The sequence below is a fragment of the Trifolium pratense genome, linkage group LG4 (genome assembly GCF_020283565.1).
Source record: "Trifolium pratense cultivar HEN17-A07 linkage group LG4, ARS_RC_1.1, whole genome shotgun sequence".
Lineage (NCBI taxonomy): Eukaryota > Viridiplantae > Streptophyta > Magnoliopsida > Fabales > Fabaceae > Trifolium > Trifolium pratense.
The window spans coordinates 54,097,650-54,241,828 of NC_060062.1; the positions used below are offsets into that span (position 1 = coordinate 54,097,650).

General features: G+C 32.6%; 14 protein-coding genes, 1 non-coding gene and 1 pseudogene across 19 annotated transcripts; 8 read left to right on the forward strand and 8 right to left on the reverse strand.

The window, feature by feature from the left end:
* The first annotated feature begins 8,577 nt into the window (after positions 1-8,577).
* LOC123924511 (caffeic acid 3-O-methyltransferase-like) lies at positions 8,578-30,262 on the forward strand. The gene is made up of 4 exons (XM_045977436.1): positions 8,578-9,179; positions 27,678-27,988; positions 28,714-28,778; positions 29,727-30,262. The coding sequence occupies exons 1-4, from the start codon at positions 8,728-8,730 to the stop codon at positions 30,021-30,023; spliced, it is 1,125 nt and encodes a 374-aa protein (XP_045833392.1). The 5' UTR covers positions 8,578-8,727; the 3' UTR covers positions 30,024-30,262.
* Positions 30,263-30,953: 691 nt separating this feature from the next.
* LOC123924512 (tRNA-splicing endonuclease subunit Sen2-1-like) lies at positions 30,954-32,692 on the reverse strand. Of its 2 annotated transcripts, none has more exons than XM_045977437.1 (2): positions 32,440-32,692; positions 30,954-31,892 (listed from the first exon to the last, which is right to left on the reverse strand). In XM_045977437.1, the coding sequence occupies exon 2, from the start codon at positions 31,863-31,865 to the stop codon at positions 31,113-31,115; it is 753 nt and encodes a 250-aa protein (XP_045833393.1). In that variant the 5' UTR covers positions 31,866-31,892; positions 32,440-32,692; the 3' UTR covers positions 30,954-31,112. The 2 variants fall into 2 exon arrangements, with proteins under 2 accessions (XP_045833393.1, XP_045833394.1); XM_045977438.1 differs by having other exon boundaries at positions 30,954-31,895.
* Positions 32,693-60,389: 27,697 nt separating this feature from the next.
* Positions 60,390-60,937, forward strand: LOC123924515 (protein SKIP34). The gene has a single exon (XM_045977441.1). The coding sequence runs from the start codon at positions 60,498-60,500 to the stop codon at positions 60,765-60,767; it is 270 nt and encodes an 89-aa protein (XP_045833397.1). The 5' UTR covers positions 60,390-60,497; the 3' UTR covers positions 60,768-60,937.
* Positions 60,430-71,036, forward strand: LOC123924514 (nucleobase-ascorbate transporter 11-like). Its single transcript, XM_045977440.1, has 11 exons — positions 60,430-62,213; positions 65,388-66,111; positions 67,085-67,182; positions 67,289-67,459; positions 67,546-67,646; positions 67,724-67,859; positions 68,119-68,169; positions 68,550-68,837; positions 69,382-69,616; positions 70,066-70,346; positions 70,440-71,036. The coding sequence occupies exons 2-11, from the start codon at positions 65,400-65,402 to the stop codon at positions 70,659-70,661; spliced, it is 2,295 nt and encodes a 764-aa protein (XP_045833396.1). The 5' UTR covers positions 60,430-62,213; positions 65,388-65,399; the 3' UTR covers positions 70,662-71,036.
* On the reverse strand, positions 70,922-76,240 carry LOC123924513 (putative U-box domain-containing protein 50). Its single transcript, XM_045977439.1, has 7 exons — positions 75,923-76,240; positions 75,702-75,814; positions 75,480-75,604; positions 74,339-74,801; positions 73,221-73,361; positions 71,842-72,957; positions 70,922-71,452 (listed from the first exon to the last, which is right to left on the reverse strand). The coding sequence occupies exons 1-7, from the start codon at positions 76,089-76,091 to the stop codon at positions 71,252-71,254; spliced, it is 2,328 nt and encodes a 775-aa protein (XP_045833395.1). The 5' UTR covers positions 76,092-76,240; the 3' UTR covers positions 70,922-71,251.
* Positions 76,241-77,676: 1,436 nt separating this feature from the next.
* Positions 77,677-81,406, forward strand: LOC123924516 (annotated as a pseudogene).
* Positions 81,407-82,728: 1,322 nt separating this feature from the next.
* On the reverse strand, positions 82,729-82,810 carry TRNAS-GCU. The gene has a single exon. It is a non-coding gene; the product is annotated as a tRNA-Ser (tRNA).
* A 3,389-nt stretch (positions 82,811-86,199) lies between these two features.
* Positions 86,200-88,929, forward strand: LOC123922926 (AP2-like ethylene-responsive transcription factor AIL7). The gene is made up of 8 exons (XM_045975583.1): positions 86,200-86,489; positions 86,614-86,696; positions 87,356-87,364; positions 87,463-87,551; positions 87,776-87,849; positions 87,921-87,971; positions 88,055-88,131; positions 88,497-88,929. The coding sequence occupies exons 1-8, from the start codon at positions 86,200-86,202 to the stop codon at positions 88,832-88,834; spliced, it is 1,011 nt and encodes a 336-aa protein (XP_045831539.1). The 3' UTR covers positions 88,835-88,929.
* A 1,310-nt stretch (positions 88,930-90,239) lies between these two features.
* On the reverse strand, positions 90,240-90,881 carry LOC123922927. The gene has a single exon (XM_045975584.1). The coding sequence runs from the start codon at positions 90,879-90,881 to the stop codon at positions 90,240-90,242; it is 642 nt and encodes a 213-aa protein (XP_045831540.1).
* A 1,413-nt stretch (positions 90,882-92,294) lies between these two features.
* Positions 92,295-97,152, reverse strand: LOC123924518 (receptor-like cytosolic serine/threonine-protein kinase RBK1). Its single transcript, XM_045977442.1, has 7 exons — positions 95,681-97,152; positions 94,429-94,686; positions 93,762-93,913; positions 93,575-93,654; positions 93,334-93,472; positions 92,772-92,921; positions 92,295-92,668 (listed from the first exon to the last, which is right to left on the reverse strand). Exons 1-7 carry the CDS (start codon positions 96,288-96,290, stop codon positions 92,510-92,512), a joined length of 1,548 nt encoding a protein of 515 aa, XP_045833398.1. The 5' UTR covers positions 96,291-97,152; the 3' UTR covers positions 92,295-92,509.
* Positions 97,153-98,268: 1,116 nt separating this feature from the next.
* On the forward strand, positions 98,269-99,906 carry LOC123924520 (serine/threonine-protein kinase AFC3-like). Its single transcript, XM_045977448.1, has 6 exons — positions 98,269-98,476; positions 98,581-98,629; positions 99,034-99,148; positions 99,322-99,413; positions 99,504-99,651; positions 99,862-99,906. Exons 1-6 carry the CDS (start codon positions 98,421-98,423, stop codon positions 99,885-99,887), a joined length of 486 nt encoding a protein of 161 aa, XP_045833404.1. The 5' UTR covers positions 98,269-98,420; the 3' UTR covers positions 99,888-99,906.
* A 3,138-nt stretch (positions 99,907-103,044) lies between these two features.
* Positions 103,045-109,055, reverse strand: LOC123924519. 4 transcript variants are annotated; one of them, XM_045977443.1, is made up of 7 exons: positions 108,498-109,055; positions 104,877-105,984; positions 104,554-104,729; positions 104,345-104,449; positions 104,196-104,262; positions 103,960-104,055; positions 103,045-103,337 (listed from the first exon to the last, which is right to left on the reverse strand). In XM_045977443.1, exons 3-7 carry the CDS (start codon positions 104,667-104,669, stop codon positions 103,212-103,214), a joined length of 510 nt encoding a protein of 169 aa, XP_045833399.1. In that variant the 5' UTR covers positions 104,670-104,729; positions 104,877-105,984; positions 108,498-109,055; the 3' UTR covers positions 103,045-103,211. The 4 variants fall into 4 exon arrangements, with proteins under 4 accessions (XP_045833399.1, XP_045833400.1, XP_045833401.1 ...); XM_045977444.1 differs by lacking the exon at positions 104,877-105,984 and having other exon boundaries at positions 108,498-109,054; XM_045977445.1 differs by lacking the exons at positions 104,554-104,729; positions 104,877-105,984 and having other exon boundaries at positions 108,498-109,053.
* A 1,944-nt stretch (positions 109,056-110,999) lies between these two features.
* Positions 111,000-112,557, forward strand: LOC123921667 (UDP-glycosyltransferase 91A1-like). Its single transcript, XM_045974306.1, has one exon. The coding sequence runs from the start codon at positions 111,089-111,091 to the stop codon at positions 112,490-112,492; it is 1,404 nt and encodes a 467-aa protein (XP_045830262.1). The 5' UTR covers positions 111,000-111,088; the 3' UTR covers positions 112,493-112,557.
* A 4,214-nt stretch (positions 112,558-116,771) lies between these two features.
* On the forward strand, positions 116,772-118,414 carry LOC123921669 (UDP-glycosyltransferase 91A1-like). Its single transcript, XM_045974307.1, has one exon. The coding sequence runs from the start codon at positions 116,815-116,817 to the stop codon at positions 118,216-118,218; it is 1,404 nt and encodes a 467-aa protein (XP_045830263.1). The 5' UTR covers positions 116,772-116,814; the 3' UTR covers positions 118,219-118,414.
* Positions 118,415-121,282: 2,868 nt separating this feature from the next.
* On the reverse strand, positions 121,283-128,178 carry LOC123921670 (protein ANTHESIS POMOTING FACTOR 1). Its single transcript, XM_045974308.1, has 11 exons — positions 127,947-128,178; positions 127,768-127,859; positions 127,584-127,684; positions 126,700-126,800; positions 126,544-126,610; positions 126,345-126,444; positions 126,126-126,239; positions 125,866-126,003; positions 125,675-125,759; positions 125,319-125,368; positions 121,283-121,640 (listed from the first exon to the last, which is right to left on the reverse strand). The coding sequence occupies exons 1-11, from the start codon at positions 127,951-127,953 to the stop codon at positions 121,491-121,493; spliced, it is 1,005 nt and encodes a 334-aa protein (XP_045830264.1). The 5' UTR covers positions 127,954-128,178; the 3' UTR covers positions 121,283-121,490.
* A 2,076-nt stretch (positions 128,179-130,254) lies between these two features.
* On the reverse strand, positions 130,255-134,907 carry LOC123921396 (probable 1-deoxy-D-xylulose-5-phosphate synthase 2, chloroplastic). The gene is made up of 9 exons (XM_045973912.1): positions 134,597-134,907; positions 134,321-134,473; positions 133,884-134,048; positions 133,152-133,302; positions 132,740-133,011; positions 132,134-132,407; positions 131,342-131,931; positions 130,912-131,196; positions 130,255-130,796 (listed from the first exon to the last, which is right to left on the reverse strand). Exons 1-9 carry the CDS (start codon positions 134,690-134,692, stop codon positions 130,650-130,652), a joined length of 2,133 nt encoding a protein of 710 aa, XP_045829868.1. The 5' UTR covers positions 134,693-134,907; the 3' UTR covers positions 130,255-130,649.
* Between the last annotated feature and the right edge of the window lie 9,272 nt (positions 134,908-144,179).

The following is a 144,179-nucleotide window of genomic DNA, read 5'->3' on the forward strand; positions in this document are numbered from 1 at the left end:
ACATATCCATCAAGTTCATTAACATACAAAATTAACACCAAATTTCTATAATTCTATGTGCATAATGCACAAAATATTCAACTAAACAAAATTCAGCTAAACACAATATAAATTAAGTTCATAAACATTCAAATTAACACCAAATCAGTGTGATTCAATTTCACACAAAATAATTAACCTAGACACAGTTAATAAGCAACAATACCATACCTTAACAAAAATTTCTGGAACTTTATCACCAACTGCAAGCTGTTTCGGATCTCTTCCACCTATTATCACCAAAATCTCAAATCAAAAATCGCCAAAACACACACAAAATCAAATAGATAATTCGTGTACCTTCAGTAATTGACAAAATCAACTTGCATTTTCCGGAATTCGATGGAGTTGAATCGTTGAAGTGAAATGAGCAAATCGATTTGCGTTTCGGAAGTGAGCGATGGTGCGAACGAGAACGGTTCACAGTTTTGAAGAAGTGATGTTGCGAATCGATTATGAGGGAACGAGAATTCTCAACGGTGCGAATCGATTATGAACCATTATGAGGGAGCAGTTAGCGATTCAGTGTGGAATCGTGATGAACAAGAGTGAGTTAGGGATTTGGTGTTGATCGTGATGAACACGAAGGATTTTGAGTTCGGTTAGGGATTTTGAGTTCAGTGTTGGAGTATTAGGGATTTTGAGAGTTTCGTAAGAAGAGAGAGAGAGAAGTAACCAAATTGAACTAAGAGAGAGAAAATAAAAAATAAAAAAGCCAAAATATTAGTAATAACGTGTGGCTTGTGTAGTTTCGGTTAAAGAGTGGTGATTTTAATTGAGATTAACTACCAACTATTTTGGTAGCTAATATCCGGTAGCAAATTTTAAATTTTCTTGTAGTGTATTATATAAACTTGAATATTTGTTGTTGTCAATATATAAGTTTGGACGAAGATTTTATATATTTGAATTTAGGTTTAGTTATTTGGTTTAGTTATTTAGTTATAGGTTTAGTTATTTGGTTAAGATTTAACATGTGTCATCTTCTTATTTGCTTAAAAAAATGTCATCTTATTCTTATAAATATTCCACTATTTTATTTTCAGCCGTAACGTAAACATTCTTTTAGAATATGTACTTAATTTATCCAAAAAGTTATATTATTATGTAAATTAAATTAATAATTTTTGAATTATTGGTGAATTTTAGTTGTGTGTAAATATGTTTAAATATATGTGTGATTATATTTTCTAAATATATGTAAATATATTTTAACATCTACGGTTTTAATAATTTCTAAAATATATTTTGACAAATGAGCATCAACAATTTTTATTTAATAATTTTTGTCTTTTTTTAATTTAATTTAGAAAGTTTTTAGTACAATTCTAAGTGGGAGGAAAAAGTATTTAGCACAATTTCTAAACTAACATGTTTTTAGCACAATTCTTTTCATCGATTCATTTTATGGTTGTAAGAATAAGATGACATGCGTAGATTAAAATAGGACCGTCCATTAAAATTCATATATACTCATATTGAACCATCCAGATTTAGGCAAGTGTTATACGATAAATGCATGAAGATTATATATTTGGACAACCTCTAAGTCAAGTTGAATCAATATAATTGCTTGCATGTATTACAATTATAAGAACCGCATGACTTGAGTGTCAACTACAAAAAAAAAAAAAAAACTTATTTTAATTTCTACTTTGTTTTTGTTTCTATATTTCTCTTGATCGAGATCAAGTAGATCACCTACACATTGTAGACAATATAGTATTTAAAAATGAGACACATATTTATATTTTTAAATTATTTGGATTGTCCTCTTTTAATTGAATGCCTCCAACATCAATATACCGTCGATCTATATAAATTTTAAGGCACTTCAAAATCAGGCAAGTGTTATACGATAAATGCATGAAGATTATATATTTGGACAACCTCTAAGTCAAGTTGAATCAATATAATTGCTTGCATGTATTACAATTATAAGAACCGCATGACTTGAGTGTCAACTACAAAAAAAAAAAAAAAAACTTATTTTAATTTCTACTTTGTTTTTGTTTCTATATTTCTCTTGATCGAGATCAAGTAGATCACCTACACATTGTAGACAATATAGTATTTAAAAATGAGACACATATTTATATTTTTAAATTATTTGGATTGTCCTCTTTTAATTGAATGCCTCCAACATCAATATACCGTCGATCTATATAAATTTTAAGGCACTTCAAAATCAATAAATAGAAGTCTATTTTATCTTCTTCAACTTATTCACATGAAAATAATTAATTATATTCCCATTAATCAACAATTTTTTATACAAATCTTTTACCTTATATAAAATAATAAATGAAAAAGAAAATAAGAAACAAATAAGCTAAAACATTAGACTAATAAAATAATAAATGAAAAAAAAAAGTTGTCTAATTACAAACATTATATCAATAAAAAAAAATGATGGTTTACAAACTGCCATTAGAGTTAAATACACATCCTTACACGAGGTGCCATTTCATAGGCTTTATAAGGAGCAAGGATGCAACGTAAGCAAAAATATAAGTATGTTTTATCCTGTTCTCCTCCTTCACATGAAAAAATAGTCACATTCATATTAATCGATTCAACTCAAAGTTTAATTAATCATCGAACAAAACACCGGTTGATATTTAAAAAAATATCCAACCTAAAAAAGAAATAAAAAAATGATTAGAGATGTTCTAAACTCAGAGTAATAGAAAAATTCCAATTTACAAACATATTAATAGGCAACTATCACATATATGTATATCAATTTCTTAATCAATCACATGTAGACATACCTGGTATTCTAAGAGGTTAGACACCATCACATACCAAGGACAAAAACCAATATTATTATGATGTAACTATATATATGCACACAATAGCTTTTAAATCAATTCAAGACACTATAATATGTAACTTTAAGATATGAAAGGTGAAGATGCATAACTTTTTCTCATGGAGATGTTAGACAAAGAAACCATAGAGTTTTTGCCATGAGATAGATAAATTAAAATTTTGTTAAAACATAGAAGGTAGACTTCCTGATATGGTGGTGGTGATAATTAGCTTTTGGGTTAACTTTATATAGAGCTTGTGTTTGATAATTAGCTAAATTTACATATTCAATATTAGTGTCTCCAAGAATTCTTTGTTTTCAATTGCATTAATAGGAAATTGTAACATACAATATATATTTTAATAATATATTGCAATGCAATTAAAACAATAACATGATGCATCATTCCACCTTTCATTACTTGCAATTCATTTTTGTCTCAATTCAACAACAATAAATTGTGTTAGTTTTTTTTTTAATATATTATTATTGTTTATTATTTATTATTAGAGTAACTCTATTATATGAAATATGAAAAGGTTTTAATAAAGATTGTAGACTTTTCTTATAGAGTGCCACATCATCACAATAATTTATATGTCTAAGTAGAGTCATAAAATTAGAAGTATGATCCCTTTTAATTCATTAGGCTAAGTAGAAGTATGATCTCTTTGGTTTCAAGCAATCCCTTCTAAACAATATAAGTAATGAAGAATGATCCCTTTTAATTCATTTAGTATTGAAAGAATATATTTCAAGCAAGAGAGACACACGTTTTTTTTATTATTAAATTCAGTTCTTTAAGGGATTGATCAAAGAGGTTTGGAATATCAAAGTGACTCACTTGCTTGAAATATAATGATTCCTTTTTTTATTAGTATTGAAAGAATTCCAATAGTCATGAATATTTTGTGGTTATATAAATCTTATATATTAGTTGGTCCATTTTAATTTAATAATTTTTCATTTTCGTTAGTTGGTCCCTTGTAAGAAGTTGGTCCCTTGTAAGAAGTTATATAGTGATAATTTGATATATTGATAATTAAAATTAAAATGATTTAATTAAAGATAATTAAAATTAAAATGATTTAATTAAAGGAGATATGATGAAAAGGTTTTTTAATAGAGATTGTAAACTTTTCTTATAGAGTGCCACATCATCAAAATACTTGATTGTGAGCAACTCAACATTCCTTTTACTTGTAAAAGATTAAAATTAAAATGATTTAATTAAAGATAATTAAAATTAAAATGATTTAATTAAAGGAGATATGATGAAAATGTTTTTTAATAGAGATTGTAAACTTTTCTTATAGAGTGCCACATCATCAAAATACTTGATTGTGAGCAACTCAACATTCCTTTTACTTGTAAAAGATTTACTCAATTATCCTGATTTATAAGCAAAACTCTACTTTTTAGATTCATTCAATAACAAATGTATTTGGTCTATAATATAGGTCAGATACATTTGCTATTCAATGAATCTGAAAAATTGACTTTTGTTTGTAATTAAGGATGAAGGAGTATTACTCGGCCAACAAGTCCCTAACAAACTTAACTGAACAATGACAAACTAACTAACTAACTATATGTATCGATACATCCCAATCACACTCCAATACATGATTGGTTCTGATGCAGAGTTACAAACAAATACTAAACATGCACCGGTTCAAGAACAACATGAGCCCGGTACATGTATACTATGATTCAACACATGAATCACTAAATAATATTTTGTTTTTGGTTAAGTAGTCTAATGGTTAGAAATTCACCTCTCGAGGTGAATAAGTGGGAGATTTTAGGGTTCTAATCATGACTCTGCGTATGAAATGCAATATTCATACCAATCAAGCTAAGTTCAATTCAAGAGGACAACATTTATTAGATACAATTTGACTTTTTAATTATTTCTCTCTTTTATGTCTAATCAGCTGTTATAACTTAAGTAATGTATTTTTTATATGGTGCTAGAATATAATATTAACTTTATGATTGTTTATTGTTAAATAAAAAAACTTTATGATTGTTTAAATAACATTGATCTATATATGTTGACTTAATTTTATATAGTGGATACTTCATGATTGGAGTGATGACTGATGAGCATTGCTTGATGCTTTTAATGAATTGTTATGATGCTATCCCAAATGATGGAAAGGTGATTGTTTTAGAAGCACTTATTCCTATTGTGCCTGAGAATGGTTATGCTTCAAAGTCTACCTCTCAATCGGATGTTCTAATGATGACTAAATGTCGAGGAGGAAAAGAACGAACTAACCAAGAATTCACTGATCTGGCAACTAAATGTCGAGGTGGAATCAGATTTGAATGTTTTATTTGTAACTTCTGTGTTATGGAGTTCTCTAAGTAATTAATCATGTATCACTTCTAATTAATTGTTTATCGGTAAAGAGCATATGCATTGTCCCTGTGAGCTTAACTCAGTTGGTAGGGATATCACATTTTATATTTAAGGGTGACGGTTTGAATCCCAGACACCCCTCTTATCCACTTTAAGGGTGAAATTTCTAGTCACTAAGCTATCTAACCTTGGCAAAAAAAATCCTATGCATATTGTCATTATTTGTTGACATCATGAATTTATTATAAATAAAGGTGGGTGTCGTTAGTATTATCGTTTTCCAATTGTATGACTTTTATTTGTGGTTGCTTTCGTGGATGTAGATATAGTAGCTGACATTGTGTTTTATGCGACGCACAATTGTTGCTTTTGCCATGTAAAATAATCATAATTTACTTAATTTTTTTTTTTTTTATAATAGTGACCGGAAGGAGTCCAATTTTTTACAATAGTATCATCTAATTATTACTACTTTCAGAACTCATAATTCAACATTTATAACTTAGTATTTATGACACCAACATTTTATAAATGTACTATGAGTATAACTATAAGTTTTGTAAAAATAATAATAAAAAAAAATACAACTTTATTCATATATAGTAAAAAGATAGGTCTCATAGGAATCACCCAAAAAATTAGGTCGTGAAAAAGACAAAAATTATCCTAACAAAGGTGCCGTATATATAACCGGAACACCGATAAATAAAGTCAACAACACCGAAGAAAAAAGCCAACAACAGATACTACCTAGTAGATGTACACTTCTAATAACCGATATTGTACTGTTAGATTCTAGATTATCTCCTAAGATTAATTTCTGTATTACTTAGTTTAGGATTAGTTTCTGTATTACTTGAGTATTCTTGATATTGTGTTAAAAAGATGCTCAAGAATTAGGTTGTAATATCTATATAGTATCTTCTTATAATAGATATCTATAAAAAAAAAGTTAACCTTTTGTAAGACAGGTTTCTATAAATTATTAAACATGATCATGAAAAAAAAATAAAAAATTTTAAGAAAAAAAACATAAAAATTCATATTTAATTAATCTATTTTAAAATAAGTTAACATTTTTCTAGACAGATTTCTATATATAATGTATTAAATATGACCACATAATGTACTAAATATGACCACGGAAAAATTCAAAATTTCGAATGATACACATGAGTTAATTTAAAATCATAAAATTTGCAAATTCTTTTATAGGACTAAAAATAAAATTTGAAATATTTATTTCAAAAAATTTATAAGATATTTGTGTAGTATACATTAATTATTCATAAAAAATTAACCTTTTTCAAATTAACCTATACATAGTGACATTGAATTTGTAAAATTTGTTAAAAGATTTGTCCAATCAACATATAACAAATTGGAAAAAAATGAAACAAAGACTTTAATATCCTTAATTTAGATAAGGTGTCAAATTAAAAAGATGCACAAGATAGGATTAGGTTGTAATATCTATAGTATCTTCTTATAATAGATATATCTATAAGGATAGAAATAGGAGATAATAAGGTTGGTCACAAACAATTTTCCTAAAAAAAGAGGTTGATTCAATCGGGACTTGGGTAATGGGTCGATTTATATTCTGTAAGGGTGTGAGTTTAATTCCTATGGTCAGTGAGGACCAAGTTGTTAGAGAACATAAGTATTTTTGTTAGCAATTTTTGAACCCTAACTCTTGATAAGTCGATTTATATTCTGTAAGATCTACTTTAACTCTTGATAAGTCTATGAAACCTAACTCACTTGAATTTTGTATGTAGAAAGAATCTTTGCTAATCTAGTATGCTTTCATTTATGTAAAAAAAATAAAATAATATATACATCCTTTATTTTTTATTGAAAAAAAAAATAGAGTATAATTATTATAATAATATTATCTTATTACAATTTGGAATGAAAAGACAAAATTACCCATCATATAATGTGTCAAACAAGGTCCGCAGAAGAGATTATAAAAAAGAAATTCCATATGTATATTCCTTTTATAAAGGAAGCATGTATATTAATATATAAATAAAAATATGGGTCTGTAAAGAGATTTTAAAAAAGTAGAAATATAGCTCCCATAGAAATTATAAAAAAATTGTCACATAAATCTTAGTTCAACTATTAAAAAATGCTGAAATTGTTAGGTCGGACGTTGTCATCCGGGTTCGAACCCGGGATCTCACAATTATGTGAATTTATTTTCTATGGATTTGCCACTTCATCTAAGACAAAAAAAATTAAAAAAAATAGAAACGCATATCAATATATGAGTAGAAATATAAGTAGCATAATTATTCAAATAAAAAAACTCGCGTATTATTATATAATTAGATATAGGTGTCAGTAAAAATTTAAAAAAATAGACACACATATTAATATATGTGCAGAAATATAAGTATATGTAGAAAAAAATAGGCATGCGCCTTGTTGAAATATAAGTCTCCATAAAAATTATAAAAAATAATAATATGCATTTGTATTAATACAGAAAAGAAATATAGTTCCCATAGAAATTATAAAAAAAATTATATAGGTAAAAATAACTATAATAACAAATAAAAAGTAAAATGTAGATTTAATTTAAAAAAACACAAAAAACATGTTATTGGCCATGTGTCTACTCTAGTATTCTGCTTAGAGCATCCACAATGAAGCTTCCCAAATTTGAATACTTATCTAGATCCCACGTGTATACTACTCCGTCCCAAAATATAAGCAAAAAGAAGTCAATAAAAGTGAATGTATCTGGACTAAATTTTAAACCAAATACATCAACTTTCATTGACCAATTTTTGCTTATATTTTGGTACGGAGGGAGTACATCACTTATTTATTATTTTTTAATGGCAAATGCTAAATAGTGCCCCAGGGGCACTTGTTAAGGATTCAAATTTAGAAAGTTTTACTTGGAAATTGTGTAGTCAATACAAAAAAAGTCTATATTTTGATGTTTTCCATGCACAACTTTTATTTTATTTATTCTTTTGGTTCCTTAACTAGTGCCCCGGGGCACTGGTTAGCAAGACCATTTTTTAATAATAGTACTTAATAAGTATTCAATCCATCAAACTCAGCACTTCTTGAAAAGTTCTAAATCGGTCCCACTAATAACTCTATATCTCACCAATAATACTATATCTTTATAAGTAGGTCCCACAAAAATATATTATAATGAGGAGAGAGAGAATACCTATTTGAGAAACAGTACCTATTAGGTACTCAATGAATTTTGCTCCAATGATAGTATCTAATACCTAATAAGTACTACCATTGGAGATGGTATTATAACATTATTGGTTGGCTTTCCGCTTTTCTAAAGATATAAATGGCAAACATTCAATAGCTAAAAAACAAGACAAAGACAACTGGAAAAGGAATCAACCAATCATCTACATATAAAGTATTACTAGTCACCCTCACCTAACCTTAGAACTTATAGAAACATTTATAACTTGCACTTTCCTAATAGGGAGTTTGGATTTTCAAGTTCAGATCAATGGCCAACCTTTCTGATGTCATAGAATTGGGTAAGAGTAGTGAAGAGAGGAAAGAAGCACAAGAATTAGAAGATGAAGAAAGTTTCTCATATGCAATACACCTCGTCAACTCAATTGTGCTACCAATGGCACTTCAATCTGCGGTTGAGCTTGGCGTTTTCGATGTGTTGCAAAAAGCCGGTAAAGGTGCTCAATTGTCGGCCGAGGAGATTGCGGCCCGTCTTTCATGTAACAATCCGGATGCTCCCAAAATGTTGGATCGCATCCTTGCTCTTCTTGCTTCACATGATGTGTTGAAGTGTTTGGTCTTTCAAGATCAAGAAAAGCTTGGATCCTTTCATAGACTTTATAGTATGGCTCCTGTTGCTAAATTCTTTGCTCCTAATTCTGATGGTGTTTCATTAGGACCATTGATGTCTTTGATTCAAGATAAGGTTTTCTTAGCAAGCTGGTAAGTTCATCTTCCTTGTCCTATTTATTTTTTTTGAAAATCCTTGTTTTTTTTTTATTTATCTTTGAATATATGTTGGTTTGAATAAAATTGGACTTAGAATCTTTTAAGTAAAATCTCAATTGATCATATATGAATAAGAGATCTCTATGGAGACCAAAATTCCAATGGATATTACAGTCATCAAGTCTTATTTTTTTGGTACATAGACAAAATGACAAAGTCATTATAAATTTACACACACAAGTGAGGGAGCCGGAGTTCGAATCCCGGTTAATGCGTCCGGCCTAACAATTTCGGTAATTTTTTGTCAGTTGAATTAGGATTTGTGGACCAGTCATTGATTCTATTGAGAGATTATTACATGATTACTAAAATAAAATTATAAGAGTAGTGTAACAAAAAAATAAATTATAAGAGTAGTTAGTTAATATATACATAAGTATTTCAATGATCCGAAGAATTTTATTTTTTGTTTATGATAATGATTGAATTGAAGTGTATAAATTTTTCTTTGCGTGTTTAATTGGGATCATAATTGGAATTTTTAAAGAATGAACAAAAATATTAATTTTTTGCTTATGATAATGACGGAAGTGTATAAATTTTTCTTTGTGTATTTAATTAGGACAATTGGAATTTTTAAAGAGTGAACAAAAATTCAATGGTTTTTTTACAAGTTATAAAAAGTATTGTGATATTAAAAAGAATAACTCTTATGTATTGTTTTCTAAAGAGGATTTTATTGGATTTTTGTGGTTTTAGTTTTTTTTTTTTTTTGTAAAAAATATTACCATATTATTACTTGATATTGCTTTAGATTGTTTGTCCTTGTTTCTTTTAGGATTAAATATATTTTTAGTCGCTATGTTTTTGGTCACTATAGCGACCAAAATCATATTTAACCCATACTTTTATATATATCTTTACACCTTTATTTAGAGGAGTAAAAAAACACAATTTAAGGAGGCTCCATGTTTTGACCCCTACTAAATCCAATAAGTATAAGTTCCCTATTGAAACATGATTGAAAATTGCTCTCTAGCTTCCCGGTTTTGCTCCCAGACAGGGGCGTCTCTGAATTTTAGGAGGCTTTGTGCAAAATATAAAAATGATCCCTTAATATAAAAAAATTAATTTTTTTTAAAAAAAAAACTGTCGATTTAAATTGCGTATAATATAAAAAAAATCATTTTTATTCTTGTAAACATATAGATTATCAATATTAAACCAATTGCATTAAATCAAATGGGATAAGAAATACAAAATAATTATCTTTGTATATAACGTCAAAAACGAATCTCTTAATCTAAGGTTAAATTTTATGCAAAGTTTAAAATGGACTAAAACTATATTTACGAGTATAGATAACTAATCTATTGATACTCATATGATATTATATGAACATTAACAATATATAACTATTAGTTTAGGGCCTAAAAATTAATTTATTAATATACATCTGATATTTTATAGGTATAAATAATATATAAGTAATATTATAGGACCTCAAAATTTTGAGCTGAGGCCGTCAAAATTTTGAGACCCGATGCCGTCGCAAACCTCGCACATATGTGCAAGCCGCCACTGCTCCCAGGCGTTTAGTTTGTATCATAGAATCTGAAATGAATATAGGTTCGGAGTTCATGTTGAAGATTGCTTTTTTTGGTCCATATAGTTTCCTCTAAGCCCCCCAATATGACCATTTTGGCCTTTAAATGCGTTCGGATTCTAGAATCCGGACTTGTTTGTTATGGACCATACAATCCGAAACCAGTTTAAACAAGCAATTGGTTAGCTATGGCTGGCTTGTACGTGATGTTTTGCCCAGAAAAACATGGGTTTGGACCATGGTTGTCAGAATTGGGATCCCACTAAAGATCGTTGGGGTACAGAAAGATCGTAAATCGTAGGATCGTAACAAGGATCGTAAGATCCCACAAATTTTCATAAACATAAAAAGTTTATTAATATTAAACATAATCAAAATATAAAAACTTCATTAATCTTTAACGTAACTAAAATAGCTTAACTCTACTTCCAAAAAAAATAAAAAAATAGCTTAGACTTTTAAATGATGATCATGAATAACTATGAATAATTAACGAAAATAGCATAGAATTGAATGATAATTATGAATAATTAATTGGATTAGGTAGCACGTGAGTGAATTAGGAGAGAGGAATGCATTAAACCCACCGATTCCCCATGTGAAAATAACGCGTATTCCTATTTCGCTGCAAAACGAGAAGTTTTCGAGTTGAAGCGGGTCATTTTTGGGTTGGCGGGTGGTTTTAGACCCGAGTCAAAAACGAGTCAACCGGGTCGGTGTGAAACGGGTCGCGTCTTTGACAGAACTGATCGAAATGACACGAGGAAGATCGCTGCGCCCACGATTTTACGCTCTTCCTCGGCGATCCCACCGCTCCGGCGTTTCTTCCGATCTCTGGACCGTTCCGGCACGGTGGACTGTGTTTGTCGCGTAAAATTGTATGATCTCACGATCTATAGCGCGCGTTTAACAACTATGGTTTGGACTGTACAATATGAAATGCCTTGTTTTTAATGCGTTCAGATTCTAGAATTCGAAACCTGTTTGTTATGGTGTTTACGCAGGAATTTGGTAAACAGCCGCTAGTTTAAGTATTTAAACTCGAGAGATCAACTAGTAAATCACAGGACAATTTTGTGTTTTGTTTACTTAGAAAAAATGTTTGAATGTTCGTCAAAAAGTTCAACAAACACTTAAGAATTAAATCTTGTGCAAATATTAAAAGAAAAAACTAGTTCGAATCGCCTCGAAACAGCAGTTTCATGAACAGATATCAAATAAAGCTAAGTAACATTGCTGGAAAGTAAATTGCATTGAATGAAAAACAATTACAAATTAAATGGTTCACAAAACATACATCTTCTCTTCAAGATTCCGTTCGTTCGATCGCTGAGTACTTAGAATTTTCAAAGAGAGTTTTGTATAAAATTTTGTGACCTCGATTCCTAGTAAAAAACTACTATAAATACTATGGCAAAATGATAACTGCTCCTCGATCATCTGGACGCTCTTCGCTTTGCAACGTACACCCACGTTCTCCACGTTCGATTCTCCTTTCTTCAGTGCGCGCCAATTCTCTATTGGGTCGTTGTTGTTTCTTTGGGCCTGGATGAACTGGCCCTTCGATCTGCTTCACCTTTTCGATGCGCCTTTTGGCGAACTATCACTCAAGAACCAAGTTTCGACACCCTCGAAAATCCTTTTCGCTTCGACACACTTGACGCTTCGAAACAATATTTGAAAGTTTATTTTGACAACATAACCTTCAAATGAATATTGGACCCACCAGATATCTTCTCTTTGTCATTTCCTTTCTCCTATCTCTTAGGCTGACATAAAAAATTTTAAGATTGGCTCCAATATTTACTCTCTTTTCCACCTTCAAAGGGAACTGAACACTTGTCAACGTAGGAAGTTGACAAAGTAGTTGTTTTTCCTTTTTGGATTATTTTAATATCAAAATAGCGCGCCTCTATATATAGGCACTTTCTTTCTTCGTTATTCTCTTTCCAAACCTTTCAATTGTTCATCTTCTTTCTCAACTTCGGCGATTTTTGCTAAGTTTTTGCGCTTTCAAAACATCTTCGACTTTGAATCACTACTTCACTTCAATCCATCATTCCCTCTTTTCACTCGATTTCCGTTGAAGCTGTTATGTAATCTCGCGATTCCCAATTTCAACCCTAATCACCAACTCTGTAGATTCTTGAACTTCATCAATGGCGTCAAGTTCAAACACTAGGAAGATGCTTCCTTACGCTGGGAAGTGGAACACCACCACGCTCTCTACTTATGAAGAGGGTACGGTTCCAGAACCATCACTTAGACTTGATTTGCAGAAGATTTGGGAGAGTCAGGTAATCTTCTCATATTCTATTAATAACCTGGTGCATGCTTTTGGTGGGCCTAAACCAGATGATAAAAACAAAAACCCCAACACCATGTCTATTTTCCTGTTAACAAACTTTGTGCCCCTAGGGTTTTTATTAGCGAACCTTATAACTTCAGTTACATCAAGGCACATAACAGGGTATTTCGATCAGCCCCCTCTTTAAATGACCAATATATTATTTGGTTAGATAGGGTACAACGCAACAAAACTGATATTTGGCAAGCTTGTGGTATTTATGACCTCATTCAACTCTTTAGGACAGGCCTCAAATACCAGCAAGAGATGATTATTGCTGCTTTACACTTCTTTGAGTCTTCTACCAACACTTTCCATTTTGAATGTGGTATGATGACTCCCACCTTGTTTGATGTTGCTGCTATCACTGGCTTACTACCAATTGGGGATACTTATGACCCTTTTAAGGCCTCTGACAACATCAAATTTGACTTCCATAACAAATCATACTCCAAATACATCCTAGAAAACCAAAAGGGTGATGATGAAGTGAGTGCTGAAGAGCATGTTGCCTTCTTAACCCTTTGGTTATCCCAACATGTGTTCTGCACCCAATCTCTCCAAGTGGTCAAGAAATATATCCCTATGGCCATTCAACTTCATGAGTGCCAACAGTTTAGCTTTGCTCGACTCCTCCTTGGATGTCTTTACGAATCCATGAGAGATGCTTGTGAGCACATCAAGAAAAAAGGTGATGGATCTACCTTCTTGGGTGCTGGCCCCTTCTGGTTACTGCAACTGTGGTTGAATGCCACATTTCCTTCAGAATTAGACCTCTTCTTGCCAGAGCAATTTTATGCTGAATCAAGTGCACGCCAAGTCGAAGGCACAAGGCTAGCAAGATTGGTCCCTATGATAAGAGGCCTTTCCTATGATGCAGTTTTCCAACAATACTTCAATACCTTTTTGAACTTAAAGGAGTTTAAGCTTAGCTTCTCCCCTTTTCTAGATAGATCACTTGGTCCTCATTGGTTCGTTCATCAATTTCCTCCTCTGCCAGATTCTGAAGAATTGGTTACCAACATCTGGAGCGCCTACTTAACTCCTACAGTCCTCTCCTGTCGAGTTGGACCAGCTGCTGGGAGTTTGGGCTAGTTGGTTATTTCCCAAATTTGGTATCTCGCCAGTTTGGCTTAACCCAAATACTCCCAAAGAGCATATACTTAGAGGAGAGGGAAATTTGCTTAGGCAAATATGGCATGACAGAGCCACAATATCGCTTGTTCTTGGAGCATTTCGACAAGCCTACTTATGAGCTCACCCCCTTCGAATTTGTACCCTCTCATGCTTGCACTAGGGAGTTCTCTAAATGGTGGGCTCTCCATTATGAAGGGCGACTAGTCGACAAGACTGTCCTGCTCACTGCTATTTCTAATGGATTCGACTCATCCATTTTGAACAAGATTAAATCCAAGCTGAACACCAGAGGTAACCTTTGCTTCGAGCCATATTTGTTTAAACCCTAGTTTGTACACATTCTTACTTCACGTACCCTTCTTTATGTAGGAAGTAAATCAAAAGTTGGTTCCAACAATTCTAATAAACCTCCTCTTCCACCAACAAAGGTTGAACTAGGGGTAAGTGTTTTACCTTTGAATACAGTCCAAATTCATTCATGTAATTTTGACTGACCTTTCCTATGCCATTTCTCAGGTTACCACGCGTAAGAGGTCATCGACAGCTGAAATTATCTCTTTTTCGAAGAAGCAGAAACCTATCCCAGTTACCCTTTCGAGCACTTCAAATGAGGTAACCCCTTTGGCCGCGAGCTTACTTTTTAACTGTTCTTTTACTTGAACTAAAACTTACTGAGATGTGGCTTGCAAGACACCATTTTCCAACCATCAGTGAACAACCAACAGCCACCAACATGCAAGACCCTCCTCCCTCTGATCAACTATCTAAGGATAAGAAGAAAAAGAAGAAGAAAGACAAAAAGGCCAAACATCAAGCCTCCCATGAAGATAGCCCCAAAGAGAGTGAAGCAAAGGAAGAAGCTTTAAAACCTTCTGAAGATCCTCCAAAAGACCAATAAGAAAAGGAAAAGAAGAAAAAGAAGCACAAGAATCCTTCCTCGTCAACTACTGCTGCTGCGACACACACTGTCGAGGCAGAAATGCCTAAGGCGCCTGAAACTGGCTTCGATAGCCAAGTGCAAGTAAGTAGTCTTTTCTGTATCTCAACATTTTCCCTTGTCTTTAACTTCCTGCTTAACTTTGGATTTTTTGTTCTCTTTCGCCACAAAATTCTCCAAAACCAGCGCTTCAAGAGGATCCTTCTCCCACCAAAGTGGTCAAGGACGTGGTTGAGGAACTAAATGCAGCGCAGCAGGATGCCTCGTTGGAAAAGACTCCTTTTCCCAAGCCTGTCGAAACTCTTAGCTCCAGCAAACCACCATCACCCAAGCCTACTGGTTCGCTCCATTTTGACGCAGAGGACACTATGCCTGAGCCCAATAACGAAGATGCCATTCTTAATCAAGGGCCACCACATGAAAGCCCTCCACTGGCTCAAACACAAATGCAAGATCCAAATGGACCAGTAATGGATGCTGCTAATGCTGAAGCCAACCAGAACATGGGGGTTGCTAATGAGCAAGACCAACCTCTCGAAGGTGAACATTCCACTACTAATCAGCCACAACCAAGTGGAATAAGCCATGAGTCTGGTTCTATAGACACCAACAACAGCTTCGACTCTGATGATGATGATGCCCAAACTGGAGACTCCTATGATGACGAAGGTACCTCAGTCTCGAAACCTCCTCCTTCTATTATCTTGCCAGCGAAGCTAGCTAGAGAGTTAAAGGATTTAGCTCCAGAAGATGCATTTAGCAAGCTCCTCTCAAATCATGGTGCCTCCAACTCTACTGCTGAGGACAAGGAAAGCTTACTTGAGCATGAGCAATTTGATCATGAGATGAGGTTTAAAAGAGAGATTATCGATGGAGACATGTTAGGATTGCTTGAGCGCAATTCTTCCATCTACTTCAATATCAAAGCTTTGTTCAATAAGCTTCAAAATCCCAGGACCAGCGAAGCAACTTTCCTCCTAGTTACTCAAGCAGAGACCTATTTGGAGCAATATGTCAATCAATCTCAACTCTTGACCAGAACTGATGAGCTTCTAAATTCTCAACTTTCTGTACAACAGCACCATTTCACCCAAGCAGCCCATTGCAATACAGAAGTCACAAGGGTCAAAGCTACTTCCTCTGATGCTCTTAACCAAATCATGGTTTGTGAGGACAACATCAACAATTGGCAGTCTGAGATCAAGGAGTTGGAAGAAAAGATTCGACAAGAGGAAGCCAAAAAGGAGCACTTTACCGCATTGGCTGTCGAAGTCCACAGGGCGAAGATTGATGAGCTGGCCCATGAAGGTATTCAACATTATAGTGACGGCTTAGCCGTTCAGAGACAAGTAGAGCGTCTTGCGAATGACAAAGAAGTGTTGCAGCGTAAGTTGGTTTCCATTCGAAACCAATATTACCAATTCAAAGCAGCTAACCAGAAACCACCTTCTTCATCTCAGCAGCACTCTTTGGAATTTTGTAATTTAAAACAATATTTGTTCTTTTATTGTTTCTTTTGTTTCATTTGAACGAACTGCATTTTAGTATTTGACTTTTTCATTCGAACAATTTAGGTGTACATATTTAACGTATACCCTCTTTTTGGTTTTAATGCTGCACATTCTTTTTTGCCCAAGTTATTTTATTCTTGGGACCCACAAATGTTTTCTTTTCCTAACTTTGGCCAACATTCAAAGTTCGTTTAATAACTTCTCCAAAAGGATAAAACAAACAGGTTTCCAATGCAGTCAAATCTAACTGACTATACCCCACTTAAGCATTTATTGAGGCAACGCTTTCCAACACAAAATTCGTTATGGTTAGTTGTAATACCATTCATGCATTTAAAGCGCATTGTTTAAACCCTTGCGAGTCCATCTATAAATACCTCATCTAGAGTCTTTCTACTCCATTCTCACAGCAAAACAAACCAAGAAACAATCTTTGAACATGAATAGGGAGAAAGATCAATCTCTCACCACCAAAGACTCCAAAGTTCAACGTCCCCTTGGGAGGGGAAGGATAAAGAAACCAGCCTTCAAGCCTGCATGCACCAGAATTCTTCGCCCCAGGAAGGCAAAGGATGAAGAGGTAGAAACCATCGTCCTCTTCTCTGATTCCTCTGGTTCAGATGATACTGACTCAAATTATGCTGAGTTCCTCAGCACCCTGGAGCCTGACGAACCTTACCCAGGATCCCCTTCTTCTGAGAAGGAAGAATCTCAGGCATCTGCGAACCCCAATTCTGAATCGAAAGAGGGAGAAGCTGAGGACCAGGATAAACCCTATGTGGTGGTCCTGTAACATTCAACCATTCTTGTATTTTCTTGAATCATTCTTGAACAATTTGGTTGTAATGTTTTATTTTTAATAAATAAAATTTTATTTTCTTGGAAGTTTTATTTACCATTTTGCATCTTTCAATTATGAACTACTCGTTCTTTATGCGTACTTCTTGTAACGTTGGCTTATATTTCTTTAAATATTTGCCATTCATATTCACTGAACGTTGTTCAGGAGTTAATTCTTCAATTTCGTAAGCTCCATTGGATAATACTTGGGAAATCTTGAATGGCCCTTCCCAATTAGGTGACCATTTCCCAAAGACTCTATCTCTTCTATCCATGGGAAGAATAACTTTCCACACCAAATCTCCTAAGTTAAAGGTTTTATGTTTAACCTTTTTATTGTAAGCTTTGGCAATTCTTTCTTTTTGTCGAACTAATACATCCAACGCTTGCAATCTTTCCTCATCTACATCAACCAACTCATCTAACATTAAGTTCCAATAATGGTCAGTAGGTAGTTCCAACTGCCTTTGCACTCGAATTGACTGCATCATAACTTCCACAGGCAACACAGCATCATGGCCATAAGTCAGTCGAAAAGGAGTTGAACTTGTTGATTCTTTAGGAGAATTTCTACATGCCCATAAAACTTGATCCAAAGTTCTATGCCAATTCTTTGGCTTTTGAGCAATATGTTTTTTAATTAAACCAATTATGACCTTGTTAGCTGCTTCGACTTGACCATTTGCTTGAGCATAGTAAGGTGTCGAAGTTATCAGCCTAAAACCTGCTTATTCACCAAAGTCCTGCATTTTTCGCCCAACAAACACTGTCCCTTGGTCTGTAGTAATAGTTTCAGGGAGCCCAAACCTATAAATAATGTGGTTTTGGATGAAATTAATCACAGCCTCCTGATCCACATTTGTTAAAGCCACAACCTCAATCCACTTTGTGAAATAATCAATTCCAACCAGTATATTGCGCTGATTTTTTGATGAGGCTGACCTGATTTCACCAATTAAGTCTAAGGCCCAACCCCTGAACGGCCAATGTTTGACAATCGAATGTAATTCACTTGCGGGAACATGTTGTATCCCTGCATGTTTTTGACATTCTTGACACCCTTTTGCATAATCTATGCAATCTTTGAGCATGGAAGGCCAATATAACTCTTGTCGAAACAAAAGCCATTTCATCTTACGGCCTGCTTGATGGGCGCCACATGCCCCACTATGAACATTGAAAATTGCTACATATGCCTCATTTTCATTAAGACATTTCAACAAAACCCCTTCAGGTGTTTTCTTAAATAATTCATTCCCAATAATTGTGTAACCCAAGGCTCTATATTTAACCTTTCTTTCAGTTACTCCTACTGGATTCTCCAAGTAGTTGACAATGGGTTTCCTCCAATCATCATCAGCTAAGTCATCAATGACAAAGATTTCTGCCATCACCTTATCAAAGTGCAAATCAACTCCTTCAAAGTTTTCTTCGACACTTTGCTCACTTGCCCCCAACTGTTCAGATGCTGTCGACACATTTGGCATTGGCTCATATGAAATTAGTTTCTCTTTAATCTCAACTAATTCCTCTAGATTTTCTTTTGTCATCTTATAACCAGAAGCAATTTGAGCCAGATCATTTGCTTCTTGATTCTCAATTCGAGGGATATGCTGAATATCATATGAATCGAAATGTTTTAGCAAAGAAAATGCGATAACAAAGTACTTCATCAAATGCTCTTGAATGCATTTATACTCCTTTGTTAACTGCTTTATTACTAATTCGGAATCACCTCTTATTTTAACATGTTTTGCCCCCAGGTCTAAAAGAATCTCTAGGCCTGCAATTAAAGCCTCATATTCAGCCTCATTGTTGGAGCAAGAACCATTGATCTTATACTTAAACTTTTTTGGAATTCTCAATGGAGAAATGATCAAGATTCAAATTCTTGTACCATGTTTATGCCTTGAGCCATCGAAGTATAAAACCCAAGGCTCAAAATCCACAAAAGTCACTGGAACTTCGACTACTGAATGATCAGCAAGGAAATCATCAACTATTTGGCCTTTGACAGCCCTCAAAGGTTGATAAGTTAGTGAGTACTCTGTTAAAGCCAAAACCCACTTTCCAATTCTACTATGCAAAATTGGTTTCAACAACATATGCTTAATAATGTCAAAGTGAGAGTAGACATAAACATCAACTGGCTTAATATATTGCTTAAGTTTGGTACAAGAAAAATACAAACATAGACAAAGCTTTTCAATTGAGCTATATCTAGTTTCAGCATCATTTAAAATTTTACTTAGATAATAAATAGCTTTTTCTACACCATTTTCATCCTCTTGGGTGAGCATGCTTCCAATAGTTGAATCTGATGCTGAGATATACAACTTCATTGCTTTATCTCGAATAGGAGGCATTAATGTAGGAGGCTTCGACAAATATGTCTTAATCTCATCAAATACCTTTTGTTGTTCCATCCCCCATTTGAATACATCATCTTTCTTGAGCTTTAGCAGTGGAGAGAATGGTTGAGCCTTACCACTTAGGTTCGAAATAAACCTTCTCAGAAAATTGATTTTACCCAGCAAAAATTGAAGTTGTTTCTTTGTTCCTGGACGCTTTGTCTCCATGATAGCCTTTGTCTTGTTTTGATTGATTTCTATGCCCTTTTTATGCACAACAAAGCCAAGGAATTCTCCTACACGTACACAAAAAGCATATTTCAGTGGATTCATTTTTAATCCACATTTCCTCATCCTCTCGAATGATTTTTTAAGATGATCTATATGTTCATCATGAGATGAGGATTTCACAACAATGTCATCAATGTAAACTTGCATAAAAATTTTAATGAAATCATGAAAAATTGAATTCATGGCTCTTTGATACGTTGTCCCAGCATTTTTCAAACCAAAGGGCATTACTACCCATTCATAAGTGCCTAAGGCACCAGGGCAACGAAATGCAATTTTTGACACATCATCTTCATCAATAAAAATTTGGTTATAGCCCGAATAGCCATCTAACATACTTAAATATTCATGTCCTGCTGCTGAATCAACTAGCATTTCTGCTACAGGCATGAAATATTCATCTTTTGGTGTAGCATTATTCAAATCCCTAAAGTCTATACAAACTCTAAGTGATCCATTCTTCTTAATAACAGGAACAATGTTTGCTAACCATTCTACGTACCTGGCTGTTCGAACGAACTTGCACTTGAGCAACCTTTCAATTTCTGCCTTGATCTTCGTCATGATTTCTGGTGCAAACCTCCTTGGAAGCTGCTTCACAGGTTTCTTGTCTGGTCAAAGTGGCAACCTATGTTCTACCAAGTTTCTGCTTAGCCCAGGCATCTCACTATAATCCCATACAAAACAATCTTTGTAGTGTTTAAGCAATTCGACCATTCTATCTCTTAAGCTTGGATCAATATTGGCGCTAATATAAGTCGGCCTTTTAATAGAGCCATCTCCAATATCAATCTCTTGCAAAGGATCTTGAGCTTGCATTCTTTGACTCAAACTGTGTGGATCTTTCTCAAAACCCAAAGGTTCATCATCATAAATGCAATCTAACCTCTGCTTCTCGCCATTATTCGAATCATTAGCCTCTAAAGCCAATTCATTTCCTGAATCAACATTGGCTTCGACAGCCATATTTTCTTGTAAATTAATGGCTTCTAAAGCCATTTTAATTCTATTTTCGGCTGCATAAGCCGTAATTCGCTCCCATGCTGGTGACTTAATCATCATATTCATTGAAATTAACCCATCCAGAAGCTGGAGGGAAAGCATCTTCAGATAAGGACTTCTCAATGTCTTCCCTCTCCCAACAAAAGCCACGGATTGGATGCAATTTGACTGAGTGGTATACATTTCTCGACACCACTTCATTTGGATCGAAGGCAGCATCTTGCTCACCACAAGGAGCAATTGAAGCCAAGTCCTTATCAAAATTATGGAGAGTCACAGTGCTCGTTTCTGAAACGTATGCACTTTGGTCTGCCTCTACATTTTCGACCAAACCATCTTCTCTCCAAATGATTAACCTTTGATGCATGGTTGAGGGAACAACCCCAATGCCATGAATTCACTCCCTTCCTAATAAAAAATTGTAATTAGGCCTAGCAGCAATGACCATAAAGAGGGTTTTTCGAACTGTGCTTCCAACACAAACCTCTAACTGCACTGCTCCTAGAGAGTGACCAGTCTTACCCTCATAATTTGCTAACACCACATTTTGGGAATGAAAGTCTGTATCATAAAGACCTAATTTCTTCAGCATGAAGTGAGGCATAATATTAACTACAGCCCCACCATCAACCAAGACTTTGTTTACCCCCACATCATTCACCTTTGCTCTAATAAACAAAGCTTTTAAGTGGTTTTGCATTCCCAAGTCTGGCTTTTCGAAAACAGCTTTTTGTTCCTCGACACAGCCATTTTGCATAACATAATAACACATTGGCTTGTGATCAGCCAAATCGAGAGCATCAAAGTCTTCTTCTACCTCATTGACATCTGTAGGAATGTCATATTCTAAAGGCAAGATGGACACAACGTTAACCATTACGTCAAAATCTGATCCTTCATCTAAGAGGTCGTCATCATCCATGTCATCTTCGCCTTCTACCAACCCTTTGGTATTTTCGGCTTTTGGCTCTTCCACCGTTATGGAAAGCCTTTCTTTCATTGGCCTCTTGGCCAATTCAACCTGCTGGACCACAATGGGATTGCCCCCAGCCTCAACATCCTTACTTGCCAATTTCTTTTTCCTCTGAAACCTTCGCCACTGAGTGCGAGTCATAGGGTTTTCCCCCTTATAATTGTTTCTATAAGAGTACTTATTGGCTTTTGTGGCAGCATTCACATTTTCTTTCCCAGCTACCACTTTTGAACCCTTAGGCTCAGACACAATGTTAACATTAACATTGCTTGAACTTCCATTCTCCACCATTCTCTTATTGAAAGTCACATATTACCCACTTACCCACTAGTTAATGGGTGCTCTCCCAGATGGCTTGAAAGTGTTTTGGGGGCCTAGCCTCTGATGAATCGAAAGGCCTTTTGTAATATGCTTTCCCCAATTAGCTCCTTTGTATGGCCAAGCTTTTTGATTAGGCTTAGTCTTTGGCCATTTTCTCTTACTTTCAGTATATGGCACAATACTTTGAAGGCCTGCAGTAACCTCTTTATCACACACCGCGCTGCACCTGGGGCAAAGCATCACTTTAGAGTTCTTGAGTTTGCACCTATTCAGGAAATCCACCAACTCTTCCTCAGCATTGGGGTACACTTCACGCACCCTCTTCTCATACTCCTCTTCAGGGATAGCCTCAATTGGAGCAGCAGCATCAACAACCTCGACCATGTTGCAGTCATAAACTTCGACATAGGTGGCATCAGCAGTTGGTAAGGGATTTGTGTCCATCTTCATTAGAGGCTTCGCCTTATCAGCATATTTCAGCCTTCCTTCATTCAGCGCTTTCTGCACCAAGTCCCTGAAAACAACACATTGATAAGTCATATGTCCCAAATAATTATGAAACTTACAATAACCTCTTTTCATTCTTTGTTCTATTGGTGGTATTTTCATATCTTTTGGCACAACTATTTGGCCATCAGTCACCAATAAATCAAAAATCTCATCACACTTTGTAATATCAAAAGTATAGGTTTTGTGACAAACTTATCATTTTTGGGTTCGACTGGATTTTTTCCATTCGAGGGCCTCAACAACTTACATGTGTAAGGAGGCCCAGACTTTAATTCAGCCACATTGACATCACTGTCCTCAAATTCTGAGTATTTATCATCAACTTCATAATCAATTTCATTGCCATAAGAGTCAATGAAAGTAATTTCTTTCTTTTTCTGAAACTTAGAATTTCTAACTTTTTCAGCTTTTAACCTTTCGATATGTCTCACCCTGTCAGCTAATTGTGACATGTCTCGAAGGTATTGTGTATCTAGTTTCTTCCTAATCGAATAGTCTAGGCCACCAGCATCCATTTCGACTAGCTCATGTTCAGGCACTTGGGTAAAACACATGGCCTTCAGCAAACGAAACCTATTTAAGTAATCATCAACTGACTCTTGGTTTTTTCGTTTGACACCAGCTAATTCTTTGAGACTTATCTTGGTTTGGCCCATATAAAATTGCTCATGGAAAACTCTTTCCAATTGAGCCCAACTATGAATTGAATTAGGAGGCAACGTTGTGAACCAAGTAAAAGCGTTCTTTGTAAGCGAATTAGGAAAGTACTTCATTCGCAGATTTTCATTATTTGCCAAATTTCCAGATTCAGCTAACTACCTAGCAATGTGCTCTACAGTTGACTCACTAGTATCCCCGGCAAACTTAGTATACTTTGGGACTTTCCAACCCCTTGGTAACTCTGTTTGTAACACATACTCAGTTAATGCAGAGACAAAATTAGGCCTTCGACAACCTGTGTTCAGGCCATTTTGGGCCAGAATCGTCTCGACTAGATTAGTCAAGTTATTTTGGCCAAGTAAATTATTGTTCTGAACCTCTCGAACCACCTCATCAGCATCTTGGTTTCTCCTAACCATGACCACTGGAGGATTTTGATTAACCATTGGAGGATTTTGATTAACCATTTGAGGATTTTGATTAACCTCGTATGGGTAATGAGTCTCCTCCTATATAATTGGTGCAGGTGCTGGGTTTAGAACTGTTTCATTGGCCACATAAGTTGGCCTTTGTTGCACTGGAGTTGCAGACATTGCAGGTAATATTACTTGTGGAGTAAACTGATTTACTCTTGGTGGTGGAGGAGGTGTACCAAAAAAATCAGCAATTCGACTCATTTGAAATGCTAACATTTGGCAACTTTCATTGGTATTTTGAATTAATGGATTAAACACAGTACCAATTTGTTGCGTCAAAAGGTTAACCATTTCATGATTAGTCTCATCCATTTGTTGTCTTAATGGCAACACAGACGCAGTAGTTAAAGGTTGGGAAGTTACTTTGGGAGAAGTATACCTATCAGGCTCGAACACTGGCATTCCTTGAAAACCAGGTGTAGGGGGAGGCCCATACATAGGATTGAGCACTGAAGATACTTTTGCACGTCTATAACCGGCATTTACAGACGGGAATGCCATAGTTGTTATTGGCATAGTTGGAATGACATCGTGAACATTCGAGACTGTAGGACTAGAAACCACCGAAGCAGTTACTGAACTAGTCGTGCTCGAACTCTGTGTGGATGGATCGAATCCTCCACTTGAACTTGTTTCACTACTCATTGCGCTAGAACTTTGGTTCTTATTAGAATTATATATTTGAGTAGTTCTAACCATAACCTAACGAAAGTTACGAACATACAACAAGTTTTTCATTCCAAAACACAAACGCTATTAAACAAACACAAAACCAGTCCCACTGGGCGTGCCAATTTGTTTACGCAGGAATTTGGTAAACAACCACTAGTTTAAGTATTTAAACTCGAGAGATCAACTAGTAAATCTCAGGACAATTTTGTGTTTTGTTTACTTAGAAAAAATGTTTGAATGTTCGTCAAAAAGTTCAACAAACACTTAAGAATTAAATCTTGTGCAAATATTAAAAGAAAAAGCTAGTTCAAATCGCCTCGAAACAGCAGTTTCATGAACAGATATCAAATAAAGCTAAGTAACATTGCTGGAAAGTAAATTGCATTGAATGAAAAGCAATTACAAATTAAATGGTTCACAAAACATACATCTTCTCTTCAAGATTTCGTTCGTTCGATCGCTGAGTACTTAGAATTTTCAGAGAGAGTTTTGTATAAAATTTTGTGACCTCGATTCCTAGTAAAAAACTACTATAAATACTATGGCAAAATGATAACTGCTCCTCGATCATCTGGACGCTCTTCGCTTTGCCACGTACACCCACGTTCTCCACGTTCGATTCTCCTTTCTTCAGTGCGCGCCAATTCTCTATTGGGCCGTTGTTGTTTCTTTGGGCCTGGATCAACTGGCCTTTCGATCTGCTTCACCTTTTCGACGCGCCTTTTGGCGAACTATCACTCAAGAACCAAGCTTCGACACCCTCGAAACTCCTTTTCGCTTCGACACACTTGACGCTTCGAAACAATATTTTAAAGTTTATTTTGACAACATAACCTTCAAATGAATATTGGACCCACCAGTTGTATTTAATTTATAAATACCAAATTTATGCCCAACATATGGACCGTACAATCCGAAACCAGTTTAAACAAGCAATTGACTGGCTATGGCTGGCTTGTACGTGATGTTTTGCCCAGGAAAACATCGGTTTGGACTGTACAATCCGAAATGCCTTGCTTTTTTAATTTTTGCATCGTTTCGGATTGTGCCAACCGGAAATGCTGACATTCGGTTCGTAGGATCCGAATACAGTCTATATAGCCTATGTGAGACAGAAGTTGTACTTTCATAACCACTTTGACACTCAATCGGGAGCTATGGAACTAAGGCGATTTTTTTGGTGTAACAAAGGCTTGAAAGCAACGTTTATTCACTCAAAGAGGGTCGCAATACTCAATTGGAGTCTCCTTTGGATCACACAATCCGAAACCATTTCGGATCCGACTTGCCAAACTGGGCAAATTTTTTAAAATTTTGTAAATTTTTCATTTTGTAATTTTCTGCATAAAACATGATTTCGAACCATACAATCCAAGCCTTTTAATTTGCTTATCCATTTCGGTTCGCAGGATCCAAACCTGTAATTTGCTTGTCCATTTCGGACTGTACATTCCAAACCTGTAATTTGCTTGTCCTAAAGTATTTCGGATTCTAGAATCCATATCATCTTGGACCCAAATTCAAGGTTATTTTGGGATTTATAGGGGGTTTAGGAGGAACACGGGGGAATATAGTTTTACCACATTTCAAAACATTTTAGAAAACATGCAAAATGTGTTCATTCATGGGACTTCAAAGACGGTCAACACGTGCTATAAAGGAAAATACAAGAAAACCAAGAAACTGAGTGAATCAAAACCAGTAAAAAAGACTTGTAGGAAAGCTATTGATAAGAAAGTGCTTGATCTGTAAACAGGTAATTTAGGTATCAGACGAAGATAAACAAGATCACTGACTGCTTCGCATTAGTACATGTCAATATATGTTATAAACAATTCTAGATGAAAATTTGGCAAATGCATTCAACAAAAATTGCTTAGAAGCTTAGCTTTTACTAACATATAATAGAGTTTTCGGATTAGTTAGCAAATGAACCACATTTTGTTTGGCATCACTTTGGATCCGAAATAGCATTAAGTTTTGGAAGCTACAATTCAAAATGGTTGTTTGTCACTGTTTGCTTAGAAATTTTTTTTAAAAAATAGCTAAAATTTCGGAACCTAGGATCTGAAATTAGGCGTATTTAAAATTTACGTTCCGAAATAACCTAGGGGATAATTTCGTCAGTTTGAGGGGCCTACAAGCAATATAGGAGACAGAGCAATTTTCAACATTATTTTTGTGGACCCTAATTATGAGGCCTTTCCCCGAAAAAAGTTTGGGAATTTCTAGAACTTTTTTTTAAAAAAAAAAATAGATTTTTTTTTTTGTTGATAAAGTTAAGTGCTTGGGGCAAACCTTTAATTTAGGGGGTTTATTTGACTTTGAAGTAATTTGAACCCCTTCATATGAGCTGAGCCCAAATGACTTACCCCATAAAATTGACACCTCTACCTCTATCCTGGTTCCATTCTCCCTTCTCTCCTTTCTCAAACTCAAGTGAGAATGATATTATTCACTATGGCTACAAAATTATTTAGCCATATATTTTCCTTATCCGCCATTAAATATGATTTTTATTTCTGAAATGATGTTTTTAAAGTGCAATAAAATTGTAACAAAGCCCTTCAATATAAACTAGCATATAACTTATTATTAGTTAAAAAATTAATTGTATATTTATTCCAAACAAAATATCAAAAAATAATTGTACATGAACCTTTCAATTTGTCAAGGTACATATAAAATTTCAATCAATCTTTCAAACTTTTCTAATTGCTTATAAGTTTTAAAATAGTTGGTCCATCATTGCAACAAGAAACAATTAGCTAGATAAGCCATCCAATGAGACTTTTTCAATCTCAACAGTTAGTTTCTTCATTTATTAAATACTAAATTGTTTATTAATTCATTCTTAGGTCCGAGCTTAATAATGCAATTCGAGAAGGAGGTGTTCCATTCGACATGGTTCATGGCACACATGCCTTTGAATATCCAAGCTTGGACTCAAGGTTCAACCAAGTTTTCAATAAAGGGATGATCAATCATACCAATATAGTTATGAAGAAGGTTCTTGAGTCTTATGAAGGTTTCAAGGACATAAAAAGGCTTGTGGATGTTGGAGGTGGTCTTGGAGTCAACATTAAATTGATCACAACTAAATATCCTCAAATAGAGGGTATCAATTTTGACTTGCCTCATGTCATTCAACATGCTCCTTCATATCCTGGTATCACCTTTTAAATGTTCTTTATCATCCTCCAGGATTCTTATATATATATAGGGAGGGAGAGATCAAATTACACCGGTGTAATATTTGAGTAATGTTACACCGCTCAATAACGCTTTAACGAATACAAATTTTACAAAATTCACCGTTGGATTGAAAGCTTATATCGTATAGATCATCTATGTTGAATTGTATAAAAATCTAAAATCATTTGATATATATTTGAGATAGATCAAGATTAACGGTATTCAATAAAAACGCATAAACCATTAATCTTCATCGATCTCAATAACCTATCAAACGATTTTAGATTTTCGTAAAAGTCAACATGGATGATCTATACGATATAAGCTTTCAATCCAACGGTGAATTTTGTAAAATTTGTATTCGTTAAAGCGTTATTGAGCGGTGTAACATTACTCAAATATTACACCGGTGTAATTTGATCCCTCCCCTATATATATAATCTTTAATATTCACAAAGTTAAAGTGATATTTAAATTCACTTTTAAATATAAAATGTACCAGTTCTCATAAGCTATGACTTAACTTAGTGGATAAAGACATTACAATATACAAAGTTCGGAGTCTAAACTCAGATTTTCTCACATATAACATGGTCTCTAAATGATTGGATGTTGGATCCTATATCTAATGAAATTCTAGGATAAGAAAGTTTTCACCAAAAAAAATGTCTAATTGAAAAAACTACTTCATGTTGGCAGGAGTTGAACACGTTGGTGGAGATATGTTTGAAAGTGTGCCTAAAGGAGATGCTATCTTTATGAAGGTGAGTGAATATGAATATTTTATCTTGATATACAAAATGAATTATTTTAAAAATGCTGAATTAGATACGATAGAGTGAGACATGTCATTGAGAGTAGTCTTCATATCCAAATATGGCTAGACTTGTCAACAACATATTTGGCTAAATTGTAGGCTAGAATGTTTCTTATTTTTGAGAGCTTCTTTTCAAATGTTCATAATTCTAAAAACTGCTCTCATACAGATTTATCAATTCGGACGAAGAAAAACACCTCTTTTTTTTATTTACTTATACTGACGTGAGAGTAAATATTAGTTTTTCCTCATTCGGATTGACAAATTCAGACGAGAGTGGTTTGTAAGAAAATTGTTAGGCGATAAAAGTACCATTCTAAATTTCTAATTTGTTAATGTGGGTGGAGAAAGTTATAATTTTGTAATAACTGGACTATAAGATTCCTCCAATCAATAAATATTGAACCCAAATACCAAAAACATTTGAAGAATCTACTTGGTATTCCCTCAGCTTTTCCCACACTTTAAGAAGTACATCTAAGTTTTTAGGTAACCCGTAATGTCCTTTTTGTACCTAGAGAAGGACGACCTCGAGAGAGCAGACGACCAGTAGAGTAGGTGCTCCATATCGTTCCATCTGCGTAGGTCTAAGGTAATTAGCAGTGCTAGCAGAGAATTAGTAGGCCCTAGCTTCCTCTTGATCTCAGGTGCGAAGAGATATATCTTTTTAATGACTTCCATTTATCTATCGATCCCGGCCCGGAAAAGTTACCGACCAGGGCCCTATTTTTGAATGAAAGAAAAGGCTTTATGATCCCTAGCCCTGTAAGCGCACACCCTCTATACTCTGACTCTCCACAAATCATATAAATACATTTTGATAACAAACACATTCCCATTATTCAAGTGTAAAAAAGTTATTGAATACAGTTTTGATTTTGACTATATTTTATAGTGGATACTCCATGATTGGAGTGATGAACACTGCTTAAAGCTTTTGAAGAATTGTTATGATGCTATCCCAAATGATGGGAAGGTGATTGTTTTAGAGGCACTTATTCCTATTGTGCCTGAGAATAGTCATGTTGCAAAGTCTATTTCGCAATTGGATGTTTTGATGATGACTCAAAACCCAGGAGGAAAAGAGCGAAGTAAGCAAGAATTCATTGATTTGGCAACTAAAGTGGGATTTAGTGGCATCAGATTTGAATGTTTTGTCCGTAACTTTTGGGTCATGGAGTTCTTTAAGTAAAGACTATGTGCTATTACTGCTAAATGAAATTGGTGTTGTCTCTGCTATTGGTACTTTTGGGTCATGGAGTTCTTTTGTTTTGTTGACTTGATATTTCTTTGTTCTACTACTGGAATAATATTCCATGTGTTGTATATGGTGGAATAAAATTTGTAGAAGAGATATTTTTATAATGTCTAAAATTTAAATATAACCGTAAAAAATATTGATTGAAAATATTTGAAGATCCATTGTGAGAATATGACATCTTCATATGGATTAAAAATTTATTTAATTCATGATAATTTAATGGTAACTATAAATCCCCACAGTGTGAGAATATGTAACTTCAAGTAAGAGAAAGAAGCAAGACTGCTTGCTGCTTTGCTTTGCCTTTTTTATGTTGTCTAATCATAATTTAGGTACTGCTACATGTATAGTTGTTTTATTTTTGCGTAAACCGGGTATCCTCTGGGTGAAACTGCAGAGACTGATCCCTCGAGACTTGTGGGGTGCTACATGTATAGTTTTAGTTACGATAGTTGATCTGTAGTTTTAGTTCAGCACATAAATGACTGGTTATTCTTTTATGTAAAAAATTTATTGGATATTTTCACTACAATAGCAGCAACAGCAAGGGTTAGTTTTACTAAAATAATAACAACTGATTTTGGTATGTTTTAAGTGCTACAAGGTTGGCCCAACACTCCATTTATTCCAGACTAAACCTTCATATACATAAGGGTTAGTTATTGATTAGCTATAGAATTGCAATGGATTAACTATGAATTATTTAGTTTCTGATTAGTGGCATACTAATTGTAAATTAACTACGGATTCACAGCAGATTAGCTATTAATTAATATCACAACTACCATAAACCACATATTTGGTTATTCAAACCAACCTCATTCAACTAGGATTTATTGTGAATTATGATGAAAGCCACAGACAATGTATGCAAAATTTAAAATAAATGAAGTGATTCCACAAACCACTCAACAGAAGGTTAAAATTGAAAACAAACAAAAAGTAAAAGAACGCTAGTTAGAATATGTAAGACTAACCTTCAAATTAAATTATGGATGAGTTGAGTATTTTCTGTTTTGTTTAGAGATCCAAAAAGGTCAATACGGATCTTTCACGGCATTGTTCTGGACTCCATCTGGATATTGTGCGTTCTTCAATGGTATAGTTTGCCAAACATAACGGAGACTCATCATTCTGACCATTTTTATTAATGTACAAAACTAATAACGTTTTTGCAACACTACCTAGAAGTCGAGTTGAGCAATGAACATCAGACCATACACTTAATCTTCCATTTAGATCAGCATCATTGTCATGTGATAGAACAAGTACACCATACTCAGAATGCACGAGAGCCGGATGATGGCGATAGACAATGAAGTCTACACCATACTGAGCCCCTGACCTCACTACCCAGTTTTTTATTCGAAGGTGAGAATAAACCTTGTAAAAACACGGGAATGCTTCTTTCTTGGACTTGAAGTAACGCCACAACTCTTCATTACTTAAGGGACTATCATCAGCTCTACCATTAATCTCGAGACATTTCAGGAAATAACATAGGTAGAATGCTTCCTCCAAGGTTAATTGAAACCAGTACATGTCCTTTTCAACTATTCTCACTGGTCGACCGAAGCATGCTTTATCAAGAAGGTCAAGTTGTTCCCCTTGCACTGCTAAGTGTACACAGTTATCAGAGAGAAATCCACAAGTATTTGATTGAACAAAAGAAGACTGAAGTTGTGATATAATCTTTGACATGGGTTCTTTAAGTGCCTCAGCTTCTGCATCCTTTTTAGATTTTGCATCTTTGCCTTTCCATCTTGGTGCCATTTATTTGCACTTTGCCTTAGTCACAAGCTACTAAAATTAACAAAATTCACTATATTCACTATTATCCATGCAACCATCAAATAAATTAAGACCCAAGGAAACTCATACGAATAACTCCATCCGTTCGAAAATATAATCAAAGATTCCTTTTTCACACTCATGGAATAACCGATATATTTGGTCTATATTACATCAGTTATTTAATGAATCTGAAGAATGAATTTTTGTTTATATTTGGGATTGGATGGACTAATCTCATTGAAAGTTTTGAAATACAAAGATTGAGTAAAAACAAAAAATAGAAGTCAATCATAATTCATAAGCATGAACACAAAATTAAGAAAACTAATAACAATTTAACTAAAACTAAAATGTCCATCCATTATGAGTGATGATACCAAATTATGAAGAGTATCATGATTCATGAGTGATCAGTATTTAGAACTTTTATCAAACAGTTTGTGTGCAAAACTGAAAGGCATATAATAATATAAAATAGCCTAAGAACAGAAAAGAAGCACAAAATGGTAGTGACCCTCAGAGTTGAGTAAGAAAAAGAGAAGATTGTACGTACAGCGAAAGTGAGAGATGTTGTTGATCAGCTGAAAGTGTAGCCAATGATAGAGAAGGAAAACAATTGTGCTCTGTTAATATAAGCACCAATTGCTTCATTTTGGTTCCATTCCATGCATATTTATTTTAACTTGAAAAGTTTGAAACTCATATAAGGACCAAACAAAATGCATCATTTGGTCCATTTGTGATTTGTGCAATCTATATTATATTTTTTTTTTTTGTAACTTCTTCTTTTGTAGGCACTAGCTAGTAAAGCTTTTTAATGAAGGGTTAAATCAATTTTGGCTCCTTGAGGTTAACTATTATATTTAATATTTAGAGTTGAAATTTGAACTTCTCGTACACGTGAACCACCATATATATATATATATATATATATATATATATATAACTTTCCAAATCTTTTTAATTGTATACCTTAATCAACTTTTCAGTTTCCTACGTACGGCTATTAACCACTCTCTCTTTACCAAAAAAATAATTTTACTCCTTTAAACTCTCTCTTTTTGAAAAGGCTTATCATTATATAATTGGAATGTCTTTTATTTTAATTTAATATAGTTGATTTTCCTTTTCAAAAAACTAGTTTAAAAGATTAAAGATCAAATTTTGAAATTTTGACAAAAAATTGACTTTAAAATATGTGATTTGACTTAACGAGATGTACCTAAAGAGCCGAACCGAATTGTTCATAAATTTTATAAGAGCCGAACTCAAGCCGAAATGATTAGCATTTTCTTAATACTTTTTAAAGATATTTTATAAGCTATGAAGCACCGACACTTCTATGATTAGGCGTGTCCCATTGTCCGACACATGTCGGTGTCCGACACTCGTATGACACTCGTACGACACGTGTCGGATAACTCATACCGGTGTCGGAAAAAATTCAATTTTTCTTTACTTTGACACTCCTTTGATCGGTGTCTGACACTTGTAAGACACTCATACGACACATGTCGGACAAGTGTCTCAAAAAAATTATTTTTTCTTCGCTTATACTTTCTTTAGACACGATGAAGGATTGAAAACATTACATTTTGATTAATATACTTTTAGTTTTTTTTCGATAGTAGATGGATAAGTAAGGGTAAAATACTATTGTATCTTGTTTTAAAACTTTTTAATGAAATAACTTGCTAAAATTAGATTTACATGTATATATTTTAATTTTCAATTTATATATTTTATAAATATGTAGCGATCTCGGTGTCATATACTTTTTAAAAATTAAATACATATAGTTTTTTCTTTATATTTAAACCCCTCATATTTATGCTAGCTTTGGCCACAGGTAATAAATAGATGAAGAGAACATTCATCATTAATTGTAGAATCATTATTACGTGTGACTAGTATCCGGACCCGTGCCAAGCACGGGTAAAATGAGACAAAAATTTAACATTTTAATATTAAAATTTTCATAATTCTCAAATAAAAAGAATGAAAAGTTATAACTTAAAAAAAAAAAAAAAAAAAAAAAGAAAGAAGGATCCCGTATTTGTCAAAAGTTAAATAAAATATGATCCTGTATTAATATATAAATATAGTTCCTGTGTAAATCACAAAAAAAAAAAGGAGGCCTCTTATAAATTACAAAAAAATAAATCATTTCTCTTATACATAAAAATATAGACTGCTGGTCTCATAAGTCCTAGCTCAACTGACAAAATGCCGAAATTGTTACGCTGGACGTCGTGACCCAGGTTCGAATCCGGGATCTCACAATTATACGTGAGTTTAATTTCAGTGGATTATCACTTCATCTAAGACAAAAAAAAAAATATAGACTTGTGTGTAAACTTTAAAAAAAAAAAGAGTCCCCCAAACAAACAAAAAAAGTTAAATTAATGTCATAATATCCATATGAAAATAAATATGAAACAAAAATACCCTAAAAAGGTTATCCGAATATATCTTATATTAGTTAATTTTCACATCAATATCCTCAAAATAAAAAAATATAGAACGTCGTATAAATTAAAAAAAAATTGTCTTTGTGTTAATATATGAATACAAATATAGTCCTTATAGTAATATATTTTTTTGGTATTAACCCTCTTGTTCTCATGGAAGAATTCTCTGATAATTCAGAGTTCAACCGCCATGTAAGTATAGCCCCAAAATAATACATGTGCAAAAATATATGCCCATATAAATTATAAATACAAAAGTCTCACATAAATTATAGAATAAAGATAGATTCTCATCTTAATATATGAATATAAATATATAGTCTTCATATAAATCAACAAAAAAAAAAGTTATATATAAATAACAACAAAAAAAAAATGAACCCAGGCCCCATAAAAAATACAAAAAAATAGGTCAATATATGAATATATTAGTAAAATTATAAAATCCCGTATAAACGTGTTAAAATAAAGCCCCCGAGCAAAGAAAAAAAGTATAAATGCAGGGTTTTCTACATCTCAACCATCGATGAAAAAATGTAATATGAATTTATGGTAGAGAAATTGTTTACCACCACAAGCTTTTACTAATCCCTTAATTTTTGAAAATGCCTTAATTTATGGGGTTCATCCAATATTTGACATTTCCAAAAATATATTGCATTACCATATATTTTCCAACTATTTTAAATATACTACAGTCAATAAATATATATACTACAGTCAATTTTTTTTAATGTATTCATAAAAAGAAATTAGTTTAGCTATAATTATTTATAAAAAATATTTCATTTTAAAAAAATTTATTTCGTTTTAATGTACCTATAGTTTTTAAAAAATAAAAATTATTAAAAACCTTTTATTTAAAATATAAAAATTAAAATCTTTTTCCTTAAAATATAAAAAAAATCATTTAGATAAATACTTCTTTTAATTAGTTTTTTATTTTATGCCAAAGATTAATACAAAATTATTTTTAGAGGATATTCTTTTATTCATACTTTTAATTCGAATTTGCTATAATTATATAGATTGATATTTCGATTTTAATTAAACAAAACGCGTGGCTAATTTACGCCCAAATATATTAATATATTTCAATTTCATTATTTTATTTGCTGAAAAAAAATGAGCTAGTAAACATTTATTAGAATTAGAATTCTTTGAATTCTTGCCATATATGATTTTAATTGCAGTAAAAAAAATGTATTGATGAGTGAATCAATTAATTAATATCAATCAGCACCAATTTTGCGAAAAAAGAAGTGTATAGAAAGAATGAATGTGATTCCTAATTGCCAAATTTTACGGATCCAAAAACCGCAAATGCATCGCACCACTTTCATAATTCTCTGCCACCATATAAAATTATCAATTATATATATCCATAAACTTTACATAATTGGAAGAAGAAAAAAAACTACATTACATAAATAATCCTATAATAAACTACATTACATAATCGTAAAAAAGAAACTAAATCACACAGATAATCCTATAACTCCTACAAAAATAAATCCATGGATATTGGACCTTTGCAATGGGGAACTGCACTCAAGTAATTAATATATGTATGTGTAATATATATATATATATATATATATATATATATATATATATATATATATATCATGATGAGAAGGCATCGAATCAATTTTTTTTACAGTTACATGTGATACAATTTTCATTGTGCATCAATGCGATTTATAATTAACAAAAAAAAATTGACATAAATGTGATTTATAATTGACATAAATGTTTACCAATTTAAAATTTAAAAATATGCAATCAATAAATCATTTTTTACTGATAGCATAAATCAAGAAATTGATATATGGTGGAATTCTAGGTCGGTCAACATGTAATAACTGTGAATATTAATAGACTAAATATCAAATCAAGGAGAAGAGAGGATTATTGCAAGCATGTCATGTGGTAGGAGAGAAGAATATTAATACACTAATTATCAACATCGATCTTCCTTGAATTTAAATTACATACTTTGTTTTATTAGAATTTTCAGACATATTCTAATTAAAACATACCTTAATTATAAATCAAAAAATAATTTAATATGATAATTAATTGTTTTGTTTTTGACTAAGTGAGAATTAATTGTTAAATGCACAAGAGAAGAGTGTATTTTTTAATTACAAAAGAAAAAATTAGTATTGTTAATAGTGTTAATAATAATTATTTTACAATTGTCTTTGAAGGATTTAAATCTTATTCATTTTGGTTATAAAGTCAAGCTCTATTGCAAATATAAACTTAGATCCTCTCTTTCAATCAATTTTGGCCCACTTTCTCCTTTACTAATTTGTGTCTATTTCTCTAATACTTTTTCTCTTGTTTTTTTAATTTATTATATTTTATTAATTTCATCCCTCCTCTTACACTTGTATTCTTGAAGGAGGTAGAAAGGTGGAAGGAGATGGTCAACCTCCACAGATATGATATCTCTTGAACATAATTTTGATACAAACAGTTCAAGAGAAACAAATTATATGAGATTATTGGGTAACTGTCTTAAGAAAAATAAAGAAAAAAAAGAGGACTATTGAGATACTCTATCCACATTTCACATCAACTTTTCAAATAACTCAGTTGTCTATATAGATTGTACTAATCACCTCAAGGATTTTGCATCACCAAATCTTGAAGTGCAAAACAATCAGGAGAAAAAAAAATCTGAAACTGAATTATACGCTATGGTATGGGGAAAAAAAATTAGAATTGTAGTGAAATGTACAACATGATTATATCCATATTGTTAACAATACAACAATATGCATATATACTTAAAATCAGAGAAACATACCATTACTATAGTAGAGAAGAGAAATATAACGCAATAGTTTTTAGCCAATAATAACATTATTTATTACTCATTACTATGGTATAAAAGCCTTTTCATTCTACAATGAAGTTTTGAGTGAAGTTTAAACTAACAATAACAAAATGTTCAGTAATACTTTCCTACACAATAGAAAAACATAAATGATAAAGGTAATTAAAGAATACAATAGAAAAATCTTCTCATAAAACTCGCATTTGTCCCTACCAATTCACCACAGCCTTTGTCGGCTATACTCGTAAACCTAACATTATTCTTCACTCTCGGTCTTTTAAGAAGATAAGAAAAGCATGACACTCAAAAGAAAAATCCACCAGAACAGTTGCCTTCACCTAGTTTTCGGACTCGTGCCAAGCACGTGACAAAATTCCCTTAATCGCATTTTTTTTAAACTAATTTTATACTGTTAATCAATTTTAACCATGTATTTCACCAAATCATTCCACTACATCCCATTTCAATTATATGACATGGAAAAATTTTAGATTCCTATTAGATGTCAATGTAAAATTAATTTACACCGACAGAGCATATTCGTTAAACTCTTTTTAATTATAAAAAATTTAATCTTAAGATGATATTTTTTAATCGCATTTTTACCCGTGCTTGGTATTTACCATCTTGTTCTTAGGGGAAGAATTCTCTGATAATTAATAGTTCAACCGCCAGGTGCGTGTATATCCTCAAAATAATACATGTGCAAAAGTCTCACATAAATAAAAAAATAAATAGGTCATATATAAATAAAAAAATAAAAAAACACAGGCCACATAAAAATACAAAAAAATAGGTCCATGTATTAATATATAAGTAAAAGTATAAAATCCCATATAAATGTCTTAAAATAAAAGTATATAACCACGATAAAAAATATAACAAATAAAAAAAATAAAAAAATAGGAAAATAGGAAAATTAATAATAAAAAAAAGGAGAATGTCTTAAAATCCCGTATAAATGTCTTAAAATAATTGTATTCTCTTCCTCCTCTTTATTATTGGTCTTCTCTAAATAAATAAAAAATTGATACAGAAAATAATCTTAACCTAATCAAATAAATTTAATCCACTCTAAGAAAAGAATATCATTGATTCCGTCAAGTTCAATCGCAACTATCTTGGTCTTAATTCATTATTTTCATAGTCTTTCTATTCATCCGCGAATAAAATATAATAAATGGTTAAATCCAATATAAAACATTGCTTTGGATATTATTTTTACGGTACTATAAAAATATAATAAAATTAATGTTTGCGATAAAAATTATATTCTTTAACGATGTGAATTTTCTATAGAGCTATTAATAGAATGTTGCATCGCTTATTTGATTATAGAATGTTTTTAATAACGTCCAATTTTGCATATTATTAGTACTAATGGTACAACTATAAATCATCAAATAAATTGCAGCGTTTTATTATCAAAAGAGAAAAGAAAAGAAAAGAACAATAAAAAGCATATTAAATACATACAACATTTTAAGACCTGCTATCAATACGCTAATGGACTGGATAATTTGTTGCCAAATAACGTAAAGTGTTGCCTACCTCCTACCTGAAGGGATGCTTCAACACCCATTCATATAAAAACTTGCTTCCATAACTCAATAGTGCATTGCTACCGATTGACTATTAAAAGGAATAGCTTTTTTTGAAGCAATTAAAAGGAATAGATGTACCACTAAAATTTCGTAGCCTATTTATCAAAAAATAATAATTCGTATTCCCTATATTATTATTTCTAAATTCTAAATACGGTAACTATTTGAATTATCATGTCTTTTATGGTCAAGCCAATAAATATTATTAACGGATCTGGACGATATATCAGGAAGTAATATGAAGAATAAATATGTGAGTAATACAATAGCAGTAATATTTTTAAAAGTGATTAATTTTCTAAAAAAGATGATTTTTTTTAAATAAAAAAACTGTAACAATGCCTCTTATTTTTCTAAAAATTTTAAAAGTAATACAATAGAAGTAATATTTTCTAAAAAATTATTTAGTTATATTTTTTTTATCAATCATTATTTAGTTATATACTTTTGTTTCTTAGTTTTTCAATTTTACGTAGAGATTTTTTGATAGTCAACATCATATTATGAAGGAAAAAAAAAGGAAAGAATATTAATGCATTTAGATGTAATGAGTTGTTGATTTACGTAAAACATATTAGTGCATTGCCACGACTTTATGACCAGAAAATTAACTTTCATCAATCACATTTTTATGTGCCTTGGACAGTTTTTTTTTTTGTCATTAATTTTATTAATTACAATAAATGCCAAATGCATGAGGAATGAGATTGAATGAGAAGAGGAGAGAGAAAGACAAATTAGTTTGGCATTTTACATTTTTACAAATGTCATGTGTACAAATTTCTATGAAAAAATGGTCCCAAATAATATAATAATAGATTCTAATTTAATTCGTTGCCATCTATTTTCTAATTTAATATGTTTATGATATTCAATTCATTTTTTTTTCAATTATATATGATCACATACAATATCATATTTATATTACTATATATAGCATAATATATTTTTTTTATGTCTATAATTCTTCACATTAATAATTTGCTAAATCATCTCAATTTTTTGTTACCAATTTTATTTCTCGTTATATAAAACACCTCAATTTCAAACCGAGGAACATATTGTATTAAAATGAAAAAACACTCAACATTAGCACAAAGCCTGTTTTATTTTATTATAAATTAGTAAATAGAACTGTATATATTATTTTATTCTATTTTTAAAAAAAGAAAAATACATACTACATAAATTATTTTATTAATTAATATTTAGCAATAAAATGGTTAGTTTAGAGTGCAGTAAACAATATATTATCAATCAAAAAACTTTATTGTTCATCTTCTCATAACCACTTTTCCCACTAACATCTACATAAGAAATATTTTTCTACAAAAAATCTAGATTAACAATATGCCATTATTGTTTTCAATTTTGTGACTCATCCCAAAATGTTCTTGATATTCCTGAAAAAATAGATGAAGAAAAAATCATCAAAAGATTAAAAAAAATATAAGAAAGAAGAAAATAAAAGTAAACACAACAAATATGAGTTAGAAAGAGAAAAGAGTTAGAAAATGAATGAGATGAAATGCTCACACAAAGATCATATTTATAGAGAAAAAAATGGGCATGTGCAATTAAACTCATTAAAAACAAATATATTGATTCCTTTTCTAATTTTAAAAAATAACGATTTTTTTTAATGATAACAATTATTTGACTTTTACACGCATTCATTCACTATTAATGAAAGGCAAATTTATTCCATTTCATTATAAAATATAAAATAATAATAAAAATAGTAGAATATAAAAATTAATAATAATTCCTTCCAATAAAATAATAACAACAATAATAATAATTTCAAAATTTATTATAAAATATTTTAAAATCTATTATTATTTTAATTTATATTTGAAAAAAAAAAGAACTTTTATAAAAAAACTTGCACGAAAATAATATATTAATTTCAAAATAAGGGAATTTTTAATCAAATACGAATTGTTTTTAAAAATATTAATTTAATTATTAATTATTGTAATAATAGCATTTAATATCAAATGCATGAGGATTGAAAATGAATGAGAAGATGAGAGAGAAAGACAAATAACCTTGACTTTATTCATATTATAGATTATAGATTATAAATTACCATATATACAAAAACTATCATTAATATTATTAGTCAAAATTGATGCGATCCTTAATAATAGTAAAGGATAACATGATATGGACAAAATTGAATAGGGGAATGAGTAATTGGACAAATCCACTATTAAATGTTGAATCAATTAACATGTTCGTCCACTTATAGTAATACTAAATAAATTTTGCAAAAGAAACATTAAATGTGAGGAATGAGGTTGAATGAGGAGAGGAGAGAGAAAGGGAAATAAGTCTGGCTTATTACATATTATAGATTGTAACGAAAATAGTGGACTCATGTGGATAATGAATTCTCCTTACGAAGAATGCGAGATTAAATCTTAATGAAAATAATTATTGGTTAGAGTTTACTTTATCTCGTACGTAGCCGAATAATTTTATATTTTTGTATGCAATCAATTTATTAAACAAATAAACAAAAAACAATTAACAACACCAATTTTGTTTACCAAAAATAGACACTAATTAAACTTGCAACAAAGGAAATCTTTGCAACAAAGGAAATCTTTGCAACATCAGAAAACAACATATAATTATAAGTAAGAATTGAGTATATAACTGGTTCTTATTCTGAAGATGGATCGGAGTGACAGAGACTGACAGTTGTAAGTAAAGTGGTGCACGGCCTCTTAATTCTGACTACATCTTAGGAGGAGGGCGTAACCTGTGTCCACCATTTCGAGGCGGTAAGTGTGGTGTTTCTGGGATGATGAAAATAGGTTGCTGTGCTCGTGGTGGTGTTGAATGAGTGTGCGGTGGCAGTGGTAGTTTATGTGGATAAGTTGTTGGTGGCTGGTAACTGATTAATCCAATATTGGGTCGTGCAGACTCGTCATGTATTTGATGCTTTGGATTAATATTTTGTGATATGGTAAGAGTAATAACTGATAGAAACGCAACTAGAATGGATAAGTAAGACATCTTTCAAGCTTCTTATTTGTCATCAATCAGCTCAGCTGCATGAATCAATTCATTTTTGTATATACTAACTAGCTTTAGAGTTGAGCTTATTTATATGTAATGTAATCACAATTTCCGGAAAATTGGAAAGGGGACGTCTATAAATTTAATAATTTGTCAACCTATATACTCAGTTTTTTCAACTCAGACTTGACTTTTGAGCATTTCTAATAAAAGTATTCACATCCACGCGCACGCGCATTCCAGGAACTTCGTCAACTTGATGCTTGTTGGCCAAATCAATCAATAGTATTCAAATCCGACTGCATGTAATTAATAATGGACCCAATGTGAAAATGAAGTTTTAAGGTCAATTAGGACGAACGAGCATTCTCATCACCATGAGTCTCCTTGTTGCGTGCCAGGACAAAAGAAAGTGACAGCTAGTAGCACACACACCTCTTGTTGGAAAATGAACTAATCAAGGTTCATTGTGTAGAAGTTGGAACATTGAGGATTAGAAATAAATGGGATGAACACATAGGATTAGGAACTAAGGGAATTGAAAAAAGTGGGAAAAAGTCTCGCATTGGTTAGAACACACTTTTTAATAGTGTATAGTGTATAGTATATATATATATATATATATATATATATTCCAAACTGACTACTAGGCGAGTCCCAAGGGGTACTTAATTTTGTAAACGGAGGACTCCACACACCATCACTACAAGAAAAATGTGTTGTAGCTTCAAATAAATTAGCGTCTGCCACGACACTGACGCTACTAGCGTTTATATTGCGTCTATACATTGGACGCTATGATTTTTCTATTTTAAATTTTAGTTTTAAATGATTTTTTAAACATAGAGTCCGCTTTTGGAGACGGTACATGGACACTGCAAAAATAAATAAAAACAATGCTACTTAGCGTCTGTTTAGGCTGACGCCATCCATCATTAAATCATTAAATTAAATTGAAAAAGAAAGAGCAAAAACTCTTGTATTTTTTTTCATTAATAATTAATAATTAATCTAACATTCATAAATAAATAAATTTATTAAAAAAGAAATCTGTCTCTTCCTCAAATGGTTCCTCTTCTTTGAACCCTAGTTTATCGCGTGCCGTCACCTTCAAACACCTCACCTCACTTCGCCCTCACGCTCATAGCTCAACGCATGGCACATCGTCGATCTGCCTTTCTCCGCCGATCTTGTGTCGTTTCTCAACCCTTCTCAGTCGTTCTCCGCTGATTTGTGACTCATGCTCTCTGGTTGCTTGTCAATATTATGTATGTTAGAGATTCAAGTGAATGATTTTAGGGAAGTAAACTCTTTCAGTTTTATTACTTATTTGTTGATGTTTGATTTTCATGCCTTATTGTTAGCACTTAGATGACTCTTTTTGTTCTATTCTCTAGGTTTGCAAATTTAACTCTCTGGCATTATTTTTATTTTTTGTTATTATCTAATTCATATATATATTTTAAAGTTAACTCTCTAGGTTTTCTGGTTTCATTTCTCCAAAAAGAACTGCTGATAAAATTTTATTAGCAGTAGAATGTAGAAACCACTCTATTTTTGTTTTTCATCAAAGTATACATGCAAGAGAAATCACATATTGTTGGCATGTTAGTGTCGAAAGAGATCCCCAATTGAAGGAAGTGAGAAAATCATGGCAATGAACTTTTTATACATATAACATATTACTAAAATCTGTTATGATTTGTATTTGCAGAGGTACGTACATGGCTGACATAGGAAAGGTATGGCCTGTGCTGATTTGTATCAAGTTATTATTGACATCTATACGCTCTAAGGTAAGCTCAAACACTCCTCTTTTTTCTAGTAACTTATAAAAATTTGTGTCTCATATGTTATTTTGCTTCTGCTGGGTTGGTGTCCTGTTATCTTGCATTTGATTGTGATAGTAATGTGTTTGTTGGTTGGGTTGGGTTCTTTGTAAGTTGGAGGTTTGGTGTGAGTGCAATTGCATTCACTAGTTTTTTTTTTCTTTCTGTTTAGGTTCTATTAGTCTTGAGCACTTCTCTAATTAGTTTTTTGGTCATATTATGATTATAATAGATCTACTGAGTCTGTACCGACTAACATGTATGGTAACACCAGCAGCTCCACCAACATATCCTGCATCTTATGGATATCTGCCTCCACTGAAATGCAGTGCAGTGCATCAATTTGATTATTTTTTACTATTGTTTTTTTATATTTTATTTTGGAGTTTCAATAGTCAATGATATGTTGGACAAGTTGATAATTGTAAGTGTGAATGAGCCTTCTTTACTTGCCGATGCTGAAGACCTAGGGATACACATCAAGCTTGATACAAATATATAATGGGAACTATTATTGTATCACATCTTTTCTGTTGTGGCATCTGTCTTATTTATTTTTCTGGTAATGTGGGGGGATAATTATGAAAATGTGATGATATTGCAGATATACTAGTATTTGAATGACCAAAAGCAGCTCATTGATTCGTTGACCTCTTTGCAAGATTGTTCACTTCCATTGAAATACTATCTTAGTTTTTGTAGATCAGTTGGGTGTGGCTGGTAATTGATAAATCCATTGGGTGGTGCAAACTCATGTATTTGATAATGCTTGGGATTAATATTTTGTGATTTAGTAAGAGTGATAACCGTTAGAAAAGCAAGTAGAATGGATAATAATAAGTTGTTAGGGCGGATGCTAGTATGGGAAAGGCTCCTAGGTCTCCCACCATGGAAAAATTACATGAGCCGTTGGATTAACAATCTTATGATGTACTGCTTGTAAGTGATAATTTATTTTCTCTCTTTTTCCATCATCTCTTTCCTCTAGGTATTTTCTGTGTGTTTTCGTTTCTTTTCAACTTCAAATCAATATTAATGCAAAAATCTCCCAATTTTATTTCTATTAAATTCATTGAAATTTCAAACTAATCAATTACCAGATCTATACATCATAAAATATTCATGAGTGAATAGAAAAGTCCAACCAAGCAATTTAAGACCCATTAAATCCTCACACAAATACTCACAATCATCTACTTTTTTATTATTTTTCTCTGTAGAAGTTTCTTGGTTGGTGTTTACTTACCACAACAACAATGATATTAATTATAATAATAATGGATTTTAATTTTTTTTAAGTTTAACCAAAACATTCGTTGAAAGAATTGGAGAAAATGAATTGGAAGAAAAAAATGAAATAGGAGAAAATGGCTAAAAAGAACACAAAAATAAAAACTTGTGATGAATCTTTTATTGTTTGAGTCTGAATCATCAGTGTGACTATGGTGAAGAGATGTAGAGAACCAAGAGGTGATGATGACAGAAAAGGTGAAAGCTGTAGAGAGAGAGAGAGGATAGAGAAAAGAAATTTATCACCTACATAGAGTACATCATAATATTGTTAATCCAATGGCTCATGTGATTTTCCCATGGTGGGAGACCTAAGAGCCTTTCCCATGCTAGCATCCGCCATAAGTTAGACATATCAAACAGATGATTTTTGCATATTTGGAGTTCAGGACTTGATCAGGTTATAAGCAAGGTTATCAAAACCGGACCGGCCGGTCGGACCGTGAACCGGTCATGAAAACGGTTCGGTTTTGAGCAAAAAACGGATAGGAAACCGACCGGCAAAAAAAACGGTTGAACCGGGGTCGAACCGGGACGAACCGGTGAACCGGCCGGGCGGTTCAAGCGGTTTTGCAGATTTTTTTTTATTTTTTTTAAAATACATGGCAAAACGACGTCGTTTTTACTTTTTTTTTTTAAATAAAAAATCTGAAACAAAACAACGACGTCGTAGGAATAGGAAAAATTTTTGTTTTTCATCTATTTTTCATTTGGTTTGAATTATAAATTTTATTTTATTTTGACTTGTGATATTTTATCTTTTTAATGTGTGAAATTATGAAATATTGAGCAATTATTCATATATTTTTATTTATATATTAATTAAAATATATATTTAATTAAAAACGGTTCGACCCCGATTGAACCCGGTCCGACCAATTGAACCTTGAACCGGTGAGCTCGACGGTTCGATGACCGGTCCGGTTCTGACCGGTCCGGTTCTGACAACCTTGGTTATAAGTAATCATGACAACTTTATGAATTACTAGAGAATTGCTTGTACCTACTACTGCCTGCGCCTGCGCCTGCGCCTGCGCGTCTAAAAGTCAAGCATAGAAAAGTCTCTATTCTTTTCTTCCAAAGGAATTGCTATTGATTATAAGTGAATAGAATTTAAAGTGATTTTTATTTCAATATATTTATATGAGTGTAAAAAGGAAAATTCAATTTTGGCCGGAACTATTTGATGTCAGAACAGTCCCCCAAACCAGATTAAAAAAAAAAGGAAGATTCAAGCGAATTATCACGGGGAAACTTTGAGTTTTCACAGACGACGTCACTGATCTTATACCAGGATCAGAGTCGACTTTTTCTGGTGGTGTCCATCTTCCACTACGGTGAATGGGAGGGAGATTTCGTACCTTCAGGTGCTCCGAGACCCAAGTTAATTAGTAATAGGTAAAACTAAAGTTTTAAGAAAGAATAAAATGTACCTGACTCCTCTGCATGAGAGGAGTATATATTGCCAATGTCGCTAGGCTAAGACCTTTAATAAGCATGTCAATGCCATCAAATGACTGTCATAAAACATATTAGGAGTCTTGATGGACAATCATTGTCCATCATTCCGATGTCGATCGTACAGTATGAAAATATATAGAGCAGAAGAGCCCGTCCTTGGACCTATCATGTTTGGACTGTGCTCGACGGTTGAGGAGGGATTTTTTCCAGGCTATTGGGCCTAAGGCCCATTCCAAAACTCTTAGCTTTAGAATTGAGTTTATTTATATAATGAGGGAATATTGTCTAGGACTAGGGACAATAATTTTATAAAGAAAATGACTGATATATTACGTTTTCAACTTTTAAATAGCTCAAATAATAATAATAATAATAATAATAATAATAATAAGTCCACTTGGGTTGGTGCATTGGTATTGGCTTGGGACCTAGGAGTGTGTTCCTCTTGAGGTCTGAGGTTCGATTCTCTCTGGCGCCAATTTGGGTGGGCTAATTTAGCTTCTTCATATAATAATAATAATAATAATAATAATAATAATAACTAAAAGTTAGACAATTTGCATAGAAAAAATAATTGTTGAGAAAGTCGGTGATTTTTCCGTTATATTTATTCACATATTTATTTTAAATTTGTTGGTAATTTACAACAAATATAAGTTTAAGTGTGTTAGTACTTAGTTAAATAAAATAAAGTGTGCATTTTTTAATATCATTACAAATTATTAATAAAAAATAAACTTAAGTGTGCTTTGTAAATAAAAATAAAGCGTGTCTTTGTATATGAACTATACTTCATCAAGTCACACATCGGAGAAATCACATATATATTGTCTTACAAATGATTGACTTCAGCTATCTTTGCCACGGGTAATAAATAAATGTAGAAAACATTCATCATTAATTGTGGTTTAGAAGTGAACCTCTCTTAGGTAGTGTCTGTTTTTGACTTTTTTTTATTGGTGTTCCGCTTATATACGGTGTCTTTGGTTTATAATTCCGCTTTTTTTCGGTCTCTGTTCTTGTGTAGAGATTGGTTATTAATAATAATATATTTTCCGTTAAAAAAATAATAATAATCGTGGTTTGGATATGTAACAACATCAAAATTCATAGGAAGAGTTTACTATCAATTTAAGTCTCACAAGATATGAGGAATTAGTATCTTCAATTGCATGCAAATAATACTCGATTTAAATACATTATATGAGAATGTTTGCTTCTTTGATAAAAAAGAGTGCCATCGTTGGCATTTTCCTTATTTTATTTGCGCAATCGATTTATTAAGCAAGAAAGAAAAAGTTAACTCCAATTTTGTTTTTAAAAAAAAAAAACACTAATTAAACTTTCTGACTTACTACCTACTAACTCCGCGCGTCAAAAAGTTAAGTTTAGAAATTAGAAGAGTCTCTCTTCTTTTTTTCCAAAGCATACCAACCAATCGTTAATTGATTCGATAGTGATTAACGTTAAACTAGATAGGGAAGATCATAGTTCGATCTCCACAACTATGATCGAGAAAAAAATGAAACTATTTAATATCTAAACTGATCATAAACTATATTAGACAATTTAATGAGCCGGTTAGTGGTTGTGAAAAAGAAGAAAAAAAAAGAGTGCCAGTACTACTATTATCACTAGTTCTATTATTATTAATTTCCAAGAAAGAAACATGGCGGCTATATATTTTGACCGACTATCTCCTTTTTTAGGTGGAGTTTTTGCTTAGGAAAGTTTGAGACTTTTCTATGATGAGCAAGTGGATCTGTTTCCTCACACACAGCAGACACACTCAAAACTTAGATAGTACACAGTGTATGAGACAACAGAGAGATAGTGTAATTTAATTTATATTTTTTCTAGGCTTTATTATAACAAAAATTTTATTTTCTGATTTATTGAATTATTTATTTATGTATGTAGTTTAGATATCATAGATAAAATACATTAATAATTTAACAAATTTAAAAAATAAAATTTTTCTTTAATAAAGATTGTCTCGTCTCCCTTCATTTTTTTGTCACGTTTTTGGGAGGTTGAGTTTGTCTCATGCCAGCTCATTTTGTGATTTTCAAATTTCAATTGTGGATATTGAGTGATGGTAAAGTATTGATTTTTGTTGGTGCTGAGATGGGGTGGTGGTTGGAGGTGATGAGGAGGTGTGGTGGTGGTGAGGTGTGGTGGTTGGATCTGGCGTTGCTGGTGTTTGGTTAATGTTGTGTGTGATTGGTTTGCTACGATATTTAATTCTCTGACCGCGTCCAAATATATTGAGATTTGCAGGAATGTTTTTGAGTCTCTGATAGTTTCCAATTTTTTTTTAGATTTGCAGGTTTCTATGTATCAGGTTGACCTCTACCTCGTCGGTGTTGACCGTTTGGAGATGGACTACAAGTTGTGACTTATTTGCTTAGGTTTTCTTTCTATCGTTATCCCATAAACTTTTGGCTCACGGCGCTACTTTTGGATTCTGATCATGAGCCAATCACTTTTGATTCGAGATCGAGAGTTAGAATCTAGTGGCATCTTTATGGGGTCGGGTTGATGTATTTTCTAGTGGTCTGGAAGCCTAGGCGTGTCCTTCTATAAGAATGGAATTAGAAGTGGACCTTTTTTAGGGGGTATTTGTTTTGGTAATTATGGGTGTATTTGTTTAAACTTTAAAAAAAATGATTTTTTCTAAAAAAAAAATTTAGAGATTTTTTTTGTAGAGATTTTGAAGAAAATTTAAAGCTAGATCTGTTTGTTTACGATCATAAAAAATCTATTTTTTTTCATTAGCTTCACTTTGCACGTGATTTGAAATAAAAATAGATTTTGAAAAAAGCTATTTTCATTTTGAAGGAAAAAAATGATTTTTTTTACTAAAATGATTTTTAAAAAAATCCGAAACAAACACTATAGTAAAATAAAAAAATTGATTTTTTTAATAAAAAAAAGGTTTTTTTTCCTAAAAAATTTAAAACAAACGGGGTCTATATTTGTCGTTAAAAAAATAAATAAATTATAGAGTGAAATACTGCCCTTGATCAAATAACTTATGTATGTATTTGATAAGTTTCAATTTTTTTTTGGTGACTAAAACGACATTCATTCATTCAAATTGATATAATACATCAAATAATACAATTCAAAATCGCTAAGAACTAAAACATGATGAATCTGCAAACAAACTCACAGCACCTACGTTAATAAATGACGAAATTGAAGTGTTCGGAATACCCATGTCTTCGAGTCTGCAACATTGACGGCGCCAAAGTTATTGATTGAATACGCACTGAGTCGAATCTAATCTTTCAATCTAAACCGAACAAATCTCGCATCAAGACGGGACAAAAAAATAACATCGCAACAAGAGGACGACCAACACAATGTCGCACTAAGACGACAAAATCACAAATAGAAAAGCTAAATATATGTGAAAATCACTTATTTAAATGAAAAGTAAAGGAAAAATAATTTAGACAGGTGATTTTGGGTAAAAAAAATTGACATAAAACACATCCCCCTCTTTGGTGGATGAAGAAAAAGAATAATCCGGGTTAATTATTCAATAAATTTAAAAGTAATTTGTTTATTTATAATTGAGTACGGAGGAAATAAATTGTTAATGTACATATGTGATGTACAACTTTGATAATTAATATCTTTAATTATCTATTATAAAAATGAAAATGTTATATTTTAAAAATATGGGCAGCCCTAATATGGTCCCCCAATTTTTGAGTCCACCGGTGGACCTCTTAATTTGACCTGATATAGCAGGTTTCACTATTTTATTGGTTGTGGGTGCTGCAAAAGTAGCAGAATAATAAAAAAAAAAACATATTTTTAAGTGAGAGTGGATGTTACAATTATATCCTTATAACTAAATCTTAGATCTAAAATCAAATTCATCTCCATCCTTTGAAGAAAGGACCGTATGATTCTGAAACGGTGAAGCGGCAGCGATTTCGAGTTTCTTCTTCTCCTTCTTGTTCCGATTCTGCCTCTTACTGTTTTGATTTTGGTTGTTTTGGGTAGTGATGGTGAAGGATTGTGGTGTCGTTTTTGCAAGAACATGTATATTTTGATTTTTTTTTTCCTTTAATCTCTTCTCCTTCATCCAGCCACTGGATCTAAGAACAATTTTTTTTTTCTTCTTCAACAACTTAAGAAAGTTTTTGTTTCAAATATTTGCTGATCTTATTGAGAAAACATTTGATTTGGCTTATTCTACTAATCTGAGTTCAAATTAAAAACCTAAACCCCCAAATTTCTATGTTTATCAAAGAATCACAAAGCCGGCGATTTGGATATTGGCGAGAAGAAGCGGAGCGTTGATTGAGCAAGATGAAGATGAAGCATTTTTTGTTATTTTAATTTATTTTTTTTGTTTTGTCTTTTGTACAAATTTTTATTTTTTTTCCCTTTAAACATGTGACAGGAAGCTTGTCATGATAGTTGGGGTTAATTAAACATTTGTGATATACTGATATGTAATTCTCAATGATAAAAAGGGGTGCATATTAAAAAGGACCATAATAGGGCTGCCCTTTTAAAAATATTGGTTAAGACAAATGAACAATATCTTATTTATGTGAATAGTATACAATAATATATGAGAGGTTCAAATAATATGCATAAAGTCCTGGGTTCGATTCTCTGTTTTTTTTATAAACAATAAAGTGACACTTACAAAAGCACAGGGAAGTATATGTTATGTTTTGTCAAACATAGCCATAAATAAAAATAAATAAACATATGTGTTGAAACTAGGGATGGCAAAAAAACGCAAACCCGAGAGACCCACCCGAACCCAAATCCAAGTCAACTGGCAAAACCCGATTTGACTGGGTTTGGGTTTGGGTGACACCCGATAATATGGGTGTGGGTTTGGTATCAGTCAAACCCACACCCGAAATATTTTATAATTACCTAATTACCCTCATAGTCTCCCTCAATTTCCTTGGAAGACCTTAATTTAGTTGTAATTTAATTTCTTAAAAATCTATGTTGTAATTTCTTGAAAGTCTATGTTTGAGTTTCTTTGGAAGACCTTAATTTTAGTTGTAGTTTAATTCAAAGTCTATGTTGGAATTTAATTTCTTAAATTTGCAAATTATTTTCAAATGTGTTGCGGGTTTGAGTTTGGGTGGAAAAAACCCGAACCCAATGGGTGTGGGCGTGGGTGTTGTTTTGCCACCCGAACAGCCTTTGGGTTTGGGTTTGGGTGATGATTTCGGATGTGAGTTTGGTAAGTGTCAAACCCGCACCCATGGGCGCCCGTTGCCATCCCTAGTTGAAACCTTATTTGTTATTACTAGTGCTATATATTGTGCCAAGAATAATGCTACCAACACACTCTTTAACAAACACACTCTAACACACTCTCTTTTATTGGTTGAAATTCACATGGGTCCCATAAAAAAATGTGGACCCATATAACTTTTATGGGACCCATATAAATTTTAACTAATACAAGAGAGTGTGTTAGAGTGTGTTTGTTAAAGAGTGTGTTGCTAGCACTGCCAAAGTTTCGAATGGTCGATGAATATAGACGAGTTTCAAGGATGCCTTGTCCATTCCATTATAATGCATGCATGTCTTCTCCCAATTAAATTTGAGGTTGAAAAGTGTACAAAAAAAAAAAATTAAAAAATTTGAGGTTGAAAAAATTGCCTTGCTGTAGTCAAAATAAGGTTGCCTTCAATTTGGTATTTTTCCACACCATTATTATAAGAAAATTTATTTTTTAAATTTATTGAAAATAATTTATGTATCTAATTTAAAATATAGAGTAAATATCAATCGTTAATTAGTACAGTGGTGATTAACGTTGAATTTAATAGAGAGGATCAGCACAGTTTAATCCACATAACTGCGATCGGGAGAGAACTAAAACCACTTAATGATCTAGAAATGACCCGCGACCAGATTATATTGTCTAGTGAACCAGATATTGATGCTGAAAACTCATAAGTCATAATATAGATTAAATAAACCAATTACTCAATAAATTAAAAAAATAATTTTTTATTTATTTATTATAGTAACTAGGTATTCAACCCGTGCGTTGCACGGGCTTAATTAAAATGATTTTTAAGAAAATTTTATTAGTAATAACAATTTTAATAGATATATTATTTTTTAATAATACAATTAAAATATTTTTAAATATTTTATTTCGTCAATTGAATATATAATATAAAGAGATAGATAAAAAATTGAAGAAAGTGATGATGACTCAAAACTGAACTTTATACTAAATAATCCATAACACAAAGAAATTCAAGACAATAATTTAGGTCACATTCGTATATAAAAACTCTTTGATTAATAAAAAAAATAAATTAAAAATACGTTTTCGGCGAACTCTATATTTGCTCCGATTGATATCTTTTTTTAGTTGTGTTCAAAGTATTCCACATTAGGATAATTCTAATTTTGATAATGAAATCACATGTAGCATTGCAAAGTTTGTTGAGAAAAGTATGCACACTACTATCTGACGATTTCGTTCATACTGAAATGAAAAGAAAGGAATATAATTTGAACAATTGAATATGGTTGTATATATAAATGTAGAAAGGTATTGTTATCGGTAGCATAAGAGAAATGTATGAAACATATTTGTTAGATTAGTACTCATATAGTGTAACAAAAAAAAAGGATTAGTACTCTTTTTTTTTAAGTAATCCTAAAAAAAAATTACTATTCCTTCTCAAATTATACATTAATACCTCCCTCATTATCAATTGATAAAAAATATTTCTCTCATCATCAGCTACCTTCGGCTTCTCCTCCAACTTACATACCTTTATTTTTTTCTAGTTTTAGGAGGGTGACGGTCAACTTATCAATTGTCAAACATACCAAACAAAACTTATAACAAAGATATACGTGCATGATTGTTTTTAGTCTTATTTAATAAATTTAAAAAGGTTTGAATAAAAATCTTGTTGAAATGTATTTTATCTTTGGTGATTTTTTATCTTTTTCATCCTTTGGTTCAGTTCATCTTAAATTATGTATCAGATAGCGTAACTGCTTACCCTTACTCTTCTTCTCTATTCTCTAAGCAATTTAAAATTGCTCATATTTTAAAAAATGCAGTTCTTGTGCTTCTTTATTGGATTATATAGAAATCGAGAGAACTTAAGAGAAATTGTGAAGCTTTTTTAGTTTACAAAAATACATGTCTCTTCTTCTTTTTTTTTTTTTTTTTGACTAAAAATACACATATCTCTCTTCTTATTAATGAAAATAAATTCTAAATTATTCAATTCTATACAATGGTTCAGAAACAGAAATTGAATAGGACTATTCATATAATGCAATTCCATATGATACCATGGTTAGGACTTCCTCCATGATAAAGCTTGAGAATTGATTTAATTGGTCATAGTAATATTTTCCCAAACTCCATTTGTGATGTTGCTACACATTCAGCAACAACAATGTTGCGTTAATGATCAAAGTGTGAATCTCGTAACCTTCTCACCCAAATAAAAATTCAAGCATGCGTGAACATATGATCAATAGAAATTAAAATTAAAATTAAAATTCCCAATATTAAAATTTGATGAAATAGATAATTTGTAAAAGAAGGCAATTTTTGTAAAAAAAATTTAATCTGTCAGTTGGTACAGACATCTCAACAAATAAAGACTAAAAATGTACAATTCATGAGACTGGTAGCAACTCAACCTAAAATAGAACAAAATTTTTAACTAAGCACAATTTTTATATATGCATACTCAAGTTTACAATTCATGAAACAAATGTAAAATCTTGGCATTTTTTAAAAACGTGAAAGATCAATATAAGTACCATGGTAGCAAAAGAAGAAGCAAATAGAGAATATCTTATAATTACCAATGTACCATAGTAACAAAAGAAGAAGCAAATACTTAGAGAATATTCATATAAATATTATAATAAATAAACAAACATTTTTCACCTTGCCAAAGAGTAAAAGTAATGCGATTGACAAAGGTAGATAGAATAATTCAATGGAGTACTCCTTCCTAAGATAACAAAAACATCAAGGTGTTAAATATCAGAATGTACCGGATCACAAAATAAAAAGTAAAACAAATGATTGACATATAAATCCAAAGATCTATGGTACAATGTTAAAGTAAAATAAATAATAAATAATGAAATAAAAATACATTTTTATGTAAGAGCTAATTACCTTTAAACAAAACCCTCCTATTTCGGCATCATCATGCAAATACAATTGTAAAAAGAGGATGTCCATTTAAGTAGAAATGCAAATGCAATTGTAATAACAAATTGTTGTTACCAATTAATTGATGGAAAATGAAGAGTTAGTGGTGATTACTGATTAGTATAATTGAAAGGTTGATGTATTATATGTATGCATTATATGAGAGAGTTTAGAATGTAAGAAAACAAATAGGTAGTAATTATTTTCGTAAATAAAGAAGATTCAATGCAAGATAACTCTTGACCTTATGTATTCTTTCCATTAAGTTGATATCATTAGCCATATTTATTCATTGTTTTTTTTTTTTTAAAGATGACACATCATCATCATAATACCTTATGTATTCTTTCCATTAAGTTGATATCATTAGCCATATTTATTCATTGTTTTTTTTTTTTTTAAAGATGACACATCATCATCATAATAGTTTGAGAGATGACACATAAGCACCAACTTAAGCTTAAAAAAAAGGAAAAAAGAGAAGCTTTGTTAGGCTGCCACATCAGCAAAAAAAAGTTTGCTTTACAATTATATATAGAAGACGAGAGAGAGAGAGAGAGAACTCGTTTAAAAGTTAAAACACGTGAACAACATGTCTAACCAACTCCTTGCCATACCAAGTACACTATCCATAGATGCTCCCTACCCAATTATCCGGAAATTGTGATTACATATAAATAACTTCAACTCTAGCTAACATATATACAAATAATTAAGAAAGGCTTGAAATATGTCTTACTTATCCGTTCTAGTTGCGTTTCTAGCAGTTATCACTCTTACCATATCACAAAATATTAATCCCAATTATTATCATCAAATACACGATGGATTAATCAGTAACCAGCCACCACCAACAAGGCAACAACTGATCTACAAATCCAGTTGGTCTCAAGTACAGTCCCCTCGTGGACCCAACCAACATCAACCTCGACACATACCACCGCCGCCGCAAGTTCCTCGGCATCCGCCGATTCAAATACCAATCCCAGGAATACCAAACTTACAGCCTCGTCGCCCGTTACGCCCACCACCTAAGATGTAGTAAGAATTAGGACCACGTTACTTACAAGTGGCTGTTGTAACTTTATGTGTTTTAGTTTGTATCATCTAATCTGGTGTAACTTTATGCAAATCTTGTGTAGGTTCTTTTCTTCATAAAATTCTTTTTTTACTCTCTTTCAAAATAAATAAACAAATAAAATGCCAACATTTGCACCTTTTTATTTAATCAAGCAATTGATGATGAATGTTTTCTTCATATTTATTACTAGCTGTCAAGCTAGTATAATTTTTTTTTTTTGGTAGAAAAGCTAGTATAAATTATATAGGGTAAATATAAAGAAAAAAGTTCACATTAATTTTTATTTGAATTTTTTAGCCACACTCCAAAAATATCTTCTGAGATAACTAATTCATAGTTAGAATGATTACTCGTGTAACAAGTAACTGATTTATCACACAAGGTATAGTTAGTAGTTTATCAAGATTTGAGAAATTTTAGTTAGTAATCTTTCTATTTTGGATATATATATATATAGGGTAGTGCTATGACACACCCTCTATCATTTGTGAAGGTGTAGCATTATACACCTTTTTAGTTGGACAAAAAAACCTATCTTTTCTTTCTTAAAAGAGTCAAAACAATGGGGGCAATTATGGTAATTTAAACTTATTAATTATAATAAAAAATACATAATTTCTCTTTCCCATTCTCATTGATGAGCTTAATGTCTCTATCCGAAAGCCAATACTCATCTTCTCCAACCGGCCTCCTGCCCTCCTCCCCCTCACAGCACGAAGCAGAAAATTTCATTCTCTTCACAATAATATGAGAGACTTTTTTAGCAGCAAATTCAATTAATTAATTTGCAAATCTCCAAGAGTATTTTTCTTCCCTGTTGACATGACCATTTATTAACATCACTTACACTAGATGACAAATGGATGGTGGAAAAGGGAAATGTCTGAAAATTTTTGACTTCAAAACATACTAAAATAGTTTTTTGATGAAGTAGAAAAGGGCTGAATTTGAATCTTTAAAATACTCATTCATCACACACACATATAAAGTTGGGCTAATGTTAAATTTTAGTGTAATTTGAACTCTTATTTTATTTTTGTCTTGCCATTACACTCTGTTAGATATTACAGTACTACCATTCACCAATATCAATTTAGCCATAGAAGAGAAATGTGGAAAAACCAAGCTCTCATTGTTAGCAGAGTGTCTTCAACCGAGAAAATTGAAAAGAGAAACACAACAATCAAAAGAGGAGAGAGGAAATTTGAAAATTATGTTTAAAAAAAATATCAAATGTATATTACAGTCCTACCCTTTGTTGTCTTTGTTTTTTAAAAGAAAAGATAGGTTTTTTTGTCCAACTAAAAAGGTGTATAATGCTAAGATACACACCTTCACAAATGATAGAGGGTGTGTCATAGCATTACCCAATTTTGACACCAAATCTAATCCATTTATTTTTTTTTAATCCAATCAATTCACTTAAAATATCATGTGATTGTATCTCAAGAGAATTAATTTCTAATTATCAGTTTTTTCTCAATAAAATCCTAATTCATTGTCCCTATATATATATCTCTTAACGATGCTTATGAATCTCTTGTTTTGATCATAATCACAAGTCACAGCTACCACATATCAAATATTGGAATCTTGTACCAATAATAATTAGTATAGTCATTTTTTCAAGTAAGATGATAGGGGTCAAATTAGAAGAAAAAAAAATGATAAGCTATAAGCTTTTTTTAAAAAAACTGTTACCAAACAAAATTTTTAACTTATAAATTAACAGCTATAAGTTAGTTTATTGTTCTTCCCAAAACTATAATAAGCTGCTTCTTAAGAAGAATCATAGTCACATGTAAATAAAGCGGTGCATGCGCTCTTAATTCCCACTATATCTTTGTGATAATCTGGAAAAAAGAAAAGAAAAGAAAAGAAAAGAGAAACTCTTTTATGCTTGACTTTTATTGGAAGTGGTATTGGAACTCCTTGCAATACAAAAGTCAAGTCTGTGCGTATGGTGAAAAAAGTTGAAAAACGCGTACTATCAACCATCATCTTCCTTTATCAAATTATTACATTTTCTCTCTAACTTTCCAAAAATTGTGATTACATATAAATAAGCTCAACTCTAAAGCTAGTAGTATATACAAAATTGATTTTTTTTCATCCTTCTGATGACAAATATGAAAGCTGGAAAGATATGTTACTTACTATCCATTCTAGTTGCGTTTCTAGCAGTTATCACTCTTACCAAATCACAAAATATTAGTAATCCCAATTATCATAAACCCGGGGGCGGTGAATTCCTTATACCAATTGACACCCCAGGAATACCACCCTTACACAGGAATCGAAAATATCGACGACAGGTCCGCCCGCCTCCTATGATGTATTAAGAATTAAGAGCACATGACTACTTTACTTACAATCGGCAGCAGTCACCCCGATTACTCTTTAGTGACACAGCGCGAGATCCTAAGGTGGCCTTAATTACTCGGTGATTCAGCTGACCATACTGTGGAGACTGACAGACTGTGTTTAGTAGCAGCATTATGCATCTAGCATTTGTGCAAGAGGCCTGGTAGTGTTCATGTGTGGTGTGTTCTGTTGTTGTCTTTTTACTAGTAGTGGGGATTGTCTCGAAGCTTTAATTTAGTGCTTAAGTTTGTATCATCTAATCTGTTGTAATTAACTTTATGCAAATCTTGTGTAGGTTCTTTTCTTAATAAAATTCTTTTTTGCTCTTTCAAAATAAATAAATAAATAAAGAAAATGCCAACAATTGCACCTTTTTTATTTAATCAAACAATTGCACTTAGAGCATCTACAATTGATGATGAATGTTTTCTTCATATTTAGTACTAGCTGTCAAGCTAGTATAAATTATATGAAGGGTCAAATATAAAGAAAAAAAATACACACTTTTTTTAGGAACACTCCAAAAAAATCTGTTGAGATAACTAGCTAATTCATAGTTGGAAGAATTACTTGTGTAACAAGTAACTAATTTGTCACACAAGTAGTTTGTTAACATTTTGAGAAATTTTAGTTAGTTAGTTTTTTTAGTTAGTTAGTTATGCTTTCTATTTTGTGTACAAGTACATAGATCATAAGCATTTCTAATTCATTCCTTTCCATCAATAAACAATTCCATAAAGAATCTTTCTAGGTTCTCTCAAATTCACTTTTTTTAATCTTTAAGAAATCTCAAATAGTTCCAACCAATTGATATCATAGTCATAAAGCATTGGTTCGATTCGAGCTTCTTGCAATGAAAAATGGGAGCACAACATTGAATCAATTCTCAACTACCCTACTAGTTTACAAGTGAGAATACTATATATAGGTGGTGCACACAAATGAAGGTTATATTCAGGTTTCAAAATGCTTTTCAAATCGTGAAGGATGTCACATACTTGCATTGGAGGCCAATGCTAACGATGTTCAGAGAGAAACTCATCGAACATAGGAAGAAAGATGGGAAAAGAATGCATTTTATGGTGCCTTAATGACCAAGACTTGATTTATGATAGGGAAAGACCTTCTTTAATGAAGATAAGGCGAAAAATCTATGCAAATCAAATTTGGTCGTAGTTGGCTTATAAAAAAAATAAAAATTGGTCATAGTAAAAGGCCAAGAAACCGTCACTAAAAGTTGAACAATTGGAAAGTTAATAATTGGCCAAAAAAATCAAGTTCCTTCCATGATCGTGGAAGACAAGTCAATATGAAGAGTAGTTCATGACACACTTTCTATGACCACTTCTTGTATGTTTTTGTTGATTGGGATTCCTAACAAGTTTTATTCATAGCATATTACTCTTATTTTACTAAATCTTAGGACAAGTTGAGGTGTCCATAACCATATGTTGTAACCAGTACCATCTGCTTGAGGTGGTAAGGATATCAAATATACTTGTGCGGATCGTTCTGTTAATATGCTTGATAATCTTCTGAAGACCAAAACCATGTCTCTATCAAATATTCTCTTTGTTTTTACTACTCTTTCTAATTTTTATGAATATCGTAAAAATTTACTTTGTTTCTTTCTTAATTTCTACATATCAATACTTTTGTTATTATGACGATAATCTTGTATATTTGCAAAACAAAATATACCATCTCGCTAATTAGAGGAAATTGTGTCAAGAGCAATTCTTAGTTGGGCACAACCCCAACAAAAATTCATTCAGGCACACACTCATAAAAGAGAAAAAATAAATGTTAAATAATTTAGTCAAATCATCTAACATTAATTAATCATTTTATGTTTTAATTTGTTAAAATTATGTGTGTGTACCCAACACCTTTTATTCGGTGTTGTGCCTAAGGAAGTGTTCCTCCTGTGTCAATATATCATCTTTAGTGGAGCAAATTATTTATTTTTCTTGGTTTTGGTTTATAGGCCGAACATGGAACAATGTTAATTTAACTTTCTCTTATTGGCGTAATAATCCTTTATATTATTTTCAACGCATCTAAAGTGATTTATTCTGAATTATAAGGGTTGAGTACCTCTGATATTCTTTATAATTCATTTTTTGCTTATAAAAAAACAAATACCATCTCGCTAATTTTAGAGCACCAAATTCAGAGTGGTGGAAAAAATTGCAAATATTTAATAGTTAAGGGATGAAAATGTTAAATTTTAAAATAAAGGGCCAATTTTATAATTATGTCAAAAGAGATACCAATAATACAATTAAGCAAAATAAAAACAAAAAGTTAGGTGCAAGAGAAGAGAAAACGTGAATCGAAGGAAAAAAATCTCATCATCCCAAACCCAGAACCAGAACTTGCTTGCTTCTTCAATCGCGATTTTCTGAAAAATCTGAAACTATGTGTTGCGGGCAACATCCATCGTTTCCCAAAGACTCCGTTAACGTTAACTCAACGTCGGTGCTCGAAAATCTCCGCGATCGTCTCGCCGACACCGAAGCTCGGCTCGCTCGCGCCAGAGCTCGTGAAGCTCAGCTCACGCGCCGCCTCCATGAAATGAAGCGCTTTCTATCTGTTATGGAAATCCTTGAAGCTTATCTCAAACGCCGTTACCGTCTCCAACAACAACGTTTCGCTCGCCTCCTTTCTCTTCCACCACCTACTCTATAACCGCCGTTACGGTTACCGTCACCGTCAACAACCCTGTCTATATCATGTTGTTACATTTTTATTTTTAAATTTATTGTTTGTTGTGAACTTGTTGTGGATAATTGTGGATGTTTGTTGTAAAATTTGTGCTGCTTTAATTTTAGTGGATTTGTGGGGAATTTCGTTCAGAATCTCGTTGTTGTTTGGGTTTTGTTTAGGGGAATTGTTGTTATTTTGGTAGATTTTGTGAATTTGATTGATGATATAAGATTTCAATTGTCATTTTGTGGTTTTCGTGTTGGTTGTAGCTCGAATTAGAACTCGAATAATTTGATTGACATTCATGTGGAAATGGTTTTCGATTATTTGTGGATGAATAATTCAGTTATGATGAGCTTGTAAAAATGTGCTCAAGGGTTTTTACAAGGATTTATTTGAGGTTTTAATGATGCAAACTTTTGTGCAAGTGTTTAGAAACTATATAGCAAACCAATAATTTTACTTTGTACTGAAGGTGTGTGTGTCTGGTATCTGACATGTTTCGATGTTGAACACCAGCATATGTGGTTATATTCAATCACTTCCATTTTTATGATTTATCATTGGTGTTTACATGTCTGGTGTTTGTGTTAGTGATTTGTAATTTAGACAAGTTTTTGAAAATTGAATAGCTTATATAATTAAGTTATGCAGAGTTATCCCCGGTTCACTCCGCCATTGTACAAACTGTTTAATCTTGAATACTTATATGATAAGGGTTTATTTAAGCTGTTTAATAAAACAGTACCTTAATATGTCTTTCTTCATCACTCCGCCATTGTACAAACTGTTTAATCTTGAATACTTATATGATAAGGGTTTATTTAAGCTGTTTAATAAAACAGTACCTTAATATGTCTTTCTTCATTGTCGTGAAGACAGTTACTCTCCTTGTGAGGGTACTATATGATAAAATAGAAACCTCTAGTTATTATATTGCCACATTGCATTCTTACTTTCTGTGATTCTGTGGTCTAGTTACCTGCTTAGAATTAGAAAATGGGAAGTAAGATGGGTAGGGAATTAAAGGGGAGAGTGGAAAGAAAAACTTGAGTTAGTCAAAGCAGCATGTTGAGAAAGCTTCTATATTTTAGAGACTCGTCTTCTGATTCTTATCGTACAGAAATCACATTATTGTTTGGTATCTCTGACTCATTTAATTATTTTTGTTTACCATTTTGTGCAGATAATTTGTTTTAGCCTAATCTTAAAAGCACATGTATCACAGTTTTTGCTTTCTTGCCCTTCCCTTTTATCTTGCTGGGTTGAATCCTCATCCAAATTTTTTTATATCTTTTATCTCCTTTCGATCAGGTATGCTGAAAAATCTTGATCATCTATAGGCAATTTGTTATGACAATTGCGCAGCATGACCTCAGTCATGACTTGGTGAAACAATGTTCATGATCTCTTTAACCAACAAAAAAGGTAATGAATGCATCAAATGCAGTGCATCCATCAGGTGATATATAATATGCTTGTACTTTAGGAGATGGCATATATTACCGAAGTTGTATTTTTGCATATTAGCATGGATCAGTGTTTCTATGATCTCTCGAATAATATGAACTGTAGTGTTACAGAAAGGTTGATGCAATCCTTCTAGATTATCATTATTCAGTTTGGTATTTTGTTGTCTTGGGGTCAAGCAACATCATGAAAATTGTAGTTCAGAGCATTTTAAAAAGCACACATTAACTGATTGTGTCTGCCGTGGATAGTAGAACCATGGTCAATAGATATCACTGTTTTTTTGCATTTGTTGAAAATAACTATTGATGATTTAAAATGTGGTTTTGGTTGAGTCACTGTTGTAAAAAATTATAGAAGACCATAATAATTTGCTAGGTTGCTAGGTATTACCAAGCTAACAACATTAGCAAATTATGAGCCCTGAATGAAATTTTGGATAGTATATTTTATCATAGGCCAAGACTCGGTTCGTAATTTTACCGAAGGGCCTGCCCCTAAAAACTGAGAAAGTTATGTGTAAAATGAAGCTCCTAACATTTGATAGGCATAGCTAAAGCTCCTGCTTGTGTTTTTTGAGTATTTTACTAAATAGATATAAGCAAAACCTATCCTCCATCACTTATGTCATAACACAAAAAACGCTTCTATAGAAACGTGATAATTGTATTTGGTAAAACTTTATTCATTGAAGTTTTGAAGCCTAATCTAAGGCAACTCCACACATTACTATAACATCACTGCACTATGTATATCAACATCATATTTAGAGCATACTATTATGGAGGTAATAAAACTAGGTCAAGCTTGACAATGTTCCTTCCTTGGCATACAAGACTACTCTTACTTATCCCCTCCGGTTTCTCCATTTTGACTTATTTACGACATTAGTATTGTAACCATCAAGAAGGAAAAAGAAATCAAACCTCTGGACACCTGTTTAAGAAGCTTAGAACTCTTACCATTTAAACCAATTTATTGTTTGTAAATGATAAAGTTTTTAACAATTGAAGAATGATATCTTATATCATACCCATCTTAACATGTTAATATGTCTAATATTTCCATTTTTTGGTATAAAAAATAATTTCCAATTTGATTCGTTAAATTCAATTCAACTAATGAAGCACATAGTATGTGGTAGTTCACTTGATCACACTGTCCTTTTAAAATTTAGGTATATAGATAATCACACAAATTTTTTTTGTTCTGAAAATTAATTATTAGTTAAGGAAAAGAACATGATGAGGTAACACTCTAGCAAATTCCAACGTAACCCCAAAGTTATACTATCTGGTATGGCCCAGGGGTGAGGTTAAATCCAGTCTTAAGTTAAGATCAGGCATAGAGTTAGGTGTGTTAGAGAAAACAAATTATTTTCTTTTGTACATTTCACTTTTTTTTTTTTATTATATTTTCAATTTCTCCATTAAAATTTAAAACTCACCATCCACTTTTCTTTCTAATGTTTGATACACAAAATTGAGAGAATTTTCGATGGAGAGGGAAGTTTGGGGACGTGAAATCTTAAAAGAGTTGAAGTCGTAAAATTAGTGGACTACATGAAGGGATATGGATTTAGTGAATTCATAAATATACTGACTGTAGTGCAGTCGGCCACATATAAACCATCTGATCAAGATCGGACGGTTCAGATTTTAAAATCAGATTTTCTAATTAAAATCTGACCTTAAAATCTGAGTCGTCTGATCTTGATCAGACGATCCAAATCCACTGACTGCATGCAGTCGACTTCACAAAATCCAAATCCTACATGAAGAGCTTATTGAGGGTGAATTCTCAAAACATAATTTTTAGTGTTTTTTTTTTGGAATATATCCTCAAGTACAATACAGAGACATGATATATTTTATGATGTTTAATTTCAATATAAGAGGATTTAAATCCATAATTATTAATTTACGAGAATAATTGAGTGAATTTTAATTTGCAAAGTATTATTGATAAATAGAGATAAAGTGAATGTGAAAATTCACTTCAATGATTTCAAAATATACCGAAATGTAAGATAATGGAATGAGAGATTGATTAGGGTTGATACCATGTAAGATAATGAAATGATTGTCTTTCTTATTATGTGAATAGAATATATATATATATATATATAATGTTTGGTCAACTATTTAATTATTATACATTATAATTACGGGGAAATTGTTATCACAAATATCTTATTCTATCACAAAGGAAAATTACAATCATCTGGGCTCTACTATCTTTTTGTAACAAAGAAAAAACAAAAAAGAAAATTACAATCATCTCTATTACATTAAATTTGTGTAAATTAATGCGAAAAAATCACCTAAAACTTAGTGCGTCAATATGCACTTTAAAATTTATTTGTATACTCCTTTCGATTATTATTATAAGCAAAAAATAACTTTTTAAATTTATTGAAAAACTGATGGATCATATCTTCATCCTCATTTTGATATTTTATTGCAGTATTCCCCAACAGAATTTTTAACACTTGTCTTGAAATTAGGCTCTTAAATTAAAATCATCATTATAATTTTTACCAAATGACAGTAAACCAATCAAATGTGACATAAATGAGCATAGCTATATGATTGAGACACATTAAGTCCCACATTTTCCTTCAACCATATAAATCAATCATCATCATCATCTTATCATGTGACAAACCAATTAAACTACTATACTATTCCCTCCCTCAAATTCTGCTACAGAGATTAAAAACAATGAAACTTCAATTTGAAGTAAAGAGTCCCACGTTGTTGTAGTATGATCAGTTTCCACCAATAAAGAAAAAAGAAAAAAAAAAAGGACAAAATTCAGATTCAGACACCTATCTATCTGAGAATTCATCTGCTAAATTAGCATGTTACATTGTCAACATCAAACATGCCAAAAATGATCACAAACACACTTTTTGATAGAAACTTTTAAGCTGCAATGAGTTAAACTTGTCGCCATTTTCACTGTACCTTTGCTTCTACTCACTGTCTCTTCTTCTGTAGTTTGTTTTTTTGTTTGTTTTCTTGCTGTAGTGTGAAGTCTCATGCTTCTTCTTGTTGCAAAGTTTCTATCTTTTTTCTTTGGACTATATTGGGTTGAATTTATTTGAGTTATCATTGCAATTTTTCAAAGGAAAAAGCTAAAATGGAAACTGGGTCAAGCTCAGAAATTTTAGATAAGGGTAAAGTTATGAGGGGTGGCAATAGCAAAAAGAAGCAAGATTCTAATGGTATAAAAATTGAACCTTTTGTTCCAAGAAGAGATCACAATCCTAAAGAGTTGAAGACTTGGGCAAAGAAAACTGGGTTTGTATCTGATTATTCAGGTGAAGCTGGGACTAGTGCAAGTGAGAATTTTGATAGTGTTGTTGTTCATGATGTTGATCATAGAGAAGGAGGGTCTTCTCCTAAGATAGAGATTGATCCGGTTCTCGGGGTTGCGAGGCCGAACCAGGACGATGAGATTGAACTAGATCTTGAGTCCAAGCATGGAGTTAAAAGGAGTCAGAAAGATAGGTTTTTGAGGGCAAACTATGCGTTGAATGGGATAGTAGGGAACCAAAATGAGAGGAGGAAAAATGGGGTTGAACCTGTTTTGGATTATGGTGTCAAGAAAATTGATTTAAGAGGGAATGGTGATGATACTAATGTAGTGGTGAATTTGATTAGGGATAGTGATGGTCATGGGCTTGGAGTCGCTGCGGTTGCTCCAATGCCCGAGCAAAAGAAGGAAGAGGAAGGTGTAAGTGAAGGAGATGTTAAGGTGAATCTGTATGCAGAAGGGGATGAACCTGTTGATAGAGAGTGTCAAAGACCATCTGGAATGAAGTATGGACTCACAGAAAATCCTGGTCATGGTTAGTATAAATTGATTTTACCTGTTTCTCACATTTAACTTGCAAAGCTAATTTTGGATAGTTATCAAAATAGTATGGTTGGTTTAACTTGCATTTGTATGGAAATGTTGATGTCTAACCTTTGACACACTAACACAGTCACCGAACTCAACATTGACACTTACTCGCCAACACAGGTAATAATTTGAGAAAAAGGAAAATTGAATGGAACTACATGTATCGGTGCTGTGTTGGTTGGTGCCAGGAAAATAGATTTTAACCCTTATGTTATGCTAGCCTTAGCCTTAAGTCAGTATCGTATATCCTAACCAGTTTCATTTATCATATAATTTTTGAACTGCGTGATATTTTTTCTTTAGCTATGTAACTTTCTCATATGTACTTCCTTCGGTCACAACTATCATCAAAACTTCACTTATCAGATTCATTGAATAACTTCATTGAATAACTGATGTATTTTAGGCCTGATACATCAGTTATTCAATGAATCTGAAAAGTGAAGTTTTGTTTATAATTGTCGGCGGAGGGAGTAGTAAGCAGTTATGTAGCTAGCTTCTTTGTATTTTAGGTGTTCAGTGTTCACAAACCCAAAATTCATTTCAATTATAAGCCGATTGGTCATTACATTTGAATTTGGTATAGTAACTGCGTCATGCAGTTTTCGATCCCAACCATTCCATCTCAAATTAACAGTCGAAATCATTTTAAACCGATTTTGTTATGTAATTTGAATAATCTGATCTCAGATTAATGGTCAAGATTGAAAATTGCAAGCTTTTCCCACTGCAGGGAATCCTTTAGCTTAAATTTTAGCAAAGTCGTTTCACTTTATCTTGACAAGTTAGTCTATAATGATGTATTTGTAAGCTCTTAAGCTACTTTCTGTATGCTATAAATAGCAAGGTTAATACTCAGACATGCTAAAAATGTTAGTACTTTATTTTTACTTATATCATAGCATTTTTAACTGCAGTACCTCTTATCTACTATGGCCTGCAGCACTATCTATCATTGATTGGCTCATTAGTGTTAATCCCATTAGTAATGATCCCAGTCATGGGTGGAACAGATGTAAGCATATACACTTTATGCAATGGTTCATGCTTTGATTATGCACTTGAAAAATTGATAGTATCCCATACTCATATGTATTAACTTTTGCGATCGATGTTAACAGAACGATACAGCTAATGTAATTTCCACAATGCTGTTTCTATCTGGAGTCACAACGATACTGCATTCGTACCTTGGAACTCGACTTCCTTTAGTTCAAGGGAGCTCATTTGTATACTTAGCACCAGCATTAGTTATCATAAATTCTGAAGAGTTCCGAAATCTTAATCACCATGTAAAGTCACATTTAACTTTGGTTTTTCTTCTTATTGTTGGTAACTGTTTCTGGTTTTCGATAATAATGTCTTGTTATAACGGCAGAAATTTAGGCACACAATGAGGGAACTTCAAGGAGCTATAATTGTTGGTTCAATATTCCAATGTATTCTGGGATTTAGTGGTTTAATGTCTCTTCTTCTCAGGTAAAAAAATCTGCATGTGATCTTTAAGCCACTGATAAATTTCATCAAGACTAAGCATTCTACTATCTTTGGTGTAGGATAATCAACCCAATTGTTGTGGCTCCAACTGTTGCTGCTGTAGGTTTAGCATTCTTCAGCTATGGATTTCCACAAGCTGGAACTTGCATGGAAATTAGCATTCCACAAATAGTGTTGGTTCTAATATTCACACTGGTGAGTCCATCTAACCCAACTATTTCATTTATTTTTTTTACTAAAATGACCATGGACTTGTCCACAAATCCTAGCTCAACCGGCAGAAATGCCGAAATTGCTTGTTCGAACGCCGTGACCGGGGTTTGGACCCTGGTTCCTCCACTTTGTGTGTGTGAGGTTTTAAATGCTTGCAATTTCGTCTATCTACAAAAAAAAATGACCATGGACAGTCTTTCATTAAATGATTTCATGAGTTTCCTTCTTTTCTTATTTGTAGCATCTTAGAGGAATATCTATCTTTGGAAACCACCTTTTTCGAATTTACGCTGTAAGTATTTAAATTTAATGTCACTTGTTTGATTTTAACTTTTTTAGACATGACATTTTTTTATACAACTTTTGTGCACTCCGCGGTCAGGAAATTCTTGCATTCACGCAGTTGGGACATCGACGGCCGTTTACTCAAGATTGGTCGGTCCAGATTCAAATTCAGTATTTTGAATTATAAAATTAAAACTACAATCGTCATTTTCCTGAACAATCCGATTCCCCGAGTGCATGAATGCGGGATTCCTTACCGCAGGGAATCAGAATTGTCATAAAATCTTTTCCATGCTACAAGCTTAGACGCTTCTTTTCTAATATGCAAGTGTCCTTAACTATATATATATACTAACAGATTCTGTGGACACATTTTAATATTTGTAGGTTCCTTTAAGTGTTACAATAATTTGGATATATGCGTCGTTTTTAACAGCCGGGGGAGCATATAACTACAAAGGATGCAATCCCAATATCCCTAGCTCAAACATTCTGATTGATGCATGCAAAAAGCATGTTTATACAATGAAGCATTGCAGGACTGATGTATCAAATGCACTGTCAACTTCTTCATGGCTCAGAATTCCTTACCCTTTACAATGGGGTTTCCCAATTTTCCATTTTAGGACTTGCATAATCATGGTCATTGTGTCTCTGGTTGCTTCTGTGGATTCTGTAAGTACATTATTTAACTTCTTGCAAGTGTAAAATAATATTTTTATATATCCTCACTAATAATAAGTTTGAGAAAACTGCGTTGGATGGGCTGGTTGAACTAGTTGAGCTAAGGGTTAAAGGAGTTTGAGGTCTAGGGTTCTAGTCCTGGCAAGGTGTAAAAAACCAAACATAACAATTAACATACTAACAATTTGCCATTAAAAAAAAAAGAGTTTGAGAAAACTCAAGCACCATTTTAACATTGTGGACTTTCTTATATAAAAATGCATTTTAATCACAAATGCAAAATGGTGGTTATCACTTATCAATAAGGCTTTAAATCACAGTTGCGGCTGGATCACAATATTTCATATTGTGGAGAATCTCAGTCAAATGTGGCTGATAATGCCTCGATCGCAGTCGTAAAAGACATAAAAAAAACTTTATGATGCAGCCCTCATCGCAGTCACAAACCACTTTTTATAAAACCCTTATCTTCAATGTGCAAAATCACTTTTAAGCCTTCAAATGAAGTTATGTGACTGGTATGTTCATTTTCTAGGTTGGAACTTATCACAATGCATCTTTGAGAATTAATTTGAGGCCTCCGACAACAGGAGTTGTGAGCCGTGGAATTGCATTGGAGGGTTTCTGTAGTATATTAGCAGGTCTTTGGGGTTCAGGAACTGGTTCAACTACCTTGACTGAAAATGTTCACATAATTGACATAACAAAGGTGGCAAGTAGAAGGGTAGTGGAACTTGGAGCAGCCTTCATGATCCTCTTCTCATTTATGGGTAAAGCGCCAAAACTCGATGACATGCTTGAGCCATAATTTTATCACAATTTTTTTAAACTTAATCTTAATGTTTTATAGTTAATTTTCGTCAGAAGGTAAGTAAAGTCTGACTAATGATTTTCTCAGAGTATTTCTATTTGCATTCATTCGGTTTGAGAAAAAATCTTATAAGTTCATTCTTGTTTTCATTACTAGACTAACATGTTATTTTCTTACTATACTTAGAAATAGAAAATAAGGTGATTCTTTTTTTGGTTTTAACTCTCTGGTTTTTAAAGAAAAGAGACCTTGATAATTCAAAGTTCGGTTAGACGAAAACAAAGTGAAATCTAAGTAGTATTTTTGTAATTAAAAGTAGAAAAATGAAAATTCTCAACTTATTTTCATGTTCAATTTGAAGGTTCAATAAAGTGGCAATAAGGTTGAATATATTTGTTTTCCTTATAGGAAAGGTGGGTGCTCTTCTGGCTTCTATTCCACAGGCCTTGGCTGCATCAGTACTATGTTTCATTTGGGCCCTTAATACAGCATTAGGCCTCTCAACATTACAAAATGGTCAATCAGGAAAATTTAGGAATATAACAATAGTTGGTGTTTCATTGTTTCTTGGTTTATCCATTCCTGCATATTTTCAACAATATCAGCCTCAAACCAGTTTGGTATTGCCCTCTTATTTGGTACCTTATGCAGCTGCTTCTAGTGGACCATTCCATTCAGGCATTAAACAAGTAAGCACTTATCAGGAACAGCTTTTATAGTTTACATAAGAATATGTCAATCATAAAGTTAGATAGATTATTAACTTGTCCCTTTTTTGTTAGCTTGACTTTGCAATCAATGCACTTATGTCCTTAAACATGGTGGTTACACTGTTGGTGGCATTGATACTGGAAAACACTGTCCCAAGAAGCTCACAGGAACGCGCCGCGTATATATGGACGCAACCTCAAGACATTGCGATGGATCCCACACTGACATCTGCATATTCTCTACCAAAGAAAGTTGCTAGATGTTTCTGTTGGGCAAGATGGTTAGGAGTTTGAGACGCCAACATAGTTGGGATGTCAATTATCATAGTGATGTTTTTGCAATGCCAGTATTCGGTAAAAAAGTGACTAATGGTAACATTCAATACTGATTCATGTATTAATTTTTCTTCTTCTGTGGGAACATGGAGGAGGAAAAAATTGTAAAAAAGAACATAGCCTGGAGCTTTGAGGGAGCATAGAAGATATAGATGGATTGAACATAGCTTATGAAGAATAAAAACATTTAGATGGATTGAATTACAGTATACCAAATAGGAAATAGTATAGCACTGATTACTTATACATAATTCTTTTAATCAATTGATAATTCATTTTATACTTTCTACCTGTTTGATATTTAAAGTTACAATAAATCAAATGTTTAATATACTTCATGAGTTAGTTGGATAGTTAAAAAGCATAAAAATGCGATTTTTTTTTTTGACGAAAAAATTATGCAAAGTTGATCATTAGTATTAGATAAAAGTTATAAATAAATCTATTTTTCTTAGAAGAGGTGTCCACATTTAATATTTGACGGGGTTTGAATAGGACTCCTTCCGCGGAGAACCTATGGAAATAAAGTTATAAGCAGATGTGTGTATTTATTTGACAACTTGATTAGCTGATCTCTTGCTATGCCAATACTGAATTAGGGAACGGAGGTTATGATTAGGTAAAAGTAATGTATTCTTCAGCCTCAAGCTTTTGGGTGATATGTCATTTCCAGATTGCAACCACTCTTCTATTGCTTCCAGCTCATAAGAAAATCCATCTGCTGCTATGTATGGATTTCTCATTACTCTCTGCATTTAGGTAGTAACATGTGACACATTACTTTTAATGCTAATTAAGTGAGCAAATGAGCAAACCACCATTTTGGTATTTTGGTCTTCGAATGTGTAACTCGTTATATTAGACCTTGAATGTATCAAAATTGCAAACCAATCCATAATATCTCTTTTTATAAATCATTTTGGATCTTAAACTTGTTTATAGGTAGTCAATTTAGTCTCTCGATGTGTATTTTGTTGGTCAATTTAGTCCATAAAATTTCGATATATTCAAGGACCAATGTGACAACGAGTTACACTTTTAGAGATCAAAATGGTGGTTTGCAAGTGAACAAAAAGATAAATAGATAAATTTTGTTAAAAATATAGATATAGATAAATAAATTGATTAGGAAACGAACCTTTTGGATTGGGCAAAGGAAAATATTAGGCACTTTAATGGAGTCACAACCTTTTCTTTTGATTTCATTGAGTTCTTCCATGATTTTTCTTATACTCATTTCTTCTACATTGGACATGCACCTCGTTGCTAAGTCCAAAAGTTCTCTTGCTACATCAAATGGCCATTCTTCACCAATCTCATCATAAAAGGCTTCCATATCAATTGTCCCCCAATTTCCTCTTCCAGTCAATATATGCAACAACAAAATTCCAATTTCTTTCACAACTAACCCAACATTACATTCTTCATTGCAACCATGAAAACAAAATGTCACCTTTGCAACAAGATTGTTGTCTAGGAGAATGTTGGATGGAGAAATGTGACAATGAATAATGGGCCTGGGCTGAAATGAATTTAGAAAGCCCAGCCCAGAACAAACTTCTATGGCTATCTTTATGCAATCTTGCCAGCTTATAGTCTTGCAAAGTAGCTTGTCTTCCAAGTTTCCATTTTGCATGTATTCCAAAACTAAGCATTTGGGCTCAGAGCAGAAGCCCAATACAGCAACTAGATGAGGATGCCGAATATTTACCTTAGCTTGGAAATCTTGTTGGGACAAGGCAAAAGTAGAACCAAGCATCTTGATTGCAACATTGGAATGATTAATGTTTCCTCTATAAACATTACTCCAATCCCCACAAGATTTCAACCTAAAGTATTCTGAAAAGTTGTTGGTGGCCAACATGATCTCTTCCTTAGTATACTCTCTTAAATAAAAACTCTTCTCATTAATATTACTAATTTCATTATTGTCATCTTCTTTTTCTTTGAAAAACATAACCCTTTTGTTCAACACATCCCTTTGTCTACTTAGCTCCTCAATCACCATTAACATCTCTGTCCTTGCAGCCATTACATTCTCAAGTTTGGTTTCACATTCTGAAATTTCCAATGTGGAAACATGAAGCTTATTTTTTAGGTCTAGTTGTTGCTCTACCAATGAGCTAAGCCTTTGTTTGCTCTCTTCAACATTCATTCTAATTTTTTGAATTTGTTCTTTTTCTACATTAAGTTCTTTCTTTAGCTCTTCCCTTTTTGTCACTTCTTCACTTTTTAGATATTCAAGTTCTTCTTCCTAAAAAAATGATACCTTGTGTTATTTAGAAAGTACATTTTGACACAAATTTGAAATAATTTAAAATCGACAATAATTTCAATAGTTAATGTTATTTAATAATTAATGTGCTTAATTACATTCAATTGATTGTTAATTAAAATAATAACAAGTCACAAATTCATTAACTATCAACTAAACATAATTAATGATATATTTAAACTGTAATAACCACCTAAACTATTGTTAAATTTTATTTTTCTTCATATTATAAATATTATTACCTGACGATTGCATATATAAATCGCCCATTCAGCTTTTGCATGCCTATCCAAATTGTCCTTTTCTTCTTTTCTTTTCATTTGGATTGTATTATAAGCTTCATTCAGTTTATATGTGAGGATCTCAAATTTTCCTTCAGCACTCTGAGTTGGTCTCAAATATAGGGAATACAATTTTTACAAGTCTACAATGTAAATCTTACATAATATAAATGCGTGGCTCTAACACAACACTTATTAGAGACCTTTATTATTATTATTATTATTATTATTATTATTATTATTATTATTATTATAATAATAATAATAATAATATTTTATTCAAAATTTACATTTGTTGTTTTTTGAGATGCAAAATGTTTTAATAAAGTATATCAATTGTGTGTATCTATACATATTTTTGAGGTCTTTTTAATTTTTTTTGTATTTATGTATTTATTCTTAGGATTTTTAATACATGAAAAAACAGTTTTTTAAGCCTAAAACCCTTTGCTTTAATAGCTTGGGCCGTAGGCCACCCTGTAAATGTTATACTTTTCCCACTTCTAATATCAGCTCTCATGTGTATGCATCATCTAATAAAATCACTAAAGCTGTGCCATTAAGATGTACATTTATAGACAATTTGTATGATCTAGATCATAAGTGTACTTAGAGATGTCAACAGAATAGAGGCAAGAATTATCTCCCCGCTCCATGTCCCATCAAGTGATTTCAGCTAGCCCCCTCCCGATCGCAGTTGTGGGTGATAGAACTGTGATCCTCCCTATCAAGTTCAGTGTCAATCACCACTTGAACAACTAACGCTCGGTTATCATTTTTCACTTATAGTTAAATTGGTAGTAAAAAATATCAAAGTTAACAATAAAACAAATTTAACCATAAATTAGTAAACAACTTGGAAACAAAGTCTTTGTAGGGACGAGGGTTTCGGGGTATGACCCTCGTCGTCCCTGCAGAGGAAAAATTCCCCCTTGACCCTCGTCTCTGAGAATTCTCAATTATTATGAGCACAAATTGACATCCCTGTGCACACTCCTCGCTACTAGGCCTGTAAAAAATGCAGCAAAAGGCCAATTTATTTTTTTTTTTTTATATATATCTATCATAAATTTAGTTACCTGAATATCAGAATTTTTAAGTTGTTGGACATATGCAGCCTCGATTGAACTAATAAATGAATCATCATCATCATCAAATTCTTGTTCACAATTTCCTCCTTCCATATTTAAGGACAGTAACTCTTGAAAATAATTATTAATTTCTTGGACATAAAATTCCCACTGGTTTTGGTCAAGATGTGCCTCAAAATTTGTTGAGGAAGTTGATGATCTACTTGAATTTGAAACTCTTTCGTTGGAATCAATGGTTTTATCACAGAACACTCTTTCTATCCAATCTATAAAATTTGTTTTGTTATCTCTCATTTTAGCAACCTTGACTCCACTATCATCCTCCATGGTTATTTCATCATTGTTCACTCTTGGTGAAACTTGTTTTCCTCCACATATTATGAACAACTCACAAAATTCAGGCTTGTATTGATGAACATAGAATAATCCATTCATGACATCTTTTGATTTCCTATACAAACATGAAAATGTAAGTCATTGAAGAGTTGTTATGTACATCAGTACATAGAATCTAGATTTTTTTTACCTGTACATCCAATCAAATTATATTATGATTCTGCTTTAAAATTATGTTAATTTCTAAAATATCTCAACAAATATTTGTAGAAAGTTTTAAACCAACACTAAAATTATTTCATTTTTTTTTTTGGTACAAAATTAATTCAATTTTAATCTATGCATTTAATTAAAAAAAGGTTTATTTTATTATTTTATCATCTTTATTTACCAATTACAAAAAAATATATATTATATTGTTTTAGACTAATAATGTTAGAACCAAATTATAGAGACTAAAAGCCACTAGGTTTGGTCTAGTGGTAAGGGATTTGGGTAGTACGTTATATGTCCTGGGTTCGATCCTAGCTCACTGTAAACCAAAAAAAAATTAAATTATAGAGACTAAAATTAATATTTGTGACAGAGACTAAAATTTTATATAACTCTTAGAAATAGAGACAGAGAGTGTGATTCTAGTTCAATTGGTAGAAATGTCAAAATTGCTAGGTGAATGTCGTGATCGCAGTTCAAACTCCGGTCTCTCCTCTTTGTGTGTGTGAGAGAGAGTTTCCAATTGCTTGTCATTTCGTTCATTAAAAAAAAAAAAAAAAGAGAAGAGAAGAGAGAGTACATGGAAGGCCTCATGAATGAAAATCCAATGACCAATTTGGTTATTCCAAGACCAAGGATCAAGTCTATAGTGAGATTATGCATTGGTTCATCAAATTTCTCAACCTCAAATGTTTCAGCTGGAACCTGCAATACATAGGCAAAGATAACTTACATTAATTGGAGGAAATAATTTAAACCAATCTCTCCTTTCATTTGAAAGTACTAAAATTAATTTCCTCACTTTGTCACATAAAGCTATATACTTGGAAAGCAAATTGTTGATTATGTTTTGCTCATATTTCCTGATACGTTCTAGTTTTTCTTCACATGCACCTTTTGCAGGGAGTTTTCCAACTGCAAAAGAAAAAATCATAAAATATAACTCAATTGGTAGGAACATTGCATATAATTTACAAGACCGCGATTGGAATCCTGATACTCCTACTTAAGTAAGAAACTTACGAAGTGTATAAACATAATCATTGGAAGTATTGTAGTTAACATGTAAAATGATTATAGAAATATTTGGATGAGAATTCCATTTCTTGAGAGCCCAATCCAATGTTTGAAATCCATCTACCACATCATAGCCAACTGCAACATAGATTTTTTCATATTGAGTTGCATCCATGACTTTTAGGATTGTTAAGGTACCTTAATGTTAGGCTAGTCAAGACTCATTTGTGATAAATTTATTATTTGGAAAATATAGATAATGGGCAATATTTACTAGAGTTTGTTGAATGCTATTACGTTGTTGTTGTTGTTGTTGTTGTTGTTTTTCATATTTATTATTTGTTGAACCTTATTTGGACTTTCTCGTCTTGCTTTCTACACTTGGAAGGTAATATTCTTAGGATATGTCCTTAGGATATGTATATTCTTCTAGCATGAATTCATTTGTTTAGTTTTTTTTCTTGTCCTATATATTTGTTTAGTTAAAATGACTGAAACAATTTTATATTTTTTGAAATGGAAACAATTTTGTATACTAGTAATTCCTAGATTTGTTTTTTGTTGCTTAACTCAAGAAATGATTCCTAGTAATCTGGAATTTATTCAGAAGATAAATAAAGTCTGGAACAAAGATTGTTCAATTCAAAATTCGGATTCGATTTTCTCAAATGATTCGTCACTAATTTTTAAGAACAGAACAAATATTTTGTTTACTTCAAATCAAATTAAAATGATGAAAACAGTTCAAGTCACTGGATCAAGAGATTTCTACTTTAAAGAAAGAAAATGACTTATTAGTATTTCTTTTGGAAAGCAAATAATGGTTGAGATTTACTTTTGTCATCCTATTTTATTTCTCGCGGGCCTTACGAAATTATCAAAATACCCTCATCCGCTAGGTAGTGGACACCTCCTAAAATATCCTACCTTTATAACTTCCACTACTTAAGTAACAGGCGACATTTTTCAAAAAAATCTCATTTTTATAACGCCTCTAATTAAGTAGTGGGAGAGTAAAAAAACTGAAAGACGTATAGGGCACGTGAGTAACTGTTAGGGTGACAAAAATAAAATCTCATAATTGTTAGATATGATGGGAGGGACTTGGATTGTCTCCAATGTCAATTCGAACTGCAGACAAAAAAAAAAAAAAGAACATGGCTAAAATTTCATTGGAAAATAATTTAATGGAGAGAATCTCTTCTTGATACACGTACCTCCAATGGAATTAAACACCACAATTTAACCTATTGAATATTGATACACGACCTCTTTAACTCTTACTATTTATACACCCAACAATTTTCAGCACCCACTTTCCCATCCATGTGGAACGGGACTCGTATTTTTGATATATCAAGTTATCAACAACCTCCTCATTAAAGAGTTCCTCCAATCGGCTGATATTCTCCCCCTCAAGCAAAATCTCTTTCATCCACACACTTGCGTTGCAGTTGAAATTCAACATTAACATGACACACAATCTGACAAATGGAATATTTTATAAGAAATTCATATTGTTTGAAGAACTTTAATACCACAATTACTTAGTATTTATAATAAATAAATATATTGTACAAAATAAATAAATACTAGTAAACAAATGGAATATTTTATACAAAATTCAACTTTCAGAAGCATCATTTCAGCTCTTCGTATAAATTAGTAATTACCCTTCAATCTTCATATAAATTATAATGAAAAGAAGATATCAATAGGGACACTATCTTTTTCGAAACCTATATCCTAAATTCCTAATAATAAAAGTCGTTGGTAGCAAGTCAATGATGAAATTTCATGGTCATCAGGAGGCAAAAACATAGAAATCAAATAATGATTTTGTAGCACTATAATATCAACATATGAATCAAATAATGATTTAGTAGCACTATAATATCAACCCAATCGACTTCAACTCAAAGGTATCAATGTTCACACACATTAGCTTCAACTCACAATCATTATATTATATATAGATCAATTGTATTGCACAATATATGCACCATACACATTTCCATTAATTTCATCCAATTCTCCAAGACTCAATTTAAATGAATCTGTTTTGTTCAACATGCTTTCATGTTTTCCTTCTCTTTGCTACTACACTAACACTATGTCTCCAACATAAGAATACTGCTAGTGCCTTAGGAAATGATACAGACCAATTGTCATTACTAAGATTCAAAGAAACAATACTAGATGACCCTTTTGGTATCTTGAAATTTTGGAATACTTCAACTTACTTTTGCAACTGGCATGGAGTCACATGCAGCCACAAACATCAAAGGGTCACTTCTTTGAACCTACAAGGATATGACTTACTTGGATTGATACCACCTGAAATTGGAAACCTCACCTTTCTAAGGTATGTTAACCTTCAAAACAATAGCTTCTATGGTGAAATCCCACAAGAAATAGGTCATTTGTTTAGGCTGAAAGAGCTTTATCTAACCAATAACACATTAAAGGGTCAAATTCCAACCAACTTGTCTAGTTGTTCTGAACTCAAGAGCTTGAGTTTAACAGGAAACAAACTAGTTGGAAAAATACCAAAGGAGCTTGGTTATCTAACTAAGCTAGAAGTTCTATCAATTGGTATGAACAATTTGACTGGTGAAATACCTGCATCTATAGGAAACCTTACATCTCTTAGGATTCTCATTTTAGGAATCAATAATTTGAATGGAAAATTACCTGAAGAGATAGGCCATTTGAAAAACTTGACACATATCTCTATTGCATCAAACAAACTATATGGTATGCTTCCTTTTACATTATTTAATATGTCATCTCTCACTTACTTCTCAGCTGGTGTCAATCAATTTAATGGCTCTTTACCTGCCAACATGTTCCTCACACTTCCTAATCTCCAACAATTTGGCATTGGTATGAATAAGATCTCGGGTCCTATCCCGATTTCGATATCGAATGCGACACAATTGTTGTTATTTAACATCCCTAGGAATAACTTTGTTGGACAAGTTCCAACTGGAATAGGAAATTTAAAAGAGATCTGGTCCATTGCTATGGAATATAATCATCTAGGGAGTAATTCATCCAAGGACTTGGATTTCTTGACATCTTTGACAAACTGCACAAATTTAAAAGTGTTGGATTTAAATCTAAACAACTTTGGTGGTTCTTTACCAAACTCTATAGCAAACTTTTCAGATCAATTGAATCAGTTTTATATTGGTGGAAATCAGATTACTGGAAATATTCCTGCAGGATTAGGAAATCTCGTCAACTTGATCGGCTTGGACTTGGAGCTCAACCTTCTCTCAGGCTCCATTCCAACTTCTTTCGGAAATTTTAAAAAGATACAATCATTAACATTGAATGTAAACAAACTTTCAGGAAAGATTCCATCATCACTTGGTAACCTTAGTCAGGTATTTCAACTGGACTTATCGAACAATATGCTAGAAGGAAACATTCCTCCTACTATTGGTAATTGCAAAATGTTGCAATACTTGGACCTTTCAAATAATCACCTTAGTGGAACCATTCCTTGGCAAGTCATTGGTCTTCCTTCATTGTCAATGTTACTCAACTTATCCCATAATTCATTAAATGGAAGCCTACCCTTTGAAATCGGCAACCTGAAAAGCATTAATAAGTTGGATGCTTCTAAAAATTTTCTGTCTGGTGAGATTCCTGCAACAATTGGACAATGCATAGGTTTAGAATACCTTAACTTACAAGGGAACTTTTTCCAGGGAGCCATGCCTTCATCTTTGGCTTCATTGAAAGGCCTTCAGTATTTAGATTTGTCACAAAACAACTTGTTAGGGTCAATTCCAGAAGGTCTAGAGAGTATTCCTGTTCTACAGTACTTGAATATTTCTTTTAACAGGTTGAATGGTGAAGTACCGACAGAAGGCGTGTTTAGAAATGAAAGTGCAATATCTGTGAAAAATAACAATGACCTTTGTGGTGGTATCAGAGAGTTACATCTACATCCATGTGTTGTCAAAGAAAAGGAACACAAAAACCAAAAGGCCTGGAAAATAATAGTAATAATAATTTGTGTGGTTTGTTTTCTTCTTTTGTTATCTTTCTATATTGTAGTATTTTTGAAGAAGAGACCACATTGGAGAACTTCCAATTTTCCATCAACAATAGATCAAAATGCAAAGATCTCATACAAAACACTTTATCAAGCAACAAATGGATTCTCTTCCAACAACTTGATAGGATCTGGTGGTTTTGGATTTGTATATAAAGGAATTCTGGAGTCAGAAGAAAGAGTTGTTGCTATAAAGGTCTTGAACCTTCAAGTCAAGGGAGCTCACAAGAGTTTCATCGCGGAATGTAATGCACTCAAAAGTATCCGTCATAGAAATCTTGTCAAGATTCTAACATGTTGCTCAAGTATGGATTACAATGGTAATGAGTTCAAAGCTTTAGTTTTTGAATACATGGAAAATGGAAGCTTGGATAAATGGCTACTTCCCGACTCCGAAATCAGAGGTCAGCCAAATTTGAACCTTCTTCAAAGACTAAATATTCTGACAGATGTTGCTTGTGCAATACACTATCTACACTATGAATCTGAGCAGCCAATCATTCACTGTGATTTAAAGCCAAGCAACATCCTTCTTCATAATGACATGGTTGCTCATGTTAGTGATTTTGGACTAGCAAGAATTCTATGTGCCATCAACGGTATCTCTGATCTACAAACTAGCACAATTGGATTCAATGGAACAATTGGATATGCTCCTCCAGGTATAGTTTGATACCATTTAATTTATGCTTTTTAAATTGTTCCGATTCACCAAAAAGTCTCACATTTCTTGTGAATCGAGTCTAAGTGTGGTTTGTAAACACTCATTTCCTCGACCCACTGAGTCGCCTTTTAACTAAGGACATAACCATTAGGACTTATAAAAGACCTAAAATGGACAATACCTGAAAAAAGAGGTGCAGCAGACTTGTGGTCGGAACAGAAATGTTTTTATATCCTAATTGTATGCCTTTATAAGTAACATGTTTTCATTATTTGTGTGATTAATCCTAAAGTGCATAATTTTCAGAATATGGAGTGGGAAGTCATGTTTCTGCACAGGGTGATGTGTATAGCTTTGGAATTCTTTTACTGGAAATACTAACGAGAAGAAAACCAACAGATGAAATGTTTACAAATGGTATGAATCTTTATTCTTTTGTCAAGGTTTCACTGCCAGATAAACTGCTAGAGATAGTAGACTCAACTCTACTCTCAAGAGAATTGATACAAACAACTGTACCAACATCAGCAGAAGAAGATGAAAATAATAGTGATCAGAATCTAAGCCACTTGCATCCTAATGATTTGAAGCAGTGCTTACTTGAACTCTTATATTGGACTTGCTTGTTCAGCAGAGTCACCAAGAGAAAGAATAAATATGAAGGATGTCACCAGGGAGCTAGATGTAATTAGAAATGCTCTTTCCAGGAAGTAGACCAATTAGGCTTTCTTTAATTTCACTTCTTTATATATATATATATATATATATATATATATATATATATATATATATATATATATATAAAATCATATTATGTATGTGTGCGCGTATGTGGGTACGGATTGCAGGTTGATTGTGAATTTTCTAATTGGTTGGTTGTAATGTCTCTCTTAAAAATTAAAAGGTTGTTTAAATTTGTATAATCTTTCTATGGCAAAATCTCTGCTAAGTTTTAAGTAATGCTGCTTGCAGTTGCAGCTATGACACTAATATTTAACATAACAACCTGATAATAATCTAGGTATTTATTTTGCTAATTATAAATGAAATCATATTTGTATGTGCTTTGCAAACTAAATGGGAAATGTCTAGTTTGTTCTGCATGAAGCTTGATGCAAGAAACAATGCAAGTTTTTCTGGCATTCATTATTTAATACTAATAAGCCATATCACAAACATTTGAGGTGCATCATCAATTATAGTACAAACAAAACCAGATAAGCAATATATACTACGAATAGGGCAAGGAGTGAGAGCTAGCGGATCAGAAAGATTTTTATGGAATGTCCTACTCCTGCCCGAACCTTGCCAATGCTGTTGCAGTAACCAAACTTTCACTATTAATTAATCTTGAAACCCCCAGAAAAATGTAAAAGGTGAATAGAGCCTCCATCTACTTTTGCATAACTCTTGTTGCAAACTCATGTAAAAACTCATGAAATAAACTATTGTTTATTTCTATTTGGAAAGAAAATTGTTTATAATTCAAATTCATGCTATTATAGTAGAACTCCTTGGGTTATTTAAGGCTCATTTGAATTGACTTGTTTGAGCTTATTTATTGATATAAACACTTGGAAGACTATCCGGGAGAAATTATGACATATTCATAAGCTGTTTTCAACTTATTTTGATAAGCTCTCAAAGATAGCTTATGAAAACAGGTTATAGTTTATACGAAAACAAGCTTATACATAAGTGTTTATCCAAACAAACAATTAAAAGTTATAACTACCTAAATACCTACCTAAATAGTATTAGACTATTGGAATTGAAAATTATAACTACCTAAATACCTCAAAAGTTCATTGATCATCATCAATTTACTTTGAAATTGAACCAGATTTCTTCCCAAACACTTTACTCTTCTTCACCTGCACAGTATCACGGAAAGGAATTAAAAATGTGAAAACAAACTTAATCAATATAAAGAATCTTAAATACAATCGCAGAGAGAGAGAGAGAGAGAGAGAGAGAGAGGTTTTCGTATGAAGCAAAATTGAAGCGTGAATTTTAGTTAGTTTGAATTTCCGTTAAGGATTGTATTTTTATAAAATAAGAACAAAAAAAAATTAAAACCGTCGCCTGAGAGATTCGAACTCTCGCGGGGAAACCCCATGTACTTAGCAGGCACACGCCTTAACCACTCGGCCAAAGCGACTGGTTGATTATTTGTTCAAGAAGATTCAATTTGAACAATTCGGAATTGAGTAATAAAATGATATACATGTGAAGCACAAACACCGACACGGACACGACACGGACACGTCGACACCGATAAAAATTTAGAAAAATGACATAATTTAGTGTAATCATAAGTGTCGGTGTCAGTGTCGGAGACGGACACCGACACGTGTCCGATACGGACAGCCTAATCTGAGGAGTGTCGGTGCTTCCTAATATACATTACATTTGATGCCAACGATCGTCTCTAACAAGCACAAGCATGATCGAGGAGCCTTTTTTAAGCGCAATAATTAATCAAAATTAATGAGGATCAGAATGAAGGCCTAATTAGTCTTTTGGTCCCTTAAAGATATTTTAGGTTTCGCAATGGTCCCTTAAAGGAAAAAAGATCTGGATTGGTCCCTTAAAGACACATATGTTTCTTAATTGGTCATTTCCGTCAATTTTTTTATAAAAAACGTTAGTTTTAGTTGACTGAATTGTGGATGTCATTAAGTGTAAGTGGTCCACCAAAAACCTTATTAATTTTTAAAATTTTAACTAGTGGAATTTTTTGTTATATTTGGAGTTAAAATTTAACGAAAAGGACCAATATGGCAAATATATATGTCTTTAAGGGACCAATCCGGACCTTTTTTTCTTTAAAGGACCAATCTGAACCTTTTTTTCTTTAAGGGACCATTGTGAAACCTAAAATGCCTTTAAGGGACCAATAGACTAATTAAGCCCAAAATGAATAACAAAAGGTACCAGAGTGAAATGGAAGATAAAAAAATGGAGTGGATCTGAACTCAAAGAGATATTGGAACTGTGATCGAGAGGCGATCGAAAGGGGCTGAAACTACTTACCTCCGAACTATATTAAACTCCCCATTTGGCCATACTTATTTTCTACTTTTCTACTTCTCCTTAAAATAAATAAAAGAAATAGAGAAGTAAAAAATTGTATTTGATCTTATTTCTCCTTGAAAGAATTGGAGAAATAAAGTAAAGAAGTAGAAAATAAGGAGAAGTTGGGTCAAACAAAATTTTTTACTTATTTACTACTTTTAAGGAGAATGAAAAAAAAAAGTGGAAAATAAGTAGGGCCAAAGGGACCTAAAAGACTATTGAAGATATTTTTGTAATTTTGATACATTTAAATACTATAACGATTAAGCCTCGAACATTCAAAAACCAAAATAATTTTGATACATTTTGTTAGACTAGGAGGAATAAATAACTTTCACTTTTTTTCTGCAATTAACTCTTTATTGGTGTGGGTTTCTTTTCGCTTAACCTCATTTATGGGTTCGACTCTTGACATAGGCATGAATCAATGTTAAAACTCTTAGAGAGTGTTTGTCAACCATTTGGGTGCCATATAAGGCTCGACGAATTAATGTTTGCAATTGCGCGTAGAAGATACCCGATTTACACACACAAAAAAAAACACTAGGTTGAAAAACTAAACCAAATATTAATAAATGTAAAGGTCATTTGATGCATTGGAAAATGATGCGTAGAGCCGTGGGTCATTAAAATGCACATTTATCAAAAGTGTTATTTATGTTGGAAAATGGTGCATAATGAAGTGTCTGACGTATGATTTAAATGCAATAAACCCACTTGGGTTGGTGCATTGGTATTGGTTTGAAACCTGGAGTGTGCTCCTCTTGAGGTGGCAAAACGAGTTAGATCTGTCGGGCGACCTATTTAACTCGTCATTTTTTGCGAGTCGGACCTAGATTTTAGGTTCGATGTCTTAAGTTGGCCTTCCCGCGTAACCCGCTAAAAAATGGGGAGGGACGGACCGAGTTGGCCCGCGGCCATTTTAGTTTTATATATATTTTCTTTTTCTAAGACTTTAGATGAAAAATAGAGGAAAGAGTTAAACTTTAAGGGTGAGTTTAATCCAATTTTTTTTAGTCCAAAAACCTAAACTTTACTTGCATTGTTTCTATTCCCAATCCAATTTATTTTGATTTTGACACTTATTTAGGTGATTGAATTTATTTTGAGACTTGTTTAATGTTGTTGGACTTTTATTGATGCTTTATTTTATTGAGACTTCTTTATTTTAAAGAATGAGTTTTTCTATCATGTGCAAATTTGCACATGTTAAGAAGTTTAAAATAGTTTGTCAAAAAAAAAAAAAAAAGTTTAAAATAGTAAGTTTAAAATGATTAATTTTTTAATAAATAATTGTCATTTTCAATAAAAAATTAAAACTTTTGGTTGCTTTAACATGTGCTTATTGCACATGTTAAACAAACCATAAAGAATAACACCGATATTATGAGGATGCCTAAGTTGGTCCGCCCGCTTTGCTCCGCCTGTTTTTGGACGGGCTTTAGGCCTAAACAGGGAGGGCCGCCCGCTTTGCTCCGCCCTGTTTATGGACGGGCTTTAGGCTTAAACAGGACGGGCCGCCTGCTTTGTCACCCTTAGTTATGATTAATTTGATTTTATTTAACTCTTTTTTATAACTTTAATCACAACCGTTCACTTTTGAGCCAACGATTGTTAGCAATTACTGCGTTAAAGCAGTAACTATGTTAAATCCATTTCCCGAATGAATTTAATTTATATGCATCGTCAGTCTAAAGTTATTTTGCAGATGCGTCCAATAATATATCGACACATCATGTATGGTAATTAAAAACACATGATGTGTCACATTCATGAAATGATGTGGCAACGCGTCATTGGATGCATGTGTAAAAAAAAGTTACACCAACAGTGCACAACAATTAAACTCTTCCCGAATTTGCTGTCGTAAAATACAGTTTTTACTTTTTAAGCACTGATGATCAAAACCCGGGTTAACAATTGAAACAACTCGCTTCTAACGCAACACATTTTCTACTCTCTGTTTTCACTAAACATATTATAAAAAGATTGCATTCCATGCATTAATTCTTAATCAACTTATTTTACTAATCATCTCTAACACACTCAATTTTTATTCTCATAGCAACTACTAATTATTCTTAGTCAGACTTTACTTACCTCGCGACCGAATTCTGGACTACTAGGACCCCTTTCCCCCGAAACCAGAGGGTTATAAACCAAAAAATAGCAACTACTAATTAGTAACACCAGTAACCTCACAATCAAAGAAAGACTTATTTGACTATTGTGCCATGTAGTATGTTTGTTTGTTTGTTTCCCCAGAAAACCCGTTGAATTTGAAAATGTTTGGTCCTTCTACTAACTTGCTTACGTTTTCTTTGACTCCAATTCATCAAATGCACTCACATTTTCCACGCCGCCTCAAACTACGATAACTTCTATATATTCCAATGGTAACACTAACACTAACATCACTAGTTCCTTGTCTTGTCTCTTATTTCTTCCTTTTTTCTAGGTTGGACAAGTTTCATGGATTTGTCAAAAAATCAAAAGCAGATACTAAGAGTGCCGAAACTTGAAGGTTTTGGTGAGACGGATATTAAACCGAATGTTGGAATTCAAATGGGTTCTACAACTACTATTGTCAACAACTTTGTTCCTAAGTTGGATTTCTTGGATTTGAACAAAAAAACTCGTTCGATAGGTATTGAGTTAGGTGATTCTTCTTCCAAAGTTGCAGTGGATTGTGATAGTTCCAAAATTGCTGCTACTACTCATACCATTGGCCAACGAAGTTCAATCTACAGAGGAGTCACAAAGTATACTCATTGATTATGTATTATGTTTTTAGTCCTTATTTAATTACTTTTTTTTAGGACGATTAAATTATACTGGTATAACATCTGAATAATTTTCGGTGGTTTTTGTTTTTTGTGTAACTAGGCACAGATGGACAGGTAGATATGAAGCACATCTATGGGACAACAGCTGTAAACGAGAGGGTCAGGTCAGGAAAGGGCGTCAAGGTTCTTTTCTATCACCCTCTCTTCTTCTTCTTCTTATTCTTATTATTAAATAAATTTTGCATGCAAATATATGAAAAGAGATTTTAAGGTGATGATAATAAAGTGCTATGTACATGTTGATCCTGTGATTAATTTTCAACTAATTACCAATGTGCTACCATTTTGTTCATGTGGGGGTTGTGGCTGTGTATGTAATTTCTTTGACTTTAATTTGATTCGAAGCTGCCATTTTGTTTGGTTTCGTAGTGGATCAAATTATGGTTATATTGTGATTTTGTTAAAACTACAAAGTGTAATTTTTATAAAATTATGGTGGTTCAATGTGATTTTGTCAAATTAATCCGATACAGAAACATGTATAAGTGAGAGACATTTTCTACATTGTACACGTCGATTTTGTGAAGTTGAGTTAGACATATGCCAAATTCTAACAAATATATCAATTAAGTATTAACCTTTAAATTTTCTCCTAATTTTAGTTGTCTAGAAATTGAGATGTCCATGAGAATGTACTAGCTTATGGGAAGTATTTAACTTGAAAAATCACCATCAATTGGTTATTACCTTTACCATAACCTGAATTTCTTGCATTTCTTTTACATGGAATGACTCGGTGCACTTCTTGGCTCCTGTCACATGGCTTTGGACTATTCCTACAGTGTATTTGGGTGAGGAATGTTTCTACTAAATTCTATCTTAGATTTTTCAACTTCCTTCTAAGTTGATATGGTTTAGTACTTGATGAACTAATTGTTATGATTATCAGGTGGGTATGATAAGGAAGAAAATGCAGCAAGGGCTTATGATTTGGCAGCACTCAAGTTCTGGGGATCAGGAGCTACTACAAATTTTCCTGTAACAATTATTTTTACTATTCTGTTTGGATTTATATTTTAAGTATATAAATGAGTTGCAACATTGAAGTGAGACTAAGAACTAAGAAAAATTCTACTAGATGAATGTATTTTAGTTCACACTTATTGAAAATATATGTACATGAGTCATGTAGATTTTGAATGTTCAAATATTGGAACTTGCATCACTTAATTAGCATATATTTATTCTCTGAAATATTTCAGGTTTCCCATTATGCAAAGGAATTAGAGGAGATGAAAGATGTAGGAAACCAAGAATTTGTTGCTTCACTGCGAAGGTTTGTACGAGCTAGTCGATTTTGCACTATAATTCAATACATCACCTAAAATTGTACCTCTCTGCTTGCAGGAAAAGCAGTGGTTTTGCTAGGGGTGCTTCCATGTACCGGGGTGTTACAAGGTTTGAAATAATTTAACATAAATATTGTACCATGTATTTACCATTCCGGTGTGTCTCTCGTATTTATACTTTGGTACCTTCAGGCACCATCAACAGAGTAAATGGCAAGCACGAATTGGTCGAGTTGCTGGAAACAAAGATCTCTACTTGGGAACATTTGGTAAACTTTCACCTTCTGTTATACAATATAATTGGATTTAGAGAAATGCTTAATAGTATGACACTATTAGCTTGAATCTGCTGATTGTTTTAACTGATCTCCTCATAGATTTTAATCCATCGATGGTCACTATTTTTGGCATGAAATAGAGTTTCGGTCAGATTTAGGGTCTATTGAGATTATCCTTTTCTGAGTTTATCTATTTGAGATAACATATGAAAAACAGCGTATGACATATTTACGCATTAAGTTATTTTCAACTTATTGTCATTAACTAATAACTTATATATAAGCACTTATAAAACAAGATTTATGCATTAAGCACTTAATCAAATTGTTTGTTCGTGGTTTTTGCATTGTATCAGCTACTGAAGTGGAAGCTGCAGAAGCATACGACATTGCTGCCATAAAGTTTAGAGGTGCAGAAGCTGTAACCAATTTTGAGGCGAGTAGATACAATATGAGAGCTATATCACAGATTTCTCTTCCAGTTAGCGGAGCAGCAAAACGCTTGAAACCTTCTCAACAATCAGAGATCAATTTTCTGCCAATTGCTTCTGTACCATATGGTTCTGCAACACAGTATTTCCCCAACAATCACTTCCATCATTTTAATCCAACTACCAATGAAGAAAGTAGCACAGCAGAGTCTACTCCAACTACAACCAATGCAGCAGCTGAGTTATTCCTTTGGCCCCGTTAGTCCCGTTGAATTTCGCTATTTGTCTGTTCTGCTAACAGATTATTTTTATTTAAATTTCTGTCAAGTAACATCTGAAATATGATGAGGACTATTGAGTTGTGCATTTAAGTTTGAACAAATATTGCTTTTTCGCATGAAATGGTAATAAATAACAACTTTTGTTTTATAACTTAACTTTTGAGCTTTTCCTGTTGGCATATGAATGACACATTCAATATCCATTATGTGTCTGCGTTTTTTTTTTTTTACTGATTCTGGTGAATGTTATTGTAGTTTTTTTTTGTTTTGGGGATGAGAAGTTTCTTGAGTGGGGAGTACAGTCAAAATATAATGCTCCATCTTTTGACAAAGTGTTTAGGAAGTGGTTCTTTTCCCCTTAGTTTTCATATAAATATAATTTTTTTAGATTAGAATAAGTATGAGTTTCCACCACCATTTAGCGGTAATCAATCTCTGTCAAAAAATTTATGGTGCATATATGGCGTGTTCTACAATCATATAAATCTAATCTAAAAGACGATGAGAAATATATATGTATGAAAATAATTCAATTGGAAGAAGTGAACTTATGGTGTATGCTTTATAAATTTTTCAATAGATATTAGTCACAGAGAAAACTTCAACTTAAGTGTATAGTGTATACATATACATCTTTTACATGCACAATTTGGTATTTACAGTAGAAAAATTAAAATAAAAGAGTCTTATGAACATATAATTGATATTGGATTATATTGTAAAATTATTTTATATCATCGGTGCATTCGTTTACCTAGGTACAAAATGAGACCATGAGGTCCATATCGATAATAGAAAGACCTGTCACCTACCAGCAATTCGGGCAGAAGTAGACCCTTCCCCCGGCATAATAGCACCACCCAGCTTTGCTGCATCTGGATAGTAGTAGCACATATCTTTTTCTAGTGAGGGATAATGAAACCAACGATAGAGTTGGCCTAGCCTAGCGCGACTTCCACCCCTTGTCTCCGACCGGGAGATAGAGACTACTTCATTGGCTACTTCAACATCTCCTTCCAAGCCAAGCCGTCTCATTTTCTCATAATAAAATTGAAAGTACATCATGCTGAAAAATGTAACTTTAGCTACAATAATTAAAGAGGGTAAAATGCATATATGATATTTTTTAAAAAATAATTTAAAGGTCTATTCAATTTAAGAATAAAAAAGAATAATTTATTTCACATAAGAGAATTAGAATGTGCTTAAACAAATGTGAATCGAACTCAGGATCTATATTGTACTACTCAAATCTCTTACCACTAGATCAAATTTAGTTTGCACACTCACATTACAATTACATACCTATTTTGGTATAATTACTACAAAAATAAAATTAAATAAACACACAATTCAATTATGAACAAAAAATAAAAAAAAAAACTCTTCATGGGCCTAAGCGTTTCAACCCGTTACGAGCTTCAACCGAATCAGGTTCAACATCATCTAGAACCTTCTGGAACAAATTCCTCGCTTCTTCTTTCATCCCTTTCCATTCATAACATTTCCCCAACAAACACATCATCGAATCCAAATTATCATATTCCTCACCACTCACTGTAATCGCTTCCACAACATCCTCCATCGCCGAGTCAACTCGCCGCCGTCGATTCACTTCCAATTTCATCTCAGCTCTAAAAACCAACGCCTCGGCGCGCTCTTCCGATGAAAGCAACTTCGCGGCCGGTAAAGAGAGAGCGATGTTAAGGGACCTGATGGCGGCGGTGCGGTGGTTCATGATGTGAAGTGCTCGTGCTCGGAGAATGTGAACGGTAGGATCTCTTGGAGTTAGAGAGAGGGCTTGATCGGCTTCTACGAGAGCGTTTTTAGCGTGTTGGGCTTTGTTTGTTGTGGATCGGGCCCGGTTCAGGTGACGTGATGCTTGGTTTATGTGGCGGTTTGGTTCGGTTTTATTGCGGGTTCGGGTTTTGGATTGGGTTGTTTGGTTTCGGAGATAATGCATGAGGAAGAAGAGTGATAAGGTTAGGATTAAGATACCTAATTGAATTATTGCCTCTGTTGAAGCCATAATCTTTTTTTTATTTTATTTTGTTGCTATGGGTTGCAATTTAAATGGCTATGTATAAATGTTTTTTATTTTTGGTTACAAGCTATGTATAAATGTCCAAGATAACATAACATAAAACAATGACTTTGTTCCGTCAAAAATAAAATAAAACACGACTTTATATTTAAGGGTAAATAGTGTCATACCCCCCTGCAAAATAGGCGAGTTTTGCGTTACCCCCCTGCAAAATATTTTTTTGAGATTACCCCCCTGCAATGTCAAGATTCCTTGCGTTACCCCCCTGGCTCAACAAGTGGGCATATGACATGGACGAATCTTGACGTGGCATGACACGTGGAAATTAATTTTTTTTTTATTTATTTTTAATTGCCAACTCAGTAATTATTTATTTTTTAATTAAAAAAAATGAAAAAAACTTTTTTTTTTAAGGTAACTTTTTTTTTAAAGAATCTTTTTTTTAAAAAAAAAAAATTTTTTAAAGAAACTTTTTTTTTTAAAGAAATTTTTTTATTTAAAGAAACTTTTTTTTTCGTTCAGTTCATATGCAGCGATTGTTCTTCGTTTTCAATTTCAATTTGGGGTTAGGGCAAAGCGATTGTTCTTGCGTTACTATGTGATTGCAGTTTTTTTTTTTTTTTTTTGGTTACTCTATTATTATTATTATTATTATTATTATTATTATTATTAGTTTTTTGGTTACTATTATTATTATTAGTTTTTTTTTCATCTTCGTTTTTTTTTTGGTTACTCTATTATTAGTTATTATATATATATAAGAATTTTTTTTATATATATATATAATAACAACTTTTAGTCAAAAAAAAAAAAAAACTTTCTTTTAAGTAAGTTCATAAAAATATAACAACTTTTAAGTTTTTTTTTTCTTTTTTTAATTAAAAACCCACATTAATTAATGAGTTGGCAATTAAAAATAAATAATCCACGTGTCATGCCACGTCAAGATTCTTCCATGTCATATGCCCACTTGTTGAGCCAGGGGGGTAACGCAAGGAATCTTGACATTGCAGGGGGGTAATCTCAAAAAAATATTTTGCAGGGGGGTATGACACTATTTACCCTATATTTAATGAAACAAGTGTTATTTTTAATAAGAAAACATAGAAACTTTTTGTGAGCTCAGTTGTTAGGGACAATACATTATATATTCAGGGTTGAGGTTTGAACCCGATTATCTCACTTATCCACTTTAAGGTGAAATTTTTAATCACTAAACTATTTGACCGAAAAAAACAGTAGAAACCGAGCTAATATTCTCTTTCTATCTTGAAGATTATTGTATTTTATTTTGCAAACTTTCTTGAACAAAATTTATACACATACACACTTTTCCTACAGTATCTCTACATTAACACAATATTAAACAAACTATGACAAATGCATTAACACAATATGTAACTCTAATAAACAAACTATGACTGCTGCTTGACTAATGATGATCATTACAAGTTCATGTCAATTTACAAGCCTAAATATTATATAAAGACAAAAGTTTATGTTGTGAGATTCTCAACTTTTTCCACAACTATACAACAAATTATATCATTCCATAAAATTTTCAACACATACATTACAAACAGATCACAATTCTAATATCATATGAATAATCATCACTCCATGATTAATTCCTTGTGGCGATTGAGATCATTCAAATAACTAGAACAAGTATAGTCTTCTAAATCACATGCATCTAACAAAAGTGACCTTGGTGCTATTGATTTTTGAGTCAGGTCCATAGCCACCTCTTCTCCTTTCAATAGTAGCACAACCTATATTGTTCACAAATAAAAAAAAAAAAAAAAACAAAATGAGGGTATGATAGCAAATACCAAAGTGAAAGAGAGGAAAAAAAAAACATGTTTATTTTGTTACCTGGCTCATGTATGGCCTTTTAGAGGACATGTGGTGGATACACATGGAAGCTGTTGCCATGGCAAGCATCATTTCAGTTGGATCATATTGTTCTTCTAATCTTGGATCTGCTATTTCTTTCACTTTTTTTGCATCCAATAGTGGTTTAGCCTGACCACAACCAAACATGATCAATCTTTTGTTTTCAACAAATTATTAGTATTTTTTTTGTTGAAATAAAAAATGTCGGTAAGTTAGTGGTTATCGTAATTTCTAGAGCTTAATTGATTCCCGTGCTTTTTCCTAAAAATATTTTGTATCTCTTAGCTCATTAACTGAACTACAACTACCTAATTGAGACACAAAGTTGAGTCGAAAAGTTGCTAGATTAATACTACGGTTACACGTACATTAAAAATCTTATGATCTCAAAATAAAATAGAACTAATATGATCTCATTCACATTAATATTGCGGTTACACATACATTAAAAAATTTATGTAGACATAAGATTTCTAATGTCACTCTAGCCGCATTGCACACAGGATTTGAGTATAGTTTGTTGAGGGTTACGGAGACTTACCCAAATCACAAGACTTTGCCTGCTATTTGAATCGACTGCACGACGACCTGTCATGAGCTCAAGTAACAATACTCCAAATGCAAATACATCAGTCTTCTCATCCACAAGTCCATGCATGAAATACTCTGGAGCCAAATACCTGAACCAATTCCATCAACAAAAAGTTTCAGAAATTGAAATTACACAAACATGAAAATGTATATTAAAAACTCCTTCATTTGATGCTGCAATTAATGCCAACCCAAATGTGCCTTCTATTGGAAAAACAACATGATGTGCCCATTTATCTGGTAGCCACTTTGCCAATCCAAAATCTGAAATCTGCAGTTTAAATTTTACAGAATTAATTGTTTAGTGTCCAAAAACATATATGAATTGAAGTTCACAAAAATTTAACCATAGTGTATAACAGGTTGATAGAAAAGTACCTCAGCTTCATCATCTTGGTTGAGTAATATGTTTGAGGCTTTGATGTCTCTGTGAATGATTCTTCTTGGACACTCTTCATGGAGATATTGCAACCCTTTGGCTACTCCAAGTGCTACCTTGTACCTTGTCTTCCATTCCAAACATTCAGAACCTGAAATGTTATTTAATGTCACTTTCTTTAGCCACAAGTTAAATATGAAATTAACTTTCCCATAACAATTTAGAATATCTTTACAACAGGGTTGACAATTATCTCGTTGAACTCTGTTCATGAACCAAATGATTTGAATTTAAACTCGTAAAATAAATAAGCTGAACTCGAGTTATGTATAGTTTGACTTGTTTCGTTCATGAACTAGCTCGAATTGAGTGTATGTTGTTTCTCACTTTGTATGATAACAATTCATCGGTAGCTTATATCATGGTTTTAAAATGCAGTCTTCAACTACAATTGTGGTCCAAATATAAAATATTTTGAGGTCCTTACAACGGTATTTCAACTGCAATTTCGACTGTATTTTGCCGTGATATAAAAGTTCGCAATGTAATTGTAGCCGCAACTGCAATTTAATTAAACCCTACTCTGAATAACTAGAAAACAAAGTAGGAAAACAAAAACAGAAGGAAGAGGTGAATTAAAAGTAAGAAAAAGATCTAGCAATGCACCAAAGAGCAAAGAGGAAAGGCTTCCATGAGATGCAAATTGTAGAACAAAGTAGAGTCCACGATCAATTCCAAAACCAATGAGGCGTGTTGAATTTGGATGGTTAATGTGAGCAATGATCCCAAGCTCCGACAAGAAATCACCAGCTTTGTCTCCAACTTCTTTTTCATCCTTCACTAGCCTCTTTACTGCTACAACTGTTCCATCAGGTAACCGTCCTTTATACACTTCTGCATGACCACCTTTTCCAATCATGTTGTCTACAAAATCACAAATGAAAATGTTACAATAGTATTACAATTTTAAAATATTTGTGCAGGCATATGCCCACATAGTGTTGGCTATAGCTCCGTCGCTGTAGTTTTGTCATCTCACAACCAATGCGAGACTTCTTAACAAATCCGGCGCGAATATAAATGGTGGGTGGCCCACCCAGCGGATCATGGAAGAGGCTCATATACCATCTTAGAATTGGGAGTTGGGCATAACTCAACCCTACAAAACCAGCTTGAAAGGTGAGAATTGCCCTCATTTTTTTTTTGTACAAGAATTGTCCTCATTTATAAACATATATTCAGATCATCTCACAACCAATATAAGACTTCTTAACACACCCCCTCGTGCCCAACACTATTAGGTGTGCGCGGATTTAAATGGTGGGTGGCATGATTAGAAACCTGATAGCAAGTGACCCGACTGATGGTGGAGGAGGCTCTAGTACCATCATAGAGTTGAGAGTTGGGTGTAACTCAAACTTACAAAATCAGTTTGTAATTAAGGTGAAGATGCCTCTACTTTATGGATTACATATATTCAGGTTATCTCGCAACTGATGTGAGACTTGTTAACCCACTCGAACATACCAAAGTGCATCACGCATAATAACATGCTAACACCTATTAGAGGAAATAGACATTTTGATCATCGAAATTCTAAAGGTGGAGTAATTGATAAGTCCCTCAAATTTATGAAATAACAAATTAATCTCTTAAATTAAAGAACGTCAATCAATTTAGTCCATTCATCTACATATCTCTTTGTAAACATTTATCAAAACCAATGAAATAAGCTTATATAGAATCTTTAAAATTATGGTACTAAATTAGAAAACATGAATAAATTGTCTGATGTTCATGAATTTAAAGAACTAAATTGCTATTTCACAAATTTGAAGGACAAAATTAATCCATCTTTACAACTTCTCATGTTTGATTAATTCCCTTCTTCATTGATAAATTCTTTCTAATTACATACCAGGATTGAAATTGTCAGTTGCAGCAACAAGATCTTCATAACTAAAATTTCTCCAAGAAGGTTTAGTAATACCATCAAGATCCATAGCGCCATTAAAATCATTCTCATCATCCTCATTAGTTCTTATACGAGCCAACTTGTTCCTCAAATTTCTCCTAGAACTTTCATAGCTAGTAGCAAGCAAAGGAATGGTAGAGAATCTCCTCACAGACTTAAACCTCAATCCCTCAATCATATTCCTCCATTGGTAGTGGTATCCTCCTCCTTCTTCTCTTGGTGATGATGTTTTTCCTCCGTGCTGCGGCGCCCGTTGAGGCGTCGTAGCACCGTGTTGCGGCGCCCGTTGAGGCGTCGTAGCACAACTGTTGTAGTTACTGCTCTCCGTGCTTTCGCAATCCGATATCGGTACCTCAAATACATGCCTTGGTGATTGAAATTGTGGTGATGGTGACTCTATTGATACATCATTGTTGTTTTGATCATTTGCATGATGAACAAATGCTTTTTTCGGCGTGTTATTGTTAATACCTGTTATTAAATCAACAAAATTTCTTGTTCTCTTTTCTTTCTTTTCTTGATCCTTCTTGCTCCTTCCCTCTAATCTCTCCATCTTAAATCAAAATGTAAAATAAACCAAAACCTTGTACAATGTTTTTTTACTTAAAAGACAACTACCTCGTACCCATTTCTATGTGTTTATGAAAACTATATAAAAACAAATGTGTTTTATATTATTTTTGTTTATGTTTGTGTTTCATATTGGAGAGGGAATATTAATGTAATGGTTATCTTGTTTAAGGGTTTATTCTAATGATTCCAAAGAGATTCTTCTTCATGTTCATTCCCACGCAAAAAAGAAAAAAATGTGAAAGAATATTTTTTCAACCTTATAATGTCATTTATTATTAAGATGAAAATTATTCCTTTCACATAATTTGAGGGTGTGGGAATGAAACAAGAGAGTTAGAGAAGGAAGGAGGAGAATTGAGATTGGGAGTTAGCATAGGGGATGAAACAGAATGGTTTGGTACAAAATTGGTATATCTTTGAAAGTTGGTTATTGGTTATTCTTAGGAAGAGGAGGAGAAGTGCATGGGAAAACCACCTCAAGGTGAATGGAATCTTAACTATATTTATTTTTTTTATACTGGAATCTTAACTATATTTATATCTATTGAAAAAAAATATATTCTTATTTAATTAGTGAAAAAAAGAAGAAAATTTTCTTACAAGTCGTTTCTCTACCTATTGTTTTTGTTTTGTTTCCTCATTTTCTTTTTTAGTTATTTATTTATGTTCTATCACTTTTGAGGATTAGATTTTTTCTAGTCATTGTTGTGGAACTTGAAATTTAGTTGTACATCAGCTGAAAACTCTTAATAGTAACTTTTTTATTTAATCTTTTAATTGATTGCGTTGAGTTAGAAACTATATGCATTAGTTGTAGGTTCTTTAACTACTCTAAAAAATGTAAAAAAAAAAAAAAAAACGTAAAGAGAAAATGTGTTAATAATAGTACTTAATAGCTTGTTTGATTAATTGTATATATCCTTGAATATGAATACAAGGTCAATATTTATAGGCAAATGCTAGCGCCATTATTTGTGTGGGTAGTTGTTGCGTTCAAAATACACTAGTAGAAAAATGACTTTTGGCTAAGAGATTCCACTACTGGTATGTGAATACCAGTAGTTAAAACCATTTGACCAAAGGATTCCACTACTGATATTTGAATACCAGTAGTGAAAAGTTCATAGACAAGGGATTTCACTACTGGTTTTCTTAAATCAGTAGTGAAAAGTAGACACGGTGGCAATGTTGTAATTACGTTGAAATTTGTTTTAATTGTATTTCACTACCGATCTGGTATTCACCCGTAGTGGAATCCCTATTAGTGTTCATTAATTTGTTCATTCTCATTCATTCCCAATCCCTAACATACGCGAAGCCAACAACTCGCCATCTTCACATTATCGTCCCAAGTTCTTCAAATCGCCAAATCCCTAAATCAAAACACTCCTGCGCCAAATCCCAATCATTCTCCAATCTCTTCGTTTTCATTCGTTTTCATTCTCCAAACCCTAGACGGCCGACCCTGCAGAACGCCTAATCGCCTCCAAATTTCTTCGTTTTCATTCGGTAAAGGTATGAATAAATCAAACTTCCTCCAAATTTCATTCGTTTTCGTTTTCATTCGTTTTCATTCTTGTTCATTCGTTTTCATTCGCTTGGGTTAGACATTGTTTTTCGAGATTACGAGAGACCCGAGTAAGAAAATGATGATGAAAGGTAGAGGAATGGGTAGGAATAGGATTAATCCTGTTCAAACAAGTTCAAGTCATATGGGTGATAAGGATAAGACTCATATGGGAGGAATGGGTATTGATTTTGCTTATTGGTTAAAGAGTGTTGTTACAAGTAAAGATTTTGTTGTTGTGAAAATGGATGTTGAAGGTAATGAGTTTCATTTGATACCTAAGTTGATTCAAACTGGTGCTATTTGTTTGATTGATGAGCTTTTTCTTGAGTGTCATAAATTTTGACATGTATTGATCACCATACCCTGCATTTTTTCTAACATACAAGTTTAAATTTTTATTGTGACTGTGGTTGTGTCATTCAGCATATTGCTAGTGCTGTAGGCACCTTTGGTCGAGTTTTGGAATGTTGGGATCGTCAAACAAGAGATTATGTAGCTATCAAGGTAATTAGAAGCATCAAGAAATATCGCGATGCAGCAATGATCGAGGTTGATGTGCTTGAACGTCTTACGAAGAGTGATGTGGGATGCTCACGGTATAATACCTGCTAAAATTTGGTTAATAGTTTTTTGTTTTATTTTTTTTTAATATTAAGAGATGTGATATAAATATTTACTCCATCACTATTATTGTTTGCAGCTGTGTACAGATCTTAAATTGGTTTGATTACCGGAATCACATATGCATTGTAAGTAGTCTATTATATTCTTTCATCAAAATGTTTCCTGGATTTACATAATTCAGTTAGTTTGTTTTGATAAAATTTGGGTTGAGTTGAAGACCCGTTTAATAATGTGGGGTGGAGTAGGGATTAGTTTTGTATTATTTTGAAAATGGATGCGATGATTGGGATTTTGAAAACAAATTGGTTAATTTTGTTCTCCATTGGAGCATAGTCTTGTTCTTTTGTGCTGCTTGTTTTTTTAGTCCAGGAAGGATAGGTGATTTCCCCAATTTATCTGTCAAATAAATTGACTTGATAAGTTCAGCTATAATAAATTATTATGTATTCATATGTCCATATGGGATTTATTAAAAATCTAGAAACTGAGTGGAAACATTCCTTTCAACGCATTTTAATGGTGTTATCAGGTTTTTGAGAAGCTTGGACCAAGCTTATTTGATTTTCTAAAGAGAAATAAATACTGCCCATTCCCTGTGGATCTTGTTCGTGAATTTGGACGACAGCTTTTGGAATCTGTAGCATGTCTGTGGATTATTCTTGACCTCCAGTTTATTCCTTGTGTTTTATTCTTATACCTCTTGGTTATAAATCAACAACATATTTTTCGTTAGCTTGCTTAGTTTGTCCCAGGATGTAGTGTTATCTTTGTTGTGTATGCTGACTTTAATATATTTCTCTTGCCCTGTCATCTTCAGATATGCATGAACTACGCCTAATCCACACTGACCTTAAGCCTGAAAACATACTTCTTGTTTCTTCTGACTATGTAAAACTTCCTAGTTGTAAGGTACTTAGCATTTTTGGATGAAAAATAACTACATTTGTATGTTTGTTATGATAATAATATATTTAATGAAAAATACTTGGATTGGTACAGAGGGTCTTGTCAGATGAAACACAATATAGGTGCTTGCCCAAGTCTAGTGCTATTAAGCTGATTGATTTTGGAAGTACTGCATTTGCAAATCAGAGCCATAGCTCCATTGTTTCCACAAGGCATTACAGAGCCCCTGAGGTTATCTTAGGTAACGAAATATGTCTTTGGTTGGTGAAAATGTGTTGCTTTACTTGTTTGTATATTCCTTTGTCCAGAGTAAATGTGTAACATTGCATGTGGTGATTGAAGATGTAGGCATCATTTGAAAAGTAAATGTATCTTCCATCTATCAAGATGTAGGCATCATTTGAATCTGGAACAGCTGGTCTTACCGTTCTAACTGTGGAACATTTTTCAGGGAGGAGCGTTATTTCAGACACATGAAAATTTGGAGCACCTGGCAATGATGGAGAGAGTTTTGGGACCTTTACCACAGCATATGGTCACAAATGCACTTATAATTTATATGTATAATATGCTTTACTGTATACTCTAATATATAAGTTGGTTTTTGTTTTGTTAAATTCTTGCTTCAGCTTCACTAATTGTGAACTTATAATCATGTGTAGCTAAATCATTTGGTTGTGGCAATAGTTGTAATTGAGCTTGAGTAATAATCCTGTTGGATAGGGGCACATCTAACTATACCATGGTATAGCTTGAAGATAACTTAATATGAACTAGAAGCATGATTGAATGTCTCTAGAAAAAAAAACCATACAAAAGCTACAAAAAAACGAAAAAAAAAAAAAAAAAAAAAAAACCATACATATCACTACGGATATGCGTAAATACCCGTAGTGGAATCCCCAATTCTTTTAAAAAAAAACTGGAAAACCATACATACCACTACGGATATGTGTAAATACCCATAGTGGAAAGTCCATGATTTATATTAAAAAACTGGGAAACCATACATACTACTACTGATATTCTGTATAACTGACGTGAAAAACCAATATTTCACTACGGATATTTGATAAAACCGACGTGGAAAGTCCATAATTTTAAATAAAAATAACAGAAGAAATTAGGATACCACGTTGGGTATTAAACTACCCGACGTGGAAAGTATAGACTTACAACGACGCCAGCATTTACTACTGGCCACCACCCGACGTGGAAAGTCCCTTTGGCCAGTAGTGGAAACCCCTTTCTGCAGTAGTGATATGTGCAAATATACACGGTCAAAATTATAGCAAGTGGTAAAAAAGTATCATACCCACGATGATTGTTTAAGGGAATATCATTTCATTCAACATACAAAATAGTTTCTTAGTATATGAGCAGAAATGTAACCAAATAACATTTAGAGTTTCCTTAGTTTTTGTAATCAAAGTTGGAAGCATGTTAGAATAATGATTCATTCAACTACGATTTAATGTTTGTGACTGATAAGTCGTGGCATGACATCAGTGAGCAAAGTTAAACCTTGCGGTATATGTCTAAGTTGGCTTAATTTATTTCACTTCCGTTAAAACTTATTTTGTTTCTCATGACTATGGCTTTAAATCTTATGTCTAAGTCATTGAGTAAGAGTAATGTGTTCATTCTCTACTTAACCATATTAGTTCTTAATTTTCATTTATTACTAGATGTCTCATAATAATAAACTTGTGTTTTGATCTAAGTTGATCAATCCTAGATTCAAACACCTAGAGTGTTAACATAAGAACTAAAAATTCATAACATATCACATAAATAACATTAGACTTTCATTAAACTTCACATAATTCCAACAACAAGAATTTTAGCTCATAGTGAGATAAGCAATACATACAACCAGAATCATAGACTTACACATTATAAAAGAGCTTAGGAATGTAAACCTAAGAAGCACACCAACCAAAGGTAAATCTATCAACCACCAATGATCCGGACAGGGACGGATCCAGAAAGTTATCGTACCGGGGGCCAAAAATAGTACTAATATATAATAAAATTAAGAGAAAATAGGATATGAACCGACATACAATAACAACAGTTTATTTTGCCAAATCACTCTACTACACCCCACTTTAAACAATTTTTATTTTATTTTCATTGGATGTTGGTGTAAAAAAAATTTTGTCAATCAAATACAAATAATCATATCCTTTTAGACAATAGACAAAATAATAAACACTACCGAAATTCACACATAATCGCAAAGTTTAGAGTTCAAACCAAAATAAAACTGTCTTTACTTAATGTATATAATCTATGCTAATATAGAGTTTATATGTATATTCACAATATCATTATTTTCCATACATATATAATTGGAGCAGGGGAATGTATACATATAAATGATACGTGAGAGGGAGGGGGGCCTTGGCCACTGCCTTCCCCCCTCTATATTCGTCCCTGGATCCGGAGTGTCATGCCTCCGATCGTCAGAATCATATATAGCTGCAAACATTGTGGAGGAGGTGGGAAAATGGTGGTGCAGCTAACTTTTATCAATGCATTTTTTTTTTGTCTTTGAATTAGGGTTCGAAGACTCTATAAATTGGCAACTTCTTTGATCACGGGCCAACCCGTATTTGGAATAGGATAGCTCCAAGGAATAAAACATATTCTCCCTTTTTGGATTAGTATTACGATCGTACAATTTATGCACATGGGAGACAACAACTAAAATGACTTTCAATGAAAAAATATTCTTATCGTCTTGCCAACGCGGAGCTTTGACTTGCATTCTGACTAACTACAATTTTCGGTTAGTACGGAATCAGGTGTCTTGACTCTGGTTATCATATTCAACAATGAAGCCTATTTTTATCTTTGATTTTGTAGTTTTTTTGACACTAGCTATCACTTAAGCTAAACTCTCACTAGTAGAAATTTTTTTTTTTACATCTGGCGAAAAACACTTTTTACATCTGAACAATGTCAGATGTAGGAGCACGAGGCTTAGTAAGTATACACGTTTTACATCTGGCGTAGTCAGATGTAAAAAACACTTTACCTCTGACCAAGGCAAAAATCAAATATTATTTTTTTAAAATTAAATTGGACCTTTTACATCTGACCAAGTCCACCAGATGTGAAATCTTAACTTTTTTTTTTTGAAAAACCTGTGTTTTTTTTATATATTTTAAATCTTTTTTTTTTATTAAAAAAATCTAACCCACATTGCCAACAATGTCAATTCTAACATGGAAGACTTCATCAAGTCTTCCATGGTGCACAAGTTGCTCATATTATTATAACGAATACGAATTTTACAAAATCGACCGTTGGATTGAAAATTTATATTGTATAGATCATTCATAATTTATTTTAAAAAAATCGAAAATCATTTGATATGTTATTGAGACTCATCAAAATTAACGGTTTATGAGTTTTTACTGTATACCGTTAATATTGATTGGTCTCAATAACATATCAAACGATTTTCGATTTTTTTAATAAAAATTATGGATGATTTATATGATATAAACTTTCAATCCAACGGTCGATTTTGTAAAATTCGTATTCGTTATAATAATATGGGCAACTTGTGCACCATGGAAGACTTGATGAAGTCTTCCATGTTAGCCAAAGTCTGCCAACAATATAACATAACTTGCATCAAGAACATAATACTAAAATATCATTAAAGTACAACCACAATGAAATCCAAAATAAAAAACATCATAATAATTAATACCAATCCATCCAAAATACAAATTAAAACATCATCATAACTAGTCCATCGTAACTTCACACAAACCTAGCTAGCTCCTAATCTTTCTCGTCGGCATCATCATAATCTACCTCGAGATTATATAGGTCAAGAAAACAAGTTGCCCAGCGGTCTCGCAAATCATACAGCTCCTCCTCTGTTAATGTCGTAGGATCATTGAATACCTACAATATGTAAATAACTTAATTCATGTAAATAACTACAATATGTTAATTAATGTATGGTAAATGAATCATTTATCCAAACAGAAGCTAAATGCAAAAGCAATTGTGAATAACACACTATTTGACCCCTTTCTAGCTAGTGAATCACGTAAGCAACAACCAGCATAGCCATTTAGTGAAGTTATAGTAGATGCTCAAGAACAACAAATTACTAAGTCAACATCAACAATTAAGTATCAAGAGATAAGGCCTAAACATGAGCTTATTTATAAGCAAAGGCAGTTCTTACCATACACGCCCCCATGCCCAAAATTAAAACAGGCAGCCTAAACACAAAAATACACCAGCTACTGGTGCCAAAATAGAAATGCACAGCAGCAAAAAAACAAGCACAACAATAACCAGCAACCAAAATAGAAATGCAGAGCAACCTATCATCATTCATTCACTACTAAGTATACAAATGTCTTCATATCATCATTCATTCACTACTAAGTATACAACTGTCATTAACTACTTAGCTAAATGCACTAAACTATGAGTCTCATAGAAAAATACAAATTCATTACTTAGAAAAATACAACCTTAGCAGAGACAACGTCGATTAAGAAAAATACGATACCTCCATCCAATTCTTTGTAATACTAGCAGAGACGATGTCAATCATATTCTTCATTACATAATATCCACAGTCATTGCCGTTAGGCTGTACCCTTGTCTACATATAAATGACATTTAGTTAATATATATATATATATATATATATATATATATATATATATATATGCAAAAAAAAATACGAATCAATCATCATGTGTTATGAACGTAAATAAATATTAAAATTTACGACACACTTACTTTGGGAAAAATCCATGAAGCCTTCTTTCTATTACCAAATGTTGCTAATTGATGAACTTTAAAAGCACTACCAAAATTTAAAAATCAACAATGCTTTCATAGGCAGTAAGTGGATGAACAAAGGCAAACTAAATAAAATAATAACTTACTTTGTAAAAAGACTCTTCGCTGCTTCAGGTATCATATGGTGTAATGAACAAAGGCAAACTATTACATTGTCCTTAGGACACATAATTATCAATTGCCAATGCCCGCTGTACACATGAAAGAACAATTATTAGTGACTATGCTATAAAAATAAATAAGAAAATACATGTAGCTTATCAATTACATAAGCTATAAATATATATACACTTACTCCCAAAGATGTGGTGCTAAGTAGCACACTTTGTTTAGATCATGCAACTGATTTTGTATGTATTGTTTACCCGCTTTTGAAATGAGACTGGCTTTGATGCAAAATTCAATTGACATGGGTCCAAAAATGCAAACAGATCTGAGTTTTTTGTGTCTATGGAAAGGCGATGCATATACCTGAATAGTAAAGAGAGAAAAAACATAAGACTTTTATATATATATATATATATATATATATATATATATATATATATATATATATATATATATATATATATAGACACCATAATAGATATTTGATAGCAGTGACAAAAATGTACTTACGTACACCAAAGCTGTAGAATTGAATAGTCAAGTCATCTATCACCCACCAAAAATGTACTATGGTTAGTACTTTGATTGCCAAACGGATTCATTCCATCAGTAGCAAGTCCAAGTCTAAGTCTAAGGTTTCTCGACTCCTTGCCAAAATTTGGAAACAAAGAATCAATTTTCTTCCATTGCAAAGAATCAGCTACATGGCGAATTTGTCCATCACATTTTCTCTCTTCTACATGCCATCTAAGATTCTTTGCGTCATTTTCATTAGCGAACAATCTCTTGAACCTTGGAATTATTGGTAGGTACGATACAACTTTCGTGGGAGAACCCTTTTTTGTCACCACATCATCACTAGAATCACCATCTTTCTTTTTGTAGCGTGACGCCATGCACTTCGGACAATGATCAGAGTTTACAAACTCTTTTCTGTATAATATGCAATCATTAGGGCATGCATGTATCCTTTAATACTCCAAACCCATCGGACACAATACTTTCTTCACCTCGTAACACCGGTTTGGTATAACGTTACCTTTAGGAAGCATTTGTGTCAACAATTCAAGCAATTCGCTAAAACTTTTGTCAGTCCACCCATTCTTTGCCTTCAGATTAAACAACTTTAACACCGCTGACAAACGTGTAAAATTTGTGCATCCCGGGTACAAAGGTGTATCCTTGTCGCTGCACAAAGTATCATGCACATGAGCCCTCTTAAACGAGTCTTCTCAGATATCACACATCATGTCTTCAAGATGATCATCCATATCTACACTAATGTTTTCGCTTTGGGACACATTTCGCTTTGTTACTACTTCACCGTGCCATATCCATTTTGTATAATTTTGACAAATCTCATTGCAAATGAGATGACTAAAGATTTGGTCCTTATGAATTTCTTTTTTATTTTCACAAAGAACACATGGACATCGAAAATGTACATTACTTTTAGGAGGAAGATTTTTTTCGTCATTACTTTCGGGAGTCGAAAGTTTTTTTTTAGCATTACTTTCGGGAGATGGAGGATTGATTTCAGCAAATCGAAGAAATTCAATCACTCCCTGTTCAAACTCAGCACTTAATCGATTAGCTTTCATCCAACTACGATCCATACCTATGTTGTGAAATTAAGTTAAAACATTGTAACACCAATTAAAGTATTGGTTTCGTACTCGATGGGAATATATCCTAATCTTATAATGTGTTAACTTTACCACTATATAGCAGACAAAACAAAATCACTGAAACTTTAAATGAATTAGATTTCAAATTAATCACTTAGACTTTACCACTATATACCAGACAAAAAATTACTGAAACTTCAAATGAAATAAAAACTATACCAGACAAATTATAAACAACAACAAATTTCCACCATATATACCAGATAAAAAATCATTGAAACTTTAAATGAAATTTAAAGGCTTAACTACACATTTGGTCCCTTACGTTTATTTTAGGTTTCAATTTGGTCCCTTACGTTTAAAAAGTATCAATTTGGTCCCTTACGTTTATTTTAGGTTTCAAGTTAGTTCTTTCCGTCAATTTTGTCACATGTGGCAGTCAATTGCACATGTGGACTGACACGTGGCACTTGGACACACTGACACGTGTACTGTTCAAACGGTGTTAGTGACAAAATTGACGGAAAGGACTAACTTGAAACCCAAAATAAACGTAAGGGACCAAATTGATACTTTTTAAACGTAAGGGAACAAATTGAAACCTAAAATAAACGTAAGGGACCAAATGTGTAGTTAAGCCAATTTAAAAAATGTGAAAATAACAATAACAAAAAATAATACAAGCAGAGAAAAAAAAACCTAAATCAATTGCAGTAGAAACAGTTCTAAGAGCCAAAACCAAGTAACAAACCACAAACACAAAGAAATCACGTATATAACTGGAATCCATTACACGAAAAGGAAAATATTTAAAAAGGAATAAAAAAGAAAGAATAGTATCTGAATCAATGAAGGTTTGACAATAGTGAAAGAGAAAGACAAGTTTCGATTCGTGAGTTCAGAGGCCGGAGAAAGGAGGACAATAGTGAGAGTGGAGAGAAAGTTTCAATTTGTTTCCCTTATAGCTTCGGTTTTGAACTAGGGTTCAAGTGAGAAGCTTCGATTTGACGAGTGAGAGAGAGTGGACCGCTAAGAGTGAGAGAGAGAGAGAGAGGACGGCTGAGATAAGGCGGTGGTGGTGAGTTGATTTGAGGTTGCTGAGGACGGCTGAGGGTTTGTTCATCGCGTGTTTGGGTCGAGAGAGATAAAGATTGCATTCTTTTATTTTTTATTCAGATTGTGTTTTGTAACTTTTTTTTACTCTTAGTCTATATACTTCATTCACTTATAATTGGTTCCACAAATATTTTTTTTTATTTAACCTGACTTTTTACATCTGTGCTAAATATGGTCAGATATATATATATATATATATTAGATAATTTTCGCCATAATTACGGGATTGCCACCGCGTTCAGTTATGCTTCTGGTACATTGAAACCAGATGTAAAAAGTCTTGTCTATATATGTTTCACTTCTGGGGATATTGAAACAAGATGAAAAGACTACTCCATATAGCTTTTCACATCTGACATATGTTCCGTAGATGTAAAATGCTTATGTAATATGTCATTTTTCTACTAATGTCTATCCATTAAAATGACATGGAATCAAAATTACATATATAGCACCAAATTTGCTTGACTTACGATGCTTGAAAATGACTCAAAACATGAAATGATCATCATATAGGCAAGTAACAATCCAATTATTAAAGGCCTAATAACATCACATAAAGTGAATTATCACACGCTCAAACTTGAACCATTATCTGTTCTCAGGTGATACGATAGAAACAAAAATTTGTGTTAAGGTAGCACATTCAAAATTTATCCAAATGATGCATCCAACATATTTTTTTATGAAGGTGTTAACCCATTGTAGGGAAACAATCTGAGTCTGAAAGCATCATCAATAATTGGAGAAATCTTGAAATTACTTGCCACCTCCAGAAACTGCGGCAGAGTAAGGGAATTGGATTCTCTCCATCCCTTATTGTCTCCTTCTCTCTCCTTCTCCAAATCCTAACCATTAGATTGATCCAATGGATAAAAGACAAAAAGACATGTCACCCCAAAAAAATGCCATTTTTTCCTTCCCCCAAATTTCTCCAAGTTTCTGTTTTGTGCGGGATTTTTACCACAACATTGATCGATCCATAAAGATGCGAAGCAAATCTTAATGTTATTAATTTAGTGATATACTATTATTATTGATTTAGTGTTATGCTTTGATTTAGTCATACAATATCATAAACAAATTTTCTTGATTTTTCTGGTTTATTGGTTTAGTGACAAAAGTAATTTGAGAATAAAACTTGAAACTTTTACCTTAGATTTGCCAAAAACCAAACCAATATGATACAACCATTGACTACACTTCCGAACAATATATGATACAATATATACTCCTAAATCAACCACTTATCATTCATCTATATCCCTCACAAAGCCACAACTATTATGACAATTTCAACTTTCATCCAAAACCATAAAACACTGTGCATATTGCACATACAAAAGAAACAAAATCAATAGAGAAGAGAGAAGAGAAAAAAACGAACCTGAAATTTATCACCACCGTGTCACCTGTTGTCACTTGCCGCTGCTTTGCCAGCCTTTGTGTCTCTCTCCTTTTTTTTATTGTTTTTCGTAGTTTTAGGATTTTATCTGTGTTTAGGGAGGTTAAATAAGGGTTTTACAAATAATTTGGAATTATTTTGGGTTTTCCTTCGCGATGGCCGTCACGGCGCCGAAGCCACCAGAGTCTAGGTGTAAAGGTGGTTGGTCGCCGGAAACTGGGTTTGGATGAAGAACATTGATGAATGTTCTTGAGGAAGAGGATGAAGTTTGAGAGAAGGGAGAAGAGAGATCGTGAGAGTGAGAAAGAGAAGAGAGAGAAAGAAAGGGGAGAAATGAGAGTGTGTTCCCGTGTGCGCGCGTATGCAAGCTACGCTGCGCCAACCCTTGATCTTTGATCAAGTGGCTAGTTTTGGGGAAGGAGAGAGAAGGAGACAAGGGGTGATGAAGAGAATCCGGATCCCAGAGTAAGAAGATGGAGAGTTGGAAGATGGAAAGACAACGTAAGAAATATGCGATCATATGTCATTGTTTTTTTTTTATTAAATAAATTAAAGGCTTAATTAATAAAATGGTCCCTTAAAGACATTTTTTGTTTCAGATTGGTCCCTTAAAGAAAAAAAGGTCCAAATAGGTCCCTTAAAGAAAAAAAAGTCCGAATAGGTCCTTAAAGACATCTCCGTTAATCAGTTTGGTCCCTAAAAAGAGGTATAAATAGGACCAAACTGATTAACGGATATGTCTTTAAGAGGCCTATTCGGACATTTTTTTCTTTAAGGGACCTATTTAGACCTTTTTTTCTTTAAGGGACCAATATGAAACCCAAAATGTCTTTAAGGGACCATTTTATTAATTAAGCCTAAATTAAATATTTCCTCCGTACCACAATATATGTCACTTTGGAGAAAAATTTTGTACTACAATATATGTCGCTTTATATTACCAATGAAGCATTTAATACTATTTTTTCTATTATACCCTTAACTATTTATTACTCTCTTCTTTCAATTCTTCAATTTATTTTTTCCATACCATAAATGAAGGACAATTTTGTAAATCAACTCATAATTTCTCTTTTCCATACAACATTAATTATCTTTCTTAATATATGTAAAAGTGTCAAAGCGACATATATTGTGATACGAAGGGAGTAGTTAGCTATAACTTTAAATCTCAGTCCATTAATTTTTTTTTTAACAGTTGCGCTTAAAAAATTTTGGAGCATCAAAACTTGCTAAAACTTTTAAATGACTTAAAATAAAACTTGAGATAATTGTAAGAATAAAAAACTTATTTGACCATTTATTTATATAAATAATATTTAAAAAAACATAAATCAAATACACATTCTTATTTAAAATTGAGAGAAATATAAAAAAAAAAAAGGAGAGAATTTTCCAAAAATATAATGAATAAATAAAATTAAAAATATGCAAAAATATAATGAATAAATAAAATTAAAAATATGCACCTTCTTCTAAAGTCGTGATAGGATAGGATGGGAAGATTACATTGATTCCACATTTGTGAAAAATTTATCTCTCTCTACCCTATCTTATCTTCTCTATGGGAGTGACATTATTACTTACTTGGACAAAATTTTTATGGTCCACCCACTTCTTTTCAGTACACAGTCACAGACACAGAGTCAGGAGTTCATGGTCCTGCTACGGTACAAAAATTAACCTTTAAACACTATTTTGTATACTAATATTTTTAAAATAAAAATTATAATTTTTTATATAAATTTTTCCTTTTTTGATTTCTTGATAGATATTAACGTATTTGACCAATAATAGGAACCACATACAATAATAATTGAATGAACATGTTCTCATAAGCTTAACTCAATTGCTAGAGATATTGAACTTAGTTCAAGAGTCGGATCGAATTCCAGACACTTTATTTATTCATTTTTAGGGTGAACTTTCTAACCACTAACTATTTGATAAAAAAATAATAATTGAATAACCTAAAAGTACTTCGATTTCCTCGTGATGCACATGTAGTTTGGTGCAAAAATTTAATTTTGTAGTATGTTTTATACTCTCTCCTTCCTTAATTATAAGCAAATTTCTACTTTTCAGATTTATTGGATAGCTAGTATGTCTGGTCTATTTAATAAATCTAAAAAAAATGAATATTTACTTATAATTAAGAACATAGATATGTGTTTTTATTTTCAAATCTCCTTTTTCTATAACAAATCTGTTTTTTCTTTCTTCTTAAAAAGAAAACTTTATATATTATAAATAAAATTTTTTTAACATAATTTTTTATTTTTATCATAAGAAAAAAAAGTAAAAGAATACGAAAATTATATAATTCTATACTTTATCACTAAAAAATTAAATCTGTATTAATTAAAAAAAAATTAAAACGAGTCAAAGTTTGTATTAGTATTTTTTTAATTAAAACAAGTCAAAGGCCATTGAAACAATAAAAATTTTACTAACTAGAACTAAAAGAAAATGTACTAACTTTAATAAATATTTTATATAGCCTTATTGTTTTTGAGTATATATAAGAACTGCATATCTTCTTCCATCCACCATCTAAGTTATCTTAGTCCACCATGGATGCACTTAGAGATGAAGAAAAGCCACTTCATATAGTAATGTTTCCATGGTTAGCCTTTGGTCACATGATTCCATATCTTGAATTGGCCAAGCTTATAGCACAAAAGGGTCACCAAGTAACTTACATTTCTACCCCAAGAAACATAGAACGCCTCCCTAAACTCCCACCAAACATTGCTCCTCTCATCAATTTTGTGAAACTTCCGATGCCAAAAGTTGATAATCTTCCTCAAAATGCTGAGGCCACAACAGATATCCCTTATGATGTTGTTCAACACCTTAAGACTGCCTTTGACAAACTTGAACAACCTTTGACAGAATTCCTTGAATCTTCTAATGTTGATTGGATTTTCCATGATTTTTTGCCTTTTTGGTTGGGTCCTGTTGCATCCAAACTTGGTATAAAATGTGCTTTTTTCACAATTTTTACTGCACCCTTCATGGGCTTTTTGGGACCGGTTTCGGTTCTCTTGGGTAATGATCCTGGTCGAACAAAGCCCGAGGACTTTACTGTTGCTCCTTCGTGGGTTCCATTTCAGACTACGGTGGCATACCGTTACTTTGAGATTATGAAGATTGCGGATATTCTTTCTAATGAAAACTCGGAGGGGTATTCTGACATTTATCGTGCTTGTTGTTGTATGCAGAATTGTGAAACCATTTTGATTCGCGGTTGTACCAAGTTTGAACCCGAATGGTTTCAAGTGCTTCAAAATATTCACCACAAACCAGTTGTCCCTGTTGGTCAACTCCCTAGTACAGGTGTTGACCATAGCAATGGAGACGACACATGGTCGTGGATAAAAGAGTGGTTGGACAAGCAACCACGTAGCACGGTATTATATGTGGCTTTTGGTAGTGAAGCAAAACCAAGTCAAGAAGAAGTCACTAAGATAGCTTTTGGGTTGGAGGAATCAAAGATTCCGTTCTTTTGGGTCCTTAGGGTTCAACGTGGGCCAACTGACAATGTGGTGTTGCAATTGCCAGAAGGGTTTGAGGAGCGAACCAAGGGGCGCGGAGTGGTATGCACTGATTGGGCTCCGCAAGTGAAAATAATGGGTCACATGGCAGTTGGTGGATTCTTGAGTCATGCTGGTTGGACATCGGTTGTGGAGGCTGTTCAAAACGAAAAGCCACTTGTGCTACTAACATTTCTTGCAGACCAAGGTATAAATGCGAGGGTGTTGGAGGAAAAGAAGATGGGTTATTCAGTGCCTAGGGATGAACGAGATGGGTCGTTCACAAGTAACTCAGTGGCTGCTTCGATTAGACTAGTTATGCTTGAAGAAGAGGGAAGGATCTACAAGGAAAAGATTAAGGAGATGAAGGACTTGTTTGTAAATACTAAATTACAAGATAATTATATTGATAACTTGTTGAACCACCTTAGAAGTCTTTGAAACATCGAATTGGTCATGCGGATTGTGATGCTACCATTTTCTAAATTTCATTATTATTATTATTATTATTATGTGTGTTTTGTTATAATAAACTTTTTATATAAACTTACTTTGTTATGCGTGTTTAGTTGATAATTTGTAGTAATCTAACTGAAATTGATCACTTATTGTCCGAATCTATCTCTCAAATTGAGGTAGACAATTTAAATAAGGATTTTCTCCTTTAAGTTCATTGTAAGTGAATATAAGTTCTTCTTTGTTATTTTCTTCGATATTCTTTACTTGATGCCAGTCTTGGTTAAATTCTTTGTTTGTAAGCCATTTGATGGGGGCAGGGGATAAAAGTTGGGATAGTACTAAAGTTAATTCTTTGTTTACAGCTGAAGTTGTGACTGTGATTACTATCCTCTCTCGGTTCCCCTCTTTGATACAGTAATGAGGATGGGTCTAGTCGGTGAAGGCCGGATACAATGTCATAATGAGGATTTTAAAGCTATCAATTCAAGTCATGACAGCAGGAATAGTTTCTGGAAAGTGCTAGCTCCGCCTAAAACTTGACACTTGACAGAGAGAGACTCCAAACGCGAAATGTGCAGTGCCCGGTATGCTGCCCTCTGTGTTCAGAAGCGGTGGAAGATGAGATGCATGTGTTCTTTGATTGCGATAGACCAAAGCGTGTGGCAGGTTGTCGGGTTGTTGCCGATGATCTAGCAGTTTGCAATGACACCAGACAGCAGCAGATGTGGTTTTTTATATCTGCTGTTCTGCAGAAGCGAAAAATGCAGGTTTAGTGGCTATTATGTTGTGGTTATTTATTATTACAGCATTGTAGCAAATGGGTGTTGAATAACACAAAATTGTCTGCAACTCAGTTGGTTAATAAGGCTCACCACATTTGGAACGAAACGGTATCAAAATGTTTTAGAAGAAGTGACAGAATTCAGGGACCAGACCTGCACCTGTCATGTTGTACTGGCTGAAACAGCGCCCCGGATGGGTGAAATGCAATGTAGATGCGGAATTTTTTCACGATGAAGGTGCCACAAGTGAGGCCTGCTATGTTCGGGATAGCTATGGGAATTTCTTAATGATGCAAACTAATTGGAATTGTGTGTGAATGCCCACCTTAGAAGGCGAGGCTGCAGCCTTATTACATTCAATACAGCTCATGAGTACGCTGCATTCCGACCATGTGATCTTTGAAAGCGATTCTAAAGTTCTTGTGGAAGCCATTCATAATCAGAGAAGTGGTGATTCGGAGTTTATTTATTTAGTTTTCAGTATTTTATCTATGTTTGTCTTTATTCTCAAACTGAGATTAAATTTATTAGACGACAAATGAATATGGTTACTCATACTTTAGATAGGGTGTTCATTTTTTGAACTTGTCACTGCATTATTGAAACTCCTCCTCCTTGTATTGAACGATTTTTTATTAATAATTAAATTTGTTTTGGTAAAAAAAAAAAAGTTCTGTGATAGTGTGGCTGCTTAGCTGGTTGAATTTTGTTTTGGCAAGGATTTGTGATAGTGTGATTTTATTTGAAGGATAACAATTATCCTCTGTTATCCTGTCTTGTGTTTGGTGCACACAAGATAACAAACATGATAACTATTATATTATGTTTTTAATACATACTTGCTCATAATAATATGATAAGATATATAATATTTAAATGACAAAATTACCTTTGTAAATCAATTGTTATTTTTTAAAAATTATTTTGTAATACTTTGAATTTTTTAAATAAAAAATATAAATAAGTAATCAAATAACTTTATATAGTTTTAAATAAAAAACATGAGAAAATAATAAAGTTTAATTTTTTATATGAATCATGATCAAATAAATAACCCAATGATATATACATGTTAGATAAGCTAAATAAATATATGATATATCTCATACGTAAATAATAAAAATACCATTGCAAAATAATTATATTTAATTTCTTATAAAATTTAAATTAATATCCATATTTTCCGATTTTTTTATAATTAGTTTACTTTAAAATATTGTAATTTTAGTATAATTTTGATTTTTTTAGATTATGTAAATTACAAACTTACCCTTGTGAGAAAATCACATGTATATTTAAAAATTAATTATTTTATTATTAATTTACTATCAAATTTTTTTATTATTTATATTTAATTAATTTTCATTTTTTTTATTTTAAAATATATTTTATAGAATAAATCAGTAAAAAAAATATTATCCTATCCTGCTGGTAACCCAACACAAATTCAGGATAAAAATTTTAACTAGAGGGACAGGATAAGATAAGCTATAAGATTAACTTATCATATCCTGCTGTGTCACCAAACACTGGACTGAAACAGGATATGATATAGTTATGTTATCCTGTCTCTTATCATGTGCACCAAACGGACCTTATAATTAAAATTGATTACTGTACCGGGCCATGGACCAGGGTGTGATTTGTTAAAGCCCAATACGAAAAAGCCCAATGGGAGCATCTAAAGGAGAAGCATGAAAACAACCATGAAAAACACATGATAAGCATGATCCACCATGACTTGGAGAAGAAGGAAGAAACTTGGAGAAGAAGGAAAAAGCTTGGAGAAGAAGGAAAATAAACCACCCACTATCCATGACTTCCTCTCCAAGCAAGGCAGTTACTTAAGAAACAAGAGGAGATTTTTGCCTATAAATAGGGTCTGTTTCAAGAGAAGAGGGGGAGGATTTTTGACTGATTCTACAGACACTCTCATTAGGAGAAACCACCATACTTTCATTCTTGTAAAGAGACAACTCTTTAATTCTTGTAAAGTTAATTAATTTTTTCTCTGATCATACTTGTATCAGTTATCAATCTTGAATAATACAAACCCCTATGTTCTGATCATCATCTGACTTATAAAACTCTCAGGGTTGTTGGGATTGAACCAAGGGTAATCATACCATTCAATCAATAATACAACCCCCTTTAGTTTTTCACCAGAACATTTACCATCAAAGTTCATAATTTATCCTTTATTACTTTTAATCACGTTGCAAGTTTTATATCCTTCATTGTAATTTCACAAAACTAAAATATTAAAAAAAATATAGAAAGATGATATTCTTAAAAATAGGAATAGAACAAATTATAGATAGGAACAAAACATAACAATTTATACATAAAAATAGGGGAAAAAACAATAAAAATATTATAAAAAGTTTAGTCAATAAAAAAATTATAGAAAGAATATGAAAAAATAAGAAGAAACCGCATAAAAATATAAATATAGAAATAAATAAAAAATACTCTATAAAAAACATAAACAATATTTTCATAAAAAAAAATATAAACATCTTTTTTTATAAACGAAATATAAACAATATTACTACGATTATAAAAAAATAAAATAAAAAAACAATATTACCACAAAGTTTACTAGTGACCATTAATAATAATATAATACAGTTAATTAGTATCAAACATACTAAATTACCCTAAATATTTCTAATAAAAATTTATAATAAAAATATACACGAGACTATTATTTGTCACTGAAACGTAAAATATTGAATAAATAAGTTTACAAAAAATAATTAACACAATAATTGCACTTATATGCTAACAATATTATATATGAAATTTGTAAATATTTAATTTTAAATAAAAAACAAAAAGGGAAAAAAGAAAACTATTCTCTAAGGAAGAAAGTTCCAGTCGCGTCGCTCCGGAGAATATCTAAGAGACCTTCTGGGGGAGATGCATGAATCGTAAGATCAGAATCTGAAGAGGCTCCAAGCTTGACTAAGCAATCCGCACAATTGTTTCCCTCTCTAAAAGTGTGGCAAATAGTAGTGTTACTTTGAGAAATCAACTCCTTGATGTCTTGAATCAACACGGCATAAACATGATAATTTATATTGGGACCTTTTATGAGGTTAATGTAGTGGAGAGAATCAGAGTAGCAAACCAACTCATCAATAGCCATATTTTTTGCCAAAGTGAGACCCTGGTAGATGGCAAGTAACTCTGCGTGTAATATGTCCGAGGATCCCTGAATGAGACCTGAGAAACCTGACAAATAATAGCCTGAGTCATTTCTGATAATTCCTCCAAAGCCGGCTCTAACAGGTGATCCGAGGCAACTTCCATCAACATTGAGAATGATACCGGAGTGATTATTGTTGTTCCATTTAACATGTATCTCTTCCGAGTTGGTAGTTGATTATAAGAAAAAAGTACTACATTTAATGGTATTAATTATAAGAAAAAGGTGGACAACAAGGAGTATATATATAAGAACTGCATATCTTCTTCCAACATAGCCGTTGGTCACATGATTCCATATCTTAGTCCACCATGGATGTAGTCAAAGATGAAGAAAAGCCACTTCATATAGTAATGTTTCCATGGCTAGCCTTTGGTCACATGATTCCATATCTTGAATTGGCCAAGCTTATAGCACAAAAGGGTCATCAAGTAAGTTACGTTTCTACCCCAAGAAACATAGAACGCCTCCCTAAACTCCCACCAAACATTGCTCCTCTCATCAATTTTGTGAAACTTCCAATGCCAAAAGTTGATAACCTTCCTCAAAATGCAGAGGCCACAACAGATATCCCTTATCATGTCGTTCAAAACCTTAAAAATGCTTTTGACAAACTTGAAAAACCTTTGACACATTTCCTTCAATCTTCAAATGTTGATTGGATTTTCCATGATTTTGCTCCTTTTTGGTTGGGTCCTGTGGCATCCAAATTGGGTATAAAATGTGCTTTTTTCTCCATTTTCACTGCACCACTCATTGGCTTTATGGGACCCCTTTCGGTTCTCATGGGTAATGATCCGGGTCGAACAAAGCCCGAGGACTTTATCGTTACTCCTCCATGGGTTCCATTTCAGACTACTGTGGCATACCGTTACTTTGAGATTATGAAGATTGCGGATATTCTTTCTAATGAAAATTCGGGGGGGTATTCTGACATTTATCGTCTTTGTTATTGCATGCATCATTGTGAAACCATTTTGATTCGCGGTTGCACCAAGTTTGAACCCGAATGGTTTCAAGTTCTTCAAAACATTCACAACAAACCAGTTGTCCCCGTTGGTCAACTCCCTAGCATGAGTATTGACCATAGCAACGAAGACGACACATGGTGGTGGATAAAAGAGTGGTTGGACAAGAAACCACATAGCTCGGTATTATATGTGGCTTTTGGTAGTGAGGCAAAACCAAGTCAAGAAGAAGTCACTAATATAGCTTTAGGGTTGGAGGAATCAAAGCTTCCGTTCTTTTGGGTCCTTAGGGTTCAACGTGGGCCAACAGACAATGAGGTGTTGCAGTTGCCAGAAGGGTTTGACGAGCGAACCAAGGGGCACGGAGTGGTATGCACCGATTGGGTTCCGCAAATGAAAATATTGGGTCACGTGGCAATTGGTGGGTTCTTGACTCACGCGGGTTGGACATCAGTTGTGGAGGCAGTTCAAAACGAAAAGCCACTTGTGTTAATGACATTTCTTGCAGATCAAGGAATAAATGCAAGGGTGTTGGAGGAAAAGAAGATGGGATATTCAGTTCCTAGGGATGAAAGAGATGGGTCGTTCACAAGTAACTCGGTGGCAGCCTCGATTAGACTAGTTATGACCGAAGAAGATGGAAGGATCTATAGGGAAAAGATTAAAGAGATGAAGGACTTGTTCGCAAATACTAAATTACAAGATAATTATATTGATAACTTGTTGAACCACCTTAGAAGTCTTTGAAACATCGAAGGTCAAGCGGATTGTGATGCCACCATTTTCTCAACTTTATTATTATGTGTGTTTTGTTATAAGCTTTTTTATATATATTTGGTTGTTATGAGTGTTTAGTTAATAATTTGTACTAAAAGTTGATCACTTATTGTCCGAGTCTAAGTCTGAAATTGAGGTAGACAATGATTATATGATTTTTAAGTAATTTATCTTTTAAGTTCCTTATAATTGCATTCATTAGTAAGATTCACCTAATTTTATTTATCTATCTTTTGTATCCATTCTTACTATTTACATAGAACTAAAGAGAAGGATAAGTCAAGACTTTCAATTAATAACTTCGATGATAACTCACAAATTGTAAGCGAATAAGTTTTCTTTGTTATTCAACGAAGTTATGTCAATAATACAAGATTTTTTCACTCTTACGTACGTTAAGCCTAGGCAGTGGAAAAATCAATTAGTATAGCGTAAGAGTTAGCAAGGAGTTGATTGAATGTTGCCGCTATTAGAGAAGAGGTGAAGATGTTCTTTAATAATAGTTACGATGAATCAAATTTTGAGATGAGGTTGTTTGGAGCTGTGATAGAAATAAGTGTCTGGGGCCGGATGGGTTTAATCAGAACTACTTCAAATCTTGTTGAAGCTTGCTTGAATCAGAAACTTTTTGGTTTGCATATCAGGTTGGTTTTTTAGAGTATATGACAAGTCTGGTGGTATTGATAGTGTAAGATATTTGCATTTAGATTCTCATTTGTTGAATAGTTGGTTTTAGTTAATTGGTGTGTTTTGATTAGTGGCTATCTTTTTGTTTCAGCAGGCCCCTCTTTTGTTTAGTGTACATTTTGTATTACGGTGAGTATCTCAGAATTATGGTGATGTACAATTTTGAGAACTTAGGGTGTTGTCAATTAAGAAAGTGGATATAGAAAGTGTCTAGTTTTAAGCACATGATGATTTGGTGGAAGCTCTGCAATCCTTTATAAAAAGTTGATATAAAAATATTTTACTATAATGTTGGTTCTGAACTTTAATTGTTGTATAAAGGTTGGAGTAACTGTTGTACTTCGTTCAATAATAAATTAGTTTAGAGTCTCGGCGTTGCCCAAACACATATTAATCCGTTACTAAATATAAGATTTTTTTTGAGAAAAACATGGAGATTCAGAAAGTTGATTGTGATATTAACTTTATTGATAATTGGTATTATTTTTACACTTTTATCCTTTAAGAGAGAAAATGAGTTAATGTTTTTTAGTGTATATATTAGAGATTGTAGAAAAATACTATAATTAGGGATATATGTTGATAAAAAAATATTTAATGCCTTTGAAAATTTGAAAGGGATCTTATAAAAAATGAAAAAGAAAAATCTCAAAAGGGTCTTATAATTAGGGACCGAGGTAGTATATTATATTTAAGTTCACAAATACAATAATATTTGAAAGATAAATATAATAAGTGAGATGAAGGCTAATGCTACGGTGGACCACCTTCACAAGTGGTCCACCGTGGACAAGTGATCTACCGAATATGAATTTTACGAAATTCACTATTTGATCGAAAGTTTATATCGTATAGATCATTCATAAATTTTTTAACATTTTCTGAAAATCATTTGATATGTTATTGAGACCCATCAAGATTTACGTTATTTAATAAACGTTAATCTTGATGCATCTCAATAACATATCAAATGATTTTTAATTTTTCTAAATTTTTCTATGGATGATCTATATGATATAAACTTTGAATCCAACGATAGATTTTGTAAAATTCGTACTCGTTATAATATTATTCATGACTGAACCACTTGATGAAGTGGTCCATATTAAAATTTACCACCAGAGATGAATATCCAATGCAAGAATAAAAAGTATCTATATTTTAACTATAATTATTTGTCTTTCTCAAAGCAAATATTACGCATGTGATTCTCAAGTTTAGGAGCAAATTCATAAGTGACATTTTTTCAATAATTTAATTCAACATAGCACTTATAATTATATGTATTCTCTTTGCAACTTAAAAGGACACTGTTCGATTTCCCTATTATATGTATATAATTTCTTTCACGGGTGTCCTGCTAGTGCTCAAAACTCTGAATGATCGACACGTATCGCCTTGGCCCCGAGTGTCCTGCTAGTGTTCATAAAAGTCTGAATGATCAACACATATAGCCTTGGCCCCGAGTATGTACTAAAATATTTGTTTCTTCTGGCAAGACTCTACAAGATTTTTGGCACAAAAGTCTGGATATTCAAAAGTTCAACATCTTACGGCTAGAACGTTAAAAATTGTCATTGTCATGAATAATTGTTGACACCATAAAAGTCATGAATAATTGTCATTGTACGCCAAGTGAAAAAATTCTTAATTTACAACGGCTTAAGTTTTCAAAATTGTAGTAGTATATCATCAACGATTGAAGGCTGCCAAAAAAAAAAAGTCATACGACCACAAAAGATTACCTTATAGTCATACGACCGACCGTTACATGACCACAAGAGATTACCTTATAGTCATACAACCGTTACATGTTCCCAACATCCTAAGCCACCAGTAAACCGCAGATCCCTCCCCATTGCTTCTCGTTCACTCGACACTAAATTTATCATGTCTCCATAGCTTAAGTTCTAATGTCGATGTTTTGAGCAGTTTTTACCGATTGCACATCAAAACAATAATCATTGGAAGATACATTTTTATTAGTTTTTTACAATTACTGTATATAGCAATCATTGCACATAAGAGATCTGGACATCTACCACTTATGGCACAACATATTGATAGACACTACAAAAATTTTAATTATTTGATTTTGGCTTGTCTTCTTTTCTAACAAAATTAAACGTAAATGATAGATAGAAGCTGCAAACACTAGACAATATTGTGAAACATATCTGGTTGAAACTTTAATAAAAATGAACGCTGCCCTATGAAACATTACTCTAAAAAAATGTCAGCAAACTAGAACGGGTAATTTTTGCCTTTATTGGATGAAATTGAGCCACTATAGTCTATAATCAAGTAACATCTACAGCAAGGATAAAATTGCAAAAATAACATATGATGCGATAAATCCAGACCCGGAAAGGAGAAGGGCCGAACATAAATACACATTCAGATATCTTAACTTGTACAGTTCTGGAGGCTCACTGAAATATCTGCCGCCCTTTGGAGAAAAATATATACAAACCATGGCAAAGTTTCAGTAGGATTAACAATATAATCTTTCAGTTGGTTATCGGGTAAAAAATAGCTTCTTTGTGTGGAGTTTTCTACTTTTTTACAACATAAGCTCCTATTTTAGACAAATCTGGAACCCAAAACGACAACTCAGATGATCCAGTCGCAAACATAAGACTCCCAGGAGCCCACTTTATAACAGGAGGTCCAATATCAGAAGTTGCACTCCTCCAACTTGCAACCTATACAGGATGGATAAAAGCATTAATATTGCAATGGCAACTGGCAAGTACTATTTACACTGTAACTTCAAAAAGTTTCTAGCATAATCGTTTGCTTGAAAATTATGATTCAAAATGTCCAACATCAATATCAATAACACAAGTCTTTTTTTTCCTTCTATTAGATAGGGAGACAGACCCGTTATAGAAGTTTATCATAGAACGGGAGCAAGGAGACCAAATGAGCGGATAGAAGGAGAATAACAAAAAGGGCAGGTGGCAATTGCAGTTCGGGTAGATATCCATATAATGGAAAGGTGGGGAGGTCAGAAGGGGGTATATGAGAAAATTGGGGCGTAGTGGTTAGGCTTGGTCTGGGTGAGGAATATTTTGTCCGTGTGGAGAATAGGCTAGTTATTCTGTTCAATTTCCATTCTATAATTTTGTAGAAGCAGGAGCCTTTCTCAATGTGCAGCACTTATAATTGTTTTTCTCCGTTTTTATCATTGATTCATCTTTCATTTTGGTTCTAGCATTTTACTTTATGGGTTGATCAGTCTCTGTTCTATAAGGGATGAAAACAAATCATAGGGACCTGGGTATTATGGGATTCTATATCAAGTAGTGTGGAATGCTCGGTGAAGTATTTAAATGGCTTGGTTCTTCCCCCTTGATGACTAAGAGGGTTCTCTAAATGCTTAGATATTTATCAATTGGTATCGTAGCCTAGGTGTTGGTGGTATGATAGGTAGTTGGGTATTATCACTATTATGGGATGTCTAAGTTTGACATCAAGTAGTATGGGATGCTCACTGCTCAGTAAAGTATGAGGTTCCCAAATTGCTTACATACTTATCAATAAAGATAGAGATATGAGGTTCAATCATCAAACCTCTCACATGTGTCATAACATTATGTTTTCTGCTATTCTCTAGGTAATCAAGCAGATAAAATGTTAAGAGATAGACAAAATGAATACTATTTGCAGAAAAACAAACATCACTACTGGCTCCCATCCCATCAAATGCAATGCCAAAATCTATATTATAGGCGCACACGATAGATCTCATCTATTGTATAGGACTCTTAGTTGGATACGCATACAGACATGGATATGAAACTAACCCTTCAACAAAGGGGTTAGTGGTTACTGCTTGGATAAAGTACTTCCTAGGGAGGTTACTGTTAAGAGCTCCACATTGATGGCCTGAAAATATGTTTATAAGTGGAGGCAATCCTCACCTTAAAAACCAGTATTTGAGATGTGGATTTACCCCACTTAGAAAACATATTTTCAAGCCATCTCTACTCTGCATACAATCGTCACCTGTCTCTAATTCTAATTCTATTTCAGTAGTATGCTACCGAGAGGCTACCATCAATAATTTCTTATTTAAATGCTACTATCAATGGTTCATCCATCCAGAAACATTTCGGGGAAGAGGACCTTTAGTTCGAGATCAAGCATAAGGCATGCCACTGAATGGCCAATATCTAATGTCTCTAGTGATCTTTCCATCGAAATAGGAGCTTCAAGCTTTGCACTCCACAAATTTCCTTTAGTTTTTAGGAGTGGGAGAATTAGGAAATGGTTGTTAGAATCAAGAGTCGAAAATTCCACGCATAAATCTCCCAAGTGTACCAGGTGGTGCAGAGACATTTGAGTTAGCTACAAAATTTTGTCATGGAATTAACATTGACTTCACTCTCTTCAATGTTTTTATGCTAATATGCATAGTACATTTTCTAGAAATGACAGAAGAATTCGCCAAGAAAAACTTGTTGACGCAAGCCGAATCATATCCAAAAGAGACAGTGCTCTCAAATACAATCATTTACACATAAATACAATTTATATATGGTATCTACAATCTTTATTCTAATTCTTCCACTCATAAAAGATTGTAGATACCATATAGAAATTGTATTTTTGTGTAAATGGTTGTGTTTGAGAGCACCGTCTTTTTAGATATGATTCGGCATTGGCCAACAAGTTTTTCTTGGCGAATTCTTCCATCATGTTTTAAAAATGAGCTATGCATATTAGCATAGCAACATTGGAGAGAGTGAACTCAATGTTAATTTCATGACAATAGTTGAGAAATGGCCTGAAAATATATTTAGGCTTAACTACATATTTGATCCCTTACGTTTATTTTAGGTTTCAATTTGGTCTCTTACGTTTAAAACGTATCAATTTGGTCCCTTACGTTTTTTCCGTTTGCATCAATTAGTCCTTTCCGTTAGATTTTAAGTTAACTACATCATCCACCGTTGATAAAAAAATGACCATTGCAATTTTCATCATCCACATGTATGATTATCATGGACTCCCTACACTGAATAAATATACCTCTTCCCCCACCATTGCAATTTCATCGGCACTGTATAAACTTTTTGAAGAAGAGAAGTTGATGAAGAACAAAGAGTAATGAAGTTAAGTTTGTTTCATGGATGTTTGTTTTGGATCTAGTCTAGTTTTATGCCTCTTATTTTTTTTATTTTGTTCATCTTTTTATTTTCTCTGGGTTTTTTTTTAGATCTGAAATAGGAAATTTCATTCAAGAAGATTCTTCTCCTTGAAAAACTCAAGTTTTAAGATAATCTTGTTCACTGTAAAAACTAACATCCCAGAATTTGCAACAATAACAATTAATAGCACCTGGATTCCTAGTACAGCATTGATGATGTACTATAGCAGATGAACGAATAAAAAATTTCTTAAGATTTTTGGTAAAACTACACTCTTCCAAAGCAGTTCTACATGTTCTATTTAGAGTTAAGTGCAAAACCCAATACTCAATTTCAATTCCGATGGCTATATGTTCTATATTTACCTTCTTCCAAATCCACAATCAACATTGAAAGTACTTGATTTCAATTTCAATGGCTGTAGGTTTTTTTTTTTTATCTTTTCCTTATTTTAATTAATTTTGGGTTTTTTCGATGAATTTATGGGTTTGCTCATTTTCACCGGTAAAGTTATGGGTTGAATGATGTTCATGATGAATTTTTGGATTTTTTTTTTAACATTTCTGGCTTTTTTTTGGAAAATAATCTAGTGTTGGGTAGTCTATGATAATCATACTTGGTCCTTCTTTTTAAACGGCGTTACTGAAAAAATTAACGGAAAGGACTAACGAATGCAAACGACGTAAACGTAAGGGACCAAATTGATACGTTTTAAACGTAAGGGACCAAATTGAAACCTAAAATAAACGTAAAGGATCAAATGTGTAGTTAAGCCATATATTTATAAGTGGAGGCAATCATCACCTTAAAAGTCAGTTTTGTAAAGTTGAGTTAGGCCCCACCCAAATTTCTAAGAGTTACTTCAGAACTTGAAACCTTTACATTGCAAGCAAAGTTACTCCATGATCACATCCATGACCATTAGGTTAATGAGTGTTGTCTTCTACTTATATATACATGCGGATCAGTTTCAGTCAATTAGACACAATTTGCAATTTAAACATTCAAATTGAAAGAATAAGGAATTCTTGAAATTATCTCAGTAAAAAAAAAAAAAAAGGAAAAACACGAGAATGAAAAGATGAACATGTAAAATTTGCCCAACCTAAGCATATGATCCTGACTGGAGAATTAACTATATTAAAGGTACAAGTTAAGTAAAAAATATATGAAGAAAAAATAACAGTTATGAAATGCGGAAAAGAGTAAGAATATAGATTATCATACTTCTTTGCCAGTCCGAACACTCCATGAATAGATGCTACCATCCCCAGAACCTGCAAAATTCAGGCTTAAAAATTTAGCATAACAAACCTGGGAGAAAGTGAACAGAAGCCAACAAGATTACATGCATGATGGATGACAGATTGAATATATTACTAGTGAAGCAAAAGTTTTGGAAAATAATCATATTGATTGTAAAGTTTTCTTTTAAAACATAATTTAAGATATAAAATACCGCCGTAATAGTTCTACATTTCATGTACAGAAAACAAGGGCGATAAGAAAAATAGCTGATATAATCAATGAGTTAATAAGTGCATAATTACTAGAAAAGTTTTGGGTAATCCAAAAACTCTTACTTGATATTACAAACATTCCATCGGGGCTGAAAGAAGCTTCTAATGTGGCATTGCATGAGACAGGCGTGACATTATATGTGGATAACTGTGTACACGTGATAAAGGAGAGCAATCACATAAATAGCCTTTCAAAGCGGATATAAATAATTGAAAGAAATAACTGGGTTGAGGAAAGTAAGGAAGATACAGACAAGTGTACCACGGAATGAGTCAACAACGTGGACATGCCCATCTGCAGTTGTTAAAAGCATGAGTCTCCCATCATTACTAAACTTCACAACATTCGCATCAGAAATATCTCCCCCAACAGAAAATATCTCAAAGGGGCCCTGTAGAGTGAATTAAACCATATTAGATTATAACAGTTTATCAACAAAACAAAAAAAAAAAAGCCAAAATAAAAAATAAAATTTAATAGTTTGATGCATAGTTTCATGTAAAATTTGCAAACCTTTTCATACTTCCGTGCATCAAACATTCTCACGTATCCTCCAAAGGCTACTGCAAAGACAAGGCCTTGATCATCATACGATATAGCAGGCCTTCCTTGTACATGTAAAAGTCCCTATTTAGTTTTAAACAAAGTAAGAAGGCCCTAGAAAAGTTATATGATGTATTAGATACAAAAGGATATAGAAATACACAATCAGTAGTGTGTAAATGCCACTACCTGGCACTTCTCGGCCCTTTGATCCCATAGTAAAACAGTTCGATCTAAAGATCCGGATATAAAGCAATCTTTCCTAGAGCACAAGCTAAGTGAGACAACCCTAGAAAAAAGAACAAATATTTATTTTGTTATATGACAAAATGGGAATGTACATGAACACTGCAGCATACAATTTGAGATTGGAATGTATATAACAAACCTGTCATGATGACCTTTGAAATATCTCAAGTATTTGTTATCATGCAATGATAGAAGCCGCAAAGATTCTGGATTAATTTATCATATTAGTAACGAATATACAAAATTTACTAAGTTAACAAAGATCAACGAAGATGGAAACAGGAATAACACATACCATCCCAACCATTCTTCGAAGAGTAAATGACAGTTGTAGGATGAGAAGTGAAGCAAACCAAATCAACTCCATACTTCTTGCTGTTAATTGTCTTCAAAGATCTGGTAACAATTAAGAAATCTCAAAATTTCACGTTGATGAATTAATAAATATATAAATCAATCAGTAGAGTAAAAAAATGAATGTCTAGAACCAAATGGTACAAGAGTTCCCCACATCTACTTGTGATATGCTCTTGTAAATAATATGAAAACATCTCCAACCCTAAATTGGACTTAGATTGCTTAACAATTTTGGTATATCAACTTTTTCAAGGTCAGTTTGATGCTTAACAACTTTTGGTATGCTTAACAATAAGAAAACAACTTTTTCAATTTTGGTATGCTTAACAGTATGAAAACAACTTTTTCATGTGTAACTAAAGTCTCCTGCTCCAGCATCCTCCTCCAAAATGCAGTTCAGCTCCATTGTAGATGGATTTAGTTATCGTTGCATCTGTTTCATTTCCTATCAAACAGTTTGATATCAATGCATCTTTTCCAGGTCTTTTGAAACGGTTAGTTGGTTGCAATCAAGGCATAGAATTGGAAAATTTTTAATTAAAAAGCAATCAATTTGTGTTGCCTATATCGTTAATATCGGTTAATTTTAAGGAATGACTAATATCACACAATCGAACTCTAACTCAAACGGTAAAAATGAAATAAGCATTGTGGCATGTGTTTAAGAAATCAACAAGCAACTAGCAAAAAGAGCAGAATTATTTATAACAATGTTGATTGCAGCAACTATAACAAATTTAATAAGTTGTTTGTTTCTATGTGAATGAATGAATTGATTCCATAATTAAAACAATTAATAAATAAAATAAAATTGGGACTTACGTTCCAGCAGCAACATCATATAGACGAATAGATTCATCATCACTAGCAGTAACTAGATAACTGGATGTCCTATGAAAATCCATCGAACTAATTCTACCATTCTGTAAAAAAAATAAAAGAATAATTAAACCCTAATATTCAATTTGGTAAAACAACAAAAAACAGAATGATAGAAATTACTGACGTAGTCTTTGAAGGACATTCCAACTTCCATACTCTGAAGAATTTCTTCACTAAGCTCTAATGAAACTTTCTCTTCTCTTTCCACTTGTGTTCCTGAGAGATAAGAAAAAAAAGAGGTAAAAAGAAACAGAAAATGGTTGTAAATGAAATCTAAGAGCAGTAGTAAGAATTTTGATGTACCACCCATTTTGGAGGCGAATTTGGCGTTGGTGTCTGAAATGGTGAATAGGGTTTTGAGGAATTTGAAGAAACCTGAATCCAAGTATTGATACCTTTGATTGCAGAAAAATATGAGCTCAAAAAACCATTCGCTTGAACAAGACGGGGAGTGCGTGTGGCAATTTTCTAGCCCAAACGTACGTACGTGATGTGTGTGTAGTGTACACTCAATAAGAATTGATTCAGATTGAAATTCGGTTCGAATCGTAACATAAATATTTTATTTTTTTAGTTTAAAGATTACCAACGCTTTAATTCGAGAGTTTGAAATGATAATCTATTTTCAATACTTTTTATCAAAATTTATATTTTTATCATTTATCATCTTTTACTATCTTAAAAAAAATAAATTTTAATGATTATAAATAAACGGCAAATAGCTTTAGATTTTTTTGAAAATCTCTACAAAAAATTATTTTCTTGAAAATATCATTTTTTTTTTAAATCTCAAACAAACAGGCCCCGAATCTATTGATGTCTACGAACAACTCAGTTTAACTCGCTAACTCAAACCACGTAACTTAAAAGTTGATAAAAAAAATTGTTTCAAAATAAAAATAAAGTTGATAAAATTAAATTTTAGATCCAAAAATAAATTGAAATTTTTTTTAAAAAAATAAATTGAAATTTATACCAATTTTTAATGAATAGAAATATTATATATTTTCGTAAAAAAAAAAGAAATATTATATATATTTAGTCCAAAAAAATATTACTATATTTGTCCAAAAACAATATCACATATATAAAATTATTTAAGTATAAAAAAAACTATATAGATTCATGAATTTCTATTGGACCCGACCTTATACAATTCTTAATTCTTAAAAATTTCGGATAATTGCTCTTCTTCTCGTGAATTTCGCAAAATCCCCTCCATCTTATTGGAAGATATTTTCATTAATCCATATTGTTCTGGACCGAGCTTACAAGTCCGGACATCCAAACACCACCAGCAAATAGAACCAAGCAGGTCTTAATGCGAGGACATATGATAATTGCTCGACATTCCAATGGTCATATCCCTAGGTTTCTTGTAACGCCAAATTTCACCGGAATGATGAGCATTAACTGCTCATCAAGGCTTTCTAGCCGTTTTCCGGCAGCCACTTGATGACCATTAATGCCATCAAGGGCCTTGGCCCAGCGCTGGGGGCTATATATATGTGACGCATAACATTCACAAGGTACGTATTATCTTAGCACAGAAAACATTTGATTCACTCTCACTGACTTGAGCGTCGGAGCACCTGCAGTTACACAACCCCCCTCCGCTTCAACAGGGGCTTTCAAGAGCTAAACGCCGGCGCGATCGCATATTCTGATCAAGTACGATCACATATCTTACTGGAAAATACATTCATGTATTGTAAAATCTTATTGGAATATATTTTTTAGTAGTGTATTTTGCGGATGTGGATTACATGTAATAAATATAAAATAGAATATAGTTACACTCCGGTTTTTTTTTATCACGATCATTGATTCAAAATCCGACGATTTCTATTACATATTAGTAAGATCAATTGTCTACATCTCTAAATTTTAAATTGAACATTTATTACGAATAATGCGTGACACCGCTTGTTTTTTTTTTGTCTATACAAGTAACATAGAGGATAAAAGCAATATCTTGCTAGTCCCCCTCGATACCCTCTCTTAAAATTCGTTGTATCCTTTGTGTTTTTGTCAACCATGATTAATTTGGGGGCTTAGTCTGTGTAATTTGACTAAGAAAATATGACCTTACCTATATATTGTAGTTCAATGGATTTGCATGCTATAATGTTTTGTTTCGATCTTATTCATTCTAAGGTAGTAATTAGGTTCAAGTTCAACTCCATTGAAGTCAACCTATTTCACTTCATACTTGGGGCGGTCAATTATGCCGGTCTGATCTAATACATTGTAAGATATTCAATACTTAATTATTTCATAATGACATAATTTAGTATTATTATTACTATTATTAATATTATTATTATGAGTAATCGATGATTATATCCGTTTAATTGGTTCTAAAGAATTTTTTTGACAATCACAAACTTAAAACATTTCATTAATCAAAATAGTTTTAATACGAGTAGGTAACTTGTGAGTTTAAACTTGTGTTGTGCCCTAACATATCAAATGTACACATAATATTTTATCATTTGAGTTATACTTTCAGCACAATCATCAATATTTTTTTTTGTTACAAGAGAGAAAACAATCATCAATAATTATTATCAATTGATGTAAAAACATGATTACATTATGAATTAATTCATGAACCCAAACATGACTAGCACTTTACATGTCATGTCACTGTAATATATGGTCGGAATATTTTTACAAATTGCGGATATAGTGACAGATAATGTAGTACACCTATACATACTCATTGCAATCCATACACATGTGGCTGCGTCCTCTCGTACGATGCAGTCAAAAGAATTTCTTCTTTGTGATGTGATGTGTTCGAGAGTGTCTGACACATATCTTGAGATGTTCTTAAGAATATGTTACAAGAATAAATTCATCTTTTTGAATGTGATTCATGCTCCTAAGTTCCTAAAACTATAAAATATGACCCCCATATCATATAAATACAACTGTAGTTATTTACAATTTCCTCTCAACCACAATGCTAATTGGAGTCTTCTAAGTTTAAGGTTTGTGCTTTTATTTGAACAAAAGAGCTTCTTTTGGCATTTCTAAAAGGGATAAGACTGTGCCAAGAATATGCTTTGATGAAAGGCCTGCTTCATCAATCTGATCATTGGGTGATCCATGGTCAATGTACCTATCAGGAAGCATCATTGCTCTCAACTGCATACATGTAAAGTTCATAAGAATATTAGTACTTCACAAAGAAACATTCAAGAGCAAAAATAATATCGGAACGGATCTAGAATGACTTATCCATAGAGGAAGGTGTTCTTACCTTAAGTGGTCCATCAAGGAGACCAGCTAAGCTTAAGAATTGCGAAACATGTGATCCAAAACCACCAATAGAACCCTCTTCCACTGTGATGAGTATTTCATGCTCTTTAGCTAGAAGCCTAACGAGATTAGTATCCAAAGGTTTGCAAAACCTAGCATCAGCAACTGTCACATAAACCCCTACTGCTCTAAGCATTTCTGCTGCTTTCATGCATTGCTGAACCATACAACCATATCCCAAAATCGCAACTCTGCTTCCTTCTATCAGAATTCTACCTTTTCCAATCTGCATAGAAAAACAAAAATATTTCAATTTGGTCGGCAAACTATTCAGCATTATGTTAAAAGGGTCGTTCATGAGATTTTGGGCGCCCTGTGCAAAGGACCATCCCTGGTATTTGTAAAATGTTTATTTTGTTATGTATGCTAACCTCAAGTGGGGTTCCTTTGTTATTGAGGGGAAGATTGGCACCAATTCCATTTCCCCTTGGAAATCGAAAGCAACTTGGTCTATCATCTATAGCTGCTGCAGTTGCAACCATGTGCATTAATTCAGCTTCATCGGATGGAGCCATAACAATCATGTTTGGCAAGCAAGCCATGTAAGTGATATCAAATGCTCCACAATGAGTTGGTCCATCTGCACCAACTAAACCAGCTCTATCCATTGCAAATCGAACAGGTAGTTTTTGGAGATCAACGTCATGAACTACCTGATCGTATCCGCGTTGTAGGAATGATGAATAAATAGTACAAAATGGCTTGAGGCCTTCAGCAGCTAAGCCTGCTGCAAATGTAACAGCATGCTGTTCGGCTATCCCAACATCAAAACACCGCTCTGGAAACTTTTTCTGGAAATAATTTAGGCCAGTTCCACCACCCATTGCTGCATGAATGGCAACTATCTTACTGTCCGCCTCAGCTTCCTTAATCAATGATTCAGCAAAGTATTGTGTGTATGAAAGTGTAGAGGGTTTTGGCTTGAACTGGTTGCCTGTTTTTGGATCAAACTTGACAACACCTGAAAATTTTAGAAAGTATAAGCACCTTTACAAATTAGTTATTATAATTACTATTAGCAAAAAAGTTCATGAATATGGACCAGATACATCATACATGTACTTTTTTGTTTACTTATGGCCAAATATATGTACTTTTATGCTTATACTTAAGTACGGAGGGAGTATGTTAACAAATGAAAGATTTTTTTTTCCCTTTCTCACCATGCATTTTATCAGCTGCTGCTTCAGCTGGAGGGTATCCCTTTCCTTTTTCTGTCACAATATGAATCAAAACCGGACCCGGGGCTGGCATTGATTTCACTTTTTCAAAAATTGTGACTAGATCTTCAACGTTATGACCATCAACAGGACCAATGTAGTATAAACCAAGTTCCTCAAAGATTGAAGACCCAGAACCACTAATGAAATCTCTTGCATACTTATCTACTTTTGATGCAACTTGGTGTGTTTGTCCTCCTATTTGCTTTGTGATGCTCTATAGCAGATAAAATTAGAGTCAGAAACTAAACTCTTTTTTAATTGACTTATCTGAACTTATTTACCGGTATAAAACTTGAGATTGTTTAAGAGAGCTTATGGAAACAGCCTATGACATGTCTGCAAGTTGTTTTCCGCTTATCTCCATAAGCTCTCCAAGATAGCATATGAAAACAGCTTATAGCTTACATGAAATCAATTTGACTTTATTTTATCCTTTGTTATAGAAATAGGTTATACATAACAACTTGCATGGTAAACACTTCTATTATAAGCTCTTAATTAAATTGTTTATCCAAACAAGGTCAAAGACAAGTTTAAGGGACTTACTTTCGCGGCTTCTCTAAGTTTGCGGAATTGTGTGCTTGCTTGAATTTTGCTTAAAGTACTGCTGAGGGCTCCAACTGGTGTTGCAGGGCCATCAAGTGTGGCAGTTGGTAAAGAAACTTGCTTGTTGTCATTAAGAACAACAATCAAATTAGCATCAAGGAATCCTGCATTGTTCATGGCTTCATAAGCTTGGCCTGCAGTCATTGCTCCATCTCCAATCACTGAAATCACACTGTTGTTCTTTCCCAATAGATCCCTTCCAACTGCCATACCTATCAATATTTTTGATTTGTAACAAATGAAAAGTTGTTCATATACACATTGATTTGATTAAAATATGAGTTATGCTATACATAACGAACAAGTTTGATACAAAATTTGATGTATCGGTCTTAAGTTTGAAGAATCATACCAAGACCAGCTGATATACTTGTAGAACTGTGGCCTACACCAAAAGCATCATGAACACTCTCATCCCTTTTGGGAAAACCTGCTAGTCCTGATGTCTTTCTAATGGTGTGCATCCTTGACCTTCTGCCTGTGAGAATCTTGTGTGCATATGCCTGCAATTTGGTGGTTATTTCTTCTTAATTAGACCCTCTTGAACATGGCAAAAACAATTAATTATCATGCTTGAGGTTTTAAGGCTATAGCGAGTGTAAGAGAAATCGTGTATATAAAATAAAGTATTGATGGATATAGTTTGCTGACACAATTTATTATCCCATAGAAAATAGGGAAGGGCTTTAGATTTTGGTTGTGGTCGCAGTGCGAACCTTTATATTGAGGAAAAATGTGGCCGATGCGGCTAAAATTGTGGTTGCGAACCGCAATTTAAAACTATGGACAAGGGGATCATATATTAGGAAATAGATTGCCTTAGCAATATGCAATCACATATTTGCATATTATATCTTTTGATAGGACTTTTCATGTTCTGACTTCATATTTCTGGACCGACTTTGTGAAGTCAAAATACAAGCCGTCCTATTAAGATGATACGGACGAGATCGACCAACTACACGAAATCTGAAATTTTGTTACAATAGAAAAAGTTTCTACATACAAGAAGATTATTTTATTTTCCCTAATAAATGTTCTATTGGAATTTCAAGGTCAAATAAGAGGCAAAAAAAAGTCAAACCTGATGGCCAACATCCCATATGATCTTATCATCAGGAGTGTTGAAAACATGATGGAGAGCCACTGATAACTCCACCACTCCTAAACTTGAGCTAAGATGCCCTCCAGTGTTTGACACACTATGGACAATGTCTGCTCTTAGTTCTGCTGCCAATTGTTCTAGATCCTATAAACAATACACACATAAATCATAATCATATACAAAAATCCAGAAAAAAATCATAGAAAAACTACTTTTTCAAACGGAGAAAAGGGAAATTATTATTAATTAAAATGACATTAATGATCATTTTACAACTGTTCTCGAGAAAATTTTAACCGTGTCCTTTGAGGTTATACGTCAAACACCTCATAGTCAATAAAATGTACTTTGGTTATATTACACCATAGCCCATGAAACATTATTTCCAGTTTTAATAAAAGGTTCAAAATTCAAACCTGTGTGGACAGATTCTTCATATGAACTGGATAATTAATTGTATCCAATAACGGTGTTGCTGGTTTTTCCGCCGAGAAATTGATTTTCCATTCATCTTTTTCTTTCCTTATAATAGTCCTTTCTCCATCACTTGATGAAGCCTTTACACAAAACTGTTGACAAAACACAATCACACATAAACATCATCAATAATCTTAATTATCGCAAACAAAAAAACATAAACATTAGTCAATGATATTAATACATGTAACATATGTATATGATAATATTCCAACCTGGTTTCTGCAACCACGGTTTTGAGTTGGAAGTTTGTATTTCTGAGATAAAAGAATAGAATGGTTTGGTTTAAGGAAGGAAGTAGAGAAAGCCATTTTTTGCAGAAGTTGTGAAGAATGAAAATGGAGAAGAAGATTGTAAGTTATAAAGTGTGAAGAATGATAGCAGAGACAACAAAAGAGACAGTGTGGCTATGTTGTTTGTATTGGTTTCTTGTATTTAAAATTGAATATATAGGAGAAGTTTTGTATTGTCTCAACTAAACATATAAATCATTTAAGCGTGTGTCACACAAAAATACACACATTTTAATCATTTAAACGTGTACTCTGTAATATAAACACAAAATTACTTCGATAATAACTCAAAGTACTTAGATGAGATAACACAAGTTTTTTAGGGCCCGTTTGGTGTGCAGGATAGCATAATGATAGGATATCATATATAACATGATAAGAATATGATAAGATAACAGTTATATTCAATTATCATATCCTATGTTTGGTGCACATAGGATAACAAACATGATAACTATTATATTTTGTTTTTAATACATACTTACTCATAATAATATGATAAGATATATAACATATTTAATTGACAAAATTACTCTTGTAAAACAATTGTTATTTTTTAAAAATTATTTTGTAATACTTTGAATTTTATATATAAAAAAATATAAATAAGTAATCAAATAAATTTATATAATTTAAAATAAAAATCATGAGAAAATAATCAAGTTTAATTTTTTATATGAATCATGATCAAATAAATAACTCAATAATATATACATATTAGATAAGCCAAATAAATATATGATATATCTCATACGTAAATAATAAAACTACTATTGCAAAAGAATTATATTTAATATTTTATAAAATTTAAATCAATATCCCTATTTGTCAATTTTTTAATAATCATTTTACTTTAAAATATTGTAATTTTAGTAAAATTTTGATTTTTTAGAATATATAAATTACAAAATTACCCTTGTGAGAAAATCATATATATTTAAAAATTAATTATTTTATTATTTATATTTTATTAATTTTATTTTATGTATTTTAAAATATATTTTATAAAATAAATCAGTAATTTTTTTTTCTTCTTATCCTATCCTGCTGGTAACCCAACTCAAATTCAGGATAAGAATTATAACTAGAGAGATAGGATATGATAAGGTTCAGGATTAACTTATCATATCTTGTTGTATCACCAAACACTGGATTGCGGCAGGATATGATACAGTTATCCTATCATGTCTCTTATCATTTGCACCAAACGGACCCTTATAGTTTAACTAAGGTCTTGAGTTTGATCTTTTACTTGACTATACAGATATACTTATTCATCTTAAAAGGTAAAATATTAACGGCTAGATTAATTGATTAAAAAAATGTTTCAATTTTGTGTGTGAAGTTTAGTTTAACTTTTTTTTTTTTTTGAAAAAGAAGTTTAGTTTAACTTGCAATGTCTATATTGTTAAAAGTTTGAATTTGAAATGAATTTGAGATAATGATTATGTTTATAGTGAAAGAAATAAAAATAGAAAGAATTGATTTTTTTTTTTCTCTTTCTGTATTTTTCTATTTGTGTTTGTGTTCAATAATTTGAATTTGTAATTTTGACAATTACATTGCTCATTTATGAAGTGAAGAATAAGATGCCAAAACAAAATCATCCAGAATTTTTTTATTAATTAATTTTGTTTTACATTAATTAATTGGGTCAGGTCTTCTTATCCATCTTCTTCAGGTAATAGGTTCGAGTACAAACCTGTGACTCGACTCATCGAAGCATTTGATCAGATGCAGATTGGGTCTCGAGTCAATAATTTTATAACGAAAAATGGTCATGAACGGTTGCATGTGCAACTCTCTAAAAATGTATTTTTTGAGTGATTAAAATTTAAAACCAACCGAAAAATCAATGAGATGCAAATTAATTCTCTTCTTTAGTATTAGTATTTTCGAATTTAACGGTAATAAAATTTGTTACGAAGCAATTTCATAAAATAATTTCAGATGGATAATGGGTAATCAGAAGAAAAAAGACTTTTCCACAAAATTGAGTCCCTTTGGAAGAAAAATACAAAAATGCAGTCTGTAATCATTGAACGTATCGTTTTTCATGGAAATAACGTGTTTCTTGATCTTCAACCATGTGTATATTTTCTTAAATTTCATAAATTTTTTATATGAAAAATAATTGCACGAAATCTTTTACTATTTCAGCTATAATTAAATTGTTCTTTCTTTTTTTTTTTTTTATGAAAATATTTCTCTTTAATTTTTTTTCTTATGTTTATTAGAAAAAAGTAATTAACGAATACTCCTTCCGGACATAAATATAAGCAAAAAAAAAAACACTTTAAATTTTGGTCACTATTATAAGCAAAAGTTAACTACTTTTAAACTAATTAATACTACTATTCCTAATATACCCTTATTTAATTCTATTTTATTTTAGGCATTTATTTCACTTTTACACTTTTTAAAATAGGTAATATAGTAAACTTAACTCGTGTTTTGCATTAAATCAAGAAAATTAACTACACTTAACTAAATTTTTTAAACACCGCGTAAACAATTTTCATTCTTATTTTTGTGTCTGGGGGAGTATATAGGAGGACAACCATCTAGTCTAGTTATAATTAAGAACCAAAACTGTCTCCATAAGTATAATTCATTTAATAGACACATTGTTATGTGTAGGGCCCAAGTTCGAATTTCGGCTGGATCCCGCATTTGTTTATCTTAAAATGTGAAAATCTAATCATTAAATAATTTGAAAAAAAATAAAGAGGATAAGAATCAAATTGGAATGTATCCTCTCAAGTATAATTTACATTTGCGTAAAAAAAAAAAAGATTTACATTTGACAAAATAAAGTATAATCCATCACCACATAAATTCACTTTATTATCTAAATTTTTTATATGTTTCTCTCTCTTGATAAATGGTGAAAGATTACACTTTATTCTTTCATGGGTAAAACACACATGAGATTATTTGTTCCCATCCGGAACTACCTATGTGTAGTGGTTTCGCATTCAAGCTAAGATGAACATTCTTCTATATATTCAGTGAAGATGTCTAAAAAAACAAACCTATGTTGTTTTCTTATATATTTATTCATTAAATTTGGTATTTTACTACGTTAATACGGAAGAAAACATGGCTTTGTTGAAAGAAAAAACTTTTTAACGGAAATTATGGTGCTTAATTACTAAAGATAGAAACTATGTTTTATTATTTAATGAAAAATTCACGTGATTCTCCTTCTTTGTATACGCTATGTGACAACTTAAACTCTTTTGTACTAAAGAATATATATATATATATATATATATATATATATATATCTGATTTTATTAATCCAACTTTTATATATATCTCTACTTGATAAAATTTGGACGGATTTAAAGAGGTATATGACGTGGTTGAGTATCTCTAAGTCACGACTTAGGAGTGAGGTTTTAAATTGCGTTCCGCATCCGCAATTGCGGCCGCAGTATTGCTGACGTGGTAGCCACTGCAACCGCATCACACCGTAATTGCGGTGTGATCTTAATTCACGTGTACGGCCGCATCGTAACCGCATCACAACCGCATCGGATGTTTTCGGCGATGTTCGTTCAAATTTTCTCACTAAAAAATAAAATTTATGAACTTCAAATCCCAATTTGTGTCAAATTAATGAAAAATCTTATTTTTAATAATCTATCAACCGTGTATTTTCAATACATTCAAATTATTGTTTATGGAATAAACTAAGATTATGTAATGGTGGATAAATAATGTAGTTACATACTAGTTTCATTTTATATAGCTTGTGAAATTTCAAAATGATTTCACGCCGCAACAATCGCATTGCCGCAGCAACCGCAATGACCGCATTCGCAACAACTGCAACCGCAACTGCATCTACGACCGCAACCGCAATTTAAAACCTTGCTCAGGAGTAAAGTTTGTTGGACCATCTTGCACATTCCGGGTTTGGTTCACTAGGTGTTTTCATAATCTTGGCTTATATATCTTTCCCACCATAGTTAACCCACAAGATAAATGTCTTGGTTGATAATGATTTGAAGAGGGACATCATCTTAGACTCTGGTTCTCGAGCGATCTCAAACTTAGACGTAGATGGTCACGAGCCAAGGAAAACGTGGGATCTTGGTAAGGAGTTAGGGTGATATTATAGAGAGTGAAGTAATTCAGAACCTAACAAAATTTCGTAGAAGTTCCAAAAAGAGATTCACCCCTAAGGTGTTATACATGAGGTTGTTAGTCGGTTCATCTTAGGTGCCATATACTTTAGCTGTTTTAAGTGGTGCTTCTAAGTAGGCTTTATGTGTTGTTCAATGTTCTTGATATTCATTTTGTCTCAGCCTAGCATTTTCTCAAGACATTACGGAGGGTATCGTGTAATTTATTTATAGTTGGTGTGTTTTAGGTTTACTTTAAGAGTCTCGTTGGTTTTTGGTTTGTGTTCCTTAGAGAGTTTTCTTTCGACCATATCGAGTTGGTGGTGTAGCTGCTTAAGGGTTTGTTAGATCTGTAAAATGTTAGTATATTGGACAGAACAATATATGACAATACAACACAGAACATGACAATAAAAATATTTAAGTTATTAAAAAAATGAAAATTCTAGCGTGAAGTCACCAAAATGGCTTCATTGATGAAGTCAAATCTAGCGTTACAAATACAACTTTACTCCCATTTTATAGATGTGTGACATGTGCCAAACTTAAATCCAATGGTTGGTAATTAAAAGGTTTTTTTTTTTTACAGTAATTAAAAAGGTTATTGCTTTTCTCTGTACTTCATCCTCAAATACAACAAATGAACTTCCTCCTCACCTCTGTCTCCCCCTCTTTCTCTCACCGTCGTCGTTTCTCTCCGCCACGATCACCGGAAAAAATATATTTAAAAAAACAAAAAACAGTTTCTCTCGTTGCATAGCTACTCTCACCTCTCTCCATTCCGCCGCCGCCGACCCTCTCCTTCCCGACGAAGACAAATTCCAACGAAGTGAGAACAACTAACAAAACAAAATTAATTTATTTGAATTTCACTATAATATCTACTCTCATTGACCCAGTTACTGAAATCTCAAAAACCCAATTCTAAAAACTTAAACTTTTTTCTTTATAACATCCACTCTCATTGACCCAATAATTGAAATCTCAAAAATTGAATATGAAACACTGTTCATTACATAAGATTAATCAAATTTAGTGACCCCGATTTTTTTAAAACAGTTTATAAAAACTCAAATCAAGGTGTTATTCACGACGGTGGCAGGACGGCGGGGGAAAACGTGTGTGGAGAAGCGGTTACAAAAGATAGACGTGAAGGGGAGGAGGCACGAACAGTGGCACCCGCGGCGACGATGAGAGAAAGAGGGAGGAGCAGCGGTGGTGAGATAATGAGAGGAAGGAGACCATGAAATTGTTGTTGTATATTTTTTCTTTAATATTATGTTCTTTTTTTTTGTTGAATAAATAATAATTTTGATGTTTTAATCTCTTCTAGTATTATGCCACATGTCATAAATCAAACGGTTAACACTCACTTGATCTATGAGGGTACATAGAGATACATAGTAAATATGTGTACTGTATAATTTTATGTGGCACTGACTAAGTCAACATTGCTTTCTTATTGGGCCAGATCAGCAACTTCATCAAAGAAGTCAATTATGTGACTTCACCATAGAAGCTTCCTTAAAAAAAATGTGTTGTACCATGTTTGGTGGACAAAAGGTTATTTTGGTATTTTAGACAATTTGTGCAGAGGATAAAAAGTTATTCCGTGGGGGACAAAAATTTCAGTTTTTGTCCTATTCCTTTACCCCCAATTTGTCCAGTACCATAAATAATTTTTAAAATCAAACGCAATACAACTAAAATTGTCATGTTAAGTCCCTTATTTTTTTAGCACATCAAACACACCCTAAATATTATTAGGGTTTTGGGTACTAATTTGCTCGTAAGCAAAATCTGTCTAGCATGTTGGTTAGACATTGTAAATAAAATTTGGATCATGCTAATAATTGATGTTTCTGATAATTGTATTTGTGATATGGCATGATATCTTCAAGTTTACAGTTTACATAATTTATGGAGTTATTTCAAAGCTAACATTTTATCACAATTTTATTTAGTGTTTTTATCAATTTCAAATATCAAATCTTGATTTATATATATATATATATATATATATATATATATATATATATATATAACTCCAATTCATTGACTTACTCTGTTTAATAACTCGATATCGGCATTATCTTTCTTCAATCCAACCGTTGAATTCAAAGATCTTATTGAGTAGATCAACTCCACAAATTTTTATAAAAATTCAAAACGTTTGATACTTTTTCTGATAATTTCAATTGAACGTACGACAAACTTTTAAAAAAACCGTTGAATTTCAATAGTCTGAATACATAACTTCATTTTTTGAATTTTTATAAAAATTTGTGAAGTTGATCTACAAAATAAGATCTTTGAATTCAACGGTTGGATTGAAGAAATATAATGCCGATATCGAGTTATTAAGCGTAGTAAGTCAATGAAGACTTACTTCTGAAGTCAACGGATCCCTCATATATATATATATATATATGGGAGGGATCAAATTACACCGGTGTAACATTTGAGTAATGTTACACCGCTCAATAACGCTTTAACGAATACAAATTTTACAAAATTCACCGTTGGATTGAAAGCTTATATCGTATAGATCATCTATGTTGAATTGTATAAAATTCTAAAATCGTTTAATATGTTTTTGAGATAGATCAAGATTAACAGTATTCAATAAAAATGCATAAACCATTAATCTTCATCGATCTCAATAACATATCAAATGATTTTAGATTTTTGTAAAATTTAACATGGATGATCTATACGATATAAGCTTTCAATCCAACGGTGGATTTTGTAAAATTTGTATTCGTTAAAGCGTTATTGAGCGGTGTAACATTACTCAAACGTTACACCGGTGTAATTTGATCCCTCCCCCTATATATATATATATATATATATATATATATATATATATATATATATATATATATATATATATATATATATATATATATATATATATATATATATATATATATATATATATATATATATATATATATATATATCATGCGAACCCACGAGCATGATATCTGGTGATGAGTAATCCAAGCATATCATAGCCTGAAAGTACAATAACCATAATTACAAGGCTCACCATCCGGCATAACCAAAATAAGATGATAATTTTTTTTGTCAAGTAGTCTAGTGGCTATAAATTCTACTCTTAAGGTGAATAAGTGGGATGACAATGGATCGAACCTTGATCCTCTGTATATATAATATAATATTCTGTCAACTGAGCTAAACTCACAAGAGATGATGATGATTTGACTTCACTCTAGTAAGGACTTTTTGTTATCTTAGCCTCTCATAACACGATCTAATATTTATGAAGACTTTCCATAACCATTCCACTCATGAATCCCCTTAGAAATATTGCAACTTGCACCCTCTTTCTTTTCTTTAGGACTAACAATCTCGTAGAAATCTTTCATCATCAACAAAAGATAACGAATATTTTCTGCTATATGATAAGATTATGAGTTCATTAAGTATGTGAAAAAGAAACCTACAAAAATATTTCTCTAAAAATTGAATATTTTATTCATTTTAACCAACACTTATTTTTTAATGATGAGATCATGGGCAAAAGTTATTTACTTATGCATCATGCATAAATACTCCAGATTACTTAGCGCGCCCTCCAAATTGCTCAGCATGCCCCCCAAATTTATAGCCCCTCAGATTGCTTTACGCGCCTTCCCAAATTTATAGCGCGCCTCCCAACTTTTTATTTTTTTTTAAAAAAATTTTGATTAATTGAATTTTAGTTTATTGAATAGGGGTGATTTTCAGAGTATTATGTATGGTTTAATATTTTAGTAGTTAGTTTTAAACTAAAATCATGCCAAAACCATTTTGCTGTGGAATGGTTTCAGATATATGTACTCCAAAACCGTTAGATGTACTTAATCATGCCAAAACCATTTTGCTATGGAATGGTTTCAGAGGGTTGTACTCCAAAACCTTTAGATGTACTTAATAATTTTTATGTTAATTGTGATAAGTTAAACCATAATTACAGTACATGTTTTAATATGTAATTTTAAATTAAAATATGATTATATAATCGTCCAACACAATTAATTTAAAATGGGTTCTTATAGTATGTACTTCAAAGGAACAAAAGTAATTATTTAACTGGAAATGGGGGGCGCGCTAGAAATTTGGGGGAGGAAAAAAACTGGGGGCGCGCTAGAAATCTAGGGAGAAAAAAAATTGGGGGGCGCGCTAGGAAAAAAATGGGGGCGAAAAAAATTGGAGGGCACGCAAGAAAATCTAGGAGACGCGTTAAGCAATTTTTATTATTTAAGCATGGTTCATAAGAAAAAAAACTTATGCACCAGAACCACTCCCGAGATCATGGGTGTGGAAGGGAATCTAAAAAAAGTGCTAAGAAAAATAAATAGTAATTTATTCATTTTACCCCAATGTTTTCGTATTTAATTTCAAATCAACACTTATTTTTTAGTTTTTTTTTTTTGAAGCACACTTATTTTTTAGTTGAATAATTAATTCCACGGCTATTATATTTTTGCAGCTTGGGTAAGTAATTATTGGGAGCATGATGGCTTAATTTTTCCTTCTTTTGGTTCAAAGGATTATTTGCCACTTAATTTTTAGGGTTAAATATGCATAAGGTCTCTGCACTTACGAGTCATTTGAGTTTTAGTCCCTGTATTTTAAAAACATTTCATTTTGCCACTGTACTTTCATTTTACTTTAAAAATGGTCCCCAGACCTTTTTTGTTGTTGTTGAAATGACACATTTTTGCTGATCTGTCACTGTTGACTGAACTTTAGAGTTGATGACTAATTTAATTTTGCAGTGAATCAATTAAAATATCCTTAAATAAGTAATTTTTTAAAAGTAAAATAAAATTGACACATCATAAAAAAATGTGTCACTTCAACAAAAAATGGGTTCAGGGACCATTTTTAAAGTAAAATGAAAGTGCAGTGGCAAAATGAAAGGATTTTAAAATGCAGGGACTAAAACTCCAATAACCCGTAAATGCAGGGACCTTTTGCATATTTAAGCCTAATTTTTATTACGCGCGACCTTCTAGTTCTTAGAAATGAGCTCATGCATATGAATGTGGAAATTAATTTGGATTTGTATAGCTTGTGTTTAAATTCTTAATTAATGACCATGATAACTAATTTATTAATTACTTTCTCCATTTTAAAATAAGTGTCACAATTGTAAAATCTTAGTCAAAAAAAAAAATAAGTGTCACAATTTTATCATATAGACTATTGACTAATGTACATTGATTATATTGTTTTACAAATATATAAAGATAAAAGTTAATTAGTATATATTGATCATTAATATTTTAAATTACTTTCTTTAATTTTTTTTGGATACAAATTTTCTTTAATTATTGTTATAAGAAAAAAATTTCTTTGAG

Coding starts and splice junctions, on each gene's coding strand:
- LOC123924519 (XM_045977443.1), bottom strand. CDS start 104,669: ATGTCAATTGAATTTTGCATCAAAGCCAGTCTCATTTCAAAAGCGGGT. Junction 104,056..104,195: donor CTTCATGGATTTTTCCCAAA/GTAAGTGTGTCG, acceptor ATTTATATGTAG/ACAAGGGTACAGCCTAACGG. Junction 103,338..103,959: donor TTACAAAGAATTGGATGGAG/GTATCGTATTTT, acceptor TACATATTGTAG/GTATTCAATGATCCTACGAC.
- LOC123924518 (XM_045977442.1), bottom strand. CDS start 96,290: ATGGAGAGATTAGAGGGAAGGAGCAAGAAGGATCAAGAAAAGAAAGAA. Junction 93,914..94,428: donor CCTTTCCTCTTTGCTCTTTG/GTGCATTGCTAG, acceptor ATAACATTTCAG/GTTCTGAATGTTTGGAATGG. Junction 92,922..93,333: donor GGCAAAGTCTTGTGATTTGG/GTAAGTCTCCGT, acceptor GGTTGTGGTCAG/GCTAAACCACTATTGGATGC.
- LOC123924520 (XM_045977448.1), top strand. CDS start 98,421: ATGATCGAGGTTGATGTGCTTGAACGTCTTACGAAGAGTGATGTGGGA. Junction 98,630..99,033: donor ACCGGAATCACATATGCATT/GTAAGTAGTCTA, acceptor TGGTGTTATCAG/GTTTTTGAGAAGCTTGGACC. Junction 99,652..99,861: donor AGCCCCTGAGGTTATCTTAG/GTAACGAAATAT, acceptor AACATTTTTCAG/GGAGGAGCGTTATTTCAGAC.
- LOC123924512 (XM_045977437.1), bottom strand. CDS start 31,865: ATGGCACCAAGATGGAAAGGCAAAGATGCAAAATCTAAAAAGGATGCA.
- LOC123921670 (XM_045974308.1), bottom strand. Junction 126,004..126,125: donor ATGCACGGAAGTATGAAAAG/GTTTGCAAATTT, acceptor TTCACTCTACAG/GGCCCCTTTGAGATATTTTC. Junction 125,760..125,865: donor ACTCATTCCGTGGTACACTT/GTCTGTATCTTC, acceptor ACGTGTACACAG/TTATCCACATATAATGTCAC.
- LOC123924514 (XM_045977440.1), top strand. CDS start 65,400: ATGGAAACTGGGTCAAGCTCAGAAATTTTAGATAAGGGTAAAGTTATG. Junction 67,183..67,288: donor CAGTCATGGGTGGAACAGAT/GTAAGCATATAC, acceptor CGATGTTAACAG/AACGATACAGCTAATGTAAT. Junction 68,170..68,549: donor ACCTTTTTCGAATTTACGCT/GTAAGTATTTAA, acceptor TAATATTTGTAG/GTTCCTTTAAGTGTTACAAT.
- LOC123924511 (XM_045977436.1), top strand. CDS start 8,728: ATGGCCAACCTTTCTGATGTCATAGAATTGGGTAAGAGTAGTGAAGAG. Junction 9,180..27,677: donor AAGGTTTTCTTAGCAAGCTG/GTAAGTTCATCT, acceptor ATTCATTCTTAG/GTCCGAGCTTAATAATGCAA. Junction 28,779..29,726: donor GAGATGCTATCTTTATGAAG/GTGAGTGAATAT, acceptor TATATTTTATAG/TGGATACTCCATGATTGGAG.
- LOC123921396 (XM_045973912.1), bottom strand. CDS start 134,692: ATGGCTTTCTCTACTTCCTTCCTTAAACCAAACCATTCTATTCTTTTA. Junction 133,012..133,151: donor AAGTATATCAGCTGGTCTTG/GTATGATTCTTC, acceptor AAATATTGATAG/GTATGGCAGTTGGAAGGGAT. Junction 131,197..131,341: donor ACAAAGGAACCCCACTTGAG/GTTAGCATACAT, acceptor TTTTCTATGCAG/ATTGGAAAAGGTAGAATTCT.
- LOC123921667 (XM_045974306.1), top strand. CDS start 111,089: ATGGATGCACTTAGAGATGAAGAAAAGCCACTTCATATAGTAATGTTT.
- LOC123922926 (XM_045975583.1), top strand. CDS start 86,200: ATGGATTTGTCAAAAAATCAAAAGCAGATACTAAGAGTGCCGAAACTT. Junction 86,490..86,613: donor ATCTACAGAGGAGTCACAAA/GTATACTCATTG, acceptor TTGTGTAACTAG/GCACAGATGGACAGGTAGAT. Junction 87,972..88,054: donor ATGTACCGGGGTGTTACAAG/GTTTGAAATAAT, acceptor TGGTACCTTCAG/GCACCATCAACAGAGTAAAT.
- LOC123922927 (XM_045975584.1), bottom strand. CDS start 90,881: ATGGCTTCAACAGAGGCAATAATTCAATTAGGTATCTTAATCCTAACC.
- LOC123924513 (XM_045977439.1), bottom strand. CDS start 76,091: ATGGATGCAACTCAATATGAAAAAATCTATGTTGCAGTTGGCTATGAT. Junction 75,605..75,701: donor ATATAGCTTTATGTGACAAA/GTGAGGAAATTA, acceptor TATGTATTGCAG/GTTCCAGCTGAAACATTTGA. Junction 72,958..73,220: donor TTTATATATGCAATCGTCAG/GTAATAATATTT, acceptor TCATTTTTTTAG/GAAGAAGAACTTGAATATCT.
- LOC123924515 (XM_045977441.1), top strand. CDS start 60,498: ATGTGTTGCGGGCAACATCCATCGTTTCCCAAAGACTCCGTTAACGTT.
- LOC123921669 (XM_045974307.1), top strand. CDS start 116,815: ATGGATGTAGTCAAAGATGAAGAAAAGCCACTTCATATAGTAATGTTT.